Below are 144,179 nucleotides of genomic sequence, written 5' to 3' on the forward strand. Positions count from 1 at the left end.
ATAAGCTTCACAGACACTTCTAAACACCCTGAGAGACCCAGCTACTGGGCTGAGGGCTGGGGACCATGATCTCAGGGGACATCTAGCTCAACTGGCATAATATATTCTATAAATAAAATGTTCTACAACCGACTGTGCTGAGAAGCGTCTAAGTCTTAAAAGCCTGCGGGCAGCCATCTAAGATACATCTACTGGTCCCATCCCAGCTGGAGCGAAGAAGAATAAAGAAGACCAAAGACACAGCGAAAGGTTAGTCGAAAAGATAAATGGACTACAACTACCGCAACCTCCACCAGACTGAGCTGGGAACAACTAGATGGTGCCTGGTTATCATCACTGACTGCTCTGGCAGGGATCACAATAGAGGGTCCTGGACAGAGTGGGAGAAGAAATGTAGAACAAAATTCAAATTCACAAAAAAAGAAAAAAGAACAGGCTTGCTGGTCTGACAGAGACTGGAGAAGCCCCAAGAGTATGGCTCCTGGACACACTTTTAACTCAGTACTTTTAACTCAGCCAAAGATTAGACAGGTCTATAGGGCCAACAATAACACACGTGAGGGAGGTGCTTCATAGTTCAATTATGTATACAAGACTAACACCAGCCTAAAAGCAGGGACAAGAAGGCAGGAAAGGACAGGAAAACTAGACAAATGGAGACAGTGAACCTGGGGTGGAGAGGGGAGAGTGCTGACACATCGTGGGGTTGGCAACCAATGTCACAAAACAATATGTATATTAACTGTTTAACAAGAAACTAATTTCCTCTGTAAACTTTCACCTAAATCACAACTTAAAAAAAAAAACTGAAATAAATGGATAAATGTTTATGGAGAGACATCTTATTATAAATATGTCAGTCCTCTCCCAGTTAAGCAGTAAAAGCAGTTCTATTAAAATTCCAGAACCTTTGAGAAAATCATTTTCTCATTCTTCCTTCCCTTTTTGCCCTTGACATAGTTTCAGTATGGACAACATGCTTATCCCACTGACTCTAGGCTTGGCCATGGGACTTGTGGGCAATGAAATGTGAGTGGATATGATATGAGCAAAGCCTTTCCGTGTGTTTTGTGGTTTAGCTTCTCTTGCATATCTGCCACCTGCCATGAAAAGAACATGGTGTGTGATGTATGTGTAATATCACAGAAATAGTGAACTAATACAAATAATAACAGCCAATATTTATTGCCGACTTCTTATGTTCCAGGCACTGTCCTGACTGCTTCAGATGTAATAACACATTTAAACTGCCCAGTGATTTTATGAGGTAAGTACTGTTATCATCACCATCGAGGCAACTGAAATACAGGGAGTTTAAGTAACGTGCCCTAGATTATACAATGAAGTAGGGATTCTAGGTAGCACCATAATACAACAGGAAAACAATAGACTATTTAATAAGTGATACTGATAAAGATAGCTTACCATATTAATGTGCATCACAATCTCACACCAAAAAAAAAAAAAAAAGCTATACTCAAAATGGATCAAAGACCTAAATGTGAAAGGCGAAGAGAATGAAGTAGTGTGTTTTCATGGCCTTTGAGGGGAGAGGAACTTCTTAAGTAAGACTTAAAAACTACAAATCATAAGGTCTGGAGTAAAGAATTTACCTTTACTCAAAGAATTTGGTCTTTGTCTTTGGTTCCTGAGAGATAATCTCTAAAATCTTGTAATTTCCCCAATAATCATGTCTTTGATGAGGGCTCCAGACCACACATAATCTAGGTTGTGCTACTAAGGTGACTCTTAGGTAGGGGCATGATTCAATCAATCATGCCTTCATAATGAAAGTCGCTATAAATGTTCTGGACACAAAAGCTCCATGGGCTTTCTGGTTGGTAAAAAGACATCAACGTACGTGGGAGGGTAGTGCGTTCCTTTCTGGGACATGGAAGCTTTGCAGTGGGAACTCTCTCAGACCTCACCCAATGTATCTGTTCATGTCTATCCTTTTTGATATAATAAAACTGTAATTGTAAATATAGTGCTTTCTGTGAGTTCTGTGAGTCATTCTAGTGAATTACCAAACCCAAGGGAAAAGTCAGATATAACAGGTCTGAAGTGAGGAGGGCCTCGTGAACCCCAAGCTTACAGTTGGTATCCTGAGGGGGTAGTGGGGAAAAAAGCTGAATTTGTAGCCATAAGGTCCAAAAGTGAGGGTGTCATGGGGACTCCCAGGCATGCAGCTGGCATCTGAGGTCTTGGGCGGACTTTGCAGTGTGGAGGACTGTGCCCTTTTCCTTGTGATATCTGAACTCGCAATGGGCAGAGGAAGAAGTACTGCATGTATAGCTGGTGGCAGAACAGAAGTGCAACAGAAGAGAATTGAATTGGAATTAACAAGCAGATTGAATTGAATTAATCTTTCTTTATAGTTCAGCATCAGAGAACAGGGATTTGATTTCCTAGGAGACAGTAAAAATTAAAGGATTTGACTACATTAAATTTAAGGATTTTTTTTTTAACAAAAGAAATCATAGACAAAGTTAACAACCAGACATCCAATTTGCAGAACATATTTTGCAGTGCCAACAAGATTTTAATAATCTAGTCCAGGGGTCAGCAATTTTTTTCTGTAAATGGCCTGATACTTAAAATTTTAGGCAACTACTCAACTCTCTACCACTCATCTGTTAGTTTGTCATACTGTGGTGGCTTGCGTGTTGCTGTGATGATAGTTTTGCCACCAGTATTTCAAACACCAGCAGGGTCACCCATGGTGGACAGAATTCATCAGAGCTTCCAGACTAAGACAGGCTAGGAAGAAGGACCTGGCGATCTACTTCTAAAATAATTGGCCAGTGAAATCCTTATGAATAGCAGAGAACACTGTCTGACATAGTGCTGGAAGATGAGTCCCTCAGGTTGGAAGGCACTCAAAATACCTCTGGGAAAGAGCTACCTCCTCAAAGTAGAATTGACCTTAATGATGAGGATGGAGTTAAGCTTTAGGGACCTTCATTTACTGAAGTGGCACAACTTAAAATGAGAAAAAACAGCTGCAAATATCCATTAATAATTGGAATACAGAATGTACAAGCTATGACTCTAGGAAAACTGGAAGTTATCAAAAATGAGATGGAATGCATAAAGATTGATATCTCATGCATTAGTGAGTTGAAATGGACTGGCATTGGCTATTTTGAATCAGACAATCATATGGTCTACTATGCCGAGAATGACAAATTCAAGAGGAATGATGTCACATTCATCATCAAAAACAACATTTCAAGATCTGTCCTGACATACAATGCTGTCAGTGATAGGAAAATATCTATACACCTACAAAGAAGACCAGTTAATACAACTGTCTTAGTTATTTAGTGCTGCTGTAACAGAAACACCACAAGTGGATGGCTTTAACAAAGAGAAATTTATTCTCTCATAGTCTAGGAGGCTAGAGGTCTGAATTCAGGGTGCCAGCTCCACGGGAAGGCTTTCTCTCTCTGTTGACTCTGGAGGAAGATCCTTGTCATCAATCTTCCCTTGGTCTAGGAGCTTCTCCACACAGGAACCCAGGTCTGCTCCTGGCGTTGCCTTCTTGGTGGTATGAGGTCCCCCTGTCTCTCTGCTCGCTTCTCTCTTTTGTATCTCAAAAGAGATTGGTTTAAGACACAACCTAATCTTGTAGATTGAGTCCTGCCTCATTAACATAACTGCCTGTAATCCTGCCTCATTGACATCATAGAGGTAGGATTTACAACACATAGGAAAATCACATCAGATAACAAAATGGTGGATAATCACACAAAACTGGGAATTATGGCCTAGCCAAGTTGACACATATTTTTGGGGGACACAATTCAATCCATGACAACAACTATTATTCAAGTTTATGCACCAATGACTAACGCCAAAGACGAAGAAACTGAAGATTTTTTTACCAACTTCTGCAGTCTGAAATTGGTCAAACATGCAATCAAGATGCATTGATAATTACTGGTGATTGGAATGGGAGAGTTGGAAACAAAGAAGAAAGATTGGTGGTTGGAAAATATGGCCTTGGTGATAGAAACGACACTGGAGATCAAGGACAGAATTTTGCAAGACCAACAACTTCTTCATTGCAAATACTTATTCATTGCGACTGCACACATGGATCTCACTGGATGGAATACACAGGAATCATTTGTGGAAAGAGACGATGGAGAAGCTCAGTATCATCAGTTAGAACAAGGCCAGGGGCCAACTGTGGAACAGATCATCAATTGATCATATGCAAGTTCAAGTTGAAGCTGAATAAAATTAAAATAAGTCCATGAGAACCAAAGTACGATCTTGAGCATATCCCACCTGAATTTAGAGACCATCTCAAGAATAGATTTGACGCATTGAACACTAATAACCAAAAACCAAATAAGTTGTGGGATGACATCAAGGACATCATACACAAAGAAAGCAAAAGTTCATTAAAAAGACAGGAAGGAAAGAAAACACCAAAATGGATGTCAGAAGAGACTCTGAAACTTGCTCTTGAAAGTCAAGTAGCTAAAGAGAAAGGAAGATTCATTAACAATCTGCAATATGCAGGTGATACAACCTTGCTTGCTGAAAGTGAAGAGGACTTGAAGCATTTACTGATGAAGATCAAAGACTACACCTTCAATATGGATTACGCCTCAACATAAAGAAAACAAAAATCCTCACAACTGGACCAATAAGCAACATCATGATAAATGGAGAAAAGATTAAAGTTGTCAAGGATTTCATTTTACTTGGATCCACAATCAACGCCCATGGAAGCAGCAGTCAAGAAATCAAACGATGGCAGAAAGGGACAGGAGCTGGTTGAATGGACACAGGAAATCCGGGGTGGAAAGGAGGAGTGTGCTGTCACATTATAGAGAGAGCAACTAGGGTCACATAAAAATGTATATATAAATTTTTGCATGAGAAACTAACTTGAGGTGTAAACTTTCACTTAAAGAACAATTAAAACAAAAAGAAATCAAACGATATATTGCATTGGGCAAATCTGCTGCAAAAGACCTCTTTAAAGTGTTAAAAAGCAAGGATATCACTTTGAGGACTAAAGTGCACCTGACCCAAGCCATAGTATTTTCAATCGCCTCATATGTATATTAAAGCTCAACAATAAATAAGGAAGACTGAAGAAGAATTGATACATTTGAATTACTGTGTTGGCGAAGAATCTTGAATATACCATGGACTGCCAGAAGAACAAACACATCTGTTTTGGAAGAAGAACAGCCAGAATGCTCCTTAAAGGCAAGAATGGCAAGACTTTTCTCACACACTTTGGACGCATTATCAGGAGTGGACCCCACGCACAATAGAATGAAATGTTGCCTGGACCCGTGGCATCTTCAAGACCGTTAGCATACCCAAGTTCATTGTTGCAGGACTAGGAAGCTCATTTTCCAGCACTATATCAAACAATATTCTGTTGTGATCAATAGAGTTTTAATTGTCTAATTTTCAGAAATAGATCGCAAGGACTTTCTTCCTACTCTACCTTAGTCTGAAAGCTCCACTGAAACCTGTCCACCACAGGTAACCCTGCTAGTATTTGAAATACTGGTGGCATAACTTCCAGCATTATAACAATATGCAAGCCACCACAGTACAACAAAGTGACAGACAAGTGAGATATATTAAGTGTATTTTAAGTTTATAGCACATCTCCCAATTCAAACTAGCCAGGGCAACCTTAGAAGAAACTCAATGAAAAGTCAGACTTCCAGCATTGCTATCCATGAAGTTGTGTGAGCAGAAAGCTTGGAGGCATTCCCAAATGCTTTTTTTTTTTCCCCTGAACTCTCCAATCACCAAGTTCTATTAATTTTATCTCTTAAGTAGCTCATACACGTCAAGTCACTTCTTTCCATCACCACCTCCTGCTGTCATCTTTCTAGTCCAAACTACCATCATCTTTCAGTTGGTCTTTTGCAATCACCTCCTAATTGGACAGCCTCAGTTAACACCATAACTCAAACGTCTCAGTTCTTCTTTAGTATTCCTTATTGCCCAGCTTCACATGCATATAAGGCACACCTTAGTCCTCAAAGTGCCATCTTTGCTTTTTAACACTTTAAAGAGGTCTTTTGCAGCAGGTCTGCCCAATGCAATACGTTTGATTTCTTGACTGCTGCTTCCAGGGGTGTTGATTGTGGATCTAAATAAAATGAAATCCTTTACAGCTTCAATATTTTCTCTGTTCATCATGATGTTGTTTATCAGTGCAGTTGTGAGGATTTTTGTTTTATGTTGAGGTGGTGTAATCCATACTGAAGGCTGTAGTCTTTGATCTTTATCAGTAAGAGCTTCAAGTACTCTTTGCTTTCAGCAAGCAAGGTTGTTCCATATATATGGTTAAAATTAAGTGTAAGTCCCCTCTCTTTTGGCACAAGAATGAGTCACACTCCCAAATACTGGATTCCTGAAAAACAGGTTAAGAAGTTAATACTACAGTGGCAAACTGTTCATCAACATACCAAAGGTCAACATACCATTTTATGTAGGTAGACCTTTCTTTCAAACTCACAGTTCCTTGAGGCAAAGGGGGTGGGGTGAGGAATGATCATAAATGGCTGCACCACTATCTTAAGTGGTTTTTTAGGGTTTGTTGGTCACAGAAAAATTAAAACTCAGTTAACACTCTTGGCCAGGAACATGCCTCGCATATTCATACCTCAGCCAAGTCCAGTATAAGACTGAATTAGGTGTGAGCCCTCTAGTTGTTCCTGAGCTAGTGTTGCCGGGGTCTTCTGCCCAACCTGGGTAGCCCCTATCTGGTTCTTGCCTTCTTCTAAGAATGACCAGGAGAGACTCAAGTTTTCTGCACAAACAAAGCTTTATTAAAAAGTAGCTTGCGCACGTGCAAAGAGGGACAACGTAAGGCTAGCCTTTGTCTCCCCCAAATAAAGGCTTGGCTAGGGCTTATGGAAGTTTTTAGGCGGGAAAAGGCATCATCTTTATTCATGAAAAGAAGTGGGGTTATGAAGATTAGGTGCACACGCAAGAAGTAATTCAAGATGGAACCCGTAACAAAGGCTCCTGGGACTGGATGGCAGGACTTATTACGGGATGCCGCACCTGCACAGCTCCCCTCCTGGTGGCTGCTGGATTCCTTTTGTGGGTGTGTAGGTCACCTTGTGGATGTCTGCGCATGCTCCAGGGACAAGATCACCGTTCTTCTGAAAAACATCAAGGAAGTACATTGAGAGCTGGGTGGGTTGTTCTTTCATCATTGCATGTTCCAAGGTAACGAGTTTTGTGTCATAGTTAAGCACGTTTTTAGTTCAGGGTCCTCTGCCTAGGGGCTCAGTCCCTTTTTCCCTTCCCTAGCTCACTAGTAACTGTAAAGACTATATTGATCAGAGCCATCCTTCTTAATTACTATTACGTTAAAATGGGAATAAACTTCCATCGCTTTCCTAATTTCCTTTAAATGATCTTGGGGCAGCTCATCCAAACTTCTCACTTACTGGAGAGCAACTCCTTCCTTTCCCCGAATTGGCTTACAAGAAAACAACAACAAAAAAGGCAGTTGTGGGGAAAGGGAAGAGACATAGTAAGGAAAACGGAAAACAAATCCCCAAGGAGAAAGGGATTGTGGAAGCTGAAAAAAAAAAAATAGAAATTTTCCCCACACTAAGACTTAAAGGAATATACAAAATTCCTAGGTCGGGGTAAAACTTTCAAGAGTTCTTTTTCATTGTCGGAAACAGTAAGGAAATTCAGCTCGAAAAGTTCACGCATTGAAACAGAAAGTAAGGCTGCTCAGCTTCAGCAAACCTCACCACAAAGATGGCGGTGGGACGAAGCCCCTTCTCTCGCCGCCAATGGCTCTCGCCTCACATTTCCCACAAACCCCTCCGCGCGGTCCCGCTCCCCGAAACCTGCCCGGCCGGTCTGCGGCCACTGCGCACGCGTAGGGATACGTCACGTGCGCTCCTGGGTCTCCGCGGAGCTAGCAGGAGGGGCTCTGCCAGCTTCTGTCGCCGCGTCGCTTCGGAGCTTGGACGGCGAGTTCCCGTTGCTTCCGTTGCCGGGGGGCAGCCAGGGGGCACGGGGACGAGTGGGGAGTCGCGTGGCGGCGTGACTATGGGACTGCGCAGGGGCTGGTGACAGCAGGGAGCCGAGCGGCCCAGGCCCTGAGCGCGTCTCCTCCGGGGGGCCTCGCCCTCCTGCTCGCGGGGTCGGGGCTCCTGCTGCCGTTGCTGGCGCTGCTGTTGGCGGCGGCCAGGATCATGTCGGGCCGCCGCTGCGCCGGCGGGGGCGCGGCTTGCGCGGGCGCAGCGGTGGATGCATTGGAGCCGGCAGCCCGCGAGCTGTTCGAGGCTTGCCGCAACGGGGACGTGGAGCGAGTCAAGAGGCTAGTGACGCCGGAGAAGGTGAACAGCCGCGACACAGCGGGCAGGAAGTCCACCCCGCTCCACTTCGCCGCAGGTAACCAGGGCCAGCGCCGCCTCGCCTTGCTTCGGACCCCACCTGCGCCCCTGCCCCGCGTTCCGGGGCCGTAGGCTCGGAAACCACACACAGTGCTCCTCTGTCCCCAGCCTTTCCCCCTCAGGACTCCAGCCTTGGAGATCTCGCTCTTATTAAGTGGAGATTGAGGAGATTGGTGGCTAGGGGGTGAGCGTGCTGCACTCACTGGAAGTTTTTTTTTGTTGCTTTGGCTTTGTTTTGTTTTACAGTATGAGGAATACCTGTACCAACTTCCGGTCTTGCTATTCTAAAAGGCCTCTACACGCAAGAAAGAGTAGGGTTATAGTAAGCCTTGTGCTTTGAAAAACTATCCCCAAAATCTAGTTTTTTGCAAGTTCTGGTATCAAGTTGCAAGTTGTCTTTTCAGTCCTCGGGTTAAGGTTTTAATGTTGTTTGTTGCTGTAGAATGATTCTGACTAACTGCTCCATAGAGTTTTCAAGGCTGTGACCTTTCCGAAGCTGATTGCCAGGCCTATCTTCCAGGCGCGCCTGGGTGGGTTCAAACCGCCAACCTTTTGGCTAGTGGTGGAGCACTAAACCATTTGTGCCACCCAGGAACCGAGATCTTAAAGGCCTCTGTAAAATACAAGGAAGTAATTTAGTAGGACTGGCTTTCTTGGCCATTGACACACAAGTGTTAATTGGTTTATCAGGGGTCATCACTCATTAGCAAGGCACTGTAGAGACTGATAATGGAAATAGGTAAGTTTGGGGGAACCGAGCTCTGACTTAGCTTGGTTGGCCTCCTAAAGTCTGTGCCAAACACACAAGTTGGGCTGGAAAGCAGTAAGATGAGAGGAAAGATTGTGTGGATACCTTAGCTGTGATCTAGAATTTAGCTTGGGATTAACTTTGCCAACTGTTTGAATTACTTACTTTTAATATTTATTAGGTTCACTTTACGTTAATGTGTATTAAATGTAATTGAAAAATTTAAAAGAACTAGACTTATTTACATAAAGCAGTTATGATTTGCACTTAGAGAAAGATTGTGAACTCAAGTGAGCCATGTATGATTGAAGGTGGGAGTAGGTTCTTATACCTTTGATAGTCCTGGTTATCTTGTGTATTACATGATGGTTTAATTTTTTAAAAAAGCAGAGGGATATGTTTTAAAGCACGCCTGATCTTTCGGGGCAGGGGTGGCGAGCAGAGAAAGATGTCCTTGTTTACAGACAGTGCTTCTACATTTTCTACCAGTTGGAGGCAGTCCCTGGGTGGCAGAATGGTTAAGCACTGAACTACTAGCCCAGAAACTGCAAACCCGGAGGTACCTTGGAAGATAAGCCTGGCAGTCTGCTTCTGAAAGATTACAGCCTTGAAAACCCTTTGGAGCAGTTATACTCAGCACACATGGGGTTGCCATGACTCTGAATCGACTGGAAGGCAACTAACAACAACCAATTGGAGATTTGTTTGCTTTAACCTACTCCCATTTTAAAATATAAATACTATTAGGAGATATGAGGAGCCATGGTAACGCAGTGGTTAAGGCAGTCAACTGCTAACCGAAAGGTCAGTGGTTCGAAACCACCAGCAGCTCCGTGTGAGAAAGATGTGGCAGTCTGCTTCAGTAGAGATTTACAGCCTTGGCACCCCTGTGGAGTCAGTGAGTTGGGAGTCGACTAGTCGGCAGTGGGTACCAGGAGGTATGTTTCTTGATCAGTTGTATATTTCTTGAGTTCTCACTGTGGAGCCTCTTTGAGAGAAGGCAGCTTGGGGGACCATTGGTGGTGAACCAGAAGTAGCTGGTGGACAATGGAAAGGGAAGGAAGAAAGGGACTAAAGCCAAATCTCACCTATTTAGCTATTTTGCCTGAAATTTTGGTGGTCATTGCTGCCTTCATTCAGCTAATTAGAATTGCCCTCTTTGAACACGTAGTCAACATTTAAACAACTGATTTGGCAAACTGTCAAACCAACTGATACATAATCCAAAGGGTAGTGTTACTTAGGTTCTGTTCACTTGATGTGCAGATAAAAATAACCAAGGAAGCTCTTAGTTGCTACCTTTCAAGAATTCAGTGTATTAATGAATTCATATCTGAGAATAGTAATATTTAGAGGTTTAAGGTTGTGAGATTAGCCTTATTGACCTTGTTCCCCACCTCCACCCCACCGCCACAGTTCTGTCCCAACATTCAAGGCACCTTTGACATAGATTTCATGCTGTTTGTTCAGATTAAAATGGAAAACTTAATATTTTAAGAACTGATTCATCTGGCAGCTTAGCAAAGTTGTCAGGTACGGGTCATAAGATTAAGAATTTAAAGTATAAAAAGGGAGTAATAAAAATTTTTGAGAGGTCTGCATTCAGCTGGAAGCTAAGAGTCCTGCATTTAAACCTAGGTGTAGAAGAGACTATAAAAAAAAACCTTTGTAAAATCATTCTAAGTGATTGATTAATGAGAGAGAACCTATTTTCTTAATTTTTAAATAAGAGCATCCAGCTACATTTTCTCTTGCTGTGCAGAGAAGACATTTTATAATCTCTTTTATAGGTAGTAAATTATCAGTGTTAACATGCGTGTGACCATACTGTTAGAAGTTTAGCAGAGGTGGTGGTACTGTGTAACTGCCTAACCTAACAGTTTCTGGTGTTTGTATATTAAAGAGTATGCATTGAAAAACATTCATTCTTTCTGAATTTTTAGCCAGTTAAAATTTGGAGGTTTTATTAGGGGGAGGCGTGTTTTTGTTTTTTTTTGTTTTGATTCCTAGAGAACATTAGGAGTAAAAGATCTGTGCAGACCACAGAAAATGAATCATAATAGAACAGTTTAGAAAAAAATTGGTCTGTCTTTCCATCTAAAAAATTTATTTCAATTAAAAGACTAATCGATTGCCAGCCCCAAATGAGCTAAGTTCTTCTCTTAATGAAAACTTGTGACAAAACCCATTGTCATCGAGTTGATTCTAACTCATAGATAGTCAAATAAAATAAACAGGGTATTTTCTTCTGTTAGGTACTTTTTATTATTGAACTAGATTATGTTACTTCTAGATAAGTGTGATTTAAGAAGTTATTTCTTATGAGAACAATTACTCTGAAAATGGTTTCCTCTTTATTCCACCACCACCACTCTGCCCTCCCCCTGCCCGCCATACACAGAGGATGTGAATGATTTTTTTTTTTTTAATGATACATTACAAACTTGTAGAGGCAAGTTGGAAGTAGGAGGCTGCAGCTCTACTTTTACTGAAAGCAAGAGCATCTGAAATTTTTGACAGTGTAATCCCCTAGAAGACAACAGATTTCACTGAAGGAAACTGCTTCTCTGAACTTATTTCTGAAAAAATGAAGCGATGACAAACTTTAGAGACAGTCATCTTGGTGTCCATTGTAGCGAAAGAATGAAATACATAGCATTCCCTGAAGTCTTGGAACTCTTCAGGAGGGAAAGGTAGAGTTCCATGGCTTGATAGTCTTAAATATTCTTTAGGGTCTGCAGAGAACTATTATCCAGTAAAGAAAAATTTAAAACCTTTTATTAGATTCAAGGATCTAGGTATACTAAAAAAAAACCCATTGCCGTTGAGTCGATTCTGACTCATAGCAATCCTATAGCGCAGAGTAGAACTGCCCCATAGAGTTTCCAAGGCTGGAATCTTTAGGGAAGCAGACTGCCACATCATCTTCTCCCATGGAGCAGCTGGTGGGTTCAAACCGCTGACGTTTGGTAGGCAGCTGAGCACTTAACCACTGTGCCTCCAGGGCTCCTTTTCAAGTATAAAACCAAACCCATTGCCTTCGAGTGGATTCCAACCCATAGCGACCCTATAGGACAGAGTAGAACTGCCCCATAGGGTTTCCAGGGAGTGCTTGTGGATTCGAACGGCCAGACTTTTTGGTTAGCAACCATATCACTTAACCACTGCACTAGCAGGGCTCCTTTCCAGGTATATAGGTTGTGAAAAGAGAGATGATACATAGGATGTGTTATGAAGAATAAGTTGAAAAAGGGCTTGCGTTGTGGAGGTCTAGATAAATAAGGCAACACTTTGGGGCTGTGTCATAGATTGAATTGTGTCTCCCAAAAATACATGTATCAGTTTGGCTGGGCCATGATTCCCAGTATTGTGTGATTGTCCACCATTTTGTCATCTGAGGTGATTTTCCTATGTATCGTAAATCCTACCTCTATGATGTTAGTGAGGTAGGATAGGCGGCAGTTATGTTAATGAGGCAGGACTCAATCTACAAGATTGGATTGTGTCTTGAGCCAGTTTCTTTTGAGGTGTTAAAGAGAGAAGCCAGCAGAGAGACAGTGGGACCTCATACCACCAAGAAAGCAGCTCTGGGAGCAGAGTGCATTCTTTGGACCCAGGGTTCCTGCGTGGAGAAACTCCTCGTCCAGGGGAAGATTGATGACAAGGACCTTTCTCCAGAGCCAGCAGAGAAAGCTTTTCCCTGGAGTTGACACCCTGAATTTGGAGTTCTAGCCTACTAGATTGTGAGAGAATAATTTTCTCTTTGTAAAGCCATCCACTTGTGGTATTTCTATTACAGCAGCTGCAGATAACTAAGACAGAATTTGGTACCGAGAGAGTGAGATGCTGCTCTAACAGATACCTAAAATGTGGAAGTGGTTTTGAAACCGTGAATGGATAGAGGACTCAGAAGGAAGTGAGGCGAACTGTTAACACCAGAGACAGCAGCAGCAGAGAACTGGCAGTGGCAGAGAACCGGCAGCAGCAGAACCAGGAGACCAGCGCCAGACAGCGCTGGAGCTGACTCACGGAGCTAGAGAGAGCTGAGTGCCTGTGCGCTGGAGGCTTCCTGGAGGAGTGGGGTGCCTCTGGGCACTTACCAGTGGAACTAGGCTTGCCGACCCATGGAGCAAGAGAGCTGAGTGCCTTCCAGCCGAAGTTTACTGGCAGAGTGAGGTGCCTCCAGGCACTTATTGGTGGAGCTACATAGCTTTGGAACACTTCCTTCAGCAGGGCAGATGTGAGCAGAGAGGCCCGAGGGGCCAAGAGCCCAAGGAACCAGGAAGCAGAAGCTGAAGAGACAAGGAACACAAGAAGGAGGGCTGCCTCAGTCTCAAAGTGTAGAGCCATGGGCCTCTGGAGTTTCTACGGGTGGAGTCACCATTCGGATGGAGGAGGAGAATTGGTGCGTCTAAAGCCAAGGGAATGGAGTTGAGAGAATAAACTTTTGTTCGTTAAAGCCATCCACTTGTATTTCTGTTACAGCAGCTCCAGATAACTAAGACGGGCTGTATTTGTAACATGCTACTCAGTGAGGATGGTGCAGGACCAGAGAGCTTTTCATTCTGTTACACATAGGGTTGCTGTGAGTCAGAACAAACTCAGTGGCACCTGACAACAACACTGAGGTCATGGGAAAATAGCCCCATGTACATTGGACCAGTCAGACTGAACTTGGATTTTATATTCAATTGTGTGAATTGCATATAGGAGGGAATTTTATTCAGAGGAGGGAATTGGAATTTATCATACAAACAACAGATACAATACTGGGGTTGCTTATTCTTGAAATGAAACAAGACTAAGGCTAGACTGTGTTACTATCTTTACATGTGGAAGACAGTCATGTAGAAGAGTGAGTAGATAAAATTTGTGTGGCTTTAGCCGTCAAAACTAGAATGCATAGATGAAAGGTTACGAAGAGTAAGACTGCCTTTAACAATCCATTCAACCATGGAACTGGCTGGAAATATCCAAGCAGAGGCTAGGCTGACATCTTTCAGAGATATTGTAGAAAGGATTTCTGCATAGGATGGGAGATTGGACCAACAGGTCAAAATCTGACTGGTACAGAAAATGTAAAATGAATACCCCAGTGATAAAATTGAAGGTTTAGACAACTCAGCTACCAAAAATATAGTCACTTTTGTGATTGCCGTTCATATGTTTTCCTAAATGGTGCTATTGAAGATGTCTGATAACTTTTCAGTAGCATTTCTTTCTTCTGGCTATAGTCCGACATCATAATAATAAAAGATAAGTAAAGTGTATCAACATTGCATACCTAGGACTACAATTACAGATTATTTCAGGATTGATGTTTGCTGTGGGAGATAATTAAATCCTACATCAGCAGAAAACCGCAATGTTAAACAAAGACCAGTCTATTGAAGGCCACCTAAAACAACAGAATCTTTATTAGCTCATCAAATCTCCTAGGATATTATCAAGACTTGAGCTACATCTTTTTCCTCAGCTCTTGTGGAACCTAGAGGTAAGTGGGTGACTTCAGTAACACCTAGTTTGGAGTGCTCATTTTAGTACGCCTCCATTTAGATTGTCAAAATTATATCACCCCAGAGGCCATGGCATTTTCCTTTGCAGGTTTCTTCTAGTATGGCCAAACAGGTAGTATATCGGTCCCAAGTTGAGATGGGCAAAGCCTTCTCCCTTGTATTCCTCATTCTAAAGAAATAAATGTGGAAAATACCTTTTCTGGATCTTAGTAAACTAAATTAAATAGTAAATGAGAAGTTTAAAATGACATCCCTCAGAAAAATCTGTCAACAAGAGTCCTGGGTATTTGAGTCAAAGCTGAGGGCTGCTTGCTTATACATTCTCTTCTCCCAGACCTCAGGAGCCTTCTGTTTCATGGCATTTGTTAACATTTTTTGTTTTGAACTTTTCCTTCTGACAAAGCCCTCTGTGACACCAGCCTACCTTTAGATTAGCAAAACGTCACCATCATTTCATAATGGACCAGTTGTGTCATCAGTGGCCCATCTCAGGGCAAAACTTCCTGAGTCTTGAGTTGGTTTCTCTGTAGTGACTTCAGCTACCGCACAGCTTTCTGGAAGCCATTCCAGTGAAAGCATGTTTCCAGTATAGCAGGAAAATGTGATACTGTTAACAATAATCATAGATGACAAGACAGTTCTGGGACTCCTAAAACTGATGGCACCTAAACGTTAATGTAACTTGACGAGAGAATTTAAGTAGATGGCTTTTCTCAGTGGTCACAAATCAACTTCATATTCTCTGTGAGGGTCCTTTGCTTGTTTTTCAAACAGAGCATTCAACATTCATTAAATAAATGTTTATCAAGCCCTACTATGTGCCAGACACTGGCCTTGCCCTTAAGTAAGCCATAATAAGCAGAACGTAATACCTGCCATAAGGTGACACAGTGTACTGATCAGCAAGTCTGCCTTCCAGATATCTTGCTTTGCTTCATTGTCAGTGCTTTATGTTGTTGTTATTGTTGCTGGGTGCTGTTAAGTCACTTCCTACTCACACCAACCCTATCATACAGAGCAGAAGTGCCCCATAGGGTTTCCTAGGCTATAAATCTTTACGGGAGCAGATTGCTAGGTCATTTTCTCCCATGGAGCCACTGGTGGGTTCAAACCACCGACCTTTCAGTTAGTAGCCGCTTGCTTAACCACTGCACCAGCAGGGCTCCTTAGTAGAGTAGATTCAAATTCAGTGTGTGATGTCATCAGGATTTTCACACACAGAGCAGTAATTGGAGATGAGCACCGTTCCAGAATTATAAAATAAACCCAATGTGCCCAGGTTAGCCATGACTACCAACTTTAGACTTCTGGTTCCTTTGTAAAGAGATCTTGTAGGATATGGAGGTTGGCATTAAATATAAGGATATGCCTATTCATGTTCTACCTGGCCAGTGAGAACATGATCAGACTATACTTTGCAAAGCTATTTTTCTTCAAGAAATGGGTACTAAACAGAAGAGCTTTGAACTATTCTTGAGACCTTAAGAATGGAGATTTCATCAGGGATTAGCCCTCAGTTTGAGAAGCATCTTAAATCTAAAGGTTTCACCACTTCCAACAGCGGGAGATTTTAATTTGAAATAGCTACGTACTGGTTGTCTCTGAATAATTTCTTTTAGTTCCAAGAAGTGGCTTCAAACGTGAAAAATCTGACACCCTTCATCTGCTGACTCAGAACAGCACCATAACCTCCACTCACATATAATAGTCTTTAGAATGAAAACATGTTGATCTCTGCAATCAGATTCCAGACTGGTTTCAGACATCTTAGTGGCTAGGGAACCTTGTTGATACAGACTCACTGAAGTAAAAGTCACTTGTGTTTTGAACTGTCGGAAACAGTGTTGATAGAATTAGCTGACCCATTCTACCCATATCTCCTTTTCAACTAAAACCTCAAGTTTCAATATTTAATCGTAGTATTGAATCTATTTCTTTAACAGTTAAGCAGCCCTCTTCTCTTCCCAGTGATATTTTGACAAAAGGCTACTTTATACTTTAGACTTTTCTTTGGCTGGATCACCAACCCTGTGGAACCCTAGTTTACGCTCTCTTTTGATGTTGCAGTGTAGCTATTTCCGTGCCCTCCTTACTCCCCCTTTTTTGGGAGCTAGCCTGTAATAGTCACGTTTTGATTACTTCAGATAATAATGATTACCACTGAAGAAACAGGGACACTTTCTCTAAAAGTGTTTGAGTATATCAAGTAACTTTCCAAGGGGAGAGATGCTTGTACTAATTTTTCTTTATTCGGAATACTTTTATCTTACTTTCCAATTTAAGGAACGCTAAAAGTGTTTCCTCCATGTGGGTGCTGAATGGCTGGGATGCTAAAATCGTTGATTGAGGCAACTATGAATAGCTTGCTTAGAAAGGGACAATATGATTAGCAGTGCCTGGGCAGCCCTGACAACACGTTTGGGCTTTCCTTTCTTGAAATTTTCCTACTTGATTTTTGCAATACCATTCTATCTTAGTTTTACGTTTCAGGTTCCTTTTTTCATACCGTAATATATTAATTCAGCAAATATCAATGAATTGCTAATTATAAACTTTGATAAGTGCCAGGGGTTACTGCTGTGAAAAACAGACAAAAATCCCTGGTTTTACAGAGATTGCTTTCCAGTAGGGGAAAGGAGGAAACAGACCAAATAGAGTGTTAATATATGGGTGGGCAGAATGGACTGCTTTAGAGAGGATGGTCAGGGATGGCCTCTTAGTTATCTAGTGCAGCTGTAACAGAACTATCACAAGTGGATGGCTTTAACAACAAATTTATTTTCTCACAATTTAGGAGGCTAGACTTTCAAATTCAGGGTGTCAGCTCTAGGGGAAGGCTTTTTCTCTGTTGGCTCTGGAGAAAGGTCCTTGTCTCTTTACCTCTTTCCCTGTTCCTTGAAGATCTCCATGTGGCTTGACATCAGTCTTCCCCCATCTCTATTCTCTAACTGGCTTCACAACTCCTACACTAATCCTGTTTTATTAACGTAACAAAGACACCCCATTCCCAAATGGGATTATAACCACAGGCATAGAGGTTAGGATTTACAACACATATTTTTGGGGGACACAGTTCAATCCATAATACCTCCTTAAGGTGACATTTAAACAGATTAAACACTGAGTAAAAGCTAGGGATGCAAAGAGCAAGGGAAGAGCATTCCAATCCGAAGGACAGGTTGTACCAAGTTCCTGAAGCATTTCTGGCCTATTTGATGAACTGAAAGAAAGCTGGATCATAGTTGAGAAAGGGAAGGCAGTATGAAATAAAGTTAGAGAAGTAGGTGAGGCCTAGTTCATACAGGCAGCCTTGTAGACCACAGTAGAACGGTTGACTTATTCTAAGAGCATCAGTGGAAAGCCAATGAATTATTTTAAATAGGGGTATGATAACGATGATTGTTTTTAAAAGGTCACTGGAGACAGGAGTGGAAATGAGAGGCCCACTTAGACTATTGCAGTAATTCCTGCTGGAGATAATAGTGGTTGGATTAGGGTAGTTCCAATGAATATGGAAAGAATTTGGGGAACATTGAGTTTGAAATGCCTTTGAAGTGTCCAGGTGAAGAAATGTCAAGAAAACAGTCTGGAATTCAGGTGAGAAGTCTAGACTGGAGATTTAAATTGGGGGGTGTGTATCTAGGTCCCTGAGTGGCATCAAATGTTTGCAGTCAACTACTAACCTAAAGATTGGCAGTTTGAACCCACCCAGAGCACAGCGGAAGAAAAGACCTGGTGATCTGCTTCTGTAAAGATTACAACCAAGAAAACCCTATAGAGCAATTCCACTCTAATACATGGGGTTGCCATGAGTTGAAATTGTGACTCAACAGCGACGGGTTTGGTTTTGGTTTTTTTAGCTCCCAAATTAGTCAGTTTTGGCCCTTATCATCTCTCACATGGACTGTGACAGTAACCATCTAAACCCTAAAGGACTGGTCTACCTCATATCTCTTCTCATTCAATCCATTTATCCCTACTTAACTCCAGGGTAATCTTTCTGAAAAAGCAAATACAATGAAGTCACTGCCCTAAACAAATCTTTCAGTGGCTCCTAATGTATCATAGCAGTATTTTTGAAACTATTTCTAAAAGGCACCTCAGGGATACAGAAGTATTTGCTTTTGGGTCTTTGTGACAGGGAGAAGAAAGATTCAACCAGAATAGTTTTTTTTAATTGTAATCAATTCTTTCAATTTGCAACTCTGTGAGCATCACATATATCCTAGGCATCGGTATTTAGCAGTGAGCCAGACACACGTGTTATGGAATCATTTGTGTCGTTGAAATCTCCTGCCTGAAAACAGTTTGAAAAACAGTTGTCTGTGGGACAAAGAAGGAGCCCTGGTGGCGCAGTGGTTAAAGCACTCGACTGCTGACTGAAAGGTCAGCAGTTGGAACCCACCAGCCACTCTGCGGGAGAAAGATTTGGCAGTCAGTTTCCGTAAAGATTGCCGCCTTGGAAACTATGGGACAGTTTTACTGTCATAGGGTCGCTATGAGTTGATATTGACTCAACGACAGCGGTTTTGGGTTTTTATAGGACAAAATCCAGATGCTGCCCTTGTATGACGTACAGGGTTCTTCCTGATCTGGCATCTGCCTACCTTGGCATTCTGTGTCCTGGCTGTTATGAATTATTTGCTCTTTCATGCCTTTACGCCAGTGTACGTTTTGTTTCCTCTGCTTGGACTGGAGCGCCCTTCTCTTGCTCAGCTCCTTCCTCCCATCTCTCCTCATTCATCTAGAAATCTCTTCTTTTTCTCTAAGTTCTCATCTTGATAAGAGATGGAAATTCATTGGTACTGAAGTTTGCTCTGTAAACCAGTATAAATGATTTATTAGAACTTTTTGTTTGATATGAGAGGGCAGTCGCAGCAGAACTCTGGAATGTATCTATAGGAAGCTTCCTTCCTAGAAATTACTTGGGTTGTGTGAGTAGAAGAGTACGGGCTCCTTTGAAGACACCTGATCTTACGATTTTGCCTAGAATAGCACCTCTCCCTATCCTCACTACACAGACAAATATAAAGTGTAAACAGATCTTTTTTTGTTACTGTCTCACAACACCCCCCTCCACCACCACCAGTTTGGCAGAAACATTTTATGGGATAGATGTGTGAAAGGTATTCCTAGCAAAAGTTCGTTTTGTCACCACTTCATAAGGTATTGATTTACACATTTAAGTTATATACTTAGAACATATGAAAATGTTTGTGTACTAAATATGCAGAATTCTACATTTGCAATTAAATGCTATTGTACAGCAGAAAATGTTTGAACTTCGGGTTTTCAGTCACTTACTTTATAACCATCTGTCTTAGTTATGTAGTGGTGCTGTAACAAATACTACAAGTGGATAGCTTCAACAAACAGAAGTTTATTCTCTCACCGTCTAGTAGGCTGGAAGTCCAAATTCAGAGCATCAGCTCCAGGGGATGGCTTTCTCTCTCTGTCAGCTCTAGAGGAAGGTCCTTGTCATCAGTCTTCCCCACCCCCCATCCCCCATCTAGGAGCTTCTCTGCACAGGACCCTCGGGTCAGGCTGTGCTCTGGGCACTGCTTTCTTGGTGGTATGAGGCCCCATGTCTCTCTGCTCGCTTCTCTCTTTTACATCTCAAAAGAGATTGGCTCAAGACACAATCCAATCTCGTAAATTGAGTCCTGCCTCATTAACATAACTGCCTCACTGCCGCTAATCCAGTCTCATCAACATCATAGAGATAGGATTTACAACACAGAGGAAAATCACATCAGATGACAGAATGGTGGACAATCACACAATACTGGGAATCATGGCCCAGCCAAATTGATACACATAATTTTGGGGGACACAGTTCAATCCATGGCATTCCACCCTTTTGTCCCCCAAAGTTCACGTCCTTGCCACATGTAAAACACATTCATGCCATCATATCATAGCAAAAGTCTTCAATCAGCTCCAAGTCCAAAATCCAAAAATTCTTCCTCATCTGTGAAATCTAGAGTACAAATTATCTGCTGCCAAAGCACAGTGGTAGAACAGGCACAAGGTAGACATTTCCATTACAGACGGGAGAAATTGAAGGGATAACAGGCAGCAAGCAATTCAGCAGATCACCTTACATTAGCCTTCAAGGCTTTGAAAATAATCCTTTGTTCTCTGAGACCATTTACATAATGGCCCTGCCCTCCAGACTCTAGGTGTTGGCCACACTGTCTGGATTCTGAGTGGAGGCCCCTCTGCCCTGGGCTTCAGCTCCGCCTTCCAGGCCCTCTGGAATGGCAACTCTGCTCCCTCTGCTTTAGGCGCACCATTCTCCTAGTCCATTTGAGTGGCAGCTCCACCCTTAGAAACTCCAGAGGCCGTGGCTTCACCCTTTGAGACCCCAGAGGTCGTGTCCATACCCTTTGAGACTGAAGCAGCTCGGCTTCCTGTGTTTCTTGTCTCCAGTTTCTGCTTCCTGGTTCCTTGGCCTCTCAGCCCCTCAGTCACTTACTTTATAACCATCTGTCTTAGTTATCTAGTGGTGCTGTAACAGAAATACCAAAAGTGGATGGCTTCAACGAACAGAGAAGTTTCTTCTCTCACCGTCTAGTAGGCTAGAAGTCCAAATTCAGAGTATCAGCTCCAGGGGATGGCTTTCTCCCTCTGTTGCCTCTGGAGGAAGGTCCTTGTCATCAGTCTTCCCCTGGTCTGGGAGCTTCTCTGCACAGGAACCTCAGCCCAAAGGACACTCTGCTCCCAGAGCTGCTTTCTTGGTGGTATGAGGCCCCCATGTCCCTCTGCTGGCTTCTCTCTTTTACATCTCAAAAGAGATTGGCTCAAGACAAAATCCGATCTCGATCTGTAGTTTGAGTCCTCCCTCATTACCATAACTGCCGCTAATCCCATCTCGTCAACAGCATAGAGATAGGATTTACAACACATAGGAAAATCACATCAGATGACAGAATGGTGGACAGTCACACAGTACTGGGAATCATGGCCTAGCCAGATTGATCCACATATTTTTGGGGGACACAGTGCAATCCGTGCCACCATCTGAGGCATTGGAGAGACCCTTTGGCTAGCAACTCTATAGAACAGGGTAAAACTGCCCCATAGGGTTTCTAAGGAGCGACTGGAGGATTTGAACTGGTGACCTTTTGGTTAACAGCCATAGCTCTTAACCACTGCACCACGAGGGCTCCCATTAAGATTAGTGATATATTTTAGGTCATCTTTCATCAATGAATTCTTGAATTGTTAAATCTGTTGTAATTTTCTATCTGAAAACAGTGTTGCTTGTACTTACTGATTCTGATTTGATGTATTTTCCTTTGGAAAACTTAAATATGGATAATTTGTTTTCTTCTAGGTTTTGGGCGCAAAGATGTAGTTGAATATTTGCTTCAGAATGGCGCTAATGTCCAAGCCCGTGATGATGGGGGACTTATTCCTCTTCATAATGCATGCTCTTTTGGTCATGCTGAAGTTGTCAATCTCCTTTTGCGACATGGTGCAGACCCAAATGCTCGCGATAATTGGAATTACACTCCTCTCCATGAAGCTGCAATTAAAGGAAAGATTGATGTTTGCATTGGTAAGATTTTTTGATTTTTATAATTTCCCTGCATTTGTAACTATTCTGAATCTAGATTGAATTCATTTGTTAATATGGTCAGATTCTGCCAGGCTAAATTTAAATATTTACCAACACTTCATGACTTATTTACTCTACTATTTATTGAGTGTCTTTTGGTGTGTGGCACTGACCTTAACTTCTTTGGAGAATAAAGTACAAAGTTCCTGTTCTCTAGAAACTTGTGTTCTCTTAGGAGATAAGACACACAAAGGACCAGATAAAGGCATAGTGATCAGGGAGTGTTTAGGGAATAATAAGTGCAGTAACTTGGCTGGAGTCAAGTCTCTACTTCCTAGAGTCTTTCCAGGAAAGTAGTGGGAGACAGGTTGCAAAAATAGGTGGGAGTTTGTTTACAAAAAGCTTTAAATTTACGTCAAGGAGCTTGATATTTATTATGTAGGCAGTGTGGAAGGACTGAAGTTTTTGAGGAGGGTAATGGTACGATAAGAGTAGTATATTTTACAAAGAGTAATCTGGTAGGGGGTTAAGTAGGGTAGATAGCATCAAGGAGACTAGTTGGGAAACTAGAGTAACCCAGGTGAGAAACGATGAGGACATGAACTAGAGTTATTGAAGAAGAATAAAGAAGCACTTGAAGGGAACATTTATCAGTCATTTAGAATACTTGAACTAACAAATAAAATTAGGATTTGCTGACAAGTTGGTCACTATGCCAGAAATTTATAATTGAGGAGGCTAGCTGTTTCAGAATTTTCAGTAATCTGGTATTTACTTTTTTGAGCCTACCAAAGTTGGGGATGTTGGACTCATGCTACTTTAGCTCTCTTACTCTGTGAAGCAAAACAGTTGAAACCCTTGAGACAGATAGAAAGCCATCTATATGCCTATGCACTAGGAAAAGTCCAGGGACTCCATGTTGTTGTTAGGTGCTGTGGAGTCAGTTCCCACTCATAACAACCCAATGTGACAAGAGTAGAACTACCCCCACAGGGTTTTCTAGGCTATAATCTTTATGGGAACAGATTGCCAACAGGGGCTCCATATTAGACAAATCGTCCCCCCAAAAATCCCAAATCATTATTCATATCAAAGTCATCAGCTTAAATTAGGAAATTTCTGAAGATACAAAACATTATCTAGTTACCTCTGCCCAATTTTTCTTTACCGTTTATTATATTAAGTTCAAATTACCTTCTGCTCAAATCTACTCTTTGTACCACTTCTGTTGATCACTTTATTCAGCTTATGGGGAGATTATGATTGATGACCTTATAGAATTTATTGAAACATAAGGAGTCTACCTAGTTTGTTTTTTTTTAAGAATTTACCTGTGTGATTTTTTAATCACACAGATCCCTATTCCTCGGCTATCTATAGTTTTAGAAATTTCATTTCGTTATGATAGAACAGTCTTTGTAACACACAGTGTTCTTTTGGAAATTTGATGGAATGAGAAAACAAGCTTTCAAGCAAACTTGCATTTTCTTACACATTTTTATGTGTCCTTAGTCACTTGTCACCAGCTCTGTAGGTAGCAAAGGAAAATCTGGCATTGAACTTACGGGGAAACTTGTTTAATGTGTCTGTGTTAGTGCATTAAGGAGCCCTGGTGGCACAGTGGTTAAGCGCTCGGCTGCCAACCAAAAGGTTGGCTGTTCAAACCCACCAGCTGCTCTGCAAGAGAAAGTTATGGGGCAGTTCTTCTTTGTCCTTTAGGATTGCTATGAGTCGGAATTGACTCAACAGTAATGAATTTTATTTAGTGCATTAAATACTGGAATGTCTTAAATACTGTTGTCTTTAAAATACAACACCATACTATCAGGCTATGAAGTGTCTTTAAGCAACTTTGAGGTGACTTCTGGACAAGAATATTCGAGAAAATTTTTTACTAAAATCAGATTGTCATGATTACCATATGGAAGGTGGTGTTGCTATTTTGCAGTACTCTTACAGCATGGAGCTGAGCCAACCATCCGAAATACAGATGGAAGAACAGCATTGGATTTAGCAGACCCGTCTGCCAAAGCAGTGCTGGCAGGTAAGTCTGTGTACTCGCTTTGGTTATTGCAGGAAGGTTATAAAGAACAAGCTGCTAGGTAGACAGTCCACCTCCTGCGGTTAATGACCTCAACTAGATTTTTAAAGTAGTGTCAGTCAGTTGCCATTTTTTTTCCACATCTGGACAGTTAACATTTGATTCTTGTCTAAGAAATGTAAAGTTTTGTTTTTTTCTTTATATTGGTATTTAAATTTGTCATTGCTACCTTGGGGGATGAGCAGAGAGTGATAGATAATTGTGTTACTGTCATGTATTCAGAATATTTTTTAAGTTCTTGAGTTTTCCAGGTAACTTATGCTTACCCCTTAATATACTGTTCTTTTTTTTTTAGTTGATAATTTCTGATAGAATCCTTTCAAAGAGCACTAACCATTCTCTTGCTTTTTTAAAGAGGGTGAAGAGTGCCAATTGTATTCTGCTATAACATATTCACATCCTTGGGACCTATTAAGATATGTAAGGCTGTTCTCTATATTCATTTTAGAATAGCAAGCTTTACTGAGTTGTATCTATTTCACGTTTCTCCCTTGTCAGCGTGCTTTCCTATTAAGCAGCTCTCTGCCATAGTTTTTACTGGATTCTTACCTGCCACGAGGTGGACTTTACAATATGTGTAATGTAGTAGGCAAAAGCCTGAGGTATCCTCCTGTGAGCTTTTTGTGCTTGGGCTTTGTGATGTTGCTTCAGAAAATTTAGACTAGTTCCCCAAAAGACTTCTAGAAACATGAGCTATTGTATATCTCAATTCAGTGTTCATTTTTTCCTTCACTATTCCATGTTTTTACCTTTTTAAAAAATTTGGGGGCTCAGAAGAAGCCTTGTCCTGGCAATCGATACGCAATTGTCATTGTGGGCAGCAGTTTGGATTTGGTTTCAGCAGAACAATCAATGCTGTCTGTTATATTAAACTATGTTCCTTTAAATTGTATTGATTTTTATAGTTTTTGCATTCATTTATAAGTATAAAAGTTATAAACATGGTAGCAGCTGGGTGGCGGGAGGAGCCGTTATGGATTAAGTCTGATGAAGATGACAGTCTCCCTGAAGTACTGAGACTTTGTGGCAGAGCCCATGGGGGAAAAGAGGGACCTGGCTGAGATTGGTGAAGTCTTAGGCAAGAAGCTGGAGGAAAGGGGCTTTGACAAGGCTTATTCAGTCCTTGGCCATTTAAAGAACGGAGAAGACCTCCTCCAGAAATGGCTCAAGGACTCGTGCAGCGCCATTGCTAAGCAGTCCTGGGACTTCTTTGGGTGCCTTTGAGAGTGGTGCCACGCCTTCTAGTGATGCTCTCCAGGGACCCCCCCTGGCCCCAGCATTGAGTCTCCAGAGTTTGCAGCTGAGTGGGGTCTCCTCCCCTGTCCTTTACAAAGGAAAAGATTGCTGTTGTCATACCTCCAGCGTACTCCAGGGTCTTGTGCGAGTTCTCTCCCCTCACCATTTTAACTTTTTTGGAATTCTCGCTCTTGCCATGTGTTCCCCTTCCTTCTCCTTTCCATGCCAGTTCCATGCTGACAGTTTCCCAGTTTTCTTGAGTGGATTCTCGGCCCCTCCCCTCACTCTTGCCCTTACCTCTGGTCGGTTTTATGCCATTTGGCACCTTTTTTTGGCAGAGTAGTCATTGTTGATGTAAAGTTTTTTAAAAACAGTAAAGTCAGTGGCCTTCAAAAAAGCAATAGAGAGTTTTATTTAATATTTTTTAAAATATTTGTAGATATTTAAACTACCATTATGAAAAAAAACAGTGTTTAAAAATATTCTGGATTCATAGAAATGTTAATGATTGTGTTCAATCGGTGATACTTAGATTATCTTCCATCATTTCTGTAACGCGAGTATATTGAGTTTTGCATTGTTTTGCTTTTGAAAGAAGTTATTGATGCATTTTGTTCCAAAAATAACATACTTATTTTAGGAATTTTGAGAAGAAAAAAAGAAAAGAAAAGCTTGCCCATAATCCATATTTCCTTCTGAGCTTTCTTTTTTTATATAGTTGTCATCATACTTCATTATGTAACACTGAATCATTCCTTTTTTCACTTACCATAATAAAGGTATTCCATGTTCATAAATGTTTTTAAGCTGCATGATATTCTAAGTAACCATTTTCCATTTGTTGGAAATTTATTTCCAAATTTAACTACCTTAGCTATAGTTCAGTGAACATCTTTGTGCATAAAATTGTCATTAATTACATTAATTTTTTTAAATTTCCACTAATTTTTTTTTTTTCCCCCTAATTCTTAGGTGAATATAAAAAAGATGAACTCTTGGAAAGTGCCAGGTGTGTACTAATGTTATAAATATGCACCATGAGTACTTCATCATTTAAAATTTTTCTTTACAATAAACTTTTAAGAGAGAATAATGTTTTTTAATCAGCACATACATGTCTCCAGGAAGGATCTGATAAAGAATACCAACTGCTAATGTATTTTTTTGTGTTCTAGGAGTGGCAACGAGGAAAAAATGATGGCTTTACTTACACCGTTAAATGTCAATTGCCATGCAAGTGATGGCAGAAAGGTACTTCCTTTTACAACTAGATTTGTGCTCATCTTGTGTGCTCATCTTCTGGTACCATGAAGATGCATTTATCTTATTATAAATTAAAACATGTTTGAAGAGAGTGCTGATGTTTTCTTTTAAGCAGTACTTGAGAATTAATTGTTAAACTTCAGTAAAACTTCATTGATAATAAACATTTAGTTCTTTGCATCTTATGTGCAGTAGTGAATTTATAAACTTGCATACTGGGACTTCAGTGTGTTGGAGTTTGTAAAACCAAATTGATAGCAACTGTTGTTGTTGAGAATATACACAGCAAAACATGCACCAATTCAATAGTTTCTACATGTACAAGTCAGTGACATTGATTACATTCTTTCAACTTGTGCAACCATTCTCATCCTCCTCTTCTGAGTTGTTCCTCACCTGTTAATGGTACCAACTATTTATTTAGGCAGTGATGTTTAAGTTTTTTTTTTTCCTGGATTGTCTAGTTTTATATTTGGGTTTTTACTTTTTCATACATTTTTAAAAGTCAGTATTATTTGACTTTTATTAATTTACTTAATGTAACATTTCAGTCAACTCCATTGCATTTGGCGGCAGGATACAACAGAGTAAAGATTGTACAGCTGTTACTGCAACATGGAGCTGATGTTCATGCTAAAGACAAAGGGTAAGCATTTGAACAAACATTAGGACTTCTTAAATGTTATTCTCCTTATAAAAGTCTTTGTGGCCTCATAAAAATAATTTCATCATATTTTTTACTTGACAGCATAAAGTTAACATTTATTGAGCTTATATAATATGTAGATTGCTCTGAGGATACAGGTAATTATAAAACGTTTAATCCCACCACTTATGGAGCTTACACTACAGTTTAGGAGGCATGAAAAGACATCTAACAATACAGGGAGTACTCTACTAAGTCCCAGGTGATAAATAAACAGGGATAGTACTATAGGAGTTCCTGGGAGGCAATTGGCAGTGGTGGTCTGGGAAAGCCTTCAGGAGGATGTAATACTTGACCTGGACCATAAAGGCAGGCTCAATTTAAGAAGGCAGAGAGTATGGGGAACGTCAGTCTGTGAAGAAAATTGCTTTGAATGAGGGTGCTAAAACACATAGTACAGCAAGTTTAGGAAACAGTGATTAGACCAGCTTGGCTGAAGCAGATGATTCACATAGGGGAGAAATGAAGGTTAGGGTTAGAGTGATAAGTAAGAAACAGGCTCTAGAGAACTTGGTTTTCCAGCCTAAGGAATTTAAACTTCATTCTCTGAGCCACAATAACTATTGGAGGATCTTAAGCAAGGGGAATGATAACATGCCAAAAAAAAGTTTTAAGAGGAGCATTCTGACAGCATTGTGTAGGGTAGACTCAAGAGGGAGGAGACGAGAGGCAAAAAAGAGCAATTAGGTGAGGAATCATGGATTCAGGTGTGCTATGGATCTGTAATGGTGACAGAAGAGGTGCCACCAAAAATGGAAATAAAGTATGGATGCAAGAGATATTACAAAGAAAGAAGGATAAGATTTGTTGAATGTCTGGATGTGATGAGAGAGAAAGGAATAAAAAGATAACTACATTTCAGACTCTAGGCTGAAAAAGTGGGACCCAATGACACACACACTGTCTTAGGCTGGGTTCTCTAGAGAAGCAAAACCAGTAAAGTGTATAAATATATATACAGAGAGAGATTATATCAAGGAAACAGCTCACGTGATTGTAGAGGCTAGAACGTCCCAAGTCCGTAGATCAGGGTAGAGGCCTCTCCCAAGTCACACAGCTGCAGAAGCTGGCAAGCCCAAGATCGGCAGGTCGGAGAGCAGGGCTCCCACTCAACAGCTGTGGAGATCAACGAATCCCAAGTTCGGCAGATAAGCTGACAGCTCAAGTCCCAAGAACTGGAGATGAGACGACAGGAAGCACCGCAGGATCCAGAGAGAGCAAAAAGCCAGAATGTCTGCTTATATACAAATGCGGCCCACACCCCCAAGGAGACTCCCTTTCATCTGATTGGCTACTCACAGTATATTCAGTCATGGGAGTGATTACATTAAAACACGGAGAATCATGGCCCAGCCAAGGTGATACACCATCTTAACCATCACACATACTGAAACCCAGGAAGGAAAATTGTTTTTGGGGAAAACATGTTGAGTTCACTTTTAGAAGTCTTGGTTTTATGAGACGAAGATGGGAATTCAGATGGAAGTGTCTAGTAGATAGTTGAGGATGAAATTGATGTTTAAGAGAAAGTAAGGAATCATGAGCAAAAATAGTGAGGAAAGCCATGAGCCTTTAAAGAGAGATGACATGGAACTAAAGACTAAACTGTGGGGAGGCCATCATGATGGTGGCCATAGTAATTGGTCAGAGATCCCCGAAGGGAGGGAGTAGCTTAAAAATAGAAGTTAGAATTTAAAGGTCCTGCTTAAAATTTAAGATCCTACGCATATAAGAAATTCTTCATTTACCATTGTGAATGAATTAGGTTTCAGTTTATTAAGGAATATAGCAATTTACCTTACAGGATCTCAGAAAAACTTTCAAAGAAGAACCAGTATTTGAGCTCTGAGTCTGGAAAAGATAATGTGGAAGTAAACCAGACCAAAGGAGAGAGGGAAATCTATCCTGCACCCGGGTAGCAGTATGTATAGAGACATTCAAGGAATTACAAGTGGTTTTGCATGCCATTACTGAAGGGTGAGGTTAAAGAGGGTCAGATTATTGTGTGCCACGCTAAGAAGTTGGAATGGTCTCTTGAAAGCATGGAAGAACCACTGAAGAATTTTAAAACAAGGAATAACCACGAGAGTCACCTTTTAGAAAAATCTGGCTACAGCTTGAAGGATAAATTGGAGTGGAGGCTGTTTTGCTAGTACAGAGGAAAAATAATACAGGCCCAACTCAAGCAGCGGCAGTAGCAGTGGAAACAAAGGAGACGGTTTGAGAGAGATTTGGGAGTTAGAACGTTAGCACTTAGATTTCAAATGGATGTTATTAAATTTTACACATTTTTATTAGAAGGTCACATGAGCCATTTGCTATTTCAGTTTAAGAGTAAATTAAAATAGGCCTTGTTGTTGTTGTTGTGTACCTAGGAAATATGAAATAGCACAGATGTGTTTTCCCTTCTCATATTCTAGTGATCTGGTGCCGTTACACAATGCCTGTTCTTATGGTCATTATGAAGTAACTGAACTTCTGGTCAAGGTAAGTTCTCTTGTACCTTTCTAATAATTATTTTCTATAATTATGTGAAATTATTTGAAATATATCTTACCTATTTTTTTCTGTGTTTTTTGTGCTTGGTTGATATAGATAGAATATAATCTTTATAAAATACAGGTGATTGATAGGTTAGCATCTGACTGCTTTTAAGATTTTTGAGATACCGTAAGATTTTAAATATAAAGTAGCACTACCATCTTGAGAATAGCAGATCAAGTGATTCTATAATTTGTGGCTGATGTGAAGTTTCAAAATTCTTGAAAACTAATAGCAACAACCAATTTTTAGTGAATCATAGATTATAACCATCAGTTATATTTGCAAGACTTGTCCGGTTATACTTTGGGTTGGAGCAGGCTCACTTGGTAAGCTTCACTTCTTTAAATGTGCTGGACAGCTATTGTTTCACAGACAAGTCCCCAGGGCTGGCAAGAAACTTCTTATTTTGACTCCTGTTAGGTGAGAATAGAAGGTATATATTCTCTTTGAGAGTGGATCCAAGGATGTTACCCACATGCTTCCATTCTGTCTCTCAGTCTCTGTCTATGTATTTGCCCAACTGCTGCCCACACTCTTGAGACCTCTCTTACCAGGCACCCAGTCTGCCCCTTCAGTGCTTTTCCTCAATCTCTTAGCAGCTGTCATGGGAAGGGAAAGGACAGTTGTTTCTGATGCCTCTTTGCTTATGGTCATCTATGACCACAGAATACATTTTCCCATGGAAACAACTTAACAAATAGCAAGTTGATAACTCTGAGTAGCTCATAAGCCTTTTTAAATTTATTATGTGGCCACAGTGTGATACATTTGTAGCAGTAATGCCTTTGCTTGTTGTAAAACTGAATCTTGAATTCAGCAGAGCATTTGGAATATTTTATAGATGAGAGTGAAACATCATACAGATTGTACTGGGATTTACAGACGACTGAATGGTGTTTTCTTAAGACCTAGTGTTTAACTAAAGAATGGGAGACAGACTACAGGTCATATGGAGAGAGGAGGTTAGCTCACGTGAGAGCACAGGCAGTTATCAAAGTAGTCAAATTCAGGAAAGTCAGGAGAAAGCAAGTAGAGGCAGAGGTTCTGAAATTGCCTCTGGTAATGTAGGCAGAGGGGTTCTGGGCAATACTGAGTCATTTGGCAGAAGCTGGCATTTAACAGCAAATGTTCAATGATTGCTTTTCATGAACAGGGCACTGTGCTAGGTGTGAAGGGTACTAAGACATAGTCCCTAGTCAAGGTGTTCAAATAAGGTGTAGCACAAGAATAACAAGAAAATCTCTTAACTTTCTTCTTCCTTATAGCCTCTAAGTACAAGGACACAAGTAGATTTTTCTAGATAGGAGATAAAATCTATCAGGTAGATTTCTAGTTAAACATCTGTACAGAAAGTGTTGATTGGTGTTTCTCAGCTTGAAAGGGAATATTGGAACTTCTTATGGATGCTACAGGGTCTATCTTTGCCTTTCTCTTGGTGCACATTTTTATTATTGACTTGATAAACAGAAGAGATGCTTCTAAAATACGCAGATTAACAGGAAGCTGGGAGGGATGACTAATATTCAGATTGATAGAATCAATTAATGATATACACAATAATATGAATGAACATCAGAAATGTGCATGAAAGAAGCTACACACAAAAGGTGCATACTGTATATCTTAATTTGGGTGATGGTATCACTTGTCAAGCCTCATCAAACTGTACTCTTAAGAACTGTGCATTTTACCATATGTAAACTATATTTCAGTAAAAGAAAAGCTGCAGGTTAAATCCAAAGCTTTATTCTAAAGCTTTTATTCTTAACAATAAAAGAGTTAAATAGGCCTTTGTAGGCAGGCCTAGCAACCACCTACTGTTTTTCCTTGGAGGAAAAATGTATCTCTTTCTGAACTAATTGGCTTAGAAAGTGAACTTTGGGAACATAATCTATTTAAGCTTGCATAATGTTTTTAAAATTGAATGCTAAATATATGCGCTTTTTCCCCCCAGCATGGTGCCTGTGTAAATGCAATGGACTTGTGGCAATTCACTCCTCTCCATGAGGCAGCTTCCAAGAACAGGGTTGAAGTGTGCTCTCTTCTCTTAAGTTATGGTGCAGATCCAACACTGCTGAATTGTCACAATAAAAGTGCTATAGATTTGGCTCCAACACCACAGTTAAAAGAAAGATTAGCATGTGAGTATAAAATGATGAATGTTCAACTAGGATATTATACCAGTAAACTAAATTTTTTTTCTTTCCTATTTGCTTTTTAGAAATGTTTAAATTATAGAATATTTTCCTTAGCTGTGAGTATCCATTGTTCAGACTAACATATTTTATAATTTGGAAGTTTCTGCTTATTCACAATACTCTTAAGATGCTATAAAAGAAAAAATTTTTTTCAAGTCAAGCTGTATACTTTTCATATGTATTGATTTTATTATAGATATGTTTTTGAAATGAAGACATTTGTGTTTTATTCCTGTTTTTGAAATGACTTTCTAGTTAATCTGCCATCAAAGTAAAGTGTTATTTGTAGGATTGGTATCTTGTAAACATAGTCCCCAGATCTTAACATCTAATATTCTTTGGTACTTGAGCAAAGGTCTGTGATTTTCTATCTATAACTGAAATAGATGTAGTGAGAAATAGCCCTCTAGCTCAGATATAGTATTATCACACGTAAATAAGAAACTTCTATTAGACTTGGCATTATTCTAAAATAACAGAGGATAATGAATGGTTTCACAATAAAAGAGAAGAATCTCAAGATCATCAGCAGGTGAGTGTTGTTGGAAATATCCAACTTGTCTAGTCCTCAGTTCTCTGAGAGGTGTGAGCAAAACCATCTGCTACTGTCATAATGTTAGTGTTGGGGTCATGATTACCCTCCATTTCATTTCTTTACTGAGAAACATTCTGTGCTTTGGAAAGTTCTCAGAACTCTCTGGGCTGGGATTATATCACAGTACTCCAGATATCTTCAGGCCAGTTATGACTTAGAGTAGACCTTGAATCTGCCATGGGCTAAATCTGTGTATAGATAGTCCGAGATTTATGATGGGGTTCCATTGCGATGACTCTGTTGTCAGTCAGTTCTGATGTAAGTCCAGTACTTCCTTTTTTTTTTTTTTTAGTTTTCATTATTATTGCCTTTTATTATCAGTATCTTTGTAAATCTGATCTTTATTTGTCTTTGGGGGTTGTAAATGTTGCATATAAACTTACAGATATGGTGACATCAGCAAATTACAGGTTGCAGCATTGTGTGTAGTATATATTACTAACAATAGGTTGTACCCCCCCCAAAAAAAACGGAGAGTTGTGAGTACAGTTTGTCATAACTTGAATACGTTGTAATTCAGGCACTGCCTGTATACACTTGGGGATGAATTTGGTCATACCTGAGGAAAACTGGAATACATACCATTGTCTCTATTTTCAGGGCTTATATTTGGAGAGTATCTTTAGATCTGCCTATTGTGGCATATTATTTTGAAAATTTCAAGGAAAATGCTTGTGTTTTATACTAAGTAAACTCCATCAGTTTGGTAATTCTCATGCAGATTTAAATGTTTTTTCTACATCTAGATGAATTTAAAGGCCACTCATTGCTGCAAGCTGCACGAGAAGCTGATGTTACACGAATTAAAAAGCATCTCTCTCTGGAAATGGTGAATTTCAAGCATCCTCAAACGCATGAAACAGCATTGGTATGGTGAACTAATCATAATGTCCTACTTTTTCTGATACAGAATCATAACGTGTACTACTTCTATTAATAGCATTGTTTTAAAAATCTTTGCTTTTTAAAAATGTTAAATTAATACCTGCACGTATAGGAAGAAAAAATTTCAAACAGTACAGAAAAATAGACAACTTACCCCTCCCCCATTATTATTAGAACATCTTTCTAGAAAAAAATTTTATTCATATACTGGCATATATTACATGTTACTTTTGTATCACAGATGGTATATATCATTTGCTTTTTTTGTATTATAAAAAGTATAAAGGCTTATAGTAGAAAATTTGGAACCTACTGAAAATAATGAAAAAAAAAAAAAATCCCACCATCCAGATAAAAACCACCTGATGTTTTTCCTTCCAGTATTGCATTTTTTTTTTTTTTTTCGTAAAATTAGATCTGAAGTCTGTATATCTCCTCTCTACTGTGTGAATAAAGTATCTGGATCAGTAGAGGCTGCTTCGCTGATAGAGATAATAATAACTCTGTGGACCTATAAGAAAGTAGGCGAGAGTAGGAGAGTCTAAGGAAAGACAGAAAAGAATGGAAGCTAGGAATGATAACTGATGGAGCATAGGAGAGGGAACGGTGTACTCAGCAAACCAGAAAACCAATCCCGTTGCAGTAGAGTTGATTCCAGCTGCCCCATAGGGTTTCCAAGGCTATAATCTTTATGGAAGCAGCCTGCCAATCTTTCTCCCTCGGAGCAGCTGATGGGTTTGAACTGCTGACTTTTTGGTTAGTAGCCAAGCACACCCACTGCACTACCAGGGCTCTGGTGTAATCAGAGGCTACCTTAAAATTAGAAGTTTAGAAGGAAAAAGGTAAGTCCTGTTGTATGAATTGTAGAATGTGCTTTGGGTGAGGGAAGATGGTCTGAAGTAAATTAATGTGTTCAGGAGCAGCTTTAATTCATGGTAGCCAAACTTACCTAATATTTTTTATGGTAATTTTCTTTCCTTATGTTATGATGTAAACTATGTGAAGTTTATATAGAAATCTATCTACAAAATGTTTTGGACTTTTTTGCTACTTGTAGAAATAGCCAAGAAAAAAAATAGCAAAGCTTCAGACTAATAAGAAATGCTAATGCAAAATAAAAATTATAACAGCATCAGATCAATGTCAAGACTTGTACAGAGGAACTGGAGATGGCACTGACATTGTGAAAACGTTTCTGGTCTGAAAAGCTAATACTGCATGTTATTTTCTCCTAAATATTCTGCTATGAAACAACTCGTTATTAACCTTAAAATATACCAGTAGTTAGATATTAGTAGGTAGTAATGGCGCTAGGGAGGTTTCTTCCAGGTTTCTGGAGATTACAGGCCCTACCCCAGGATGGCGGAGAAGCGGGTATAATTTGAAAAGCATATGATCCAGAATTTTTTGAAATAAACTTTTTCCATTCTCTGTGTGATCTTGATAGACTCCCTGATATGGTTACCCTTAACAGACCAAAGGAGCTATGTTCACCAATTGGAAATGGTTTTATTGCAGTTAAAGGTATGATTGTGGTGATGGCCACATCAAAAAATGAATCTGAAGTAAAGTCATTGCGACGCTGTTGTCACTAACTGTACTGTTAAAGGGGCAAGATGGGAAAATCCCAACTTAATCACTAACTGCCTGGCAAGGATCAGTATGAGTCTAATTCCCACCTGGAAGTGGATCCAGGCTTCACCTTCCTACGTTTTCAAGATCTTCATTGCCAACCACTTTTTCTTCCGTGGCACTTCCTCTCTCACCCTAACCACCCAGAGTTAGGTCAGACATTCCTGACCACACAAGGCTGGGTCATTGAGGACCAGAAGTAGTCTCAGGAGTCTGCACAACTCCCTGCACTTTAGACCAGCCAGCCCCTTTCTCTTCCTCTAGTCCCCTGGGGCTAAGTAACAAGCTAGAAGGACTCCGTCCTTCATAACTACCAGTGTAGCCTTTCTCTGCCACCCAGCCATTCAAAGCTAGTTTCTCTGGAGTTTAGCCTGTCGTTAACAACTGCTTACAGCCCTCCTCTGAACTAGCCACCCTGAGCTAAGTCAGAATCCATTGCGCATTGCCCCTTGTGAGTTTGTTTATCCTCTATAACAGCTCACAAAATTTATAGGCTATTACCGTACTTACACTTACCCATTTATTATATAGAAAGGATATATATTATTATATAATATATTATATATATATATATATATATAAAGGATATATATTATATAGAAAGGATACAAGCAAAGAGACATACCATCAAGGTCTGGGAGAGTTCCCCACATGGAGCCTCCATTGTCCCCAGGGAGGTGCCCCCCTCTCCCATTGATGCATATTCTTACCAATCCAGGAGACCCCAAAGAGAGAGCTCCAAGATCCAGGGTCACTTAGTCATTGAAGCATCAATGAATATGCATGACTGGGACCTTACTGCAAAGTTAAGTCATTTGGCCTTCAATGAATATGCATGACTGCACCATGCTCCCCTCCCTTTCTGAAGTTAAGTTGCCAAGTGTGGGGCCTGTGTAATCCCTACTGCCGGGCTATGTTAGAAAGACAAAGAGCACCCTAATTGCTTGGGCTATTTTCAGAAAGGAGCCCTGGTGACACAGTGGTTAAGCCCTTGCTGCTAACGGAAAGGTCAGTAGTTCAAACCCGCCAGCCTCTCCATGGGAGAAAGATGTGGCAGTCTGCTTCCTTAAAGATTTATAGCCTTTTAAAAAAAAAAAATTTACAGCCTAGGAAACCCTCTGGGGCAGTTCTATTCTGTCTTACAGGATTACTGTAAGTCAGAATCAACTCGATGGCAATGGGTTTGGGTTTGGTTTTTTTATTTTCAGAAACCATATGTTGTTAGGTGCCGCATATGACAGAGTAGAACTGCCCTACAGGTTTTGTTGACTGTAGTCTTTACTGAAGCAGATCACCAGGTTTTTCTGCTGTGAAGAGGCTGTGGACTCAAACTGCCAACCTTTCAGTTAGCAGCCGAGTTCTTAACCATTTGCACCACCAGGGCTCCTTGAGAAACCAGATACAAAAGGCCAAATTTAGTTCTTTGTCTCAGTGTCATGAAGATCAAATAAGCTTAATGATTAACAGTAGGATAAAATCAGGAAAGTTTCATGTGTATTGTGTATTTAGGTATGTAGAACGGCGTAGCTAAAAATTGTGCAGAACCTTTATTCTATGATTCACAGGTTTCAGTTTTAACATATCTATATTGATTTAGTCATTCAGTCGTTCACATTTATTGAACACCCGTTGTGTATGAGTATTGTCCTGGTTGCCGGGGATGCAAAGATGTGGACCATGACCATAAAATACTTAGTAGGTTTATAACTGACGAATCCCGTTTCCTTTCCTCCTTGGTCATCATAGACATAGGTGCTGCAGCCTCCAACTTCAGAGTGTGTTATTTTCTATCATAGATTTTGCCATGTAGGTAGTCAGTCCAGTGTCCTTATTCTGCTGGAGCAACTAATTGAGAGAGGTGTAAATACTACTCATTTTGTCAGCTATTACATCAGTGCTATTACCAAGCGAAGTCCAGAGCTGTTGAGCGCTATGTTATTTTTTCATGTAAAGAAACCCCAGCCCTTTGGGTTGTTGTCTTTAACCTTTAAAGAGTAACATATTAAATACCTTGCTATATGGAAACAGTTTTGAAAGAGGTGTTGATCACATCAACTTAGGGTTTCATCATATCAGTAGTGGCTTTTTCAAAGATCCAGGACAACTATAGCTTTGATCAAAATATTTGATAACAGGTATCATTTGGTAGCTAGGATTTTCAGGCCCTGTCAGAATTTGATAATTATTGTACATTCTATCCAATCAAAAGTCTTTCAAGAGCAAAGTTAGGTCAAAAACAAAAGAAGTTAATAACCTTTTGAATGTCTTAATTGGAAACACAAATGTTCTTACTAAAAATGACATGTATAGTCCTTGATTAATGCTGCAATTTAAATCATTTAGCATTGTGCTGCTGCATCTCCATATCCCAAAAGAAAGCAGATTTGTGAATTGTTGCTAAGAAAAGGAGCAAACATCAATGAAAAGACTAAAGAGTAAGTATATTTTTAATAATTAAATATTATTGACATTTTATTTTCTAGAAAATACATTCGTTGTCTGGTTGACTTTCTCTCTTTAAGATTCTTGACTCCTCTACACGTGGCATCTGAGAAAGCGCATAATGATGTTGTCGAAGTAGTGGTGAAACATGAAGCAAAGGTATACTTCCTTTTTGGTAATATTTGAGTAAATCCATTGAGTTATTTTCTGTTTAGCAAATGAAATGCCTGACTTCCTGAACTATTACTGTTGTGTTACTTTTTTCCCTCTTGATCTGTACTTAAAAATAGTACTGCAGATGCTTTTTCTGTGTCTGATTCTTTGCTGAAAGCCTATTGATTTACACAAAAATGCATCACTCCTATATGTCGTTCCTCCGCTGTTCATTTTAACCACACTTCACTGGTCAAATTAGCCTTAAGGCCTTTTTTTTGTTTAACAGTACACACTCTTCAGAATATCTCCAGCTAAGACATACTGGCTCTGACCTATTTTCCAGTATTCTTTTGTCTCTCATATCTATATCCTCTTCTACTGCATGGTTACCAGGATAACTCCTGTTATTTACCCCAACCACAGTGTTACTCATTCCTCCCTTATTTCTGTGACTAAGCCAAAGAACTTGAAACAAAAGAAAATAAATTATTTAAATAATTTGACTAAAAACATTATAGCTCCCATGTTGAGAAGTTACTCTTCTTTTATTGGCATTTATGCACATAGCATTTTATTCATAGAATAGTTTCCTCAAAACTAGAAATCATCATTTCTTACCCAGGAACTCAGTAAAAGATATACATAGTATCTTCAGATTGGAAGGGATAACAGTCACCTAATTTAGTAGTTGCCACAGTTTTTGCCACAGATCCGTGCTTTCTTCAGACAAAATCTTTAGTAGAAATTCAATACATAACAAAGAATGGAGCTGTTCCGGATGAAGGGAGAAGAAAAGGAATAGAGATCCTTAACTCTTAGGTGGCCTCTGAGGCACTTCCCTAAGTGGGCTTTGCATGATAGTTTGGTGATTTGTCCTTCCTTAGGTTCTTTCCTTGGGTTTCCACTCAAGGAACCACTTAAAATTCTACATTTTTTTTGTGTGTGTGTGTGTTGCCTCTCCATGTCCTAATTTCTCTTTGATTTTTGAGATTTCTTGATAATGTGTAATCTTGATCTTTCCTATTGTAAAATGTTGAATAAAATAAAGTTTATTTCTACTTGACTGCTTGGTATATCTCATTTGTCTGTCTGTTCTATAACTTCGTTGATTGCTTTTCTAATAAATGTGGTACATTGCTTGAAGACTATCTGGATGCATATTAAATTTGAGTTGTGAAATCCAACAAAACCATCTTGACTAAGGTGACCAGCCACCCAGGTTTGTCCAGGACTGAGGAATTTCCAAGAACCCAAGGCTTTCATTGCTAAAACCTGTAAAGTCCTGGGCAAACCAGGACAAGTTGGTTGCCCTAATCTTAACACAAAATGGTACTCAAAGTTTTCAAGTGGATGTATCTCACATTACAGTGAGTTTTGGCATGTGAATAAATAAATTGCCTTGAGCATTTTTAATCGATTTCTCAGGTTCTGTAAGCATGGAGACTAGCTATTGGTAGTCAGTTTTAGCTTCACTAAGAAACTCTTGCTGTATTCCTTTCGAAGTATTCTCCAGTCTTGTCAACATGAATTGACCAATGTCTCAAAACACACCAGTGACCACAGGATTAATTTCTCGGTTATGTTTTAAAGAACTATTTACCTGGATGGAGTGGGGAAGGATGAAGTGGGAGGAAGTCTTACAGGTGCTTTATTTTTATTATGAAATTTTTCAAAAATACAGCAAAGTCCCTGTGAGTTGGAACCAACTCGATGCCAACTAACAACACAGCAAAGTTGAAAGAATTTTACGGAGAACAACTATCTGTCCATCACCTAGATTCTGCTACTAAAATTTTAAACTGTGTTGTTTTATTGTATATCTGTCAGTTTATCCGTCCATCAGTGTATCTTATTTTATGACACCTCTCAAAATAATTTGTAGATAATTGCACACGACCTTCTAAATACTTCTGCATGCACATCAACTAGAGTTCAGTATTTGTTTACAGTTTTTCTTTTGATGTAAAATTTACATGCAATGAAATGCGCAAATCCTAAGTGTACATTTGCTGAATTTTGACTAATTGCATGCACCTGAGTAACCAAAATCCCTATCAAGATACAGAACGTTATCTCATGGCGGAGGTAATGCCCCATCCCAGTTACTCTCCACCCCTAGAGGCAACAACCATTCTGATTCTTTTCAGTGTAAATTAGATTTGCCTTTTGTAGAACTTCATATACACAGACTCATATATACTCTCTTGTGTAAGGCTTTCCGCACTCAGCATAATGTTTTGGAGCTTCATCCATGTATCAATAGTTGGTGCCCCTTTTTTGCTGAGAAATTTTCCATTGTGTGAGTATATGTCTATGTTTATCCATACAGATTATATTTTACATAATAAATTTAAGGTAGAAGATTGAGCCAATAGAAGTGTTTTAATGCTAAGTTAGTCACTGGCTTTGTTACTAATTGCCTGTCTTGGGGTTAGTCTCCACATTTCTGGACCACAGAGATCCATAAAAACACATGTATTCAATTTTCTTAGTTATTGTCTAGCTCTAAATATGGTAAATCAATGAATGCTTTAATGCTAAACACAACTGTTATTCAATATCTCACACTTTCAAACCAAAATTGGGTCTTTTTCTAATGTCAGCATTCATGAATTGGTGAATTTATGTTCTAGATTTGAGCAAAAAATACTTGTTTTGGCACTGGATAATAAGCTTAATAAAGAATGATTGAGATTTTTAAATTAGTAACAAGTGCTAAATACATGATTGGATGGTTTTAAGTTTTGCATTGTAGGCTAATTTCAACTTTTTCTCCATTGTTAAGGTTAATGCCCTGGACAATCTTGGCCAGACTTCTCTGCACAGAGCTGCACATTGTGGTCATCTGCAGACCTGCCGCCTACTTCTGAGCTATGGATGTGATCCTAACATTATCTCTCTTCAGGGCTTTACTGCCTTACAGATGGGAAATGAAAATGTACAGCAACTTCTTCAAGGTATTTAATGCTTCCATGAGATAACTTTTAAAAATTTGTTCTTTAATCTTTTCCCAGTTGTTAAATGTAGGAGTTGGTAATAAAAAGAAAATTTTTGAGATTTTTTTGGGGGGGGCTATTTCTTAACTCATATTCAGTGCTCAATTGTGTTAATTATGACTTTTGTTTCAGTAGCATTTTTCTACCTAATTTCTCTTGAGTAAATAGCTGGCTTTAAGTTTTTATCAAGGAAGTTTTTAAGAGTAAGATACAATAGTTGATATTTCTTGTTTTAAAAAAGGAAGACATAAAAAGGCAAGGGGGTTCTTAGTAGATAAATAACACCCTAAATACTGGCCCTGCTTCTTCACTCCTCTTTTAGATCCTTTATATAGAAGGCATGTAGAGTTTATGCAAGGTAAGCAACGATTTGATTTATTAAAACATTTAACCATTGAATGTTCTCGTATTTGTTACATTTAAAATATTTAGGTCAAGTATCTACACTACTGGTGTAAGTTAAACATTTGAGCCTAGAAATCTGGTCCCATAAATTTCTTTGTAATTGTGGTAAGTATATATATAACAAAACATTCGCCATTTCAACGTTTTTTACATGTACGATAAAGTGACATTACATTCATCACGTGCAGTCACCACCACTGTCCATTTCCAAATAGTTCTCAAAAATTTTAAAGTGTGCTTGTCTATATCTCAGGAGCCCTGGTGGTGCAGTGGTTAAGAAGAGCTTTACTGCAACCAAAAGGTCGGCAGTTCGAATCCACCAGCCACTCCTTGAAAGCCCTGTGGGGGCAGTTCTGCTCTGTCCTGTAGGGTGTCTATGAGTCAGAATTGACTCAGCAGCAACAGGTTTGGTTTTTGGTCTGTCTATATCTCTAGCGTTTATTAGAATTTAATGAAGTAGCTTTGATGTCTCAAAGCTCAGATGGGAAGAAACATTACAAGAGTCAAGCCTTTTGTATCTTTAACAATCACCCTTGATGATTCTTATGCCTGCGGTCTGGAAACCACAGTTTGGGAAACACTCATTGAATCGATAAAGACAGATTGATAACAAACTTCTGGGATCTTCCAAAATCGAACTAACTATAAGACTGCTTTCAAGATTCCTGTTACCTCTTCCACATACCACACATCCATTCCAGTGTTGTATCTTACTTTAATTTGCATTTCTGATTGTAAGTTTGGACACACTTTTAATATGTTTGTTGGCTGTTTCTTTTTTATTTTTGTGAATTGCTTATTCATGTCTTCAGCCCATTTGTTGAGGTCTTCTAGGGTATTCTTAAGAACTCCTTATATACTAAATACATGACGTTTATTGCAATATGATTTTTTCCATCTTTGCTTTATATCTTTGTTTAATGCCGTGTTATTGGTGACAGATATTTTTCCAAGTCAATTTTCCTTTTAGGTTTTGACTTTGAAGTGTTGCTCTAAGAAGCTTTTCCATTCTGAGATATAAAAATACTCACCTGTATTTTCTTTTAGTACTTATAAGGTTTAATTTTTTACAGTTAAGTCTTTAATCTATCTGGAGTTTATTTTATTAAAAGGTGCACGGTAGATGTTTTCTTCCTTTTCTTTGAAATCTTAAATGTGCTATAAAAGCATAGAATTTTAGAGCTGGAAATGACTTTAGATATCTTCTGGTCTAACTTCTGTTTTTAAAACTGAAAAAACTCTGAGACCAAGAGCAAGTGACTTGCCCTGTGACAATAGCTAGTTAATGGCAGAACCACACTTGGATCTCTGCCCATTGCGCTCCTAATTTAATACTTTTCTACCGTTCCACATGACTTGCTTATAGAGCAGGCCGCCTTTCATCGTCATTTTGTGTCCCTTTATAGTGCTTAGTCATATTTTATAAACTTTTACATATATAGGTTTATGTACCTATTTCAAAAAAGGTTTTTCCCTCCTGCCGTGAAGATTTCCTACATAATTTACCAAACTATAAAAGAACTTCAGTTTCTGATTTGTTGCCTCCCTTAAAGGCTTTTGGACCTGCCATCTAAACGGAAGTTAATCACCTTTTCTCTCTTTTTAGAGGGCATCCCATTAGGTAATTCAGAGGCAGACAGACAGTTGCTGGAAGCTGCAAAGGCTGGAGATGTAGAAACTGTGAAAGTAAGATATGGTCTTACGTTTTTGCTTACTTAGGGCTTTTTTATTTTGATGCTGTTTAATTAATCTGAACTATTATTGTCAAGAAGAGCACGGTTATTTTTATGTGCCTTGTCTTAAAGGTCAATAAAGCTCATCTAGTTCTGCACAAATAAGGGGCATTGAATAATAAAAATAATGAAAGAAAAAGAATTTTAGTTTCACGTGCATCTCAGTAAGTCACGTTCACATATTTAAATAAACTGCGTGTAAATGGATTTACCATCTACATACCAGATGGATTTTGTTTAAAGCACTTATTCATTTGTCCCTTTAAAAGAAGAAGGTGTATCAAATTATTGTGCATTATTGTTTACATATGACACATAAAACAAGGGGAAAAAAACTAAACCGTAAGCCACTTCTGTCTACACATTTTTTTTGGTTTCTTCATTTCTCTGCCCCACTTTTTTAAAGAGTAAGAATTTTACAATTCAACTAACATGAAATTCATTCTGCATGTTTCATAAATAATTCTGTAATAATTCAGTAATGTTATTTTAAATTCCCTGGTGGCATAGTGGTTAAGAGCTCAGCTGCTAACCTAAAGGTCGGCAGTTCCAATCCACCAGCTGCTTCTTGGAAACCTATGGGACAGTTCTACTCTGTCCTGTAGGGTCACTGTGAATCAGAATTGACTCCGCGGCAACAGGTTTGGTTTTAGTGGGGGAAAAAACCCTTGTTGGGTTTTCTTTTCCTCACAGACTTTTTCAAAACAGTGCACTATTTTGATTACCTGTCGTACTGACAGGTAATAAGTTTTATAACTAGCTAAATCTGTTGATATAATTTATGGCAGAAGTAGCTTTTGAAGCAGTTTCAGATATTTCTGTATGGCATTCTCAATCTTGAGCAAACCCACCCAACAAAGTTAATAATTTTAGATTTTCTAAGAAAGAAGTATGAATGCCGGTCTCATCGGAACTTGAGCTTTGAGGGAATCTATTCACTGTCCTTTTAAATGAAGAACTTTCTGGAAGTTTATTTAAAAATCCACGCGATCCTTTCATATAGTTTTATCTTGTGTAAACAGTACAGTCATCTCCAAATAACTTCAGATTTTATTTTTCAATTTCATTTTTCAGAGAAAAATGCTATTGTAATGTTATTTTATTACTTGACATTTTATATTTTAATTCTCATTCCCTTAAGTAGGAGGCTAATAGGATATTGAAAGGAGGATTTTCTTTGTATTACTGACTACTGACTTTCGGAAAAAACAAATCACTTGAGTTAAAAGGTAGTGAGTGAGCTGATTTTTTTTCTTTTTAATGGGGAAGGTGATGAAAAAAATTAAAGGCGACTAGTTAAAGGGCATCTAGCGGATTTTTTTGGGGGGGGTGGGGGAGTGATAAAAAATTTAAAATACTTATCCACTTACATATTAGAACATAAATCTGTATTCATTAAACATGATATTAAAGACAACTTTGTTTTAATAAAGGTAGAAATCTAGAGGAAGAGATTGATAAAGAAGAGATGATGAAGCTAAGGATAGAAATTAGAGAACAAACACAATGCCACTGGGTCAAAGAAGACCTTCATCTCTCCCATACTCTCCCTGTGATACCCATCACCCCTGACAGAAATGTGTCTCCATCGGTCTTTCTATTCCTTACCTATCTCTAGACAAGTGGTTCACTGTGAATCACTGGGACATGAACATATGCATATTACCCAGAGAACACTTAATTTTATGTGCTCATTTGTTTGCTTGCTGGTGATCCATCAAGCTAGATACTTTATTGGACACCTAGTATTAGAAAATCTGTGCCAAAATAGACAAAATTAAACTAAGGTTTTGGGAATGGAGTGGCCTATGTTAACTACCAAACCTAGCAGCACCTTGCATACCTGTTAAAAATACTCATTCGTAGGGCCGCACCTCAGACCCACTGAAACACCATCTCATATGAGACCCTGAATTTGTATGTCTAACAAGCTCTTGTTTTGAAGCATGGAAGAGCTTTACCAGTCCTGTGATAAAGCCCTTGAGGTAAATCCACTCATAACCGGCTCCTTTGGTTTATTGGGCTTAGGTTATCCCTGGTTGTAGGGTAGGATAGTAAAAAGAGGGAATGGTTTTTACTAATATTGATATTCTTTTGACTCTTTTTGAGCAGCATGATTTATTACTTCCCCAAACTTTCATGCCTTGTACAATACTCAAGATTCTCTTGAGTATTTGGAATATTACTCTTACAGCTTTTCTCAACTAGGCTTCCTCATCTGAACCAAAGAGCATAGAAAATTATTTCAGTGACTATTTTCTTAATTTTCTCAAGGATAGTACATAACTAATAGCATTCTGTTGTTGTGTTGTCTTTAGCTGCCATCAAGTTGATTCTAACTCACAGCGACCCATTCTATAGTTCATTCCATAAAGTACACTATGATTAATTCCAAGTATAATCCCTCAGCCAGCAGCATCAACATCAACTGGGAACTTGTTAGAAAGAAGATTCTCAGGCCCCACCTGAGACACACTGAATTAAAAACTCTGAGAGTGGGGCTCAATGCACATGAAAGTTTGAGAACCATTGGCCTAGAGCAGTATTTCTCAAACAGTGTGCTTGCAGATCATCTAGGGATCTTGTTAAAATGCAGGTTCTAAATTTTTAACAAGTTCCTTGGTGATGTTACTGCCACTGTGATCCAGCATACCTCTACATATATTTGCCACAAAATGGAAATTGTGATCACTGACATTTGATGCTTCGGTTACCTTTATGTAAATAGTAGTGGTGGTCATGAAATTTACCTGCTGGTTTTAGAAAAAGTTGATGATACAATGTAGGTGAGAAAACCTGAGGGATTCTGATAAATAATAAGATTAAATAAGAAGAATAACAGAGTTTCTGAGAACACTGATTTGATGAAACAAGAAAATAAATGAGACATTTGAGTTGAAACGAGAAATGTAAATGTTAAACCATTTATCAGAATATGTAGCATGATATGTGTACTGTATTCCATCCTGCAGAAATTGTGCACTGTTCAGAGTGTCAACTGCAGAGACATTGAAGGGCGTCAGTCTACACCACTTCATTTTGCAGCTGGGTATAATAGGGTATCTGTGGTGGAATTTCTCTTGCAACATGGAGCTGATGTGCATGCTAAAGATAAAGGGTATGTACCAATCGTCACAGCCTTTTTGTCTGTTCTGATCTTTTTAGAGAATGTGAAAGTATGTTTATGATAGTTGGTGTTATGGATTATATTGTGTCTCCCAAGAATGTGTGTCAGTTTGACTAGGCCATGATTCCCAGTATTGTGTGGTTGTCTACCATTTTGTCATCTTATGTGATTTTCCTGTGTGTAGTATATCCTACCTTTGTGATGTTAATGAGGCAGGATTAGAAGCAATTATGTTAATGAGGCAGGATGAAATCTACATGATTAAGTTGTGTCTTAAGTCAGTCTTTTTTGAGATATAAAAGAGAGAAGTGAGCAGAGAGACAGGGGACCTTATACTGCCAAGAAATAAGAGCCAGGAGAATAGCATGTCCTTTGGACCCGGGGTCCCTGCGCTGAGAAGCTCCTAGACCAGGGGAAGATTGATGACAAGGACCTTCCCCCAGAATGATAAAGAGAGAAAGCCTTCCCCTAGAGCTGGGACCCTGAATTCAGACTTCTAGCCTCCTGCACTGTGAGAGAATAAATTTTTCTTTTTTAAGATACATTTGTGGTATTTCTATTATAGCAGCACTAGATAACTAAGACAGTTGGTAACTTGTATTTTTTCAGGAAATCTATATCCTAACATTAGCTTAAATATAGCTTTTTAATTTCAGTTAAAATTTTCTGATGATTCACATTTATATAGACTTATTTGCATAATGCCTTGTAATAATTTTATAATAGTCAAGGAGATTAACAGCATTAGTGTGATACGGAGTTTTAATGTACATTTTTTAATTTTCTTGGAGGATGTTTTAATTCTTCCAATTTGTCTTGAAATTATTTTTCATTAAAAATAATACATTTCTCCATTCTGGATGATGAGTATAAAGATTTTTTTATATTCTCTGTATTTTTTAAATATTTTTGAAAATTTCCCTTTCCCTCAAATAAAGAAGTCGCTTTCTACTTTCAGTAGATTTACGTTCTACAAAATACGATCAGTATAATTCTTTAAATACCTCAAGAAAAATCTTCCATCAGTTACTTGTAATTATTTAAATAAAACATCTCCGTCTATTGCACTGCTCATCTAACTTTTCATTTCAGAGGCCTTGTACCTTTGCACAACGCGTGTTCTTATGGACATTACGAAGTTGCAGAACTTCTTGTTAAGCACGGAGCAGTAGTTAATGTAGCTGATTTATGGAAATTTACACCTTTACATGAAGCTGCAGCAAAAGGAAAATACGAAATTTGCAAACTTCTGCTCCAGGTATATTTAAGTACTTCCTATGGACAGTGTGCATTACGTAGAATATGTTTATGTTACCTAATTAAACTTAACCAGTAAAGGGGTGGAAAGCAAAGTTATCCAATTCTCTACCAAGACTCTTAATAAATGTCATGACATTATATGTATTTCAGTCTACATGTATGTTTATCACACATAGATTATTATTGTATAAAGTCAGGTAGCATCATGTGGTAGTTCTTTTGATTATTACCTTAATTTTTCCCATTTAGTACTTAACCTCAAAATATTTTAAGTTGATGGTACTGTTTTAATACAGGTAGCAGTATAGATATTTTGCAATAAAAACAGGATAGTCGGGTTTATACTTTATTCCAGTGATTGTGAAGATTAGAAATAGTTCATTTTTTAATAGGTACTACTTTATTTTTCTTGATATTGCTTTATTTTGAACATAGTTATAGTTTAAAATTTGTACTGTATTATTGCATAATAAAAACTCAATAATATGTAACTATTACTGTATTATTTTTATTATATAATTTTCTGTGTATAAATTAAACAATAACAAACCATGTTATCCTTTAAGGTTGTCTCAGAGTGGTTTTTGTTGGTATAGTTACATTGACTATTTTCTCATGATCAACGGGAAACTTAAGCCAGTTCCTTCATTTCTGTTTTTCATATGCCTAGCACGGTGCAGACCCTACAAAGAAAAACAGAGATGGAAATACTCCTTTGGATCTTGTTAAAGATGGAGATACAGATATCCAAGATCTACTTCGGGGAGATGCAGCTTTGCTAGATGCTGCCAAAAAGGGTTGTTTAGCCAGAGTAAAGAAGTTGTCTTCACCTGATAACGTAAATTGCCGTGATACCCAAGGCCGACATTCAACACCATTACATTTAGCAGGTAAGTGGATGAAGTTGTCACAGATTTAGACTGGTGACATCTAAGAGTCATTTTACTTGAGTAAAGTATTTCCTGTAAATAAATATGTTCTAATGACACCATTATGTTCTTCAGTGTATTTGTACAGGTGAACCATACTTCAAGCATGTTAGCTAAGTTCAAGTTCACATAGCACTGGTACGTTACATTCAGTAAGAACAATTGAAACAGTCTCTGCCATTTCTCATGTGCTTTAGAATCTGCTATGCCAAGTCACCATGTTGTTTGAATTATCTTTGATGAGTAAATTTTGGCTACAGAAACTTGAAAAATATGCCCTCTTGAGCCAGCTTTCCTAGTAGAAAGCTAAAGCTTTTCATTCTCCTGATAGCTGTGAAGCAGAAGCAAGGGGTAAAAAAAAACTTAAAAGCTTTTAGAAGTTACACAGACTTCTTCCCAAAGTTCTTTTTCTGGATTTTCACTGTAGGATTGGTGCAGTGCACCTTTGCTTTTAGTGCAGGTATACAGTATTGTATTTACAGTATAGCTTTTTCAGCTATGTTGAAGATGCTTAGGAATGAACCATTAAAACACTGAGCCATAGCTAATACTTCACTGAAGTTGTATCATTAGTACATTTGACTCCTACAATTTTATCTAAATGTGCCTGGTTTAAAAAAAGAAAAAGATTAACGCACATGTTTCTGCCACCAAGTAAGTGAAAGATGGTGGTCTACTATCTCAGTTTATTTCAGTTTCATGAGTAACTGAGTGTGTTGTGTTTAGAAGATATTTTGGTTTTGTGTGATTTTTACCTTTAAAATCTCACGCATGTAAGTTGGGACCCCACTGTCCAAAAAAAAGAATTACTCCATCTGTGTGTGGAACATTTTGGATTGATAAATCACAAATGCTAACATGGTAAGAAATAGTTTTTCTCCTTCCACTGCCAGTCAGTGGTTTCTAGCCCTGCAAGACAAGATATGATCTGACCTCTGATTTGAAATTGTGCTATGCATATTTATATTATTTTTTTATGTCTTTATGGCACTTTTCTAGAACATATAATATTTAAGTCTGTGTTGTCTTTGGTAGTAGAAAACCCTATATACAGTATATTTATGCCCAGTTGTGCAGTATTGTACTTTGAGACCTGGAAGGACTTTTAGATTTGGTATAATATTTGGTTTATGATAGTTTTGTTCTTCCTTACTTGGTCTTACTAAACTCTTTTGCTGTGGATCCTTTAGGAAAATGATAAAAACTGTAATAAAATATTTCAAATCATTTTAAAATTTCAAGTGATGTCTGTTTTTATGTTGGTAAAATTCCAGATTTGATTTTAATCTATGAGTATGTATCAAATAAAATATACTTTACCAAGAGTATTTATTTACTAAGATAGCTGGCAGTTCCCAAGGTAGTTGACAGCTGGGAGATTGTGGTACATTTGTAATTTATTAATTTTTATCTCATGGCTTTAGCAACACATAAGTTTCACTGCCAAATTTACAGAGATACACACCCCTAAGTTCTTTCTAGCAAATAAGATGTCCTTGTGGCCTTCTTGGGAAAGAGCCCTGAAACCTACTCTGGTGTGCTGCCTCTTGCTCTGCCAGCCACTTAGCTTTTATGTGATTGGATGCGTTTTACTTGTAGCCCTTTAGACCATGTACCTGAGTATGTAATAACTGTGAAGGCAGGGACTTTGGAAGGAAAGTTTTAAAAGGAAAGATACAAGCAAATCAATCAGTGTAATTTTGAGAATCTCTGAAGTGAATGGATATCATTATTGAAAGTTTTCCACCTTGAGGCCAGTGGGAAATTCTTCCATAAGATAAAATTTTAATAGATTCACTGTGGAATTTGAGGCTTACATAAAATTTCTTTTATTTTTCAATAATGTCTGTGCTTTGTAAATTTATATATATAAATAAAGGTATGTCCACATCTGACGTAAATGTGACTATATTTCTTATATTAAGGAGTGAAAGTAATTTTATTTCTTTTCTAAATTAGCTGGTTACAACAATTTAGAAGTTGCAGAGTTTTTGTTACAACATGGAGCTGATGTGAATGCCCAAGACAAAGGAGGACTAATTCCTTTACATAATGCAGCATCTTATGGGGTAAGCTTCTTCTGTGTTACCTTTAAAAATCTATGAAATTTTCAAAATGGAAGTCATTATTGCAGTTCAAAGGGAATTTAGTTTGACTTTCTCATTTTACAGAGAAGTAAATATGAGGGCCAAAGAGGTTAAATAACTTCCAAGTTCTAATTCTGAGTAAGCTTGCCTTGTGACACGCAGCATGTTGTTGCCATTTGTTTTATGACTTAGCACCTGTCTCTTGTTCTTTATTTTCAGTGAGATGTTGGTGATTTTTTGTTTTATTTATATACTACTAGCTTATAAATAGGAGCCCTGGTAGTGCAATGGTTAAGTGCTTCTTGGCTAACCAAAAGGTCAACGGTTCAAACCCACCAGCCGCTCTGTGGAAGAAAAGACTTGACGATCTACTCCTATAAAGATTATAGCCTAGGATGCCCTCTGGGGCAGTTCTGTTCTGTCATATGGGGTCACAATGAGTCAGAATCAACTTGACAGCACACAGCAACACAGTTTATAAGTTGATGTTCAACAGTCAATCTAAACACTTGATAAATTTGGAAAGATTAAAGTCATACTAGTTTAGTTCCCTACTTTGTAGCATTCTTAGCCATTTTGTAAAAGGTTTCCTCAAGTTACTGAAATGTCTACTGTAGTTTTTAATAAGCTACCCATAAATTATGATGCTGGGGAGAAACATCGTTTTTTCCTTTCATTTCCAGAGTAAGTTTGAAAATATGGAAGTAGTTATACGGCTAGTTTCTTCTTAAGAACTAAAATGTGATAAAATAATGTTTCAGACTATAACGGGAGTATTTTCTTTTACAGCATGTAGATGTAGCAGCTTTACTAATAAAGTATAATGCATGTGTCAATGCCACGGACAAATGGGCTTTCACACCTTTGCACGAAGCAGCCCAAAAGGGACGAACACAGCTTTGTGCTTTATTGTTGGCCCACGGAGCTGATCCTACTCTTAAAAATCAGGAAGGACAAACACCTTTAGATTTAGTTTCAGTAAGTGATGGACTCTCTGAAAAATCTCAGTGCTTTCCTGATTTTAAAATTCGGTTGGTATATATATAAAATATCTTCATGGTGATTGTGGCAAAATCTAATTGTTAGTCCAATTTTAAATTTGGGACTTCCTTGGTATTAAAAGATAATAAGTAAATAATAGCATTATCAATCAGTTATTATATACTGAGTACTTTTGGAAGTAGAAAAAAGAAGTACAAGGTATAATTTCTTACATTAGTTGGGAAACAAAACAGGCTAAGGCCTTCTTCAATAAATGCTCTTACATTGCATGCAATGCAAGATGATACAAGCCACAAGTCTTTATGAACTTCCCCAACTAGGAACATTTCCCTCAAGGTGCAGCCACAAAGCCTGCCACTGGTAGCGATTTCCTTCCCTCCCACACTACTTTATCCCCAAAGTTCTTGTTGCTTACCCCACCAGAACTGTCGGTGAAACAAACCTGTTACTCCAGTTTTCTGTGGAGGTCCTTTTTTCCTTGCCCTCCCACAGGAACTCATGTAGGAGGCTCCAGTATAGCTTCCATCTCTGCTTTGTCCACTGCGACAAAAGTGCCTCTCTTGCCTCAGTTACTGAGAACGTTGACCAGAGCGGTGGAGGGAAAGGGAGAAGAAATTCTTTCTGAGGTGGGAAGGAAGAGGAGTCTCTTCTACAGACTGCTTTCTACTGAGAGAGTCCATTGTTCAAAGTCACAGTGAAAAGCTGATTTAGTTCAGCTGCATCGGGGTTAAATAGATTTTTCTCAGCAGATTGACAACCAGACCATATTTGCAACATCATTTCTTCAGGAAAATCTCTTTTTAGTTCCAAGCAGTTCACTTAGAAGTGAACTTTGGAGTTAAATCTGCCTATATGTTAGTCCACTAAATATAATTGACAGTGAAACAGAGTGCTCTAGAGAACATGCGTGGGCTTTAAACAGACCTGGCTTAGAAGTCCAGCTTTTATCATTTTTAGTTGTACAGCCTTGCAAGTTGCCTAACCTCTAAGCCTCATTTACCTCATCTATAAATGGGTATAAAATATACCTGGTTAATAGGAGAATTAAATAAGATAATGTACTGAAAGTCCTTGGCATGGTATCAGGTACATAATAAGCACCCAATAAATGGTGCTACTATTACGAACAAATCTTATATGCAAACTGTGAGTGCCATGGACGTCCTCAGACTAGGGGAAAGAAAAAGTTGAGGATTGGGATAGGCAGTAAAAATGACTCAGGGTGAAAACAAGTACTGATTTACATCTTGTTGAGTGTTAATTACTTAGTATCCTACTTGAGCATTGGGGAAGAATGGTACATGTCACTAATTAAAAGAATTAATGTACCAGTAAATTTGGGGACTTTTTCTTATCCTAGTAGATTTGATTAAAATGATTATCTTGTTGAATATTTTCCAAGAAAAACCAACATCATACTGTTTGCTAAAGTTCCATGTAGGTTGAATTATGTCTTTCAGAGTAATAATAATAGAGTTTAAAGGTCTTACCTTTTTTAATTGGTATTTTCTGTAATTTCATCTCAGTGCTTTTCAGTCGTATCAAAGTTTGGATATTCTTCATTGCCCATGAGGAATATTTATTTGATTCTGTGTGTTTTGGAGGTGTTCTGAATTATGTTTTATTTTTTATAACAATTTAGCTGAATATCAACCAGTTTGTCTCACTTTTTGAAGTAATTAGAATAATCTGTTATTTTTACATAGTAATAAATTCTAGTGCTACATATCTTATTGTTTTGTCGCATTTTTAAAATACATTCTATTGCATGTAATAGAATTTTAAAACTTGCTTATGGCAGATTTCATCTGTCTCTCTGATGTGTACCCTAGGCAGATGATGTCAGTGCCCTCCTGACAGCAGCCATGCCCCCTTCTGCTCTGCCTTCATGTTACAAACCACAAGTGCTCAGTGGTGTGAGAAGCCCGGGAGCCACCACAGATTCTCTGTCTTCAGGCCCATCCAGCCCATCAAGCCTTTCTGCAGCCAGCAGTCTTGACAACTTATCTGGGAGTTTTTCTGAACTGTCTTCAGTAGTTAGTTCAAGTGGAACAGAGAGTACTTCCAGTTTGGAGAAAAAGGAGGGTGAGACATTGTGCAAAGTAACTTTTTAACTGATTTGTAGCCTCATATTTGTCCTTTGGAATGCTTAAAAGTCCTTTTTAAATCAAAAACAGTACTATTAGTATCAAATTAATTAATATAGCCTAAAAGTTTTTGGCCTTTGAGGTGTTCTTTATAATACTAACAGAATTTCTAACGAACTTTCTCCTTCCAAATTGAGAGCTGATGAGTCTTAGACTGCTGATCCGCTCTTTAGTTGTAAATATGCTTTTTCAAGGTTTTGAAGTCCTTTTGGTTGAGTAGTTTTGCTTTTTAGTATTTACCTTTTCCAGTGTACTATTACAGAGTTATGTAATACCTTTGACCCCATGTCAAAATGCCCAACTTTGAAGTTTATTTTTAAAAAAGAAAAAGAGACACACATACCTGCAATGTCTATTATACTAATGTCTTTTCTTTTTGTTTTTCTGTCCAAGTTCATCTCGCCCTATACAAGATTATGGAACTTGTTTGCACAGACTTTATTGTGAAATAGCTTACATCCTGAAAGACAGGGAGACTGACTTTAAAGATCAGTGAAAAATAAAGTTTGAAGTAAAAAATTAAAAGGTTTTTTTAACCTGAAAATGTCCCATTGATTTTTCTAATGATGTTAAAATTTTATAGCTTTCTCTTTGTGATTTTCAATGTTATGTTCAGTATTATATCACAAGTAGCTATTAATATTTTCCATCATGTTTATGTTCTTAATATATATATAGTAGTATCATGAAAATTTATTGTTACCATGTTGACATACATTATTCTGATGTAAAATTTTGTTTGTTCTGAACTTTTATTTCCCAGTTCCAGGAGTAGATTTTAGCATAACTCAATTTGTAAGGAATCTTGGACTTGAGCACCTGATGGATATATTTGAGAGAGAACAGGTGAGTAGATGAATTTTACTGCTTAATTTGTGTTTTATGGAACCTCAGCTTACAGAAAAATTGGGAAATACACATGGGGTTGCTGTGAGTCAGAGTCGACTCAATGGCAACTTTTTTTTTTTTTTTTTTTAAATGCCCTGAACCATTCAAGCTATTAGAGGCAGTGGTTTTTAAGAGACTAGAAATAAGTTACTCTTTTAATTTGGCTTGATCTTGGAATTCCATTCAGTTTATTAGCACACAAAAGTTGACTCTCAAGTAGTAATAATAAATAGTTGTCTTGAATGCAAAGTTTAGCTTATTCAGTCCTTAAGATACCCTTGAGCTCTGTTTGTTCAGTTCTTTTGTGTTAGTTACTGTCCTCCCTAAGCCTGACACTCCCCTAGCTGCTTATGGGGAGATATGCGGGTATGCCAGCCATATATCTGGGCTATTCTAGGATGGTCCCAATTTAAAGTATTTTGTCAGAACACATTTTCTGATCTTTGTGGTTCAGAAAATACAGCTACTGTAGACGTGTACCCCGAAGGAGCTTCTGATATAGTCATGGAGCTAGAATAAGAACACATGAAGAGTTAAACTTTTGGAATAGATTTTAGAAATTCAAAGAAGGAAAAAATTCTTGTGAGCTGGGTTATTCAGGGAAAGCTTCATGGAAGGTGTGTAAATTAAACAGGATTTTAAAGAATGGCTTCAATTTCACAAAGTGAAAAAAATTGTATTTGGGGTAAGAGAATGAGTTTGAGCAATGATGCAGAACTACCTGTTGGTGTAGTCCAGACTCTGAAGGAATCATTGAAGGCACTGTGTAAGAGGCACATGGAAAGTGATGATGGAAAAGAATCTGCTTTTCCAAGATAAAGTAGTATACCTGAATACAGTTAATTTGCAAGTGCATTTTTGTTTTGCAGTTTAGTTCTGCTCAGGTTCTAATGTTAAATGTAAACAGTGATAGTTTTGGTTATGTCATGACTCAACTTTCTATTTATTTAGCACCAACTTTTCATTTTCTGTTAACTGGTTTGTTTTCATTTTTAAGCTGCTCAAAATAACTTGAAGTAAATGTATGAATCTAATACATTATGGGAACGTGGTATCTCTTATGAGTGTGTCTCTTATGAGTAAGATTCTAAACTGTTTGATCCTCTTTTATAAGATCACCTTGGATGTATTAGTTGAGATGGGGCACAAGGAGCTGAAGGAGATTGGAATCAATGCCTATGGACATAGACACAAACTTATTAAAGGAGTTGAGAGGCTTATCTCTGGACAACAAGGTATTTCATTTGAAATAATCGCTGTCATCAGTAACAGTTTGCATAACCCTCAGCTTACTAAATGATAATTCAAAAATGTGTTTGTAAGAAAGAGTATAATAAAAACCCATTGCCTTCGAGTCGATTCCGACTCCTAGTGACTCTACAGGACAGAGTAGAACTGCCCCCTAGAGTTCCCAAGGAGTGCCTGGTATATTCGAACTGCCAACCCTCTGGTTAGCAGCCGTAGCACTTAACCACTATGCCACCAGGGTTTCCAGGAAAGAGTATAATAGGAAGCACTAATTAGGATTTGGGAAACCTGGAATCAAGTCTTAACTCTGCTACTAACTGTTCAGCTTCCTAGGCTTCTGTTGTTGACTTCGTGAGCTTAAGTAAAACTTCTGAGCCGTTGTACTGCTTCAGCTCCCAAAAATTAGGAAGTTGGGTGAGATAATGTCTGCAGTAATTCTAGCTCTAAAATTTTATAATTCTAAATGACCTGAAACTTAAGTATCTCATTTCTTACGGTAATAGGTAATCATTAGATGTTTAGGCTAGCACAACAAATAATGTAGTAAATGTCTTATATAGCTGAAATTCTAAACACTTGTAATGAAAATACTAGAAAACAGTAATGTTGCAATTGAGATTAAACAAAGTTGAATAATTATTTCTCCTAAATGTTAGTGCTTAAGGAAGATGCAAATTACATTCTTTCAACAGATATTAACACTTTCTTTGTACCAAGTCCTGAGTATAAAAAGGTAAATTATGTTAAGTCTCAGAGCACATTTTAACTTCATTGTTAAACTGATCAGTTGGTTTACCCTGGGATCAGAAGCATCCTATAATTGAAGTCCTGGCTGTACAACTGGAATTGAAGAGAATCTTCCATCAGCAAAAATGAAGGGATTTTCAGGGAAGAATGCATACTAGCCAGGATGGAGTCCACCTTTTGAAGAAGAAATAAGAGCACCTTCCACAATTAGGTGTTTCAAGCTGAGGAATGCTTTAAACTCGTATTCTAGAGTAAGATCAATTAAAAGTAGATGCACTTTACCTGCCCTGTAGGGACAAGTTTAAAATGTGGTAAAGTCTTGGACATTTCTAGTATAAATGACAAATTTTATTAGGTAGAGAAGAGGGGAAACTCATGGCTCCCTGGAATGTTAGTACACAATATATATAGCAAAAAAAATGAAGAGGAAATAGAATCCTTAGTTATGGACTGCTGTTATGATTCTACTGAAATAATATAGATGTGGTAGGACAGCAGTTACGGTGGAATACTGAGAATAAGTATAATTTAGGAAAGAGGCAGTATAAAAAAGGAAAGCAGGCAGTGTTTGTACATTAACATATTACAGTGTCTGGCACCTAGTTAGGACTGCATAGAAAGGCTCCGGAAACAATGAAGACAACATATGCTGCCTCCAGGTGGCACGTGGCAGTTTCCTCCATGCCACCTCTGGTCCTGTAATCACTGATAAATCTAGCTACAATTGGGTAGGAGCGTTCATTCCTACTTGGAGGAGAAAGATGGCCATGAGACAGAATGCTATGTCTGATTTCGCATATCAGGGTCACTTTCCTATATAAAGAGTTAACGCCTTCTTCATCTTCATTTGAAGCCAGGATCGTATATCTACATTATACTGAATCTGCAGTGTGGAACCAGTGGCTGCCTGTGATGATCTTCCAACAATCTCTCATCTTGCTGACTTAACAGCCTTAGCTCTCATTCAGTGCATCAAGTCAATAGGTTACTTGTCCTAATCTTTCAGCACTGATAAACCTCTTCTCGGAGACATCCACAGATGCCTTAGTCAAATGCATTTGTTATAGTCTTTGTCCTATAAAATATTCTCTGTGTGGAGTCCATAATTCATGCAAACATTGTAATTCAGCCATTCCTGTCTCTTTCAGTGTCCGGCATGTTGGTGGTAGTGTTTTTCTTCAGATCACAGCTCATAGCCAGGATAGTGCTCTGCATTCCCAGAAGCTAACCTCTGTGGAGCAGTAAAAGATTAGACGCTTACCTGGAAGAACATTAGAGCTTTGGCAATCTTGTTGTAGAGATTAAAGGAGAGAGTTGTGTTACAAATACACCAAAGAAATTGAGAAATCCCATTTAAAGAGCTTTTGTGAGAGTAAAGACACAAAAATGTGTATGGTTCTTTTGGCCATTGACATTAAGAAAACATGACAAATTCATTGCCAAATTTTAAACAATCTGTTACGGGTCCGAATAGGCGTTGAGTAGTTAGACAGTAAACTTTATTCTAGGATGATTTAAAATTACCTTGAGGCTATGCAAATTGTTGTCATAATTCTTCCTCATACTTCGGAAGAATAACAGGATTAAATATTGAAAGGGCTGCATGGTTAGAAAAAGAAAGTAATTTAAAGAAAATGTGTGACATAAACCCATTAAGAATAAGAAATAAAGAATATAAAAATTTTCTGAAATATTCCTACAAAACCCATTTGGCTTGCCAGGTCAAAAATTAGTAGTCTAAATGCAATGTGGTATCCTGGTTTGGATCCTAGGACAGAAAAAGGAACTTCATGGGAAAAACTGGTGAGAGCCAAACAAACCCTATATCACATTTTTGACAGATGTATTATGGTTATATAAAATGATAACATTACGGGAAGTTGGGTGAAGGGGACTCTGTGTACTGTATCAGCCTTTCTGTATATCTAAATTATTCCAAAATGAAAAGTTTTTAAAAATTAGTAGTAAACATCAGGTAAATCAGGTGGTTATTTTTGGTTGATGTTAATTGTTTTGTTGGCAGTTTTTTTTTTTTACCTTCAAATTTTATTTCATAGGTCTTAACCCATACTTAACTCTGAACACCTCTGGTAGTGGAACAATTCTCATAGATCTATCTCCTGATGATAAAGAGTTTCAGTCTGTGGAGGAAGAGGTATGTTCATATACCTTAAATAATTAGAAAAGATAGATCAACAACATGTATTGTTGGTGCCAGTTGCTAAATTTCCTGGAGATTTCCAGATCTAATTGAACTTGTAGTTTGGTTTTAACTCTACCACCTGGAAACTTTGAAATTTGGCATTTAAGGTACATTCTCTCAATGAATGTTCATTCCAGTAACTTGGTTCAGTGTTGTAATTAATAACAGTTTTGTTGGAGAAAAGGTTGCTACTATTTGAAAAAAAAATGCTAATGTTTCCTCTTGTCATGAAGGCAATTGACAAAGCCTAGTATCTTAGACAAGACCAGAACATGTGGGTGCTACTTATCCAGGAAAATTTTCCTGCAGCTTTCTTCACATAAAGCTAAACTCTTGAATCTGCTAAAATGTTTGAATAGTGCCCTACTTACTCTATGAAGAACATACCCTATGTATGTGAGTTGAGCACAGAGATAAAAGTTGAGCGAGACTTGGTTCTAAACTTAAGAGACTCCCACTCTCAGTAAATTATGAATGGTACTCTATTAGGGCAAAATGAACAGGAACAAACAAGTCATCATTTTGTGTGTGTGTGTGTTTTTTTTTTTTTAAGTATGTTTCTTTTTCTTCCTTTAGGTTTCATTATATAATTTTCACCTGTAGATACTTTTTCAGGTTGATTGTACTAGCTAACAGCTATCTCTGGAAAATAATATTCATGAACTTACAGAATTCATATTCTTTAAACAACAAAAATGTTAAAACCTGTTTTGTATTCTCAAAGGTAGACTCGGATGAGTCAAGAGCTATATTCCCCAAATCAGAAAAGATGTAAAAGCTAATACACATATATTTGAAATAATTTCTCCATCAGATGCAAAGTACAGTCCGAGAGCACAGAGATGGAGGCCATGCAGGTGGAATCTTCAGCAGATACAATATTCTCAAGGTAATAAGTTAGTGAAAGTAAAGTTTGCTGAAATCATAGTTTTCAAAGCCTGAAGCCAGTAGCAGCTTTCATAAGAACATGATGATATGTCCAGCCAAATAGGTCTTTGACATGGCATCAAGGTATGTTTTGGGGAAGAATATATCCTTGGAAGGGTATATTACAAAATCCCTGTAATAGCCAGTAACAACCAATAATAACCAATCTAGTCCTTGTTGAACACATTCAGTCTAGAGATTATGCTTTATATTGGGATGATGATAAATCCTGTAGGTTTAGGACTTTAAATATATAAAGTATCATTAAAGTACTCTGTGGTAACAAAGCTGAATTTTTTTGTGGCTCATGAAAGGATTTTATATATATAATTTTTAATAAGACAAATAATTATGCCTGTTATAGGCAAATTTTAGGCAAGTCCATTTTGTCTACAAGCAGTAATAAATATGTGGCAGTTTGTTAAGGGTGAAGGCAGGAGAGATTTCCAAAGAAGTTGGAAGTTGGATTTGAGAAAGATATATGCTGTATTTTCTTCTTCCACAAAGGTATTTTCATGTAATATTTTGTGAAACATTTTTCAATAATAAAAAAAATCCTTTTTTCTTTTTGATACATAAATAAGATCTGTTTATGCCAATTGTGACCCTTGATTATGTCTGTGACAGTATTTTGAGCCAAGACTGAAACCACCAGCTCCCAGATGTGCTCTAGGGACCAGCAGGGGGCTGTAGCACCTTTAAACCAGCTAAGAAACAGCACTAGGATTGTGAATTTTGACCTAGAAATACTCCTAATAAGACCAGATTCTGTCTTTAAATCATCTTCAAACAAAAATTTCAGGAATTGGAGAGAGAAGTGTAGAGGGAATAGTAGGTGTAGAGGTGTGTGTGTTTGAAGAATGTTTTTTGTGTGGCTGTTTCAGATTATTTTATAATTAAAAACAGATTAAGATGACACTTTAAGCCATAAAAAGTGGAGGAAAAAAGATACTGTTCTCTTTCTGATACCTGTATACCGAACTCAGCGTGTCTGACTTGGAGATATTTTAGTACTAATTTTGAGTTAATGAGAATGGAAGTCATTTTAATCAATTGACAGTATTCTTGATGTTCACATATGACTATTTGTAGCTTTTTTCCCTTTGAATTTTTTGATTTTCAAATTATAACTATACTACCAATTTTATGGTTGGGGCAAAGTGTTTTTAGTTAACTGAAATAACACGTATTTTACATTTCTTAGAAAAGTTTTACCTCTCTTCCTGCTAAGTATATGGCCCATCTTTTAGTTAAACTGAACATGTAGGTAAGTAATTATTAAGACCTAAAGATTTGAATTTTCTGGTTTATATTTTACAGATTCAGAAGGTTTGTAACAAGAAACTATGGGAAAGATACACTCACAGAAGAAAAGAGGTTTCTGAAGAAAACCACAACCATGCAAATGAAAGAATGCTATTTCATGGTAAGGTTTCTATCCCTCCACCCCACCTCTGTCCTCCCTCACATTAGCATAGCTTTTTGCCCGATGTGAAACAAGAATGCATCTCTCTATTCCTGATATCATTTTAAAAAATAAACCTCATATTCACAGCTTCAACTTCTCTTGAATTTGTATGTTTTGTAATGGATGGTTTTAAATAGGATTCCCATAGTGAAAAAAGTATAAAAATGAGAATGTTGACTATTCATGTTCTTCTTTTTTCTTTATGTAATAGATTTTGCTTGTTTTGATCACTCTGAAAAATGGTGTGTCTTACTTTTAACTAGACAATTGAATTAAAATAAGACCTCAGTATCATCTCAGGAGAGTTATGCATCCTATTCTGATTTTAGGAGTCAAAACCACATTTAACTTTGATGTTGAGAGAGCCATTGCCATTGAACCTGTGGAGGTTTTTGATAACTTTTGTTGAAGGGAGAGCACCATTACACATAATTTTTGAAATTTTCTGGTTTTTTGCTTCACAAGGTGGCAAGCATTGATTGGTCTTTCAAGTTTGTAACAAAGATGAATATAGATATTAATGAAGTGTTTATCCAGTTTTCAAGCACATTACCCATAGTAGCACCAGTCTATTCCTTCATTTGGTCGTGATTGTAGAAAATTTTTAGAGACCTGTAAAGTTCTATAAAGGAGCCCTGGTGGCACAATGGTTAAGCGCTCAGCTGCTAATGGAAAGGTTGGACAGTTTGAACCTACTGCTACTCGACAGGAGAAAGATGTGTCATTCTGCTCCCATAAGGATTTCAGCCTAAGAAACCCTACAGGGTGGTTCTGCTCTGTTACTACAGGGTCGCTATGAGTCGAAATCGACTCAGCAGCATCCTACACACACACAAAGTTCTACAAAACAGAGTATTTAAATTTCACAGTCCTCTGGAAGAATAGTGATAGCAGGATAAATTCATGTACAATATCTAAATGGAACTTCTCGTTCCAAAACCCTAGTAATCACCATGATAATCTCTTGGCACAGAGAAATGGTTGGCATATAATACACACTTATTATGTATTGACTTGATGGTTATAATAAGTGATTCTTCTATTTTATAGCACCAGTGGTTTGGATTTTCCAGATTGAATCAAAGAAGTGATTCTATTCATCAGTAGTTTTGTAAAGTAGAATTCAGTGTTGTTGTTTTTTTGGTCCCTTTATGAACAGGAACACTGATTTTAATGAATCAATTAGCTGTGTTCTTTTGGCCTTTCCCAACTCCCACCCTCACTCACCCCCCTCGCTGGCCTGGTTCCCAAGCTCAATACCTCCTCTTTGGCTATGGTCCCTTTCTTGGCACACATGCAGGGAAGGAGGAGAAAGAAGTTCATACGTAGGGAATGGGGGAAAGCACCACGTTTGCAGATGGAATATGGTATAGGAGGTAATGAAAGGCAGAGAAGTGGCAGGATAGCAGAAAAGAGAAAGGAGAGAATAAGAACAAGAGGAGGCTGCTTGGACCACTTTTGATATCTAGAAAAAGTACACAGACATGGACATCGTTATAAGACCTAATTACATTCAGCCTTGCTATGTGAAGTGAATTATGAGACTCTTGGTTCTGGACTTGTCTGGATTTGGGGTCTGGAATTTGATAGTCCTAGCATTGATATTTAAGTGATCAGTTTTTCTAGTTATATCTCCACCCTATTAGAAACACTAATTGATGGTAGCAGTGTTCTTTATTCTGAAGTCATGAGCTGGCTGACAGTTCACTTGTTACCCTTGTTTTTTGTTTTTGCTTTGTGGTGGTGGTATGTATGTTTAAGTGTTTTAACTCCTAAAAGACTTTAGTTTTTCTTGTAAGATAAATTTTAAATTGTTATCCATCTTATATGTATTTTAGGATCTCCCTTTGTGAATGCAATCATTCATAAAGGCTTTGATGAAAGACATGCTTACATAGGTGGAATGTTTGGAGCTGGGATTTATTTTGCTGAAAACTCTTCCAAAAGCAATCAGTATGTATATGGAATTGGAGGAGGTACTGGGTGTCCAGTTCACAAAGACAGATCTTGTTATGTTTGCCACAGGTAAGAAATCATTTGTTCTCATTTATTTTGGTAAGAATCAGATAAGAACTGGTTAGATATTTGAGAAATGTTCTAGGTAAGGCATTATCGTGGACGACTTTAGGAATCCAAGCTGGCGTGTTTTAGGTTGCTTTTGGCTCTCTCTTACCAGTTACAGTAGTAGCTAGTGTTTATTAAATGATCTGTATGAGCCAAGCACACTTCTAAGCACTTGACCTGTTTAACTCCTTTAATCATTAGGACGCTTGGTGCTTTAAAGAATACTGAATAGAAAATAACATTGATCATGAAAGAGATTTTATTGTAGCCCTTAAATATTATAGGACTGTGGACTCTTAAAAAGTCTAGTATTGAGATGCTAAGATGGTACTGCTTGCCAGTCCACTCAGACACACAGTGATGAGTCTAATCATTTCATATCAATGCCTAAGGGATTCTCTCTTCCACTGTGATAAGATCCTGAACCTCAGTTTGTGATATTACTACTCTAAGAATTAAAAGACATGATCCCTTTAGAAAGTACATAATTATCAAATAACTACTTTGCACTAATTTTTTTTTCCACGTTTAGTTACTGGTCTAACTCAGTTAAAACTGTTCAGATAACTTGGCCCTAATTTATAAAATCCTCAGAGGCAAATAATTATATCTTATGCCATGTGAAAAATCGAGTAAGATTAATTACTGAGAATTAGTCTATAGTTAGGGCATTGCTTACAAAAATCCACAGCAGCAGTGATTAAACATTAGCATGCATCAGAGTCACCTAAAGGGCTTGTTAAAACACAGATTCCAAAACTCCACCTCCTGAGTTTCTGATTGAGTGGGTCTGGGCTGGGGCCCTAGAACTTGAATGTTTGTTTACCAGGTTCCCTAGGAGGTCCTGATGACCAGGGACAGATTACCCAATAAGCAATGTGATGAAAACCAGGTGAAATTGTTCCCTACAGATTAGTAAGTAAGCACAATTAAGCCCTTGCCTACCTTGCTTACTGTAATCTGGTACATACCATGGTTACTGGTTAATCCACCCCGCTGATGACGCTGGTCCCTAGAAGGCCCTAGAGCAGTAGGTCTCAAGCTTGGCTGCACATTGGGATCACCTAGGAGCTTTAAAAAAAATACTAATGCCTGAGTTCCACAGAGATTTTCCTTTAATTGGTCTGGGGTATGGTCTGAACATTAGGATTTTTCAGAGCTTCCCAGCTGATTTCCAAAGGCTGCCAAGATTAAGAACTGCAGTCCTGGAGAGAAATTAGCTTCTGGTTTTATTTTTGTTTTGTTCATGTTGGTGGTATTTTCCCTTTAAATTTAGGTTTCTGGGTGTGTTACACAGTAGCCTCCCCGGGCCTGCCCTCTCATTCACTTCCATTTTAGATCACAAATTGGACTGGTGAGGCTTGTAATTTCCTGAGAGTCTGTAAATTGAGCACTGCTGTTTTTACTTGTCATATATTTCTTGGAGGTGAAATAATTCTGATAATTAGTAATAAGCAATGTTCTGGTGCCTACCCTAAACTGTCTTTAGGACCACAGAATGCTTTGGTTCTCTGAAGATTATTTTCACCTAACATTATTCTGTAAGCTAGATTATCAAGGGGCTGATTGATAATATAATAGAAAATCTATTAGAAATGCTGAGAAAGCTTCCAAAGGATGAACTTAGGATAAAAAGCATATAGCCTCTCTTATTTGGAGAACAGGACCGTCAACTGGTCCACCAAAGTCTACTGTTCAAGATTGAGAAACAATGAAGTACAGGTAGTCTCTGACTTACGACAGGGTTCTGTCCCAACAACTCCCTTGTTAATCGATTCTGACATAAGTTGAATACTTTTTTTTTTTTTTTTAGTTTTCATTACTGTTGCCTTTTACTATCAGTATCTTTATAAATCTGTTCTTTGAACATCTGTGAGTGAACATCTGAGAATTGTAACATCAGCAAATTATGTGCTACAACATGTAGTACATATTACTAATGATGATATATACAAAAAAAAAAAAAAAAGATGGGTGTAAGTGCAGTTTGTCGTTAACTCGAGTGTGTCAGAAGTCAGGGACTACCTGTATCCTAAAAGGTTCATCGGATCTAAGGAAGGCCAGTTATATGCCTGAAGGGAGTGGCAGAATAGTCTACTTAGATTGATGGTAAGGGAAGATCTATTTAAGGAAGTAACATTATCAGCTGAAATCTGAAAAATAAATGGTAGTCAGCCTATTTAAGAGTGGTGGGATAGATTCCATTCCAGATGGTAGAAGACACAATGTGTATGTGTATGGAGGCCATGAGGTGAGAAGTTTGACCTCTGTGAAGAAAGAAAATTAATATGCCTGGGGCATAATGAGCAAAGTGAGATTAGAGAAATGGGGTATTGTAAGAAATATGGATTTTATTCTAAATACAGTATGCAGTCTGTAAAGCAGAAAAGTCACGTAATCTGATTTATGTTTTCTTTTAAAAAATCACTGGTTGTTTGGGTAATGGATTGGATGGGAATTAGAGTAGAAACAGGAAGACTACTTGGAGACCATTGTTACAGTTTAGAAGAAAATATTTGGTGGTTTGAACTTAATGGTGACAGTAGAAATTGAGAGGTGAATTGATTTGAAATATATTTTGAAGGTAGAATCAACTGGACTTAGTTGGATAGATCTCCAACTTGGTAAGCCACCTCATGAAAGCCCCTTAAACCTCCAGCTTATTCCCACTTTGCACCTATGATTTGGGTTTTTGCTGGGATACAAACAAGATAAGATTTAATAAGGTTTTCAGGTTTTACAGTTAAAATAAGGATTAATTAAATTGACAGATTCTTTCATTAATAAGAGTGGTAGAAGAAATTCTTACCAAATTATTTTAAGGATAAAGTGATAAAAACAATCGTGTTTATGCATTTAAAAAAATGCATTTGTAAGCGTATGCAGTGTACACAAATAGAAATTGTCATACCCAGCTTTGTCTTCAGGGTTTTCTTTTCTTTTTCATATTATAGGCAGCTGCTCTTTTGCCGGGTGACCTTGGGAAAGTCTTTCCTGCAGTTTAGCGCAATGAAAATGGCACATTCTCCTCCAGGTCATCACTCGGTCACTGGTCGGCCCAGTGTAAATGGCCTGGCATTAGCTGAATATGTTATTTACAGAGGAGAACAGGTAATTTTATTTGTTCATTTTCAAAAATGCTTTAGAGCCATACTTTAACCTCTTCTTACTAATCACTTAAATTGACAAGGGATATTGCCTTAAGAGCTTTTTTTTTTTTTTTAACTGTCATTTGGAAACAATTTCCATCTTACAGAAAAGTTGCAAATAGAGTAAAGAGAATTCCTTTATAGGCTTCACCTACATTTCCCAAATGTTAACATTTTATCATTCTCTCCCTCCCTCTGTGGGTATGTGAGGGTGTGTATGTGTGTACATACTATTTTTTTCTGAACTGTTTGAGAATAAGTTGCAGGCATGTCCCTCCACTCCCTAAATACTTGAATGTGTAACTCCAAAAATCAAGGAAATTCTCTTAAAATTATCAAAATCCGGAAAATACCATTGATTCAATACTTTATCTAATGTACGGACCTTATTCAAATTTTGCCACTTAAACTAATCTTTTCTAATTTCTGTAAAATATAGTTGATCAGAATTCCGTATTCAATAGTTAATCTGTGGCGAAGAAGGCATAATTCTCTCCTGCTCTCAGTGACACAGATCCAGTCAGAATTCCAGAGCAGTGTTCTGAACAGGGATCTGTATCAGAATCACCTTGGTCATTAAAAACAGACACATACTTAGTACTCATCCTAGATTCGCTGATTCCAAATCTAAGAGATTGGAGTCAAAGTAAGGATGTTTTGAGAAAACACCTCTCAATGACTGATGCATAACATTAATTTAGAATCTTTTCCCTAAAGATTAGCAATCCTTAATGGAAAACCATCTTATCTTTTGAAAAAATGTGTTTACCAATATTTAAATTACTCTTTCTCTTTCAGGCTTATCCTGAATATTTAATTACATACCAGATTATGAGGCCTGAAGGTATGGTTGATGGATAAATGAAGAGTTAGTTGTTTTAGGAAACTAACTCCACTGAACCTAAAATCATCTAAGCTGGTGGTCTTTTAAGTTTTATTCCTTGGCTGAAAAAAATCATCTTGTCCGCAGGCCTGCGGCAAAAGGATAAAAAATGTGAAAGAAATTTAGCATTCTGACTTGATAAAGCTTTAATAATGTACAGTGTTTTCTAAATATTTCCTGTTTTTCAGCACTTTAACAGATGCCATTCCAGGTTAAACTGGGTTTGTCTGTACTAAATTATAAACAGAGTTAACTTGAACCTTTTATACATCATGCATTGATTCTAACAGAAACTGTAATGCTCTCAGTAGAACTCGTTTTACTAATACAATACTGTGTTCTTTAAAACACAGCATTTACACTGAATACAGTTTCACTTGTAAAACTGTAAATAAGAGCTTTTGTACTAGCCCAATATTTATTTACATTGCTTTGTAATATAAACCTACTGTTTTAGAACTGCAGCCATTTACAAAACTTTTTCATATGTATTGCTTATCTGGACTTCATCTTGCATCATCATGATTGAGTGATTGTTATATTTGATTCCAGAGGCGATGTTGAGTTGTTAGCAGAAACCTAGTTGGGAAAGACTGATTTATCAAATACATCTTTGCTGATGGAAGCATTTATCTCTCATTAGAAATCTCTCCCGTTTAAGAACTTGTTTCATGAATACTCTGATTTAATTTGTGGTATCTTTTTATGTATAAGACACACATTCCAAAAAAAAACTCACTTTGATAAGTCCTGATTGCCAAGAGCCTCTTAACTGACCTCAAACTCTGGGTTTAGTGTGGGAAAATTTTCTACTGTCATTCTGTGAAAATTAGAGCAAGTGCTCTTATTTTTTAGAGAGGCTACATCCTGTCATTGTACAATTATGGTGTTTTTTTCATGGAATATAAATAGGAAGTTAAGTTTCAGAGGTGGGAAGGGTGATCTTGGTAATTTCCCAATCTGTTCTATTTACCTTAAGTCTAAAGGAAAAAGGAAAAAAAACACATAGCTAATGGGAGTGGGTAGTTCTTTGCCCTAGAATGCTTCCTGTTCTTTTTCTTGGCCTTATTGTTACACTTAGACCACCAGTCCATACATCACGGATAAACTCAGTCCAGAACCATAAGATGTAGACGTCCCAGTTCTCTCCTGGCCTCCCGAATGTGCAGTGAGGCTGGTGCTTCCTGCTCCTGTGCGGCCCCACCCACCCGCGCTTAGTTGGAGCTCTGCTTTCAGTTGGTGCACCACATGGTGACCAGGCTTGGGTTGAAATGGCAGCTATGGAGGGGAGTGCTGTCCCCATAAAATGCCATTCCTGACTATTTCTAGAGTAAAACTTTTTTTTTCCCCAGGAAGTGTGCTAAAGTATTTTGAAACAGAGCCATGCATTACGGGTTGGCAGTCTTTTTTATTTGTTGACCCTAGCTCCTGCAGAAGTCAAGGAACGATTTTTACCTATGAAAGTTTGTGTAAATGAGGACGTTGCCCTTCACTCTCTGTACTGGCTCACCTTTGTTTTGCATTTTATGCAGTCTCTAAATTTACTTAGCCTTTGTGGTAACTTGTACATAGAGTGCTAGAAAATCATGTTTCTTGCCCTAAGTAAGAATTAATCAAGTAAATGCGTATCTGGAGTTGTTTCTATGATATAGATTGTGATTGTTATTTAAGAAGTCAAATCCTGACCTTGAAATGCTTTTATACATTTCTCCAATAATTGCAAATATGATTCTAAAGTCATTTCTTGGAACACGAATGGAGTATGCCAAATTTTATATAATTTTTCAGATTTTATAGTTAATAGATAATGAGATGAGTTCATGGAGTTTATACTTACATATCTTACCTCTCAACGTTTAGCCCATATTACTTACCCTATGAGTGATTCTGGAATTGCTTGTCATGTAGAATCATCGTGGTCTATGCGTTTACAGTATTGCTGTTTGTGTTGTTTCATCTAATCCATTGCTTAATTAGTGTGTTCTTTTTCCATGAATGATTATATTGTGGTTAATATGTTAGCATGGCAATATTTTCAGATAGCTTTTTCTGTTTGTTGGGGTTTTGGGGTTCATGGGTTTTTTTTTGTTTTTTTTTGTTTTTTTTTTAGTACTTCGCATGAATCTTACTTTGTAATGATGGAATTTTTTTTGTCCTTTTTTTTTTTTGGAAGTGAAACTTAACTTTTTGTGTGATTAGTAATACTATGCACATCTTGAGTGTCTTTCTTGTACTGTATCACATTCCATACCCTCATTTAATTCTTAATAAACTGTTCACTTGTTTTTCTGGGTAATATAGTAATTACTGGAATAGTATAAATGTGTTGAATGGTTTTTGAGAAAATGGATTGAGATAACAATAAAGCACAACTGCAGGAAAACAGTGTAGTTCTGAATTTAATAATGATGAAGTGTGCGGTTTAAAATTTGAAATATTGAATGTTGCAACCATACCTGCTCAGATGCTTTAAGATAAAAGTAGCTGTAAGACATTTATACATTTAGTCCATCCCATACAACTCCGCCCCCCACCCCCCCAGCACCACTTTTGGTAAACCTTAAAGCTCATTCCTGGGAAATCAGTCTTCTTCATTTATAAAGAGAAATATATTTTTGTTTTCTGTTATATTTAAAAAATTATTGATAAGGTCTTGAAACTCAAAGTTAGTGGTATGTATTGCTCTTAAAAGAAAGTGTAGTAATGTAAGTATTTTAGAGTTCAGTATCCCAAGTGTCCATGTGCGTGTGATGAGATCTCTGCTTTCCCGTGAGATTAGTGGTATACATAACTCATAAATCATTTGACTTTGAAATATATTTCAGCAGCTGCATCTTACTGCTTCAGTTAGGATAATATTAAAATGTTAGCTCTTTCCGAAGCGTGCATCCCAGTGTATCGTATGATCCAGTTGTTTGCAGGGCAATGAGGAAAGAAAACACAAATAAATTTCCTAAGCTTTTGTGATTGGTATTCCTGACTGTGCCTTTTTACCTACTGTCCTGTCCTATTAGAGGACTAGCATGACAGAGGAAGCAAGTAGCGGTACCTATTCAGAAGAATGTCCACTCTTCCACCCCACCCCCACCCCCACTTTTTTTAATGCTTTCTTGTTTAGGCGGACTGTGACTTTAAAATACCTAATTTCACTTTTCTTAGAAAATTCTTGCTTTCTAGACAACCCACCATTAACAAAAGTATCTTCTCCGATTGGTCACCCACCCACAGTTGTCATCCCCATTCAGACCAATATACACAGAGCCCCCAAAATGGTTGACCAATATGCTATAGAGCAGTGCTACTCAAAAGTATGGTCTGCAGGTAGTGTTGGTCTGCATGCTGTATGTTACCAGCCCATAGAAAGATGAATTTTAAAAAGCGAGAATAAACTTTTAGAATCTTTTGTAACAATTTGACATTGCTGCAGTATTTTTAATTTATTTCACAAAAATATTGGTCTGCAACAGATTGGAAATTAAGAAGGGGAAAAAAACAGTTTTTCACAGATACTTTGAGAAGTACAGAACAGTATCATTTTTGTTTGCAACTAGACCCAGTACCTAGTACATCCTGGCACATAGTAGTTCCTCAGTAAATTTTTGTTAAAATGAATGCATTTTTTTAAAAAGTAGCTAAATAATTGGACTCTAGGGTCAGATTAATCTGGATTTGAATTTTTGCTCTATCCTTCACCAGCTATTTGACCTTGAATGAAACACATAACCTTTATCCGTTTTGTAGTACTTATCTTTTAGGGTTGGTAAGAGCATTAAATGATTTTCCATGTGTGCCACTCATTGCTGTATTTCGGTTATTATACTCCAGGACTAGTGGCTTGAGTTTTCCCATTTATCATGGAGACATGGAATATAATTTTAAAGCTGTAAGATTTATTAACCACTGAACACTTTGTTCAGATGAAATCTTAAGAAGCTCAAAATTTAGTATATAAATTTTGTAGGTGCGTGAAGATCTCAGTTTGAAAATTGCTGATATAAGCACACAGACATTATGGCAACTTGGTTGGGGAAGGAAGACATACCTATAACCCAAACTGCATTATATTCCTACAGAAAAAATAAGCCCCACTCAAGTGGGCTCATGATCAAAAATCCGTAACAATCTTTTGTCAGCATGAAACAGTAGACACAATCTTGGAGGATTAGCACCCCACAAACTTGAAATAATAGAATAACAACAGAATAAGTATATAAGTATGTTTAAAATCATTAGGTGGTAAAAGCATAAAAATTGTTAGAAAAGATGACACTGTGAAAAAGGCAAAGTAGATTTGAAAAGCTAAGTCTTCTGGAACTAAAAAGTACAATTAATGAAATTTAAAACTCAAAAGACAGATTAAACTTCGCATTGGACATATCTGAAGAGAGAATTGGTTAACTAGAAGATAAATCAGGAAAATACCCAGATTATAGCAGAAGGAAGAGATGGGAAATGTGAAAGAGTTAAGAGACAAGGAGAATAGAATGAGAAGATCCAACCTAAAGAACAAGGGAGGGGAGAGATTTGAAGAGTTCCAGAATTTATAAAGAATATGAATCCTCAAACTGAAGAACAATACCTAGGAGGGCAAATAAAAACAGATCTACTTCTAGACATGTAATGGAACTGCAGAACATCAGAAGATGAGAAAAACCTTAAAACTAACCAAAGGGAAAAAATAGATTATCTACAAATGGAATAATAAACTGATAGGATTTTCACTGACAACAATAGAGGCCAGAAGACAATGAAATAAACTTCCAAGTGCTGAGGGAAAACCTCTGTTAGCCTAAAAGTCTGTATGTAAATAGACGAGTATTCAAAAGAGAGAATGAAAAACACAAGTTCAGATTTTGGCAAAAGATTGTTCTTCAGGAAAAAGTTAATTGCAGAAGGAAGGAGTAGGGTGCAAAAGAAGCATGGTGGACAAAGAAATTGGTAAACAAGTTAGTAAATAGACTGAAATAATACCCAAGTATAAAAAGAATACAAAAGTGCTTTATTAACTGATACAGAATAATTTTCAAGACATTGAAAACACAAGGGATTGACCAGTATGTATGATCTGCTACTATTTGTGGAAGATGAAAACAGTATAATATGCATTTGCTTGGTTTGCATAAAATACCTCCAGGATACATACAAATTGTTAGCATCAACTATTGTGAGGAAACCTGGGTGTCGGGGACAGAAGTATGAAAGACTTTTCACTGTATGTACTTTTATTCCTTTTGAACTTTGTAACAAGACCTTTATCTATTTAAAAAACACTATAGTTAAAATAGCGTTGTCTATAAAAATGCAGTAGAAGTAATAAAATAGACTTGAGAGTTTTAAAACCAGGTGGAACTAAAATACTAGGTGACAGTGTTGGGAGAAGAGAGAAGCTTTAAGATATTGATGAACATTAGACTTCAAGTCAAATATGCATACTAAATTTTTAAGGGTAATCACTAAAAGAGTAGAAACAGAACTGTAAAAGTGAAGAAAGGTAATAAAACTGAACACTCCAATAGAAAATGGGAATAAATCATGGTTAATGAGTCAGAAGGATAACCAGGACTTTAATTCTATGAAACAGTTATTTTGTTTTCAGAAACATTTAAGACAAAAGAATTCATATGATGGATCAAGGAGACAAAAAATGAAAATATAGGAGACCTAAATAACATAATAATGTAGATATAACAGCAGTATATAAAACTTTATTCCCTAGAAAACTATACCTGTTTTTCCCAAGTACTCCTGGAACATTCACAAAAATTGTCCATGCACAGAACATAAACCCATTAAATTTCAAGAAGTAGACATTATGCAGACAACATCTAATTAAAATTTGGCAAAACTAAAAGTTAGCAACAAAACACACAAAAACTGCTAAATAGCTGCTTGGCTACTTAAAATGTTTCCTTGGTTCAAACAGGAAATTAAAGCTGAAATTGCAAAATAGTTAGTAGAATAAGGAAAACACTATCAAAATAGACACACCTAAAGCAGTGCTGAAAATGTTTGAGACCTTAAATACTTACATTAAGAAACAAGAAAAGACAAATTAAGTATCTAACTCAAGAAGCAAGAAGTTATTAAAACCTGCTGCCCTGGAGTCAATTCCGACTCATAGTGACCCAATAGGGCAGAGTAAAACCACCTCATAGGATTTCCAAGGAATGGCCAATGGATTTGATCTGCCTACATTTTGGTTAGCATCTAAGCTCTTAACCACCGTGCCACCAGGGCTCTGAAGCAAGAATGAAAAATAAAACCAAGGTATGAGGGAAGAAAAAAGTAAAATAAATAAAAGTAGAAATTAGTAAATAAGGTATTAGTAGAAGCAATAAATGTAAAAACTGGTTTATTAAGGGAATGGAAAGAGCCCTGGTGGTGCAGTGGTTAAGTGCTCCACTGCTAACCAGCCACTTCTGGGAGAAAAAACCTGACAATCTACTGCCTTAAAGATTTTAGCTTAGGAAACCTATGAGACAGTTCTACTCTGTCCTCTAGAGTCTCTATGAGTCAGAATCAGCAGCAGGCAACAAGGGAGTGAAACAGATAAACTGTTAATTAAGGTAATTAGGAAAAATGACTAAATGAAATCCACAATATAAAAAATTGAAGTGGGGAAGTCACCACAGAGATCTCTGGAAAATTTTAAAGAATTTTAAAGGACCACTTTGCTCAACTCCATGCAAATTAATTTGAAAAAGGTCAGCAGTTCAATTCCACCAGCCGCTCCTTGGAAACCCTATGGGGCAGTTCTACTCTGTTCTGTAGGGTCGATGTGAGTCAGAATCCACTCAACGGCGATAGGTTTTTATATGAAATAAGTGATATTCTAGTAAAACATAAAATTACCAAAACTTATCCCAGAGGAGAAAGCAAATATAAACTAAATATCAAAGATGAAATAGAGAATTGTCAAAGAGCTGTTGCCAAAAAATCCAGACCCAGCGAATTTCATGGGTAAAGTTTCACAAACCATTAAGGAACAGATAACTCCAACGTTATTTAAACTGTTCTAAAGTGTAAGGAGGAGCCCTGGTGGCACAGTGATTAAGAGCTCAGGTTGCTAAGCAAAAGGTTGGCAATTCAAATCCACCAGCCTCTCCTTGGAAACCCTGTGGGGCAGTTCTACTCTGTCCTATAAGGTTGCTATGAGTCAGAAATAGACTTGACGGGTTTTTTTTTTAAAGCATAGGAAAGCTTCAGATTTTTTAATTATAAATGCAGCATAGAATTAGTATCAGACTTTGACAAGATAACACAAAAAAGAATGGATATTAATGTACAGATCTTTAAAATAATTGCAAACAGAACCCAGCAGAACATTAAAATCATAAGACCCGTAGGAGCAGGGATTAACTGCAAAAAGGGGCATGAGGGAATTTGGGGAGGTAATAGAAATGTCCTAAAACTAGATTCCTTACCTTACACCATACACAAAAACGAACTCAAAATGGATCAAAGACCTAAATCTAAGAACCGAAACTACAAAACTTAGAAGAAAACCTAGGGGTAAATCTTCATTAACTTGGATTTGAAAATGGTTTCTTAAATACGACAACAAAAGTACAGGCAACAGCAACAAAAAAAGATACTGGACTTAATTAAAATAAAAAACTTCAGTGCATCAAAAGATACTAGTAAGAAGAGTAAAAAAGAAAACCCACAGAATGGGAGAAAGTATATGTAAATCATGTGTTTGATAAGGATTTAATACCAGAATATATAAAGAACTCCTTAAACTTAGCAAGAAAAAACAACCCAGTTTTAAAATGGGCAAAGGACTTGAGTAGACATTTCTCTAAAGAAGATATACCAGTAGCCAATAATCACATGAAAAGATGCTCAACATCACATGAAAAGATGCAAATCAAAACCACGGTGAGATACCACTTCCCAGGTACTAGGGTGGCTATTATCAAAGAAAACAAAAAATAACAAGCGTTGGCCAGGATATGGAGAAATTGGAATCCCCATCCTTTGTTGGTGGGAATGTAAAATGGTACCGCTCATGTGGAAAGCAGTTCGGTGGTTTTTGAGGTGGTTCCTCAAAAAGTCAAACAGAATTAATGTATGACCCAGCAAATCCATTCCTAATTATATACCCAAAAGAATTGAAAACAGGGACTCAAACAGATACTTGTACACCAGTGTTTATAGCAGCATTATACACAATAGTCAAAAGGTGGAAATAGCCCAAGTGTCCACATCAGATGAATGAACAAAATGTGGTATGTACATATAATGGAATATTATTCATCCATTAAAAAGGAATAAGTTCTGATACATGCTGCAACATGTATAAACCTTGAAAATATGGTAAATGGAATAAGCTATCGGCAAAATGAGAAATGTGTGATCCTACATATATGAAATATCTAGAATAGGAAATTAGAGGTTACTGGTGACTGAGGAGAGGGAGAAACAGGGAATTATTGCTTAGAGAGCCTGGGGTGATGAAAAAGTGTTGGAAACAAATAGTGGTGATGTCGCACAACATTTCGAATATGGTTAATGCCACTGAATTATACACTTAACAATGGTTAAAATGGCAAACTGTTTGTTACATCTGTGCTGCCACAATAAAATTGAAAAACAAAAAACAAGCCTGCAATGGCTCGCCCTTTGACTTAGAGTAAAATGTGAGTTTTTAGATGCCCAACTAGAGCTCAGGAGTTAAAGAAACTTGCCCAAGGCCCACAGCTGGAAAGTGGAGAGTCTTTTTCAATTCCCTGTCCACTATGTTCCACAACTCTCCTAAGCGTGCTGTGCTCCTGGTAGCAGTAAATCAGCCCTGAGGAGACAGGAGTCTTTCCTTGTGGATTTGTGGTAATGTCCTTCATTGCCTGAACAACAAAGATATGCAGAATGGGTGATGGTTATTGTTAGGTCCCGTTGAATCGATTCTGACTCATAGCAACTCTGTAGGACAGAGTAGAACTGCCCATAGCGTTTTCTAGGCTATAATCTTCATAGGAGCCGATTGCCAGGTCTTTCCCCTGCAGAGCCACTGGGTGGGTTCAAACCGGCAGCCTTTTGGTTAACAGGCAAGCTCTTAACTGGTATGCCACCAGGGCTCCTTGCAGGATGGGCAGGTCTGATTTTTTATGGTGCTTCCAGTCTCAGATCATGGGTAATAACTGCTGTGTGTTTTTCCCGGAGCCATCACCCCTCCCATTCGAGGCAGTGTTCGGAGAAGATCAGAGGAGCTAAAGGCCAAGAACTCCTGCTCCAGCATGCCTCCAAAGATGCTTGAACCAAGGAGGAAGTTGAGGAAAAACTGTGCTGCCTCAGTGCCTCCCCTCTTAAAATGGATGCTCAGTAGGATGTTTTTACTTAGAATCCCTAATCAGCTGAATTTTAAACTAAATGATTTGAGGAACAGTAGATTCTGGATGAAGCTGTAATCCAGAGGTTGAGCTGGTTTCTGCTGACAGTTTCAACCCCACCTATTTGTCCAGGGGAAGTAGTGAGAAATCTTCTGGGGAAGATGAAAACTTCGGTTTTCTGTGCCAGAAAGAAGAGAATTTTTCTATCTGACCACTGAAAAGAGGGAGAATGAATCTAGACAGAAACAACCTGGCTGAAGTTTACTAGATTTTAATATAAAAAGGCTAGCAGATTTCCACTGGGAATGAATATAGTCGATTTGTACTTACAGATAGGGATTAAATAAACTAATCCAACGGGATTCTGTGCTGGCAATTGTTTGGGAGCAAGATAGATCCAAAGAAATTGCGTGCAAAGAATTGAGAATGAATGAGGGTCTTAAGCTCATTGCGCAGGCCAGGCGCAGGGGAGACCACCAGTCCAGATAATCAGACATTCACATTGCTTCCTGTTTTGTTCTATTGTATCCACATGTGAGAAGCTCCTTTCCAGTCCCCCACATACAAAGCTTTTTATTGAGGCATGATCCCGGCTGCTTTACTCAACTACCAGTCACAGAAGGAGTTTTGCTTGATGGTGTCTGGCAGCTTGGCTTTGCCCTGAGTAGATTTATGAGCTGTGAAAGATGGTCAAATTAACACCCTAAACGCTCCTGATAGGATTAGAGGGTCAGAGATATGCCAGCATTTGCATACTGCTCTGGTTTACCACACCAGCTTTGTGCTTTCCCAACCCTTCTGGGTGGGGCTTGGCAAGAGGGAGTACCAGGTGACATCACACATCCTCCCAGCTCGCAATGCAAAGATGTCACCATGTGATTCCAGATGATGTTATTTGGCATTTGACATCTAATGGCAGCGTGGAAACCCTGGTGTCGTTGTGGTTAAGAGCTACAGCTGCTAACCAAAAAAGGTCGGCAGTTCGAATCCACCAGGCAGTCCTTGGAAACTCTATGGGGCAGTCTACTCTGTCCTCCAGGGTCACTATGAGTCGGAATCAACTTGACGGCAGTGGGTTTACAGATTTTAATGGCAGCATGAGAAGCCCTGGTGGTGCAATAGCTCTGGGCTGCTAACCAAAAGGTTGGCAGTTCGAATCCACCCGGCAGCTTCGAGGGAGAAAGACCACGTGATCTCTTTCCCTTAAAGATTACAGCCTAGGCAGTTCTGCTGTGTCACATGTGGTGGCTATGAGTTGAAATCGAATAGACAGCACCTAACAACAATGGCAGCATCTCCTAATGAAAAGGACTGAACTGAAGTAGTAAACTCATCCTCTTTCAGGGCTGGATACTGGTCCATGACTCCCCACAGAGAGAAAGAGAAGGGTCTCTGGGGTAGGACTGACTCCTCTAACAAGCCCTGGGGGTCGGGGGGGGGCACCTTAAAACATTCATTTAAGTAATACAGGTTGTCTTAGTCATCTAGTGCTGCTATAACAGAAATACCACAAGTGGATGGCTTTAACAAAGAGAAATGTAGTCTCTCACAGTCCAGTAGGCTACAAGTCCAAATTCAGGTGTCAGCTTCTGGGGAAGGCTTTCTCTGTCAGCTCTGGAGGAAGGCCTATGTCATCAATCTTCACTTGGTCTGGGAGCTTGTCTGCGCCAGAACCTCGGGTCCAAAGGACGTGCTCTGCTCCCGGCATTGCTTTCTTGGTGGTATGAGGTTCCCAACTCTCTACTTGCTTCTCTTTCCTTTTATCTCTTGAGAGATAAAAGGTGGTGCAGGCCACACCCCAGGGAAACTCCCTTTACATTGGATCAGGGGTGTGACCTGGGTAAGGGTGGTGTTACAATCCCACCTAATCCTCTTTAACATAAAATTACAATCACAAAATGGAGGACTACCACACATTACTGGGAATCATGGCCCAGCCAAACTGATACACACATTTTTGGGGGGACATAATTCAATCCATGACACAGGTAGTCCCCGATTTACCACGTATTCAAGTTACAAAAAACTGCGTTTACAACCATCTGGTTTTTGGGGGAGGTTGTACATCTTATCATTAATAATATGTACTACATACAGTGTTACAGCACTTACTTTGCTGATGTTATCATTCTCAGATGTTCACTGGCAGATGTTTATATGTAATGTTTCAAACCCCCAAAGACAAAGATGAGATTTATAAAGATACTGATAATAAAAGGCAATAACAAAGAAAACTAAAACAAAAGAGGTATTTGACTTACATCAGAAGCCACTTATGACGGAGTCCTCAGAACAGAACTCGTTGTAAGTCAGGGACTACCTGCACTTATTATGATTGTTCCAATTGTAACAGTGAAGCATATTCATGTAGAAAATTTGGAAAATGCAGAAAATTACTACAAAGTAATCATCCCATTACCTAGAAATAACTTATTGTTACCAGTTTGGTGAATTCATTTGCAAGCTGTTTTCTATGCATATATACAGGCAATTTTTTTTTTATTTTAACAAAACCAGATCATGTTATCTATTCTGAATCTTTTAATATTATATTCAGAACATTTTCCCATGTTACTAAATAGCTTTCTTTGAAAAAGTTATTTTTAATGGCTACATAGGACAGAGTAGAACTACCCCGTAGGGTTTCCAAGGAGCAACTGGTGGATTCAAACTGCCAACCTTTTGATTAGCAGCTGAGCTCTTAACCACTGTGCCACCAGGACTCCAGTTATTCTGTCAGGTATCTCAAATTAGATAGCTCTAGCCAAAGTAATGTGTTTTACTTCAGGGATAATATTTATGAACAAGTGTATGCTACATGAACAAAATGAAGTATTAAGACTCTCCCTCTGAATTTGCTCTGCCTGATACTAAAACATATTGTAAAGCTACAATAATTAGTTAAAATATGTGTTATTATCATCAGAAGAGACATTGAAAAATCCTTGCAACAGAATGGGAAATGGTATTTCAAATAAATGGGGAAAGAATTAATTATGTATAATAAATGGTCCTAATGAACTATGTGACTTCTAACTTGCTTTTCAAATTCCTGGGTTCACAAAGAGATTGACAGATACAATTATCAGACCTTTGTTTCCTGTACTAAAATCAGCAAATAGACTATCAGGACCCTTTGGCCATCACAAAATAGCATTTCCCAGGCCGCCTTTTCAGATATTAAGAGAAATCATAACAAATATCATCTACTGTGTGGTGTCATGTACCAGACACTTTACCCAGAAGATCTGCATTAATCTTCATAGCAACCCCATGTTATTATCTATAATGATGCTCATTTTACAGATGTGGAAACTGGGGGTTAAGTATTTGAAAGCAACATGTATTTCATTGTTCTGACACTATTTCCCATTTGTTTTTTTGTTTTGTTGTCGTCGTCGTCGTTTTTTTTAATTTGGCTTGATTAGACCCCTATGGAGATGATAAATTAAAAACATTAATCCCAGCCCTACCTCATTCCCAGAATAAAGTTTAGAGAAAAACTTCATTCACAGATCTTCAGCTGCTTTCTCAAATCTTCGGAACCGCCCACCAGAGAGGGTGTGGGAGGAGTGATGGTCTGTACTGTGAGGCCCAGTGACTGCAGAGTCACATCACCACATACTCAGGCCAGGTGACATTAAGTAACACTCCAGTGTAGAAGCAGAGGATGACTCAGGTGGTAGAAGGTTACTTATGTTGTTGAAATTTCATGGACTGAAGCCAAGAATTCCAAAACCGTATGTTAAAAAACCAAGCGCCTTACCATCGAGTCAATTGCGACTCATAGTGACCCTATAGGACAGAGTAGAGCTGCCCCATAGGGTTTCCAAGGAGCGGCTGGTGGATTTGAACTGCTGACATTTTGGTTAGCAGCCGAGCTCTTAACCACTGCATCACCAGGGCTCCATATGTTAAAAAGGTTGGAAAATCCCTTCCTGATTCTCCTGGACTCTCACCACCAAGGTGGTCCATTCTGTCCATGGATAGTCCCTGATCACTCTGTGGTTTGCTACAATATTGTAGTTCTGCCATTAGATAGTTTTAAAAGCACGTATTTAGGTTTCTTGTCTTATTTTCAGGGTCATGTTGTCGTTTGTGGTATTAAATGGGTTTTCAGAACAGTACCCCAGTTCCTAGCCTTATAAAACCAAAACCAAACCCATTGCTGTCAAGTCGATTCCAACTTATAGTGACCCTATAGGACAAAGTACATCTGTCCCATTGTGTTTCCAAGGATCGGCTGGTGGATTCAAACTGCTGACCTTTTGGTTAGCATCCAAAACTCTTAGCTACTGTGCCACCAGCCTTATAATCCAATAAATAAATTCAGTTCTTATGACTCAGTTAAGGACTATCTCCTAGGAACAGGGTCGGATTAAACAGTAAGCACGGTATGCACCAGTTTACAATAAACAAGGTACACGCAGGCTTAATTGTGTTTATTCATCTGTAGTGAACAACTTCACAAGGGTTTCCACCATATCTTGGATGTGGTGAAAACCACGTGAAATGAAATTGGGTACTACAGATTAGTAAATAAGCACAAGTAAGCCCGGGCATGACTTGCTTATTGGGTTATCCATCCCTGCCTGGGAATCATTTAGATTTTGTTATTAAATAGGAAGTGCCTGCTAATCCATTGTGTCATAGCAGAGGTCTTCAACCCTGGCTGTCATTAGAATCACCTGGGGAGTTTTAAAAATACTGCTGCTGGGCTCCACCCCCCAGAAATTCTGATTCAATTGGTCAAGAATGGATTTAGAGTATTGGTATTTTAAAAAAGCATTCCACTGAGCCTAATTAACGTCTCTGAATTGCACAGGTAAAAATGGTTGAAATGACAAATGTTTACCACAGTAAAAAAAATACACATCTGTATCTCCAGGGCAGGAGATGGGAGGATGGGAGGGGAGCATCCCAGGAAATGGAGAACTGCAGTCTTTGATTCCTTGTTAAATTGCCTTCCCAGCTGGGCTGCCTGCCCCATGCAGACGGGAGCCATGTCGGTCTTGTTCACGACTGTCTTCCCAGCATCAACACAATGCCGGGTGCATTTGTACTAAATGAATGCAATACTGCCTTTGGAACTCATTGATTTAAGGCCTGAGTGGCAGCTTCTTTAGACCCACACTGGCTATTTGGGAGGCTGGAGGCCCTGAGAGCTGGTTTGAGCCAAGTTTGGAGGTAACTGCGGGAGGCAGGTAAGGATAAGCGCACAGTGGGCAACAAGGCTACATTGGGATTTTAGCAGGGGTTGGGCCAGGCTCAGCTGGCCTTGAGTGTGGGAAGACTGATTTAGAGTAAAGAGCATCCATTTATCCCTTGAAGGATGCTGGGATGTCAATCATAGGAGGAAAGTGAGATGCGGGGCCCATGCAAAGCTTGTAACAGAGACAGGAGTTGGCCAAGCCTTGGGAGCTGTCGGGACACTCGTGTTCAGAGCTGAGTTTTGGCTTTCCTACAATTCCAAGCACGAAGCTGGGCTGTAAATCAGAGCTCTGGGGGCTACAGCAGTGTTCAGAGTGGAGGCCCAGGAAAGATTGATGAGAATTGGGCAAGGGCAAGAGGAAGGGTAGGGGAGAGGGAGGATCAAAAGCTGGCATAGAACAGTTCTGAAGACTAGGAAGCCTGAGGAAAGAGAAGCTTGCTGGATTGGATTTTCAGCAAGTTACTCTTTGAAAGAAACAAGAGAGGCCTAAGGCTGGTTTCTTTAAAATAGTGTTTGTTTGTTTTTTTTTCTGGCCCTGAAGCAAAAATCATAATGGCAGTGCTTGGTGTAAAGGGGAGAAAAGGCAAAGTGTAATTTTTGTTTATTTGTTCTTTTTAAAATATTATTTAATTTTTGAGTGGATACTGTATTTTCATGGTTCAAGAATTTTAAAGTAAAAAAAGATACTCGATAAAAAGGCTCTCTCCTACCCCCATTCCCCATCCACTAAATTCCCCCACATTAGATAAATACACTACCAGAGATTTTAATGCATATATAAATAAATATGAATATATGTTTTAGCCCCCCTTTTAAATTCATGTTATACACAGTGTTCTGCCTCTTCCTGTTTTCATTCAGCAACCTGTCTTATGGATCTCTCTGCATCAGTACATAACTTCCTCAGCTTTCTTCCCAATTGCATAGCATTCCATTTTGTGGATGTGCCACAGTCTGTTTAACAGTAATACTTCAGTGAACAACTCTGTGGTCAAAGTCTTTTTTTTTTTTTCCTTGCATGTGTAAGTATATCTGTAGGATCTATTCCTAGAAGTGGAATTGCTGATGAAAGGTCAGAAGGAGTCAAGGGGAAACCAAGTGCAGTTTAAAAAAGTGAAATGCAGATAGTACAGAATTTGAGGTGTATGAGGGTATAGATGGAAGAGCAAGCCTCCCTCCCACTCCATCCCCTGCACTCAGTTTCCTTCATACAAGCAACTAGATTCCTGTGTATTTTTTCAGAGATTCTATGCATAATCAAATGTATGTGGGTTTCTTCTTTCTCTTTTAACACAAACAGCAGTATTCAAGATGCTTTGCTTTTCTGTCTCTTTCAACAATACATCTGTAAGATCCTTGTTAGTATAGTGTTGCCTCATTCTGAAGGGAAATTTTCTAATTATACTCCAGTGTGGTACAGTCATAGTCATTCTTTTTAATTTCTTTTCTCATTCAACTAGAAAGCAGTATAGCTCAAATCTAAGACTCTCAAACTCACCGACAATATGTTAAGAGGTGGCATAACTCTGAGAGGTCACTTCCGTTTCCAAGTGTGTGATTTTGGAGTTTATTTTTATTTGCATTTCGATTTCTGTGAACCATGATTTGGGGGGAAGAAAGATGATTCAAGGAGGTAGAAATTGAAATGAAGCCTCACATGTGCTCTGCATTCCCCACTAGTTAAATCCTGTAGGTCTCCTGCCCAGTTCAGCCTTTATCTGTTTTACACATTGGTGTTTAGCATAAGGTTTTGTTAGAAATAACAATTAGGGTCTCATATACCCCTTGAATTTCAGAAGAGGACAGTGAGGCCCAGAGAGGTTGAGCAACTGGTAGAAGCAGGGTCAGAACCTGAGTCTCCCAAGCAATACCCACATCCTTCTCCTCACCGCATGCAGGATCCTCCTCCATCCCAGTCAGCTGGGCTAAAGCTGCACCTTCTTAGGACAGCTTGTATCCTAAATTGACAGTTGTCAGAGAGGTTAACCAGCCCTTCCAGCTGTCATCTGTGCATGTTATCACCACCTAGACCCAAAGAACTGCTTAGAAAGTGGACATTCCAAGCACTTGCAGCAGAATCACTGGGAGAGTATTAGGGAAGGAGGCAGCAAGTAGATATCTGTCCACTCTTGCAGCTCAAGGGTGTGATTCCAACAAGACCAAGGAAACAGGAAATCCAGGAGCTCCCCAAAAGAAACATGACTCAAAATGAAACACTCCTGGGTCTTGTCTAGATGTTGCAGGTTAATTCCCAAAACTCATTCTTCTCAGAATCACCCGGGGAATCTGTAGGTTAAAAATTAGGGCTCCCAAGCTTTGCCCTAGAGGGCCAGATTCAGGAAGTCAGAGTTGGGCCCGGAAATCTGTGTTTTTCTTGAGCTCCCTGTGTGTTTCAGATACAGCTAATGCCCAGCGCACACTTGGAGAAACTCAGGTGAGTGGAAAGAGCACTTTAGAGTTGGATCTGGGCTCAAGGGGACAGCTCTTCCCCTCAAGTCATTTACTCATTTTGAGCCTCAGTTTCTCACACTGGAAAATGAGGGGAAAGGTCATCTGTGCCCTGTCCACCTCACAGGGCAGTCCTGAGGCTGAGATGAAGTAATGTTTGTGGAAACATTTGGCAAATTATAAACTGTATATAAATGTGAGGAGGTGTTAACCTCACTTTGCCCAAGAGGAAAGATATTTGGAAAAGCCTGATTTATTTTCAGGGCTCAGCAGTAGCTCCCCGCTGCCCTTGGGGGAGCCTGCTCAAAACCTACACTTATTTTCCTATGAAACACATTCTTGCTCGTCAAGAAGCCCTGGTGCACAATGGTTAATGTGCGCTTAGCTGCTAACTGAAAGGTTGGCCGTTCGAACCGTCCCAGCAGCTCCTCGGGAGAAAGAGCTGGTGATCTGCTCCCATAAACATTACAGCCTAGAAAATCCTGTGAGGCAGTTCTACTCTGTCACGTAGGGTCACTATGAGTTGAAATCTATTTGAGGGCACCTAACGACAACCTTTCTTGTCAGTGGGCTTTACCTGAGACTCGCTTCATTTGAGGTGGGCTTCTGCTGCTTTTCAGTGCTTTGGGCTGATCACAATTGGCTAGTTTCAGTGGCTCCGATTCCTTATTGCATTGGATATGGCTCTAATGAAAAGATTCTTCTTCCCCCGGATCTATTCCCAGCCCTGCCCCCTCAGTTCCAAGGATTTGGGAGAGACTTTGTGGCTTGACTCTAAATTACAAGACTGCTCTGGTTAATCCCATCAGGTCACAGTTGAACCCAGTGCTTTAGGGAAGGACCAATGAAACAGAAGCAATGCCTTACATTTCCCTTCCCACTTCCCTACCTACAGATGCAAAGGTTCCTAGACACTATTAAAATAGGGGCAGTGAAAATAGGGGCAGAATGGGGATTTCAAGGAGCCCTGGTGGTAATGGTTAAGCATTCAACTGCTAACTGAAAGGTTGGTGGTTCGAACCCACCCAGAGGCTCTACAGGAGATAGACCTGGTGATCTGGTCCCATAAAGATTACAGCCTAGAAAACCCTACGGTGCAGTTCTGTCACATGGGATTGCTATGAGCCCAAAAAAAGACTCCAGAGCACACAACAACAACATGGGTATTTTGCTTCCTGGGGCTCTCCATGAATCGTGTGATGTCATGTGCTTTATATAGTCAGAGCTTCTGTGGATCTCTCAGAAGGTCAGAGAATAGCATCTATGTCCCCACCCCCACCCATGCCCCACCCACCCTGGCCAAAAAAAAGAGTTCATCTCCTGTGGTCTCTGATGCCACAGCCTGGGTCAAAAGCCTGTTTTTCTCTTTCCTTTGTAAAACGTCAGTGGGCTTTGAACTACCATTTAAAACAGAAGATAAATTACAAGACACCATTTCATGCCAAGTTACATTTGAGAGCAGAATCTCAAAGAGTGCTTAGCTAAGAGAGAATGATCAGCAAATTGTTCCTTTCCGGGAGGGCAGCACCATAGAAAGTGGCTCCTGGGAAGAGGGAAACTTGGCTTCCAGCCCCCATAGCTTGTCTCAACCAACATGGAATATTCTTCCATATGATCCGTCTTTAGGCCATTCTTGACCTTTCATGATTTATGCACTCATAATTTTAGCAGGCCTTTTGCCATTTTAATAAAGAGAGGAAGCCATTTGAAGATTTAAAAAAAAACACAATTCCTGTGACTGTTGCCTGTGTAGTTACAATTATAGCACATGGCTGAAGATGGAGCAGATGAAACTGAAAGACGACTAATTTTTTTTCCCCGCTTGTCAAAATGCTGCATTTTACATCCTGTCTTTAGGCAAGGACCTGCCTTGTAAGTTTTAGAGTCTAGTTAGTCAACAGTAAGTGGTAGAGGACGTTCTTTAGGAAGGCCTGGATTTCTAATGTATCTAGATTCTTAATAGCATTTGCTTCAACTTCAATAAGCATTTCCTGAGTGCTTACTAAAGGCAAGGCAGTGCAAAGAGAAGGAGGAAGCAAAGAATAATGACAAGGCCCTACTACTTGTCATGTATCCTGCTAGGCAAATGTTTCCCTTCTGAAAACTTAAAACTCATCAGCTTCCCTCTCTTTGTCTAATTTATAGTTCCTAAACTTTGCTGCACATTGGAATCATCTGGGATCATTAAAAGACACTGGCACTAGGCTCCCACCCCTAGATATTCTGATTTCCTAGGGATGTGACCTGGGCATAAGCATTTTTTAAAGCTCCCCAGGTGATTCTGATGTGCAGCAAAATTGGGGAACCACTGGCCTACCTTCTTTTCTTTCTGCAGGTTTTAGCTCAGTGTTTCTTACTCCAGGAAACCTTCCCCACCACCTACTCACACACACCCAAGGCCCTGGCCCTGTGAGGTGTCCCTCCGCGTGGTCTGGTAGTACCTGGTACTTGTATTCTTGTGTAACACTCGCTCCTTTACTCAACGCTCTTCCTCAGGATCCTGGAGAGCAGGACTGGTTCACCTTTCACCCTTGACTCCCTAGAGCCTCATTCTCAGTATTTGATAAATGAGTGATTTCCTATTTGGACGTTTCATTTTATTCATTCTGTAAATGCCAGTTTACTTTCTCTGGTGATACTATTTGCGGATGAATAGATTCTGACTGGAGCCCTGGAGTCTCAGTGGTTAAGAGCTATGGCTGCTAACCAAAATGTTGGCAGTTGGAATCCACCAGCCACTCCTTTCAGAAGCAGATCACCAGGCCTATCTTCTGAGGCACCTCTAGGTGGGTTCCAACTGCCAGTAGTCCAGTGCTTAACCAATTATGTCACCCAGGAACTCCATCTCTGGTGATAATGTTATTTTGTATTACCCACTTGATACACATTCTCTGATTTTCACGGTCATTGGCTAACATAATAAGAATAAAACATTCGCACTATTTTATGTTTTATATATTTTATAAAATATTTTAGGAATTACTGCCAGCTGAAGCTATCAAATTAAAGATGCACCAATATGGTTTCTCACAAGAGTAAATGATTAGACTTGGTTCCGGACTGATTTTTGTGGAAACGTGTATTTTAATTTCGATTTCAGTTGACTTAAAATCTGGTTTTTCTCCTATAATTAAAAAAAAAGTTTATATTCCGTAAAATATGCTTTATAAAAGTTAGACAAAGGCCAGTCAGTACAAGTGTCTCTTTTTTGTTTGGTTCATATGGGTTTAACGAAAGGGCTCACACACAGCCACCCTCCACCCCTCATATTTCTGAAGTACCACGCTTTATTTCCCAAATTCAGACAAAGAAACAGACCCCCAAACACAGGCCGCCTCTAACATCACGGAAAGAGTCAGATTACAAGACTTGGCGACCGGGGGCCCTATCAGAGCCGTGGTAATTGTCCCTGCGTTCCTGGCACTGCATTTCCCGTAGCTGGAACGCCCGCAGACTTCTCAGTGTCGCGCTTTGTAACTCCGTCAGGCCGGGTGAATGGCGGCGAAGGTAACGTGACTGCGGGGCGCGGGGTTGGCCCGGGTGGGGCGCGGGCCTGGCCACTGGGAAGGTCGGATGCCGAGCGGCGGAATCACCCCACCGGCATCAGACCATCGCCTCCATTCAGCGGCGGAATGTGGGCGGACCGAGGCCCGCGGGCAGAGGACTCGAGGCCCCTCGGCGCACCTTTAACCCTGTGCGCGCCCGCGCCAGGACCACCATTTGGCGCTCGGCCGACTACCGGATTCCTCTACGAGTACAGTGGGTATTTTAGTGGTATCATGTTTTCAAAACCTCACTATTTAATCACCATGATTACATTCCCTAGAGCCACATTCTCTCGCCACAATTCAAATCATTTAGAAAACATTTCAAGGTAATTGTGGGGCGGGGAAAGCCCATGCAATGGAGATGGCTTCCCTTGCTGGGAGTCCTGGCTCAGCGCCCAGGAGAAGAAGCCAGCGCCAGTCATGCGCTTGAAACTGCAGCCTCCTCCACACTTAGCACGTGGAGGCAGTCTGCCTCGTGTTTCAGTTTTCTCCCTCTCGCTATGAGTTTATTATCTTCGTAGGTGGAGTTGTGATCAATCTCCAGTTAGTTTTTCCTGAAACTTTTTTAGAAAATGTTCAGGTCGACAGAAGAGTTGAAAATGTAGTGAAAGAATACAATGAGCTTCCGTGTATCCTTCACCTAGATGCATCATCTGTTAACGTTTTGCAATATTTGCTTTCTTGCCTATAAATCGACTCGACGGCACCGGGACAGATTTCCTTCTGAATTATTTGCAGACCTCATGACATTTTGTCCTGAAATAATTCATATGCAGCACTAGGAATAAAAATGTTTTTCTCCATAATCACAATACCCTTATCACACCTAGGAAAGGAAACACTGATTCAATAAAATCATCGAAAATATAGGACATATTTAAATTTTCTTAGTTTCAAAAATGCCTTCAACTATGTTTTTTAAATTCAAAATTCAATAAAGTTTCGTGCACTACATTTACTTAATGTTAATTACTTTTTATGGTAATTTTCTTTTACAATTTGTGTTACTGTTTTAGACCCGCATAGCATATTTCTGAAGTTTAAATTTTGGAGCTGTGGGTATTCTAGGTCTGTCTTCTTAAATCTCTCTTCTCCCAAAAACCGGTTAGCACATTCTTCAACCAGAATTTTGAGAGAAATTCTTTGTTGCTGAGCTTCTGGTACAAATCCTGAGTTTCATATGCAGACCAATGTGCTTCCCTGTTCTGGGCTTTGACCCAACTTTGGTGTAACAACACTCTTTCCCAGGCCTTCTCCAGACCCAAGTCTCATAAAGACTCTTAGTCTTTCCATTTTCTCTTACTTTGCCTGTTGGATCTCAGTGACTTCCCCTGCTGTACAATAACCCTGACCAAACTTAAATTAGCCCATTCTGTTTTCATTTCTTTAGACAGACCTTTAAAAACATTTTTAAACTTCACCAAGTCCTGTCACTCTACCTGCCCCATATTTAGATCTCAGACTTATTTTTTTTATACATAGGCTTATTGCCTTTATTTCTCTACTGGCTTATCTTTAGTAAGTATATATTGAGTGCCTGCTATGTGCCAGACACTATGTTAGGTGCTTTATACGTATCTCATTTAATGCTCAGAACAGCCTTATAGAGTTGGCACCATTAATATTACCTCCATTTTAAAGATGAGGAAACAGAGGCTTAGGATAAGTAACTTGTCTAGTAGGTGTGACATGGTAAGAAGTAGAGTGGGGACTTGGACCCTGGTTATCTGACTCTAGAGTCCATGTTCTTAAGGCTGTATACTACCTTTGAGACATTAGCATATCTAGAGCCCTCCCTTCGTCCAACATGTAAAGAGGCATGCTTAGTAAGCCTGTATAATTGAGAGGTGTGTCATCAATTGGAAACCCTGGTGGTGTAGTGGTTAAGAGCTACGACTGCTAACCAAAAGGTTGGCAGTTCGAATCCACTAGCTGCTTCTTGGAAACCCTGTGGGACAGTTCTACTCTGTCCTGTAGGGTCACTATGAGTCGACTTGACAGCAGCAGGTTTGTCATCAGTTGGGGTATTCTGCTGTGTCACTATTTTCATAAGTCATTCCATAGAAATTAGTGACGCTCATATGCCATAGCTGTGTATTGAGCACAAGGCTAACATTTAAACCAACTGACATTTGGGGAGGCCACATTAGCTGTAGACAGGTGTATAAACCTCATCATGAGGTTTATACATCCACGGGAGAGGGATGTGACAGTCTGCTTCCATAAAGATTACAGCCTTGGAAACCCTATGGGGCAGTTCTACCCTGTCCTATAGGGTTGCTATGAGTTGGAATTGACTCAACTGCAACAGATATTGATAATTGTCTTAGGCTGGGTTCTCTAGAGAAGCAAAACCAGTAAAGTGTATAAATATATGTAGAGAGAGATTTATATAAAGGAAATGGCTCACAAGGTTGTAGAGGCTGAAACGTCCCAAATCTGTGGATCAGGATAGAGGCTTCTCCTGATTCACATAGCCACAGTGGCTGGCAAACCCAAGATCGGCAGGTCAGAGAGCAGGGCTCTTGCTCGCAGGCTGCAAAGATATACAAATCCCAAGATGGGCAGGCAAGACTGAAGGCAAACTGCTAGCTCAAGTTCCACGAACCAAACCAGAGGTCAGACAAACAGGAGCCAGCTGCAGGATCCAGAACAAGCAAAAGCCCACAAGCCTTGCTAGAATGTCCACTTATATTCAATGCAGGCCACACACTCAAGGAAACTCCCTCGCAACTGATTGGCTACTCACAGCAGATCCCAGCATGGAGGTGATCACATAAATCAAATCTCATCATGGAAGTGATCACGATATCATACAACTGCCAAACCACTGAAAATCATGGCCCAGCCAAGTTGACACACAACCTTAATCATCACAATAATGTTATCAAAAGCTTACCAAAAGAAAAAGCTTGTGAGCAGCCATCTAAGATACTCCACTGTTTCCATCCAGTCTGGAGCAAGGGAGAACGAAGAAAACCAAAGACTACAAGGGAAAGATTAGTCCAAAGGACTATTGGACCACAACTACCACAGCCTCCACCAGACTGAGTCCAGCACAACTAGATGGTGCCTGGCTATCTCCACTGACTGCTCTGATAGGGATCACAATAGAGTGTCCCGGACAGAGCTGGAGAAAAATGTAGAACAAAATTCTAACTCACAAAAAAAAAACAGAAAGACCAGACTTACTGGTCTGACAGGGACTGGAGAAACCCTGAGAATATGGCCTCTGGAACACCCTTTTAGCTCAGTACTGAAGTCACTGCTGAGGTTCACCCTTCAGCCAAAGATTAGACAGACCCATAAAATGAAACAAGACTAAATGGGCACAGCAGCCCAGGGGCAAGGACGAAAAGGCAGGAGGGGACAGGAAAGCTGATAATAGGGAACCCAAGGCTGAGAAGGGGAGAGTGCTGACATGTCGTGGGGTTGGCAACCAATGTCACAAAACAATATGTGTATTAATTGTTTAATGAGAAATTAGTTTCCTCTGTAAACCTTCATCTAAAGTACAATTTAAAAAAATAGGTTTAAGATTGCCTATCCTTTTAAAAGGATTAAAATATTTTCTATTAGAATCATTTATTTAAATTGAATGAAACTGCATGCGACATATAAACAAAAGCTACAACCCAATAAAACTTAAGAAAACCAGAACAAGGAAAGATAACATCTGCATGACTTGGAAGGAAAAGATTCATGCACAAATAATCCTGAAACTAATTTCAGTAGAGCCTATCTTGCAATCTCAATTAAAGAGAGATTTGAACAAATTGGAAACTTAGAAAGAACTTAAGAAATATTGTATGGTTCCAGATACTGCTTTAAGAGATGGTGGTGGTGGTGTTAGTCACTGTGGAGTCAATTCTGACTCATGGTGACCCCATGTGTGCAAAGTAGAACTGCTCCATAGGGTTTTTAAGGCTGTGACCTTTTGGAAGGCGATCTCCAGGCCTGTCTTCCATGGCACCTCTGGGTGAGTTTGAATTGCCAAACTTTCAGCTACTAGTGGAGCGCTTAACCATTTGTGCCACTCAGGGGCTCCTTAAGAGATGATGAAAGTTTTAATATAAGTGATAGCAGTTTATATGATGAAATTTAAATACTTTATATTGTATGCCATAATGCTAATTTATCATATGCAATTCTAATACAATGTTTAAATACAATTTGTAAAATTTATGGTTTATTTCTGAATCTCAGAAATTTATTGACAAATCCAGTTGCTACTGCCTGAGCAGAATGAAGTAAATAAAAATTGAGTAAAATTAATAAAATTGAAAAAATAAGTAAAAAACTACCTGAGTCCACAGCTACCAAGGCCTCCACCGGACTGAGTCCAGTACAGCTAGATGGTGCCTGGCTACCACCACTGACTGCTCTGACCAGGATCACAACAGAGGGTTCTGGACAGAGCTGGAGAAGGATGTAGAGCATAATTCTAACTCACACACGCACAAAAAAGACCAGATTTACTGGCCTAAAGGAGACTGGAGAAACCCCGAGAGTATCGCCCCCAGACACCCTTTTAGCTCAGTGGTGAAGTTACCTCCGAGGTTCACTGTTCAGCCTGGGAGTGGACAGCCCCGTAAAACCAAATGAGACTAACGAGGTACAGGAGTCCAGTGACAAGGGCCAGAAGGCAGAAGGGGACAAGGAAGCTGGTGATAGGGAACCCAAGGTTGAGTAAGGATATTGTTGATGTGTTGTGAGATTGTTAACCATTGTCATAGGGCAATGTTTGTAGTAACTGTTAAGTGAGAAACTATTTTGTTCTGTAAGCCTTCATCTTAAGTGAGAGTAACAGCACAATTGGAAGAGCATAGTCAATGTCACTGAACTGTGCATGTAGAAATTTTTGAAATGGTGTATCTTTGGCTATGTGTATTTTCACCAAAAAAAAAAAAAAGGTTGATATGTTGTGGGGTTGTTAACCAATGTCATAAAACAACCTGTGTACTTCTGTTTCATGAGAAACTATTTGTTCTGTAAGCCTTCACCTGAAGTACAATAAAATAGAAAAAAAAGAAAAATAATAAATAAATAAATAAATAACTACCTAAGAACTATAATGACTCAAACAAGATTATCTAATTTGGCATTTCTGGCCATGGAGCACAAATCATGCTGCTAGACTCCAAACAGCATATTCAGCGATTTCGCTGAAATGAAGACAAGAAAAAATAAACATATAATAACATGAATTATGTATGTAATTATTACTCATCCATCATGTACCAGCCCATCAACAAAACACCCTGATAAGCATCATGATAGTTAAATTCTGTTGTCTTTGACATTCTACCAACTTTAGTTTATAGAAAAATCATAGCTTTCCATATATTTAAAAAAAATTTGTTGTTACAAAGTCAAGATAGGAGTATAAAGATATTTATTAGCTTGAGTTATGAGTATTTAACATTTAGAAATATGATATGTGGACTTCCCTCCATGGGAACTCTTGCCCCACCCCATGCGAATGTTGAGAGAGGACCTAAAGAGGCAAATGGGTAGCTTTTGGGATCACCTCTCTCTCAGACATCCTGTGACTGCTACTTAGTGCTATGTCTCTGCCTAATTAATCTCATTACTTATTGTTGTCAAATCGTCCCCCAGAACCTGGGCGACCCCATGCACAACTGAACGAAATGCTGCCCGGTCCTGTGCCATCCCCATGATCGATTGTGGTCTGACCATTGTGATCCCTAGGGTTTTCCTTGATTGATTTTGGGAAGTAGATCATCAGACCTTTCTTCTTAGTATATTTTAGTCTGTAAGCTCCATCTGTTCAGCATCGTAGCAATGTGCAAGCCTCCACTGACGGGTGGTGGCTGCACACGGAGTACATTGGCTGGGAATCAAACCGGATCTCTTACACGGAGGGCAAGAATTCTACCACTGAATTACGACTGCCCCCAATCTCAGTTCTACCCTTTCCTATTTTCACAGTTCTGAGAATCAACCCCCTTACCTCAGTGGCCTCCTCTGGTGTCTTGCTCTGCCCCTCTTTGGTTCCCAGAGCTCCTTCTTTCTGATGTGTTCCTCAGATTAATGCAGCCTACCCCTCCCTCGGAACCTGAGATAATTTCCTGGGGTTAGATCGGAAGTCAGTTTGAGCAAGAGCACACAGTATTGGGAGTCTTTGATCCCCACCAGCTGTTATGCCTGGAAGGTTAATAGGCAGCAGTTGTTCCCCAACCACATGGGGGTTTCAGACTTGGGAACTAGCCATCAGCACAAACTGACAGAGCTCACTGGGGACCCTCTCACCCTTAGATCTTAGTTCTCATGTTCAATACTTAGCAAATACTAAGAAGTCTATGAATTTCAATTATAAGCTAATGGCAAACTTTGAGATAAACAACAAAGCGATGCATCAGGACACTTATATTATTGATACTGAATTTTGCACTACCAAAATCATACACTGGTCATGTCTAAACTATTTTCTAAACAAGATCAAAATTCAAGGAAATTAGACACTGAACAATAGTTGCTGTTGCTGTTATTGTTGTTTTAATGGTAAATGAAACTGCGTGGCTATTAAAAGAGGAAGCTGCTTTTGAATAAATTTGCCTTAAGTAGTAGCCATATTTTTAGACTGCTAGGAACTTGAGGCTTCAGGCCAAATGCACCTGCTGGTCCCTTCCCTCTTACCTATGATCCTACTAGCTGGTCCCCATGAGGCTGTTTATCTATCTTACAAATAACCAGTTCTCCAGCCTTCTGTCTGCCCCTAGCCTTCCTAAAACAGCCTTCCTGGTATTAGGCACACATGCCCTAATCACCCAACCAAGGTCCTCCCTCATTATGGAGTTTTCTAAGAGTTTTATAAGATCATAGGTGCCAGTCATTCACAGTTACTCATAGTGGTTTTATTCTCCAGATTTTCCTTAGGGTTCATGTTAGGGATTTTAATAGGGCTTTGCAGGGACATCCAAACCTATCCAAGAAACTGGATCCATACCCATATGGTTAGATTGGTGGTGTAAACTAAGAAATAAAAGCTGTGGCTGACCTAAGCATCGTCTTTGCTATAGGCACACTGCTGTTGGCAAATTTTAAAAATGCTCCAATCCTTGCATCTACCGAAGGGATGTGTGTGTTGTGTGTGGTTTTGCTTTGCTTTGTCTTTTTTTTTTTTTTTTAAATTGAAAGCATTCCTGAGCCTTGGGGCGGTAACAGGAAGGGATAAGAAGAGAAGAGGGTAAATAGCTGCCTCTGAATCCCAGTAAATATTTCATCTCATGGCCCTGCCAAGGAATACTTAAACACGGTTAAGTACAAACTTTGACATCTCGCCTTCCTGGGGATCCCACATTGGCTCTCTTCCCTTCACCTCTCTCCTCACCTCTTAAACATCAATGCACAAGGGCCCTATCTCTAGCTTGATTTGGAGAAGAATCATTCTTATTGTAATCATTGTGCATGGGAACAAAAGAACATATGGATCAAAGATTTAGGTCATGATCACATGACCACCCAGCTCAAAGACAGCAACTGTCCACTGAAGTGCTGGTCCAAGCTTCTGGCCTTTCAGGAGGGGTCCCTGCGGTTACCTAGAAACAGCCCCCCCCCACGTCATTTATATTATTTTGCACTGTGCTGAAGACATTCTTTTGCGAGAGTCTGCATTTAGCCATTTCAAGCTGTATCTCTTAATGAAGGCATTCTTTCATTTTTTTCTCTGAAACATAGAAACACCGCCCTCCCACATTCATTTTGGTTTTCCACTGGAACTTTAGAATCAATTTGCCTAGTTCCTACACTCCAAAATCCTGTTGGTAGTTTTATTGTAATCACATTTAAATTTATAGATTAATCTAAGGAGAATTGGCATTTTAATAATGTTAAGGCTTCTAATTCAGTAATAATAGTAAATCCATATATGTTTTCATTTATTCAGGTCTTTGTTTTCTGCCCTCAGAAGTATTTCAGTGCTCTTCATACAGCTCTTACATATTTCTTGTTGAGTTTATTATTTGGTATTTTCTTTTTGTGCTGCTGTAATTAATGGCATCTTTCATTGTATTTTCTGTTTGTTGTCTATATATGAGGACCATCCAATAATTTTAGTATAATGAAAGCAGCCTTCTTGCTTTAACGGGGGAGGAGGACTTTGGTCTGCTTTTATGGCTTCTTTTTAAAATTGAAATGGGGGCAAGTTTGAATGTGGTGAGCCAGAGGTCAAAGGAGGGACAAAACTTGGAGTAAGTTCACCAAAGCCCTGCAGCTGTAAGCATTGGCTAGGAACTAAGGAGAGTTGCTCTTTGAAGTTGGAAGAAAGCCATAGAGCTGAAATGTCAGCTGTGGTCCTCTAGTCTCCAAGACCACATACGTGCCCTCCTGGACAGAAACATTCTCATTTCCTTTCAAGTCCTCCATGTTGAAGGAGATCTCGAAATCCTCCTTGCTTCCATATTAAGGATACAAGTACTGTTTATATTGCTCTTACCATCAAATAATTCTCTTTTCTACAACTACACATCTCTTGCTTATTTCCTCTTATGCTGTTCCTAGCTGAGATGGAGAGTTGCTGATCACCATTTTGCATAAGGCCCTTTAAGACTGAAAGTTCTCTTTAGATGCCTGCTTTGTATACTAACGGGAATGAGACCTCTGATGATACATTTATTGCATGCCTGCAGTGTGCCAGGCACTGTGCTTTACATGAGCATCTCACTTCATTCCTCCCAACAACCCTATTATTATCCTCCCTATTTTACAGACAGAAAACTGAGGCTTAGAGAGGTGAAGTTAATTGTCCAGGATCACACAGCTGGTTAATGTGAGGTCAAAAGAAAATTTTGATTAATGAGTCCATTAGATTTAACAGGATTTATTGAGCAATAAGCTGTTTGTGAATGTCTTAGGCTGGGTTCTCTAGAGAAGCAAAACCAATAAAGCATATAAAAATAGAGAGAAATTTATATGAAGGAAATGGTTCACATGATTGTAGAGGCTGGAAAGTCCCAAGTCCGTGGCTCAGGCTGAAGACTTCTCCTGGCTCACATAGCTGAGATTGGCAAGTCAGACAGCAGGCCTTTGGCTCACAGGCTGTGGAGACCAACGAATCTCAAGATCAGCAGGCAAGCCCACAGGTAAACTGCTAGCTCAGGTCCGAAGAACCAGAGGTGAGATGAACAGGAGCCAGCTGAAGGATCCAGAGTGAGCAAAAGCCCTCGAGCCTTGCCAGAAAGTCCACCTGTATTAGATGCAGGCCATACCCCCAAGGAAATGCCCTTTCAACTGATTGGCCACTCACAGCAGATCCGAGCATGGAGGTGATCATGTTATATCAAATCTCATCATGGAGGTGATTACACCATAATACAACTGCCAAACCACATCATAACTGCCAAACCACTGAGGATCATGGCCCAGCCAAGTTGACACACACCTTAAGGATCACAGTGAACAAGAAGCATGCAAAAGGGAGCTCATTCAAGCAGTGCAAGTACAGGATTTTTAAAGGCAGTTAAGAGGATTTCCAGTAGGGAAGTTACAATGATTGGGTCTTAGGCATGTCCTTAATTGAAGGGAGAGTTTTACAAAGTGGGAGTCTTTCTGTCACTGGTTTCATAAGGTATACTTCTCTGGTGGGAGTTAGCTGTTCTGGTGTGGTGATTCAGAAACATTCTTCAGTGTCAAGTTGTTTTGCTTAGGAAGTTTCTGTGATTAGAGTACTTTGAAAACTCCCAGTTGTTCCATCAAGGGTTGTACCTGGCCTAAATGGTCGTTTTGATTTATTATTCTTGGAAAGGTCTGAACCCAACACAAATGGTCATTTTGTTTTTTACTTAACAGTGGTAACACCAGGATTTTCACCTATGCATGTTGGTCTCCATTGCCTCTACTCTTAGTGTAGCTTTTAGTTACAATAAAGTTTTGTGATGATGCAATAAAAGAAAGACCCAAATCATGCCTCAGTCAAACTAAAGCATTAATCTTTTATTACCCTTTTGTGGCACCCATGGGAGTCCATTGCTCCAATCTCGCTTTACGTGAGAGCATGCCATGAGGAGTGCACTTAGCTAACAGTCTTTGGAATGCACCACAGTCTTCACACCAAGAGCATGCTCTCCCTGGCTAAGTCAGCCAATTATTGACCCTGCAGGAGAACTAGAGCCAGGCCATTCCTAACCAATGTGTGAATCCTCCAATGGGCTGTGGCTGTGCCTCTGCTGGGGCTCCCTGCCAGCCTGGCTCAGACTTTCTCAGAGCTGCACTGCAATCTGAGGCTCTTCCTACCAACCCTCCTTCTTCCAACTCTCCCTCTTCTCAGAGGTTCTCTCCACCTACTCCTGCTCCCTCCCTGTTTATTCCTACAGGCATTTCCCCCAATAAATCTTGCTATCTGCTTCTCAGATACCTGTTATACCTTTCCTCACAAATATTATGATCTTTGTGCATCTTAGTTTCTTCAAAGTTTCTATATTTCTCTTTACCCTAGAATGGGGCATAATGCTACAGTCTGACCAGAACTGAGCGTCACTGAAACAGGTCACAGGTGTTTTCCTTTGTGCCATAAGTGTGACCTTTGGTCCAGTCCTCAACAGATCTGTCACCCCGAGCATGTGCATCTCAGTTGTAAAAATTCATTTGTCATTTGAGCTGCACTGTTAATATATTTATTCTTCAGTTGTTGTTGTTAGCTGCCAATGAGCCAGCCTTCAAGTCATGGCAACACCATACACAACAGAATGAAATGCTGCTCAGCCCTGTACCATCCCCATGATGGGCTTGACCATTGTGATCCTAGAGTTTTCATTGGCTGATTTTTGGAAGTAGATTGCCAGGCCTTTCTTCCTAGTCCATCTTAGTTGAGTCTCCCACATGGAAGGTGAGAATCCTACCACTGAATCAAAATGCCCCATACTAGCAAAGCATATAAGGCTGTTCATCATCTGCCGCACACCCAGTTCCACACTTCTGGTCTCAGAGCCTACCTCTTCCCCTTTGAGGCCCACTGCCAGCCTACCCATGCTCTTATGCTTTTAGGGAGTCTGGTTTTGGCCTTGAACCGTGTCCTGCTGAATATCAAGACTAGAAGTTTTCCCCCTAGGGTTTTCTTTCAAGCAGCAGAAAGAAGAAAGTTAAGATACATCTTTCAGGTGACAGTATGCCCAGGCAATGAAGTGTAGAAAGTTGGCATTTTATAACCTTAATGATTTTTTCCTGTACGGATTTGCTTTCTGGGTGGAAAATGCAGGGCAGACGGACAGCATGCCAAGCACACTATGACTAGCCATTTCCCGTGTCTGCCAAGCAAATTTACAGTCAAATTGGGCAAGTCTCTTTGAGCAGACGTCTTTCTCTAGTTAAATAACATTGAAAGAAAGAAACAATGGAAACAATATTCATAGGAAAAGAATATGTTTGTGTATAATAACAAAGGACTAATTATTTGTGGCAATGAGGGGCAGGGAGATTTGTTACTATTTAAGGAAGTGTAAAAAAATAAAAGCCCATTGCCATCCAGTGGATTCTGACTCATAGTGACCCCCAACAGGACAGAGTAGAACTGCGCCATGGGGTTACCAAGGCTGTAATCTTTACAGAAGCAGACTGCAACATTTTTCTCCCAAGAAGCAGCTGATGGGTTCGAACTGCTGACCTTTTGGTTAGCAGCCAAGTGCTTAACTACTGTGCTACCAGGGCTCCTATGGAAGTATAAATATAGAATAAGACTTTCTGGAAGTACTCAGCTGATTTCAATCTTGAGACCATTGCCTATGAAGCTAAAATGCTTTCGGTTTTGCCCATCAATAAGGAAAACGAAAAAAAACGTGTTGCAGTCGAGTCAATTCCAACTCCTAGTGACCCTATAGGACAGAGTAGAACTGCCCCATAGAGTTTCCAAGGAGCACCTGGTGGATTTGAACGGCTGACCTTTTGGTTAGCAGCTGTAACACTTAACCACTGCACCACCAGGGTTTCCATCAATAAGGAAGTAGTTAAATAAAACTATACTTATTTTATATTCATACTTAATAATATATGTGATATATGATACATATGTGATATAAAAAAATAAGGTATATTTATATTCACATATGCTAATTTAGAAATATCTCCAAAATATATTAAAGCAAATTATAGGGCAATATGTATAGACAGCATGATTCCATTTATGTAAAAAAGAAAAAAACCAACATATTTGCAAACGTAAATATATGTATGCAATTGCAAAAAACAAGGTCTGAATCTTTACACATACTCCAGGTTACGAACCTCATCTATAGACCACTGACAGGTTGTCTTAAAGCTATCACATCCACAGGTAAAAAAAACGATGGTCCACACCAAATTGTAGCAGTCAGTGGTTACTTCTAGGAAGAGGAAAGAAAGAGGCAGAGAGTGAGAGAGTGAATAAGAATTTTCATATATTACTCTCTATATGAAAGAGTCCTAGTGGCGCAGTGGTTAAGTGCTTGCCTGCTAACCAAAAGGTTGGCAGTTTGAACCTACCAGCTGCTCCGAGGGAGAAAGATGTGGCAGTCTGCTTCTGTAAAGATTTGCAGCCTTGGAAACTATGGGGCGGTTCTACTCTGTCCTTTAGGGTTTCTATGAGTCAGAATCAACTTGACAGCAATGGATCACTCTCTGAATGTCTTTTTTTTTTTTTTTTTAATTTAATGAACATATCTTTATAGGACTTTTAACTGATACTGTGTTATGGAAGATAATTTAGCAATATCTTTTAAAATACTAAGTGCATATATCCTTTAACTCACAAATTCCATATATAAAAATTTATCTTTCAGATATACTTGCCTATATGCACAGTAAAATAAATTCAAGGCTTTATGGATATGGATATAGGAAGTTTGTGTGTGTGTGTGTATCCCATTTTGCAAACCGTTGAGCACCTTGTTTTCTTGTTTTACTTAACTGTGTATCTTTGATAGTGTTGTGTGTCTATCAGTACATATAGAGATGTTTCTTTTTTAAAATGGCTACATCGTATTGTATTAAATTGAATGGTATAAATTGCCTTTTTTGTAAGTCAAAAAGGTCAAATATCAGCATTTTCATACAGTACAATCTCATATAAACTGTAATTTACTTAACCAGTTTCCCATTGATTGAATTCATTTATTGAGTCTAGTCTTTTGCCAATATAAACAATGTTGTAAGTAATAACTTTGTGTGTGTTTGTGTGTGCACTTGTACTAATATATCTTTAGGATAAACTCCTAGAAGTGGAACTCTCAAGTCAAAGAGTATGTGTATTTTAAATTTTAATAAAATAAACTGCCAGTGTACCCTCTATTGAGGTTACACCAATTTACGCTCCCACCAATGATATCTGAGAGTACTTGTTTCTTGGAGTCTGCAGCAGCATATTATATATGTTTTCTTTATGCTATCTGAAACACATTTTTCTGACTTGCCCAGAATTGGAGTTACAGGCAGAACCCAGGCTTGGCCCAGCAGTTAGAGATTTACTTCATTTCTTTTCTCCATCCCACCTGTTTCCTAAGTTACATCAAAGTTTACCTCAAGCCCACATCCCCTAGATAGTCTTCCCAGACAACTGGACCTACAATCATCTTTCATCTTCCTAATTTCTTACATATAGAAACTTAAATTCTATTTTTTTTATTGTTTTCTAATGGCTTCATGGTATAATCCTAAATCACAAGCTTGTTAAAGGCTGGTATTATGTCAAGGTATCCCTGACCTGCAACAATGGGCTCAAAGATAGCAATGATTGTGAGGATGGTGCAGGACCGGGCAGTGTTGTGTTCTGTTGTACATAGAGTCTCTGTGAGTCGGAACTGACTTGATCACACCTAACAACAACAGTAACATCCCTGACCCCCTTCTCCAGCAGGAAACAAAGTCCAGGGCATTTGGCATAGTTTCAAAAATTATTTTTTTTAATTAATTCTTTATTTTTTAAAAAACTTACCACTCTTTGAGGAAAGGAGAGGTAATATTTGTTATGTGCCAAGAATTGTGTGGTGCTGGGTATCTCCAATATGCCACATAATTTATTCTTCACAATATCCCTGCAAGGGATGGCCATTATTTTTATTTAACAAAAGAGAAAAGAGAAACACAGAGAGATTCAGCAACTTACTCAAGGTAACCCAAAGTAAGTGGCAGGCAGAATCAGTATTCAAACCAGCTGTTTGACTTCAATACCAGTGCTCACCCACATCAGCAGAGCTGCCTCCTAGGGCTGGGCTAGGAGGAGTTGAGGGAGGTGAATGAGGATCTTGCATTAGGCAAAAAATATAAGGAAAAACCAACAAACCCATTAACCAAGACGAAGAATATTTCAATGCAATATCTTACAAAATCAATGAAAAACAAAGATTCATGATCAACAAAATAACAAAATTTTGAATAAAGACAGGACCATTATTACTGATTTCCCTTTTGCCTCAGGCTCCACTGTGGCTCGCCAAGGCACTGTTACTGATCCTGTCTTTATTTAAAATTGTAAGTAAGCTGAGTCATTGGATGACAGTGGAGCTTTAGGAGGATTAATATGTTGATGGTGTATAGAGCAGCCCAAAAAAGAGAGAGACTGGAGGATTTTGAAGGTTGAAAAGATTATATCTGGTCCAGGTGAGGACAGGAAGGCAAATTGGGTATACAGTGCATGGGTATAATTCCACTCTTCCGTGTCATTTCTCTGCTAAATAACTTGGGCAATAGAACCAGAACAAGATGACCTATTATTTTAAACAAATTCTCTGCCTCCATCCATCAAGCCACAGGTGCTCGCCTGCTTCTGATGCCCCTGATGATCCCAGCTGTCAGTAAACTTTCCCCTCACTCTTGATGGTACCTGCAGAGGAAAATACCCATGTTCGCCATGTACACCCTCCATGTTACTTTAGAGTTTTTGATCTTGTTATCTCCCAACTGCAGGCTTGTCCTTCTACCTTGTCTTTCCAAATCTTTCTGTACGCTCCAGATAGCGAAGCCTCCTCTGTCTCCTTGGCCATTTGGGTTGCCTTTCTTTGAATCTTTTCCAACTCCACCATCTTTCTTGGGTTACAGCATGTAGTATACTGTTGCCGGGATCGTCTGCCCAACTCGGGCAGCCCCTATGTGGTTCTTGCCTTCTACTGATCAAGAATGACCAGGAAAGGTTCAAGTTTTCTGCACGAACAAAGCTTTATTGAGCAAAAGTAGCTCTCGAGCGGAGACAAAGAGGGACAAAACAACGCTAGCCTTTGTCTCCCGGAATAAAGGCTTGGCTAGGGCTTATCAAAGTTTTTAGGCGGGAAAAGGAATCATCTTTATTCATGAAAGAGGCGGGGTTATGAAGATGAGGTGCACACATAGAAGCAGCCCAAGATGGAACCCATAACAAAGGCTCCTGGGACTGGATGGCAGGACTTACTATGGGGTGCCGCGTCTGCACAGTTCCCCGGTGGTGACCGCTCGATTCCTGTGGATGTCTGCGCATGCTCCAGAGACAAGATCCGGCTGGTTCTTCGGAAAAACATTTTATCAAGGAAGTACACTGAGAGCTGGGTGGGTTTTTCTTTCATTATTTGCATGTTCCAAGATAATGGGTTTTGTGTCACTAGTTAAGCACGTTTTTAGTTCAGGGTTCTTTGCCTAGGGGCTCAGTCCCGTTTTCCCTTCCCTATCTCAATACTACACACAGCGCTTGTTGATGTTCACGTATCATCTCTGTGTAAAACTATGTATAGGATTCTAGACTGCTGGCAGTGTGCCTTAGGGACCTCACATTTAACCCAGTCCAACTCCCTTCAATGTACAGACTCGAAGACATTGGGACTTACCCAGGGTCACTCAGGAAGTTGATTGTGGGTAGGTCCATTGGCCTTTCTCTGCAAGCAGCTGGCTTTTGTCAGTTCTTACTCTCTTCCAGATGCAGAGTCCTAGCTGTTCTTAAAGAGCAAAGCAACACAGGAGAGGCAGTAGCAACCCACACTATATACTTGTGCCTACAGTGTTTGGCCTTTCCCTCTTTCATAGAGGTAAGTTCATCAGACTGCCGAAGAGCAGAGAGGCAGGGATAGCAGTTGTCTAGTATGGAGAGGTAAAACCATGATTCTAGCCATGGTTCTCAGACATGCTGTTTCATTTCCAGTACCTTTTCCTGATGATGTCCACATTGCCATTCTTTTTGGAGAAAGTGTACGTTGGTTAATATCTTCAGTGGTTGGTCTCCAACTAGTCTTAGCTTCCTTTTTTTGGCCAAGATGAATTTTATCTATTGGTCAGTGTTACTCAGAATGTGACCTCATAAACCTGGCCTGAAACTATATTGAGTCTGAATGTTTTGCCAATTGTGTGACTACAAGAATGCACAAAATAGGTATAAAATATTTCTCATTTCCTGGAGGCAGGACAAAGAGGAAAAAGGTTAGAAATATTTAGTATTTTTAAGATTGTTGTATCTACCACTATTTTAAAAGGGGAGGGGGCAAGAAAGACAAAAGTTGAGGAAAGAGGTAAAAACCTGGGGGAGTAGCTTAAATGTCTAGGGGGCTAAGGCCAGTAATATAAGTAAATAAAGTTGATCAGTAAGATGTGTAGGAGCAACGGAGGATTTTAGAAAACATGCCTAATCTAAAAGGGGGCAGTCACTACTCAGTGTCAGCTTAATTGTTGCTATGTGGGAAGGCACACCAGTGTTGCATATCTTCTGATCTTTCAAGACAACTCAGAAATCTGGATGTTTACGTGAAGTTATTCAATTACTAAATGCTGGCAACTAAATCCAAACTAGAAGGAAGGGAGGGAGGGAAAAAGAAAAGGAAGGAAGGGAGGGAGGGAGGGAGGGAGGGAAGAAGGGAAGGAAGAGAAGGAAGGAGGGAGGGAGGGAGGCGGGAGGGAGACAGAGGCTAAGCAAAGCAACAACAGGGCCCAGGAACTGCCAGTTTGTGACTCTTGCCTTAAGCAGACTTCTTAGCTCATGTCTTTTCCCAACAATTCAAGATGTATTTAGGAACTTAGTTCAAGGTGTCCTCAAGAGCTAGATCAAATGCAGGCAGAATTTCCATTGCCCTGCCAGTTCTTTAAATCTATCCAGTTTTTATTGAACACCAAACGTGCAAAGTGCAGCATTACGTCATATTAAAAATGAAATCGGTTAACAATTAATTTCATGAAACAGAGAGATACAACTTCCATAATGGTCCAAATGACTCTGAGATATATACTTAAATTTTTGCTGGTATTTAAAATATGATCGAATATCAAGATAATTATCTATTTAAAAAATCTGCTGGAGCACTCAGCTTCTACAATTTACTTCTGAAATTTAGAAAGTTACTGGGAAAGATGCTGAACATTAGGTATCACTCCTTTAAAAAAGTAGAATTTCCAGAGCAATTAATTGAAAGTGAACCATCCTGGAAGTCTTTCTTGAAGTCAGTTTTTACTTCTCAATGGCTTCTAGCTCCGTAGAGATCATCTATGACACCAAGCAGCATTCAAGTTCACACTAATTCAAGGGGGAAAAAAAAAAAAAAGCCGGCAATCTTGTTCAGCTGATTAGGTGAGAAGTCACTGTGAACAATTCATCCTGATTGAGGTCATCAATTGCTTGTGATTACATTTTAATATAAATGCATAAACAGTACATTGTATGCCGCTTCCGACCGAAAATTCGCATCACTTTAGTCACTCTATTTCCCCCTCATTCTCAGCCTCTCTATGTGCCCGTCTCTCTCCCCAGTCTATAGTTTTTGCATATTTAAGGTATGGCTACTTCTGTTTCCACTATTTCTTCTGCTCTTAGTCAAGACTGAGACTCTTTTAAAATTTCTCTGCTGCCTCAGAGATTCTCCGTACCTCTACACTCTCATCCCAAGAGCCCTTTCCCATTCTAGAAGCTGGACTCCTCCCCACTCTCTATCCCTAGATCCCTCACCCTAACAATGCCCCTAGCTTCCCCTCCCCGCCGTGCTGCCCGCGCCCCCACCCCCCATACACAAACACCTAGCCCCTCGTCCGTCCCCCGCCTCCCCGGGCCAGAAGCCTCAGCCATTCCAGAAATTCACAAAGAAGTTGCAGAGGGAGTGCCACTTCTCAGCGCAGTAGGTCTCCGTGAGCTCGGCGTTCTCGTCTGGCCCGTCGAGGTCTAGCCCGGTCCCCAGGGGTCGCTCCTCGTCGAGAATCGAGATCCCCTTCCTCCTGCCCCCTTTGGTCTTCTTCTCAGAGGGCCTCTGCTTGGACGGTGTGCTCGTGGGAGGCGGGGCCCCTGCGGCTGGGCCGGGCGCATGCTCCCGGGCCCGTCCCCGGCCTCTGGCCCGCGGTTTGGGCTCCCCGGGGAAGCCAGCGGAGGTGGGGCCCGCGGGCGGGGACGCGCGGGGCGCGAGGCGCAGCTCGGCGTCGTGGCCCTTCTTGCCGTAGCACAGGCGGGACCTGAGCCGCACAGGGTCGTGGCAGGGCAGCCGATTCTTGCGCAGCCGGCCCAGCACCTGTTTCCAGTAGTGCGCGCCGCGGCCCGCGTAGGCGGCGCAGCGCTCCGGCTCCGCGTGGTAGACGCACTGGTAGCGCGCCCCGTCCGGGCCTTGGCAGCTAAGCGCCAGCTCGCTGCCCGCCGCGGCCCCCGGAGTGGGCAGCAAGAGCTGCCAGCTGCACGCGTGCTGCTCGGGGCTGATGAAGCGGCCCGAGGAGCGGCCTGCAGAGATCACGGCCGGCTGCGCCGCGCTGCGAGCCGCCCCCTTGTCCCTCTGGGCGGCCGCGAGGAGACAGCCGCCCAGCACCAGCAGCGAGAGCGACGCTTGCACCCTTGGTGGTGTCATGGCTTGTGGGGTCCGCCTCCGCGCTCCGCTCTTCTGGGACCCGGGAGGTTCAGCGGAGACAGGGTCGGACGAAGAGCATCCCCCAGACCTGCGGACAGAGGCAGAGATGGCCACCGGCTGAGCCTAGCGCAGCATTTCGCGCAGGCATGTGCACCTGCGAATCCCCCCCCCCGACTTTCTACTTGCTGGTTTCCGGTGCTAGGGGGCCCCTCTGAAGAGCTTTCCTGGGGGAAAATCAATTACTACCTAATAAATTGGTTTGAAACCATTTGTGCATTGGGATTGTCTTCCCCATGCAAATATAACAGCAAAGTGATGTTTGACAATTAATTAAAACTTCCACCCCCTTCCCTCTCCGCCATCCAATAAACTATCTACGAAACCATTTCAGATTATTCCTCGGAAACATGCACTTTTACTGCAGTTTGAACTTACCGAGTTCTGGGACTGGTGGCGGAGCCTTATTAGGATAGACAGAACGACTGCATGAGAGATTAGTCTGTTTTAGCCTGCTGCCTGAGAATGAACGTGTTATCAATGGGACAGGAGGGGCTTCCCCACTATGCCCCTCCCAACTTCTCTCACTCTGGGAGATTTCCCACCACCCTGCGCACACACACACACACACACACACACACACGCACACGCACACGCACACGCACGCACACACGCACACACACACGAGATATGATAGAAGTGGCACTGTAACATGAAATTCAAGTCATGTATTTTGCTTCGACTGTTTACAACGTGGCTCTTAAATCATCCTTTTATTTTCCTTTACATACTTAATCATCTGAAAATAGTTAAACAGAAAATGTAAGTTTTAAGAGTTAAGCAAAATAAAATGAAACAAAACAAGTGTTAATATTCTAAACTAGGCACTATTTATACAATTACACTATTTACATTCTTTCTGTTTTTCATGTCATTCTGAGTCCTATATGTTCACTCATCTTTTTTGACAGTCTTTCTTATCCTAATAACTTAATAACTATTACTACTAATAAAAATATAATATCCTAGTTCATTAACATGCCATAGTGTCCAGCAGTTCACCCAGGGATAGACACTTGGGCTTTTGATTGTTTTTAGGTATTATAAATCAGCTGTAAACATCTTACAAAAATTACAAGTTTTTTAAAAAAATAGTCTATTGGGATTATAGTTGCAAGATAATATTACTGATTCAAATGGTATGACCTGTAAGAATGTGTTATTGAACCTTGAAATTTTTATATTTAAGCAAAGCTGTCTCTTTGAACTTCAGGATATTCTGTCATTTAAAAAAATGTTCTCGATAATAAATGTGATCTATTTTTAATTTCAAGAGTTTGTACCTCTGACTATAATTGTTTGACAGAAATAAATATTTTCCTAAAATACTTTTCCAAGATGTCAAGAAGTCTCCTTATATTTCCTAATGTCTTCTTGGGGACAGTATTTTCCATTACTGAACTCCCATTAGTATTGTATTTGAGCAGTTATAATTTGATTACTACTTTAAAAATCAAAATACTTTAGAATTAGAAAAATGTATCTAAATTTAAATGTATAGTAAAACAAAAACACCAGATGCCATAGAGTTGATTAAGACTCATGGCGACCCCATGTGCATCAGAGTAGAACTGTGATCCACAAGGTTTTCAGTAACTGGTTTTTTGGAAGTAGACCACCAGGTCTTTCGTCCAAGGTGCCTCTGGGTGGACTGGAACCGCCAACCTTTCCATTAGCAGACAAGTGCATTAACCATTTACAATATATAGTAGTGTATATTGACTTAAGAAGCTTATACCACTGTGATGAAATCAGAGATTAAATGACTTGTCTAAAATCACACATCTATTTAGTGATAAAGCCACAAACCACCTGACTTTTAGTGATGAATGATCCTTATATTTTAGCTTCGTATTTCACTACTACCATGTTCAAAGTTAGTTATATCTTAAATGATTCTTGCTAGTTTCCATCAAGTCGGCTAGAGTCCATTGTTGTGGCCACTACGTATTTTGAGTGCCTTCCAACCTAGGGGGCTTATCTTTCAGCACTGTAGCAGACAATATTATGTTGTGAGCCGTAGAGTTATCACTGGCTAATTTTCGGAAGTAGATCACTAGGCCTTTCTTCCTAGTCTGTCTTAGTCTGGAAGCTCTGTTGAAGCCCATCTACCATGGGTGACCCTGCTGGTATTTGAAATACTGGTGACAAAGCTTCCAGCATCATAGCAACCGGTAAGCCACCACAGTATGACAAACTGACAGATGGGGTAGTGGGTGTCTTAACTACACCAATATGATTTGTAATGAAAACCAATTAGTACCTATGAAGTTAAGAAATATTAACATGCTCCATAAACAAGAATAGCTAAATTATAGATAGATTTCACAGATGGAAACTCTCTGTTCCCCATAAAACTGTATTTGTGTGAGTAAAGGCACTGATGCGTCTTTTGTCTATTGCTCTGGGATTCCTTGTTAGATACAGAACCCAACAGAAATAGTTTCCCAGCTGAAGAGTGACATCTTGTGGCATTCTGCACTATTACAAAGAAAAAGTTTATTATCCAAGAAGTCATAATTGTTATTCCAGTGACCGTATTTTGCTGTGAGAAACATTGTTACCAAAGGAAAAAGTAAGGGCATACAGATGGGCCGCACCATGTCAGAAAGGGGCAAGTTACTTTTTAAAACTAGTAACTAGTTCATGATGTGAGATGTGTGAGAAAACATGAAATACGTACCTTAACACTAATTTTTAAAAATAATCTTTTAAAGATTTTGTTGTGCTTTAGGTGGAAAGTTTACAGCGCAAATTAGTTTCTCATTCAAAAATTTATACATAGATTGACATTGGTTGCAAACGCCGCTATGTGACAGCACTCTCCCTCTTTCAACCCCGGGTTCCTCACGTCCATTGTCCATTTTTTAAAAAATAATCTTGTTTATTACTGATCCAGGCCTGTTTAGATTCCTACCATATACGACGTAATAGCTCACAATGGGGTGAAATTTCTTGATAATTTCAGTGACTGTCTGCTTGGTCCTGCCCTGTGAGTTCCACAAAGGAGAAATCTTACCATAAGGAACAGAGTCCACATAGCACCTCCTTCCCTTTTTCTCCTCAGATAAGGTGAGCTGCAGCACTTGACCCAATAAACATCTATGGGGAGCGTGCGAGGGGGAGCTCCTGCCAATCAGTTTCTTAAGACTACATGATTCTTCCTGAATGTAAAATCAGCTTTGCACAGTTTAATATTCAATTTTCTGTTTCATGGGTATTAGCCTAATCTCTCAAATTATATTGTCAACTTTTTAGATAAGGATAATTTCTTATAACCTTTTTAGACAAGGATAATTTCTTATAACCTTTTTAGACAAGGATAATTTCTTACACCTCTTTTGTACCTAATACAGTGCTCAAGTCAAAAAGTTGATTGGTTGAACTCTCATACATTGCTGATGGGAGTATAAAATGGTACAATCACTTTGGAAAATTGTTTGAAATTTTCTTATAAAGTTAAACACACACCTACTCTATGATCCAGCCATTCCACTCCTAGCTATTTACCCAACGTAAATGAAAACATATACCACAAAAAGATATTCACAAGACACTTCTCAGATTAAGTTATAAACAACACCGTGACTTCTGTCTTGTGTGCTCTCTTGCTGGCGTGCACTGTCCCTGGCTTCTTGGATCACTCACTCTGGGACAGCCAGATTATATGCTGTGAGCATTCCTGTGAAGAAGCCCACGTGGTGAGGAACTGAAGCCTCCCGTCAACAGCCAGCAAGGAATTGAGGCCTGCCAATAAATACATGAGTGAGCCTGGAAGCAGATTCTGTAGCTCCAGTGGAGCCTGGAGATGACTACAGCCCTAGCCGACAGCTTGACTGCAGCCTCATGAGAGACCCTGAACCATCCATCTAAGCCACTCCAGGACTCCAGGTCCTCAGACACTGTGTGAGATGGTAAATATTTGTTGTTTTAGGCCTCTAAGTTTTGGAGTAACTTGTTACACAGAAACAGATAACAAATACATAATTTTATTAGTTTCTTATTTATCTTTCCAGTGTTTCTTTATGTGAATAAAAGCAAATAATAATAATTTTAAAAAGACATGTATAAGAATGTTCATAGTTACAATAGCCAAAAGGTGGAAACAACCTAAATGCCCACTGACAGATGAATGGATAAATAAAATGTGGTACATATATACAATGGAATATTATTCAGCCATAAAGAGAAATGAAGTTCTGATACATGCTACAACGTGGATGAACTCTGAAGACCTTATGCTGAGTGAAATAAGTCGGACACAAAAGGACAAATATTGTATGATTCTACTTATAAGCAATATCTAGAACAGGCAAATGCATACAGACCAAAGTTTGTTGGTGGTGGGTGGAAGGGGGAAATGCGGAGGTATTGCTTAAGGGATATTGAGTTTCTTTTAAGGGTGATAAAAAAAATTTGGAAAGGGATAGTGGTGATGTTTGCACAACATGGTGAACATAATTAATGTCACTAAATTGTACATGTAAAAATGGTTGTGTCATGGATTGAACTGTGTCCCCCCAAAATATGTGTCAACTTGGTTAGGCCATGATTTCCAGTACTGTGTAGTTGTCCTCCATTTTGTGATTGATGTAATTTTCCTGTGTGTTGTAAATCCTAATCTCTGCCTGTGATTAATGAGGCAAGATTAGATTATGTTAAACAGGATTAGGGTGGGATGTAACACCCTTACTCAGCTCACATCCCTGACCCAATGTAAAGGGAGCTTGCCTGGGGTGTGGCCTGCATGGCCGTTTATTTTACAAGAGATAAAAGGAAAAGGAAGCAAGCAGAGAGTTGGGAACCTCATACCACCAAGAAAGCAGCACTGAGAGCAGAGCGCGTCCTTTGGACCTGAGGTTCCTGCAAAGAGAAGCTCCTATACCAAGGGAAGATTGATCACAAGGACCTTCCTCCAGAACTGACAGAGGGAGAAAGCCTTCCCCTATGCTCTGAATTTGGACTTCTAGCCTCCTACACTGTAAGAGAACAAATTTCTCTTTGTTAAAGCCATCCACTTGTAGTATTTCCGTTATACCAGCACTAGATAACTGAGACAGATTGAAATAGCAAATGTCTTGTTATATATGTTGCAACACAATTAAAATGAAATAAAAACATGTCAAAGAGGTAACACAACATTAAATTATAGTACATCTGCAGATGGATTGAATATTGTCTTTTAAAAATATATAATAATATGGAATAATGAGTCATTATATGTAAAATTCTTATAACAGTCCTAGCCCTATAGCAAATGCTGTGTTTCTTTTAGCAATATCATCATTATAGAAAATTATTATGTTACAGTATTAAATAAAAATAAAACAGGATACAAAACTGAAAAAAAAAAAGAAAAACAGAATGTTCATAGCATTTTATACATAATAGCCCCAAACTGGAAACAACGCAAATATCCATCAACAGGTGAATAGATAAGCAGATTATGATACAATTTGTTTAGTACTCAGGAATAAAAAGGAATGAACTCTGCAACAGTCAACAACCAAGATGAATCTCATGACCATAATGTTGAGCAAATGAAGCCAGACACAATAGAACCCATATTATATAATTGTGTCTATATAAAGTTCTATAACAAGCAAAACTAATCCACGGTAGAAAAAAATCTGAACAGGGCTGCCTAGGGGGCAGTGGGGTGGTTGTTGGATTGACCTGGAAGAGGTATAAAGGAACTTTCTAGGGATTATGGTACTATTCTACATCTTGGTAAGGGTTTGAGTTATACCTAAAATTTGTGTATTTCATTGCATGCAAATTTTATCTCCCCCCCCCCAAAAAAAAACCCCTCTAAACAAATATTGAACCCAGGTTAATGATATCCATGGTGACGTTTGCAACTTACTCTGAACTGCGTAAAAAATATGATGGATGGATATGAACAGAGGGAGACAAATAAAAGACGTGATAAAGCAAATAAGCAAATATGGTAAAATATTGTGGATTCCAGATGATAGGTATACACATAATTCTTTGAAAATTTCTGTATTTTTTGAGAATTTCATAATAAAATCTTGGAAAAATAGAAAATGACAAAATAAACATAAGAATTGTATTCCTAACACCCAGAATTAACATATATTAATATGTTGTCATGTCTGTGTCCATAATTTTTTAAGAAAAATAAAAGACAGATAACTATTTTACTTTCATCAGCCTTCTCAAATCCCATTTTTCTCCTCCATTTTCAAGCTTTGTCCTTATTGGCATACGTAGATCTAGTTTATTCATGTTAACTATTGTCATTTGGTATCCCATCATACGACTATACTACTTTTTATTTATCTATTACTCTGCTGCTGAACATTTAGGTTATTTCCAGGTTTTCTATAAGATAAATACTGCTGCAGTGAACACCCTTGTAGAGATTTTCTTGTATACATGAGTGTTTCTCCAGAGCAGTGGTCTTTAAACTGGGATACATGTGTACCCTTGGGGATATCCAAAAACTTTTCAAGAAATGTACAGCTGTGAATAGTTTTAAGGAAATCAATTTCTAGATTCTCTACCTCCATGTGTACGCTTTCTTGTATAGGTTTATCTCAACCCTCGGCCTCAGAATGGGCCTATAGTTGAGGTATTATGCTGGTTCCCCTTTTCTACCTGCCTTTCACAATTGCCCTTCTCCCACTTTACTACAGAAAGAATAGTTCTTATCCATCCCAAATATCATCAGAGATTTTATACATGAAATATATATGCATTATGTATTAACCTTTTATTTATTTTTTAAATATTTAACCCATCTAAATTTATTTTTGTGTTTGGCATAAGACAACAATATACTGTAACTGTAGCTCTCCTAATTTTGATCTAAAAGTCTAAATAATTTAACTGGATAATCTGTATTTTTATACTTATACCTAAATACCTTTGATCATATGAGAAGTATAAAGTTTGTGCAGGTATCATTCCATGAGCTTCCCAGAATTCCCTGCAGTTATAATGGCCATGTGATACAATTCTGGCCAATGAGATTAAGTATAAGTCTTGTAAGAATTGGTGGGAAGATTTTTGCTTTCTTGAGGTGGTCACTACCCCTTCCTCTTTCCTTTCCCTTGTTCTTCTTGCATGTGTGATGCATGGAGGTGAAGCAGGCATCTTTCCATCTCTCCCAGTATATCCTTGCGCTTCAGGGGAAGCTGACTCCACTCATCTCCTCAGTGGTCTAAGGATAATTTCATCCCCATTGCCAATGGTTGATTTAGTAATAGATGTAACCTAATTCTGCACACTGAGAAGTTTGCTGTTGGCTTCTGGAAAAGTTCTTACTTGTTCTTAAAAGACAGCATAGAAAGCCAGTCTTTCTTCCCTGCCCCTGGATATTTTCCTTTTGCAATAGAGAAGTTTCACAGTTCAATGAGTTCAAGTTTATATAGTTTTTCCTCAATGGTATTTTTTGTGCATTAAGAAATCCTTTCGTACTGTGAGGTCAAAATATTCTGCAGTATAGTCTCCTAATAGTTTTATTACAGTTTTGGTTTTCATTTTCAGATCTTTGATCCACAAAAGATTTATTTTGGCATATGGTATGAAGTAGAGATCTGATATTTCCTTCTATCTGGAGAGCCAATTGTCCAACCTTCTTTATTCAATAGTTCTTCCTTTCACCATTTATTTATTTGAATTTTTTTTTATTGAGGTGATTGTAGATTCACATGCAGTTGTAAGAAATAATACAGGGAGATCCCTTGTACACTTTACCCAGTTTCCCCCAACAGTAACATTTTGTAAACTGTAGGTTAAATATCACAACCAGGATATTGACTTTGATACAGTCCATTGATCTTATTCAGATCTCTCCAGTTTTACACATATTTCCATGTGTATGTGTGTGAGTGTATTTAGTTCTATACAATTTTGCCACCTATGTGGGCTTGTGTATCCACCAGTCAAGACACTGAACAGAGACAGATCCTTTTAATGAAGCTTTTCAGCAGTAAGTATATAAACAAATACAGTCCCCTGGCAAAGACTAGTTTACTATAAAACTCAATAAAGCAGAAGAGCCATTCCTCAAGTGTTCCATTTTGTACTTCTCTCATAATACTTCTCACACTGTTTTATATTGTGTAATTCCCACTAAATTATATCCTCCTATATTCTCCACAAGAGCAAGAACTCTGTCTGGCTTAGTTACTACTGTATTTCAATTTCCCAGAGGCAGCCATTTTCAACTTTTCTGGATGTTCCTTTGAGTATGTTGAAACTTCTAAACAATATGTTTATAGTGAATTAAATTTTTATTTTCTATTGAGACAATATCAATTGACTCCTAATATGGTCAATGAGTATTTGTCTTTCTTATATGACCACATGCACACATTTTACAATCCTCACGAACTAAATAACAGTTTCACAATATTTAAATTAACATTTGGAGTTTACGTTATTATGCTATGTAAGTATTCCTTCCAGTTGAGCCACATGGTGCAATGTAATTACATTCCCTTCCTGCACAACTGTTTATTGTCCTCAAGTTAATAATCACTTTGTTTTTTATTAGTTGTCTATATACCTATTATTAATTCTTCTCCCAAATTCTATTGGTCATACACATAGAAATCAGTTTCTTCTTTTTCCTTTGAAATCCCTTCGTCATCTTACTCCAGTCTAGACTGATTGTTTTGTATGCTTACTGTACTTACATTGTCCTGAGAATTCTTTCTCCACTTTTCTCTGTTATATAACCTTATTTCTGTATCTTCCTCTTTCTTGGCCTATTCCCTCATTTTAGTAGAGAACATACTAGTTTCCTAAAAGAAGATGCATGGGAGGTAAAAATGTTGAGACCTTGTATTTCTTGATTTTATTTTCATACTTGCTGATAGTTTAGATGGGAATTAAATTCTAACGCGGTACATATGCCACCTGTTTCCTCATCCTTCATTTGTTCCCAGTCAACAGTCCTGAAAAGTCTCACATTTACTTTTTCAGGGGTGTATAAATTATCCAAACCAATGATCTATACCTGGTTCTCATTCCCTTTAATCTTTTGAAATTCTCACTTCCCCTAACTTCCCAAGCTTCCTGTTGCTCTACCTATTCCAACAGCAAACTTGGAGAGTCAGGGGAAGTGAGAATTTCAAGACGTTGAGGGGAATGACGACTAAGAATCATAACAAATTATGGATACCATTGTGAAGAATGGGAATTCCAGAACACATAATTGTGCTCATGTGGAACCTGTACGCAGATCAAGAGGCAGTCGTTTGAACAGAATAAGGGGATATTACGTGGTTTAAAATCAGGAAATGTGTGCTTCAGGGTTGTATTGTTTCACCGTACTTATTCAATCTGTATGCTGAGCAAGTTAATCCGAGAGACTGGACTATACGAAGAAGAATGTAGCATCAGGATTGGAGGAAGACTCATTAACAACCTGCAACATGCAGATGACACAATCTTTCTTGCTGAAAGTGAAGTAGACTTGAAACACTTACTGATGAAGATCAAAGACTACAGTCTTCAGGATGAATTACACCTCAACATAAAGAAAATAAAAATCCTCACAACTGGATCAATAAGCAACATCATGATAAACAGAGAAAATACTGAAGTTGTAAATGATTGCATTTTACTTGGATCCAAAATCAACACCCATGGAAACAGCAGTCAAGAAATCAAATGACGTATTACATTGGACAAATATGCTGCAAAAGTCCTCTTTAAAGTGTTAAAAGCAAAGATGTCACTTTGAAGACTAAGGTGCGACTGACCCAAGCCAGGATATTTTCAATCACCTTGTCTGTATGCACAAGCTGAACAATGAATAAGGAGGACCGAAGAACTGACGCCTTTGAATTACGGTGTTGGTGAAGAAATATACCATGGACTGCCAGAAGAATAAAACAAATCTGTTTTGGAAGAAGTACAGCCAGAGTGGTCCTTGGAAGTGAGGATGGCAAACTTTTCTGGAGTCATGGAGGGTGGATGAACTCCTGAAACTATTGCCTTGAAATAATCTTTAAACCTTCAACCAAAAATATCCCCTGAAGTATTCTTAAAACCAAACAATAATGTAGCTTAACTAGTGAAAAAGGCCTGCCTTGAATATTACGCTCTTTTAAGAACTATCTATATGGGATTGACAACAACAACTCAAAAGGTTAGAAAGGAACCTTAGGGAGGCAATGAGTTTATGTTAATGAGGGAGGAACAACTCAGAAAAGGTGGGTGAGAATGGTTGCACAATTCAAACAATGTAATCAATGTCGCTAAATTTTACAGGTAGAAACTGTTGAATTGGTATATGTTTTGCTGTGTATATTCTCCACAACAACAAAATAAATAAAATTTGAGAGGAAAAAATAACTTGACCTGAACTAATATGTGGCTATTTACAGTCTATTATTCATTCCTCTTAGTATGACTACTTATATATTTTGCTGCAGAATAATAAATGTATTTGATTATAAGGTTTTTGCATAGAAACTGCTGGGGTGTTACATAATATATGGTATATGCATTAGATTACTTTTCAAAATCTGAAAAAATTCTAAATTCAGAAAAACATCTGGTAGGGGTTTCAGGTAAGTGTTTGAACCAGTACTACTATTATCCTCATTTCACAGCTGAGGAAATTGTGACACAGAAGTTAAGTCACTTGCTTAAGGTCACATAGTTAACAAAAAGAATTATCTATGTGGTTAATAATATTGTGGGTACTTATTGTGCCAGTAACTTGGTTAAATATTTTATATGCATCGTCTATGTACAACTCTGTGAGGCACGATTATTATCCCCATTTCTCAGATGAATAAATTGAAGCTTATAGACGTTATGCAACTCCCCTGGACACACAGCTGTTAAGTGGTATGAGACAGAATTTAAAAACAGGTCAGTCCAACACTAATATATTTGATTATTACAAGATCACTTACAAATCTATACCCAGTCCTTTCCTCTTTTCTAAATACCATTTAAAATGGTGTATCTAATTAATAAAAAGTAATATTTTAAAAGTGTAAATCAGATCATTTGATGCTCATGCTTAAAACCCTGCTATGATTTCTACTGCATCTAGGATAAAATCCAAACTCCTTACGATGGCGCCTTTCTGCCTCTCCCATCTTGTCTCCCCAGCACAGCAGCTTTCTCTTAGGCCTTTGTGCTAGTCGTATTCCCTACCTGGAAGGCTCCCAGATCTTCACACAGATGGCTCCCTTTTGTCATTGAGGGCTCAGCTTAATCACCTCCTCAGTTTTTCACTGATTGCCTAAGCCAGAATAGGTCCCTAATCGCCTTCTCCATCTCATCATTCTATTTTACACAGCACTTAAACACGTATTTGCTTATCTGTTTACTTTCTTTTTCCTTCTATTAGTATGTAAGCTAAACCAGATAGGACACTTTGTCTCTTTTGATCCCTTCTGAAGTCCCAATCTCTAGTACAGAGTTTACCTTGTGATGGTAGGTGCTTAATTTTGGCTGGATAAATGAATGTAGTCCACACCCAGTAAATAGAACCTACTTGTTTGTTTGTTCGAATGGTGGGAGATTAACTGGGAAAGCCAGTGAAGGCAGGGAGACACCAATTGCTAAGTATCTTTAACAAGGTACTTAAACATCAGCTTAATCGGATTTTGTCTAACAGTATTAGTATACTAGTACACTAGCTCCAGTTCAAAACCCCGCTGACAATTTGCATTTCTAACAAGTTCCCAGGCGATGCTAATGTTGCTGGTTAGAGACCAATTCTGAGAAGCATTAGTAGGGCAGTGGGTCTCAAAATTTATTATACATAAGAATCACCAGGCGCTCTTGTTAAAATGTAGATTCTGATTCAGTACATCTGGGGTGGAAACGCAAATTCTCAGCAGGAGGTGGAACCTGAACGAACTGGTTCTAGGCCCTGGTATAAACAGCGCCTAGCAGAGTGTCTGACACAGAGCAGGTGCCAAATAAATATGTTGAACCAGTGAACAATGAATATTACTAGCTTGGATCTTGGGCAAATTGCTTAACCTTTTTGAGCTTACTCACCTATAAAGTGAAGATTAAAACTTACTTTACAAGGTTGGCCTACAAGTTATATGAGATAATGCATACCAAATGCCTAGCGCATAGCAGGTACTTAAGTTAGTTTTTTTCCCCTTGTATTTATACACTACTTTATAGTTTACAAACTCTTTTAAGTTCTTCTAGATACATGACCTCGTTTTATTCCCACAACAACCTTCTATGGTACTTCTCACTAGCCTCATTTCATCTTATAGATGAGAAAACAGACTCAGAGGCTGAGACACAGCCTCTTCAGGTAACGAGAAGCCAATGCACGTTTATCAGCAGAGGAGTGACGTGATAAAAGCAATAGTTTTTGAAGATTAATCTTTTGGTGGCTTATAGAATGCACTGGATTGAAGCTGGAAAAATGTTACTTTGACCCCTATCATAAAAATCAAGTTTGAGGTGGTAAGGGCCTGCCCTACTGACAGACGAATGTTCAAAGAATAATGAACTTCAACCATTGAACAGACAGCTAAGTGGACAAAAAAAGGTGGCTGAGTTTTCAATCTGGTTGAGAAAGTGATGGTACGAACAACATAAATAATTTTTAACAAGTCAAACTTGACAAAATTGTTGGCAGAAGACCTTCCCTCCAATATCTCCATTGCCAGAACTTCTGGAAAATGTGGCAAACATTTTTTAACCGCCGTTGCAGATCTTTCTTGATTTCACTCCCCCACCCGACTGGCATCACCATCTGGACTAAAGTCCTTCTAATGCTGCTATCTCTGGAGGCTGCCTGGTGTGATGAGTTTCAAGGCAGCATGGAATTAGAAACCAAGGTTTTGAACTTCCAGAACCTTGGCTAAATCGCCTCTTTCCCTCTCTGGAAATAAGGAGACCCTTATTTCTCCTCTCTGCTTTCTTGTAAGGCTACTGACCCGCTCCAGATGAGCACAAAGAGCTTTCTCTTTCCGCGCGCCGCTAAACAGAAAGTACTCGCGCTCCTTTAGAGTAGCGCCGGAGCGGAGCCCCTCGCGGCGGGCTGACGACACTTCCGGCGCGCTGACGCTCAGGCCGGCGTGCCGACGCCTGCGTCAGCAAAGAGCGGGGTTGGGGGCACCCGGTTTGAAGTCGTGCGGGTCGGAGACTGCCTGCGTCGCTGTCTCGGACCCCTGCTCCCCGGCCGTGGCGGGGACGAGCTCGGGTAGGCGGCCGAGCAGATGCCCGAAGGCCCGAGTCGCGACGCCCTCCGCCTCACCGGCCGCTCCCCTGTGCTCCGGGGCCTGGGCCTGCGCGGCTCTGCTCTCTGGAAACTAGCGCCTCAGCCGCGCGTCGCGTATCTCTTGGGGAGCCCCGAACTGGCGGCGCCCGGACATGGCGGTTTCCAGGTGGGTCTTCTGGCGCCTGACGAGCTGACGGGAAGGCAGCCCAGGCGAGGCACAGTGTCCTCTCAGCACCCCCACTCCTAGAAAGGAGCGGTTCCCATTGTCACTGGGCTCGGGCGCCTCATTCCTCAGACTTCAGAGTTCGCTTCTTGGTCTGCCGGGGTTTTTGGGCTCGGGTTACTCCTCATAAATCGGCTTAAGAATGTCTTTCTTTTTAGATACCTTTTTGGCACGTTCGAGTTGGTTTTTCTCATTCCCCGACTTGTTTTTTCTTCTTTCAGTTTTAGGAGAGTGAGTCTCTTCTTAAACCTTTCTCGGTATACTAAGGATAATTCCTAACCTCCATTTCACGGGAAAATTTGGGTACTAACTGTCGAAGTAGGGGAGACTTGAACGACTATTATCAACTGGCCTTCTAGTTATATTACTTTTTGAAAAAATTATAGCTTAAATAATATTTTTTCTTTACTACATTACGGTGTAATTCTTTCGTTTAGCAGTAAACTTTCAGTCTCCAGCATTGTAATCTTAAATTTCTTGTGTTACCACCATTTAGCTAAGGCTTGAAAGAAATATTACAAGACTTAAATTATTTTAAAATATTGCCCATAAACAGGAAAGTCTAGGAAAATTACAGAAAAACCAAGAAGACTTTTCTATTTATAGCTATAGGAGGAAAGTTCTTTCCGCCTAGATAACAGAATGGTTGAAAAAGTCGGAAAAACATTTTGTCAGAGGTTTCGTTTTGGTGACCGTATGTACATGTAAGTAGGGAGTAGTCCCTCAGTGATAGTGATCAGAAGGACTCACCAAGTTCTTTAGAGTTGATGAGGTGAGTTTTTATGAGAATTGTGTCCTTCTGCCACAGACTAAGGAGTCCTGGTGGCACAGTCGTTAAGCGCTTGGCTGCTAACCAGAAGGTTGCCACTTCTAACCCACCACCCGCTCCGCGGGAGAAAGATGTGGCAGCCTCCTTCCGTAAAGATTACAGCCTTGGAAACTATGGGGCAGTTCTGCTGCGTCCGGTAGGATCGTTATGAGTCGGAACGGACTCGATGGCAACGGGTTACCACATAGACTAAAGGAAAGAGTGATAGCTCACAAAACAAAAAGTTTTTACTCATTTTTCATAATTAAATTCCCTTGAGCACAATATGTACTCAAGCTTTATCTGTTTTGCAAGGGAAAGCATAAGCTATCCCTCACAAAATCCCCAGATAACTGATGAAATAGTGTGTAGGAGAAGCCCACGGGGGTTGGGTGAAGGGGGTTGCTAGGTACCTGTAGTATGAGGCATCTAATTTTTATTTCATAGGTTAATTAAATCCATTCAGTGTGAAGCACCTCTTATTTCATGATGTATAAAACTGCCTTGAGAGTATACAACTGGTATTTTCAATTTTTGCAAATACAGAAAGGTGTACCTTTTCATTTGTTACCTCATATAAATACATAAATATATTATAAATACATTGATACATAAATTTGGTATTAGATTTATCAGAAGATTACAGCGTTTAACGGGATGAGTAGCTCTTGAAATTCCTTTCTTAGAACAGACTGTATATTTTCACAGTATTGGATGTAGTTTTAACAGACACAGAATGAAGATGTTTGAAAAGAGCCTAACCTGCTTTGGAGGAGTCCTAGTGGCGCAGTGGTTAAAGTGCTCTGTGGCTAACCAAAAGGTTGGCAGTTCCACTCACCAGCCGCGCTGTTTCTGTAAAGATTTACAGCCTTGGAAACCCTATGGGGCAGTTCTACTCTGTCCTGGCAAATGATCATCTATTTGTAGAAGTGTAGGACACCTAATATTTCTGAATGAATGATAGAATTTTGAAGACTACTGTCTTTTGTTCTCAACATTGGGTTTTGAAAGGTACTGCTCTTGTTCTGTAGATTCTTATTCACTTTGTCAAAATTCTGTTAAATTATGCATAAAAAAAAGACTGTCATGTTCTTGTGTTTGGTAATACAGTACGTTCAAGGAAAACACTTTTGAGACATATTATGTGTTTTTGATAAAGTAGTTCTTGACGTTTTCATCTGTAGATTCACTTTGAATGGCTAACTTTCCTTTTAAGCCGACCTTCTCTGTACACTTTCATTTCAAGCTGACTTTCTTCATACAATTATGTATGACCTTCTCCATACATAAGCATGTTTCGCCACAGGTAAGCTTAACTTTCTTTCTCTCGTGTTGGTGTAAGTTTGTGGAATACTGACTCATTTTGATACAGTTTTGTGCAAAATAAGTGGAAAGTAGTTCGAGAGGTAAAAATCATATTTACCAAAATCAAACCTAAAATATTTTTGCACTGTTTATATCAGGAAACCCTGGTGGTGTAGCGGTTGAGAGCTACAGCTGCTAACCTAAGGGTCGACAGTTCAGATCCACCAGGTGCTCCTTGGAAACTGTATGGGGCAGTTCTACTCTGTCTTATAGGGTCGCTGTGATTCAGAATTGACTCGACAGCAATCAGTTTTTTTGTTTGTTTGTTTATATCAATGTGCATAATTGGAAAGAAACTGTAATATTTTTAGGACCTAGTAAACATTTCCAACGGAAGGGAAATAGTGAATTGGTACCATCATTTCCTCAATTGCCAGATCCAGAAACCTGGGAATAATTTTTAACTTCTCCATCTTGCCTCTCTCCCGATCTAGTCAGTCACCAAATCCAGTCTTGTTAATTATACTTTTAAAATCTTTCTCCAGTCCATCTTTTGTCTTTCCATACCAGTTACCACAGTCTTACTCCGGGCCACCATCATCTCTAGTCCAGACACCTGCAGTAGCAGCCCCTCTGCTCTTCCTGCCTCATTCCAATTTATTCTTCACTTCAGCCAGAATGAGCTGTCTTATATGCATATTTTAACGTGATCACTTTTCTGCTTAAAATTCTTTAGTTGTTTCCTGTTGCCTTGGGATAAAATCCAAATTTCTTATTATATCTTAACAGCCCCTTTGTGATCTGATTCCTGCTTCACCTTTTTAACCTTATCTTGTGTCTGATTCTCTGTAACACACTCACACCCCCCCCCCCTTAGTGAATCTGTGTTCTCACTTCCAAGCCTATATGTCACTTTGTTTGGGAAGCGTTCTCTGCTCTGGTTTTACTTTATCTGAATTATTTGCACCAGTGTGTACTCCTGTCAGTCATAGTATTTATCACAGTTTTTAGTTGATTGTTTAATTGTGTATCTCCCCTGCTGGATTAACATAAACTCTGTAAGAGAAGGATATGTGTCTTTGATCTTTCTATCTCCAGCAGAGTGCCTGCATCCTAGTTAGGTGCTCAGTACATTTTTTTTTTTTAAAAGGAGTAAGTGAGTGATTTTGCTAATAGTTTTGCTTGCTCTAATACCTGTTGTGATTTACCATACTTTATATATTGTAGAATATTTTCAGTGTTCCTCAGTGCGTGCTTCTGAGCTTAGCTAGTTTTTCCTCAGGAAGAAAAACTTTCACTATAGCTTTGAATATTGGCCAAGGTTATAATAAAAAAAAAGTACAGAACCATTTTTTAAGTTTATAATATAGTACAATTCTCTTTTAACATGAACTTTCATAACACGTGTTAGATATAATATAACCCTGCAGTTTGTGTGATCACATGTTTTAGACCCCCCGTTAGAGCTTAATAAAGGCTAGGTTTTACTCTAAATCTTAAGAATGTGGCAAATTCTGAAATGTACCATCAACTCTCAATTGTGGATGAACTCAATCTTCTAAATAACTTTGTGACTCTCTAAAATTGCAATTAAAATCATAGCATTTAATATTTTCCATGAAATATCACTGAAAAAAATGTATGACTCCTTTAGACTTTTAAGAGAGACTATACAGATGTAGGAGTAGAGAACTATGTTGCCCTTAAAATGTGGATGCTGGAAAGTCAGCTCAGCTCACTTACTAGCCACTTGACTTGCTCCCTCAAAACCAACTTCAGCAAAAAAGACAAGTTAGTATATGTTACAGGCTTTCAAGAAGCCCTGGTGGCATACTGGTTAAGCTCTCAGCTGCAAACTGAAAGGTTGGAGGTTCGAACCCACGGGTGACTCTGCATGAGCAAGATGTGGCATTCTGTTTCCATAAAGATTACAGCATAGGAAACACTATGGGCCAGTTCTACTCTGCATGTAGTGTTGCTAGGAGTCAGAATCGACTCAGTGGCACACAACAACAGGCTTTCAGTTCAGTTACTTGCGAATAATTGAGATTATAATTGTTAAATATTTGAATATTATTATTTTGTTTTGTGAGCTTTTCTCTTACTATATTATCTGTTACCTAGTTGGACTACCAACAGTAAAGGCAACCTCTAAGGGCTAAGTCTTATGCTCCTTATAGAAAATGGTGAATCTGTGACTGACTGTGTTGCGTTCCAGGCCTAATATAGGTCTTTTATTGTTGTTGTTTGTTTTAAGATTGTTTTTGATACACTTGCTTGTTTATGCCACAGTTAATTGAGTTGACAGTTTTACATTGGTTGACTAATATGAGGAAACCCTAGTGGCGTAGTGGTTAAGAGTTCATCTGCTAACCGAAAGGTCGGCTGTTTGAATTGACCAGGCACTCCTTGGAAACCCTATGGGGCAGTTCTCCTCTGTCCTGTAGGGTCACTATGAGTTGGAATTGACTTAATGGCAGCCAGTTTGGTCTTGGTTTTAACTAATATGAAAATAGTTTTTCCTTGATCATATGTTATAGAGAAAATTTCAAAAATATGATTTAGAGTTCTTTTCTCATTGATCTATATGAAGGTCCTGTCTAAAATTTGTTGTTGTTGTTAATTGCCGTCAAGTCGACTCCAGCTCATGACAACCCCACACACAATAGAATGAAACCTTGCCCGATCCTGCGCAATCTTCATGATTGTTGGTACGCTTGAGTCCATTGTTGTGGCCACTGCGTATTTTGAATGCCTTCCAACCTTTGTGGCTCATCATCCAGCTCTAGATCGGTTCTGTTAATGATTCATAGGGTTTTCATTGGCTAATTTTTGAAAGCCAGGCCTTTCGTCCTAGTCTTAGTCTGGAAGCTCCACTGAAATCTGTCCACCATGGTTATTTGAAATACTGGTGGCATATCTTCCAGCATCATAGGAACACATAAGCCACCACAGTATTATAAACCGACACATGGGTGATGGAAATTTTCTAGACAATACTTAAGGTTTGACTGTTTTAGAAGCCATAACTTAGGCCTGTGATGTATATCTTTGTCAGCATTTGAAAATGATGCAGTTACTCCGAAAAGATTCAGAGAAAAACCGAACACACCCTGTTATGGGAGTAACAGTTGCTACATGTGATCAGGACTTTAACCATTTTCTTAATTCTCTCTGCACTGTTGATACTTCCCAAAAACATTATTTTAACAGGTGTACAGCGTAGGCTGTGAATGGGAATTGACTGGACAGCAACGGGTTTGGTTTGGTTTTTATTCTGCCAAATAAAAGGAGGTTTCTTCATGTGGAGGAAGTTCCTGTGGATCCTTTTTACTAATAGGGAAAATACTAACGTAGAAAAAAATGGATTTTAATTGCCTGTAAGACAGCACAGGTTTCTTATATTTGCTGGGCTGATTCTTCCCTTACTGTTAATTTGAATATATTATAAAGCTGGCAGGTTGTTGTTATTGTTGTTAGTTGCATCCAGTTGATTCCAACTAATGGCAACCCCATGTGTGCGAAGTAGAGCTGCTCTACATAGGGGTTTCAAGCCTGTGACCTTTTGGAAGCATATTGCCAGGCCTGTCTTCCAAGACACCTCTGGGTGGGTTCGAACCGCCAACCTTTCAGCCAGTAGTAAAGCACCTGTTTGTGCCATTATGAATTATTAAAATATTTGAAAGTTAGAAAGATTAGGGATGATAAAACTAGGAAAGGTAGAGCAGCATTATTAAATGCTTTTCCAGTTCAATCCCTATGGTAAATTCTTCCCTGTCTCGTTTTTTTCCTCAAATTACTTGTATGAAATTTTTTTTTTTTTTTAACAAAGAGAAATTTATTTGCTCATAGTCAGAGTAGGCTAAAAGTCCAAATTCAGGGTGTCAGCTCCAGGGGAAGGCTTTTTCTGTCTTGTCGGCCTTCTTCTCTTCGGTGTTCCCCCAGACTAGGAGCTTCTCGGCTCAGGGACCCCAGTCCAAAGGATGCGCTCTGCTCCTGGCACTGCTTTCTTGATGGTATGAGGTCGCCCTGTCTCACAGCTCACTTCTGTCTTTTATATCCCAAGAGATTGCCTCAGAACACAATCCAGTCTTGTAGATCAGGTTGTGCCTTACTAACACAACTGCCACCCATCGTCCCTCATTAACATCATAGAGGCAGGTTTACAACATACAGGAAAATCACACAGTACCAGGAATCATGGCCTAGCCAAACTGATAAACATTTAATTGTGGTAAAATACACATACCATAAAATTCATCATTTTAACAATTTTAAAATGTACAATTTCATATGAAGTTTCAAAACCACAGATATTTCTGCTAAGGAACCCAGACTAGTATGTTTTGTCTTTACGATAAAGTTATGCAATAGGCTATAGGTTGTTGGACTGTGGATGGAAGATAGAAAAAATTGTCCTTTTAAAGCAAATAACACAGCTTGGTTATACTTTTTCACCATTCTGCATTCATTTAACAAGTATTTCCTGAACGTGATCTATGTTGTAGGTGCTGGATTCAGCAGTGAACAAAAGCGGAGTCCCCATTCTCATGGAATTCATGTTCTGGTGGGGGAAATGTAAGGGGCCCTCCTGGTTCAAGTGGCTAAGCGCTCAAATGCTAACCGAAAGGTCAATGGTTCGAACTCACCAGCTGCTCTGCAGGAGAAGGATGTGGCAGTCTGCTTCCATAAAGATTTATAGCCTTAGAAACTCAATGGGGCAGTTCTCTCCTGTCCTGTAGTGTCACTGTGAGTTGGAATCCACTAGATAGCAATGGCTTTGGGTTTTGGGGGAAATGTAATTTACGTAGTGTGCACCTGGTCTTGCCACCTGGTTTTGGTGTGGTTTCACATCTTCATATTGATTCTTAGTGTTCTTCCTGGTATCTTAATTATTTTCTTATTTAAAAGAACATGCTCATTACATAGTTTCAAATTACCTACAATATGAACTAGAAGGTATACATTGTAAAACACTAGTCTAGAGAATTTCCTGAAGTTTTTTCTTTTGTCCCTAACTTTTTTCCTTAATGATTGTATGTGAGAATTCATGCAGTGTTCATACCAAATATCCATTCTCTTTCCTTATTCCCTAAGTAACAGAAAAGTAAAAATTCAAATAATAGTATCTTTCACTAAATGTAAAAAATGGATAACAAAATGGACAAACTTGATTGATCATTCTCTTTTAGTTAAAATTACAGTCATCCTTCTGAGGAATTCTGTGAGTTGACCTTTAACAATTTTTCAGAGAGATCAAATTTATTCTGAGAACATCAGTGAGATTGGAAGTGCACTGAGGAATTTGTGTCTTTTTATACTGCCTTTTTTTTTGGTTTGTTTTTTTTTTTGGAGATCCACCCAAATGGCCTAGGAGTTGAAATGCAGCATGTACTTGCTTATTAGTTATGAAACAGTAATCTAGGACATGTTTCATAGTTCAAAATGTATATGATTTCTTTCAGTTTCCTTTTATATCTTTACTGCTATGAAATATCATAATGTAAACAGCTGGAGAGAAGGGGATTAGGTTGTAGCTGCCAGCATAGCCTCTACATACTTTCATGTACTCTTTCCTTTTTCTAGGCAGCCTTTAGAGCTATTGCCTGAAATCACAGGTTGATAAAATAAACATGAATTATGTCTTGTGCAGTTATCTCTCTAAATTGAAGTCCAGATTGAAGATGGGACAGGTTTCTTATCATCATCAATAGATTCATAACCTGGAGATATTGTCAAAATATAATGCTTTATGTCTTATTGAAGTTATTCTTGTACAGTCTGTGGTACCTTTCATTCAGCTTGACATCTGTTAACCTCTTTCTGCTCCATCTGTCTATCCTTCAGAGAATGAAGAATGGCATTTTCTTCTGCTAGCTTTTCTGCAAGAGCAAGTTTAGTCAAAAGAAGTATTGTGTGGTAAACACTGTGTTCCCTCAATCAGCCCTTCTTTTAACTTTCTTTCTTTTCTGACCACATAGCTTCCTTCAGACCCCTTCCTCACCAAGGACCTTGTCTGCCCTCCAACATAATACCGACCCTGTTTCATGTCACTTTCCTTTCCTCCACCAGTTCACTATACCAGCCTTTTCCATTGTGGCCTGGCCCTGATGCTTACCTGCTTGCCTCTTAGCAGGCTGCCCTGGGATAACAGGTCTGACTGCCCTCTTGTTAGATCCTGGCTTGCTCATCCCTTTGTATTTCCTTTAGCATAGTGTCTAATCTGTTTTCCTGGGGACAGGAATGGAAAACTCAAAAAGGGGCTTTGAATCAAGTTGACCAGAAAAGCATTCTTGTGTCCCCATTCCTTTATTTAGGGAGGCAAGTTTAGCTACCACCAAGGCAGAAGATGTGAGGATAAACAGGCCTGGAATTGGATGAGACAGTGAGCTGATATGCTGTGCTGAGGACAGTTGACTGATAGTGGGGCAGAGGTGACATGACATGGCATTGGAATGAAAGGCTCTGCAGAAAAGGGAGGCAAGAGGAACTGTGTGACTGTGGGACAGGATCAGCATTAGATTAGAGAGAGGTCTAACCTAATGGCAGGAGACTAAAAGGAAAGTTTAGGAAGGGGTAGAAATTATTAAAGAACTAGAATGTCTACTGTATGGCCTCTTTCAACTTGTTTGGGGTCAGGCAGAACTGCCTTCGTGTTCAGAATGCTGAAGTACTACTGCGTTGACCTTTTCACTTGCTAAAACATTATCTTAGTATAAATTCTGTTATTTTTATAATTTGTTTTTGTGTAATATAGTTATTACAGACTAAAGACGTTTCTCAAAGGAAGCAAGAAAAAGTTCTTAATATAGTATGGCACACTTTGCTTAAAATTGGTGCTTAAACTTGTCCCCAGGAAACTTGAACTTTTCTAATCTATAATTTTAATTACCATAAGTGTAACCTACTTAGTAAATATTTGAATATTTTGCAGATTAAAAAAACAGTTACCATGGAGTTGATTCTGACTGATGGTGGCGACCCCATGAATGTCAGTGTAGAACTGTTCTCCATAGAGTTTTCCATGGCCAATCATGTTAACTGTTTGCACCATCTAGGGACTCTGTGCAAAGTGGTATTGTTGTTAGTTGCCAAGTTGATTCCAACTCTTGGTGACCCCATATGTATAGAGTAGAATTGCTTCATGGGGTTTCCAAGGCTGACCTTTCGGAAGCACATCACCAGGCCTGTCTTCTGAGGTGCCTTTGGATGGGTTCAAGCCAGCAACCTTTTGGCTAGTAGTTGACAGGTTAACTGTGCTACTGAGCTTCCTGGTGCAAAATATAGTGGAGGATAAAAAGGTTCACTGATGGAAGTGAAATCTAGTGAGGAACATAGGACATCATGTGACAATTTAACACAAGACTTGGTTTAGTTTAAGAGATGGCACAAAGCAAAGCATAGTAATACTGAAATAGTTGTTCAAGATGAGAATTCATATGAATTTCAGAAGAGGAAATAATCTCTATTGTATAGTAGTCTGAAACAGAAGAAGGTAAAGAATTTTAGCTGGTTAGTATTGTCAGTTCCTTAGAGTGTTCATTTTGTAGCCAGTGTGCACACTAAGCAGAAACTCCATCATGCAAAAAGGAATTATGAAATAGCTAAAATCTTCCCAGAGGAGCATTTTAAGGAACTTCGCATCAAGTAAGTCAAAGATACAACAAACATTATGTTATATAAGGGGATGGGAGGGACTACAAAAACAAAACAAAATCCCACGAAACACATAATGATGTAAAGCTGTAAAATGTGGCTAAATTATTTAGTTTTTACCCTCCTAAATAAAAGGTTAAGTAAAATGAAGTGAGCTTCCCTAATTCTTCTAATGAATGACAAAGGTCTTTTAAGGGTCTCCTAACTTCAAATCAGAGCCCTGGTGGTGCAGTGGTTAAGAGCTCGGCTGCTAACCAAAAGGTCAGCAGTTTGAATCCACCAGCCACTCCTTGGAAACTATGGGATAGTTCTTCTCTGTCCTATAGGGTTACTGTGAGTTGGAATCGACTCAGTGGCAATGGGTTTGAGTTTTTAACTTTAAATTGGAGCCCTGGTGGCGAAGTGGTTAAGAGCTCAGGCTGCTTACCAAAAGGTTGGCAGTTCGAATCCACCAGCCGCTCCTTGGAAACCCTATGGGGAAGTTCTACTCTGTCCTACAGGGTCGCTATGAGTCGGAATTGACTTGACGGCAGACAACAACAACTTCAAATCAGAGTTGACTTGACGGCAACTGATTAACTTCCAGTCTAGTTCTTTTTCTGCCTTACCACTGCTTTCTATGGGGAAGTCCTGGATCTAGGTAAACTACACATTATATAACAAGAGTCCAATATTGTTGTAAAAATTATATGTGCAGCATTTATGAATATAAATCCACTGTAGCATAAATTTGACCTAAGACTAATAAATTCTTTTTAGTATAACTTATTTAAATAGTGCTTGCCATAGCATGTAGAAGATTTAAAATAGTCTTTTGATGCTTACAGAAAGTTGTTCATAGATACTTAAAGTTTCTCTTCGTTCATCATTCAGAATGATAGGATCATGGCAGTATGCAGATATTTGTTAGCATGAGTAAGGATCTTTGTTGTGAAGGTTCAGAGAAGATTTTCATGAACCTTAATGTCAGAGCCAACTTTAAAGACAAAAATAAGTCAAAGGGCATCCTGAGGATAAAATATGGGATAGATGAGGGGAGTCATTTTGTGGAAAGAGGATTTGGGGGATGACTTAGTCTTAGAACTTTTTAGGGACACCAGCTGTCAGAAATTTTTTTTCTTTCTTTTGTCCTGCTATCTCTCTGAGTCACTGTTCACAGGAACCCTGATGTGTGAATGTGTAAAGGCAAGAGTTGAGATAGCCTTGAATGAGTAAGGAGAAATATTATGTCAGAGGTGGGCTGTATTGGTGCACAATGTAAGTATAAAGTAAATTAATTTTTGCATGTTTTAGGGAAGTTAATTTCTTTATAATCACTCTGTGTGCCATTCAGTATATTGGAAGCAAAAAGTGTATTACTCTTTTTTTCTGTCATTAACCTTAATTGCCTAAAATAATTTTTTTAAAATATGTCTTTCTTTAAACTATAAAATTTGAACCTTGTCTCTTAGTGTTTGTTCTGAAGAAATTGAAAAATTTTGATAGCATCTTTAGCCTGCTTGACTGAAAAAGACCTATTTTAGTTATATTTATTACCAGTTCAGTGATTTGTGCTTATTAGTGAATGACTACTTTGACAAATACTACTTTTCTACTGTTTACCTCTTCATGCAAAACAAAACAAAAAAACCCCGCCCTTTTCATTTACCCCTTTGTAGGTTTATCTTTTCTTATAAAAGGCTTTCAGAGCTTTGCCTTGTAACTTCTTTGCTGTTTGCAAAAGAAAAAAGAATCCCAGAAGTAAAATATGAGCTTCTTTGCAGTTTACTAATGCTTAATGCTCATGCTTAGTCCTTGGACCTTGCTTGCTCTCGTTTCCTCATTAGATAAAATATGAAGACCTGTTGAAGTAGGTCTTCGAACCTCCCCTTGTGTAGGATTGGGCACAGTCAATGTAACTTTGCCTTTCTCACCCTCTGTCTTGTTCATAGTACCCATTTATTCCAGGTTTGAAGCCTCCTTCCTTTCATTACCTCTGGCGTCTACTTTGCCTCATTGAGCTGGATTAGTAGTATGGTGGGCGGGCAAGACCTATGTAAGTGGACAGATGGTGGTCCTTACTTGTGATTTTGCCTCTCTAAGACCTTAGAATTTTCCTATATTCCAGAAACCAAGCGACAACAGTCTTCCATCCCGCCCCCCCCCCCTCGCCAATTATTCCAGGTATAAGACATTTCAATTTTATTCCAAACTCTGTTCATTGGATAAATGGCAGAACTGGGATTTGAACCTAGGCACTGTGGCTCTGGAATTTGTGCCATTATACTATATGCTTTTATAAACTCTTTCCTTGGGGGTCTTATTTATTTCCATATCTCTCACCTCTGTTCAGATGACTCATAAACTTATATACCTTTAGTCACAATTTTCTCTGAACTTCAGATCTCTATTCCTACTGTCCTTTTTGTTTTCTCCTAACTATCCTGCCTGTGACACTAGAGGGCTGGTCATCTTTTCCTAAAACATTTCATCCAGTACCAGTTCTTCCCATTTCTTTTTTTTTAAATTGTGGCATGTACATATGGAACAAGATATTTGCCATTTCCGCATTCTTCACTCATCCAATTAATTACATTAATCGTGTTCGTCATATAGTGCAACCATCACCATTTATCTATTTCAAGATTTTTCTATCACCCTTAACAAAAGCTCAGTGTCCCCTAAGCACTCTTCCTTTCCCCCTCTATCCCACCCACCCCTGGTAACCACTAATAAACTTAGGTCTGTATACACTTGCCTATTCTAGATATTTCATATTATTGAGATTATACAATATTTGTCCTTTTGTGACTGACTGACTTCACTCAGCATAATGTTTTCAAGGTTCATCCGTGTTGTAGCATGTGTCGGGACTCCATTTCTTCTCATGACTGAGTACTATTCCATTGTATGTACCACATTTTATTCATCCATCTGTTGATGGACTTTTGTTTCCACCTTTTTGCTATTGTGAATAGTACTGCAGCAAACATTGGTATACAAGTATCTGTGTTCCTATTTTTAGTACTTTTGGGTATATACGTAGGAGTGGAATTGTGGATTGTGTAGTAATTCTGTGTTTAACTTTTGAGGAACTGCCGGACTGTTTCCACAGCAGCTATGCCATTTTACAATCCTACCAGCATTGGATGAGGGTTCCAATTTCTCCGTATCCTCACCAACACCTATTGTTTTCCATTTTTAAAAAATCATAGCCATCCTACTAGGTGTGAAGTGATATCTCATTGTGGTTTTGATTTACATATCCCTAATGACTAATGCTGGAGCCCTGGTGGCACAGTGGTTAAGAGCGTGACTGCTAACCAAAAGGTCGGCAGTTCCAATCCACCAGCTACTCCTTGTAAACCCTATGGGGCAGTTCTGCTGTATCCTATAGCGTCTCTATGAGTTGGAATAGACTTGACGGCAAGGGTTTTTTTAAAAAATTATTAATGAAGGAGCCCTGATTGCACAGTGGTTAAGAGCTCAGCTGGTAACCAAAAGGTCAGCAGTTTGGATATACCAGCCACTCCCTGGGAACTGTTGGGGCAGTTCTACCCTGTCCTATAGGATTGCTGTGAATCAGAATCAACTTGACAGCAACAGGTAATGACTGATGAAAGGAGCCCTGGTGGTGCAATGGTTAAGCAATAGACTGCTAATTGAAAGGTTGTTGGTTCGAATTCACCAGCGGCAGGCAACATGGGACAAGAGATCTGGCGATCTGCTCCTGTAAAGATCACAGCCTAAGAAACCCTGTGGGGCATTTCTGCTCTGTTGTATAGGGTTGCTATGAGTCAGAATCAGTGACACACAACAACAGTGACTAGTAATGTTGAGCATCTTTTCATGTGCTTGTTGGCCGTTTGTATTTCTTCTTTGGTGAAATGTCTGTTGAAGTCCCATGTTTTGATTGGGTTGTTTGTCTTTTTGTTGTTAAGCTGTAAGAGTTCTTTATATATTCTGGATAGTAAAACCTTATCAGATATATGATTCCCAAAACATTTTTCCCAGTCTTTAGGTTGTCTTTTTACTTACTGATAAATCCTTTTGATACCAAAATGTTTAAATTTTGATGTAGTCCCGTTTATCTGTTTTGTCTTTTGTTACTACTTGTGCTTTCAGTGTCATATCTAAGAATCTGTTATTAAAAACTAGGTCCCAAAGCTTTACCCCTGTTTTCTTCTAAGAGTTTTATGTTTTAGTTCTTACATAGAGATCCTTGATCGATTTTGGTTAGTTTTTGTATATAGTGTGTTTATGGAAATCCAGGTGTCCCACTACCATTTATTAAAGAGACTTGTTCTTTCCCTGTTAGATGGACTTGGCGCCCTTGTCAAAAATCAGTTGCCTATAGATGTATAGACTTATATCGGACTCTTGATTCTGTTCCATTGGCCTATATGTCTGTCATTATACCAGTACCAAACTGTTTTTGATCGCTTAGCTTTGTAATGTTTCAAGATCAGGAAGTATGAGTCCTCCTACTTTGCTCTTTTTTGAGATTGATTTGGCTATTCGGGGCCCTTGTAGTTCCCTGTAAATTTGAGGATTGAGTTTTCCATTTCTGTCAAGAAGGCTGTTGGAACTTTGATGGAGATTGTATGGAATGTGTAGATTATTTTGGGTAGTATTGACATTTTCTTAAAAAAATTATTTTGTTGTTGTGGTTGTTGAGAATATACACAGCAAAACGTATACCAATTCAACACATCTACATGTACAATTCAGTGACATTGATTACATTGAATTGCACAACCATTCTCACCCTCCTTTTCTAAGTTATTCCTCCCCCATTTAACATAAATTCACTGCCCTCTAAGGTTCCTATCTAATCTTTCAAGTTGCTGTTGTTATTTTGATCCTATGTAGTTAGATCTTAAAAGAACATAGTGCTCAAGGCAGGCATTTTTTAGTAGTTAAGCTAAATTACTGTTTGGTTTTAAGAAGAGTTCAGGGGATATTTTTGGTTTAAGGTTTAAAGATTATTTTAGGGCAGTAATTTCAGGGGTTCATTCAGCCTCCATGGCTCTATAAAGTCTGAGTCCATGAGAATTTGAAATTCTGTTCTGCATTTCCCTCATTTTGATCAGTATTCTCTGGAATCTTTGATCAAAATGTTAAGTAATGGTAGCTGGGTAGCATTCAGTTCTTCTGGCCTCACGGTGAAAGTATTGACATTTTAACAATACTAAGTCTTCTGATTTATGAGCATAGAACATCCTTCCATTTATTTAGGCAATCTTTAATTTCTTTCAGTAATGTTCTGTAGTTTTCCATGTGCAAGTTTTTCATTTTCTTTGTTAAGTTTATTCCTAGGTATTTTATTCTTTTAAATGCTATTGTAAGGACCTCTGCAGTCATGATGGTTAAAGTGCTCGGCTGCTAACTGAAAGGTCGGTGGTTCAAACCCACCTGCTGCTTTGTGGGAGAAAACACCTGGTGATCTGCTCTGGTAAAGATTACAGTCTAGGAAGCCCAGTGGGGCAGTTCTACTCTGTCCTATAGGATCATCGACTCGACAGCAACAGGTTTAGATGCTATTGTAAATGGATTTGTTTCCTTCACTTTTTTTTCAGATGCGTATTGCTGATTTATAAAAACTTGACTGATTTTTGTGTGTTGACTTTATATCCTGCCATTTTTCTGAATTCACTTACTGTGAATTCCTTGTCAGGTCTTCTGTATACAGAATCATGTCATCTACAAAAAGGGATGGTTTTACTTCTTACTTCTTGATTTGGATACCTTTTATTTTCTTTTCTCCTTCTGCCCTTCCCTCTGTTTCTCTCTCTCTTTTTTTTTTTTCCCTAATTGCTCTGGCTAGTATAATATTGAATAGCAGTAGTGAGAGTGAGCATCCTTGTCTTCTTCCTGATCTTAAGGGGAAAGTGTTCAGTCTTTCTCCATTGAGTATGATGTTAGCTGTGCATTTTTCAGAAATACCCTTTATCATATTGAGGAATTTTCCTTCTGTTCCTAGCTTGTTGGGTGTTTTTATCTTGAAAGGTATTGGATTTTGTCAGATATCTTCTCTGTGTCAATTGAGATGATCATGTGGTTCTTTTTGTTTATTCATGTTGTATAGGCAGTCCCTTATTACGAACAAGTTCTGTTTGTAAGTCTATCTTTAAGTTGAATTTGTACGTAAGTTGGAATAGTTAGATACGGTTAGTATCTACCATCAGTTAGTCAAATATTCGTCTTAGTATGTACACATAATCCCCCCTTACCTGTGGGGGATACATTTCAAGACCCTCCTGTGGATGTCTGAAACCTTAGATAGTACTGAACCATATATATACTATGTTTTGTCCTATACCTTATGCCTATTACAAAGTTTAATTTATAAATTAGGCACACTAAGAGATTAACAGTAACTAATAATAAAATATAACAATTTCAATAATGTACTGTAATAAAAGTTACGTGAATGTGGTCCCAAGGCAGGACAGAGTGTGTAGGCATGAGATTTTATCATGCTACTCATTTAACATTTTTAGACTATGGTTGACTGTGGGTAACTGAAACAGTGGAAAGTGAAACCATGGATAACAGGAGACTAGTATATACTGTACCTTTCTATGCATAAAAAACATTAAACACTTCCAGATACAAAACATCTGTAACATAATAGTACAGTAATAATAATTTGATGTGCATTGTAAAGTATCACCTGTTTGTTATTAGGAACTGTTGTACGTACCTCAAATTTTTAATATAACAGGCTTACAGAGGTTGGTTTGTAACTACAGGTTGTGAGTAACTCGGTCGTTCATAACCCAGGGACTGCCTGTATTACATTGATTCATTTTCTAATGTTGAATCATCCTTACATTTCCGGGATAAATCCCGCTTGATCATGGTGTATTATCCATTTAATATGCTTTTGAATTTGGTTTGCTAGTATCTTGTTAAGGATGTTTGCATCTGTATTCATAAGGGATATTCATCTGATGTTTTCTTGTATCTTTGTCTAGCTTTGGTATCAAAGTAATGCTAGCCTCATAAATTGAGTTAGGAAGTGTTTCTTCCTCTTTTATTTTTTGGAAAAGTTTAAGAATGATTGGAGCCACTTCTCTAAATGTTTGGTAGAATTCCTCAGTGAAGCCATCTTGTTCAGGATTTTTCTTTTTTGGTTTTGTTTTTTATTACTGATTCGATCTGTTCACTTGTTAGAGATTTGTTAAGGTCTTCTATTAGGTCTAATGGAAGTAAGAAGCTTAGGAAGTTTCTGTCTCTAGGAATTTGTCCACTTCATCTAGGTTATCTAAATTATTAGCATACAATTGTTTAATAGTATTCTCTTACGACCTTTTTTTTTTTTTAAAAATTTCTGTAGGTTTGTTGTAGTGTCCTCATTTTTATTTCTGATTTTATTCATTTGCATCTTCTCTTTTTTTCCTTGTCAGTTTAGCTAGAGGTTTGTCCCTTTTAGTAGCTTTAGGCCTGGTTTTCTCTTCTTTTTCTAGTTCCCTCAAGTTACAAAGGTATGTTAATGATTTTAGAACTTTTTTAATGTAGGCACTTGTTGTCTTGTGCTGTTGATTAGATTCTGACTCATAGCAACCCTATAGGACAGAGTAGAACTGCACTATCGAGTTTCCTAGGCTGTAATCTTTACAGGAGCAGATTGCCAGGTCTTTTCTCCTGCAGAGCGTCTGGTGGGTTTGAACCACCGACTTTTTGGTTAGCAGTCGAATGCTTAACCATTGCATCACAAAGGGCTCCTTTGTAGATGCTTACTTCTATGAATTTCCTTTTGAGCACTGCCTTTGCTGCATCCCATAAGTTTTGGTATGTTGTGCTTTCATTTTCGTTGGATTTTAAGTATTTTCCAAACTCTTTCTTGATCCGTTGGTTGTTTAGTAGTGTGTTGTTTTAATTTCCACATGTTTGTGTATTTTCCAGTTTTTCTTCTGTTCTTAATTTCTAATTTCATTTCATTGTTGTCAGAGAATATACTTCATACGATTTCAGTCTTTTTAAATATGTTGAGACTTGCTTTGTGGCCTAACATATGGTCTATCCTGGAGATTGATGCACGTGCACTGGAGAAGAATATATATTGTACTGTTGGGTGGAGTGTTCTACATATGTCTGCTAGGTCTAGTTGATCTATAGTTTAATTCAGGTCCTCTGTATCTTTATTGATCATCTTTCTAGATGGTCTTTTTTTGAAAGTGGCGTATTGAAGTCTCCAACTATTATTGTAGAACTATTTCTTCAATTCTGTTAGTGTTTGCTTTATTTATTTTGGGGCTCTGATGTTAGGTGCATATATATATGTGTATATATATACGTATAATTGTTATGTTTTCTTTATGAATTGACCCCTTTATCATTATATAATGTCCTTCTTTGTCTCTTAACAGATTTTGACTTAATGTCTGTTTTGTCTGATACTAAAATCACCACACTAGCTCTCTTTTGGCTGGCTACACACACACCCACACACACACACACACTCTCACACACATATGTATATTAAAAAAAAACAAACCAAACCCGTTGCCATCGAGTCAATTCCGACTCATAGCATCCCTGTAGGACAGAGTAGAACTGTCCCATAGGGTTTCCAAGGAGCAGCTGGTGGATTTGCACTGCTGACCTTTTGCTTAGCAGACGACTCTTAACCACTATGCCATCAGGGCTCTGAAAAACCCATTGCCATTGAGCTGAATGTGTGTGTGTGTATTTGTCTTTCACTTTCAACCTATTTGTATTCCTGTGTCTAGGATGTGTCTCTTGTAGACAACATATTTTTGGGTCTTGTTTATTTTCATCCATTCTGCTACTCTCTGCCTTTTAATTGGAGCATTTAGTCTGTTTGCATTCACTTTAGTTACTGATAAGAAAGGACCTCTGTGATTTTGTTGTTTGTTTTTGTGTGTCTTATGCCTTCTTTGTCCCTCATTTCCTCCAATACTGCCAACTTTTGTGTTTAATTGATTTTTTTTTTTTTTTGTAGTGAACCATTTTGATTCCGTTTTCCTTTCCTTTTGTATTTTTTAGATATTTTCTTTGTGGTTACCATGATGATTACATTTAATATCTTGCCTTTATGACTACCTATTTAAAATTGTTACCAACTTCAGTAACACGCAAAAACTGCATGCCTATACTGTTCTTCCTCTCCTCTTCCCTTATCTTTTTTTAGGGGTAATTCATGTATTACATCTTTATGCATCATGTGCCTTGTAAAATAAATTTATACTTATTTTTTATGCATTTGTCATTATAAAGCATGAAGGACATAACAGTTCAAATTATCCTCATTTCTTTTAATGACATCTTTATTCTTTAAGGTTCAAAATCTTAGAATCCTATCAATACCCTAAGCATTTCATTTAGTTACTGTACCATGTGCCATGTGTGTTTCACTTCTACTTGGTTTCTCTCTACTTCTTTCTGGTCTTCTTGCCATGATTCTAGTTCAGGCCTGCACTTTAGCCTAAAATTCTCTACAACCTTCCTTTCATTTTACTTCATGCTTCACAGAACTGCCAGATTAATCTTCCTAAAGCATAGCTCCAGTATCATGACTTTCTTGACCGAAGACCTTTGTCTTAATCTAGGTTCTCTACAGGAGCAAAACCAGTGATTGATAAAAACGCACACGTGCTCACACACACACGCACGCACGCACACACACACAGTGAGATTGATTGATTTATTGTAGGGACTGGCAGATCCCAAATCCATAGGTCAGGTGGCAGGCCAGAGACCTCTGAAGGCTTATGTCCCAAGAATCAGAGATCAGGTGACTAGAAGAGTGCAGCGACGAGAGAGCGAGTTTTGCCAAAACGTCCATTTATATACTGAGGCAGGCCACACCCCCAAGGAAACTCCCTTTTCAGTTGATTGGTTGATCACATCAGATCCCATGATGGAAGGTGCTTACATTATTTTAAATTATGGAAGAGCACCCAGTCTAATATCTGGCAAACCACTGAGAAGCATAGCCTAGCCAAGCTGACACAATATTAATCATCACAACCTTTGTGGTTGTATTACGTATTCAGAGGTCTCCACAGTAGGGTTCCAGTTAATTCTGCAGTTTTATCTCTCACTTTTTCTTTAAGTATACTCTAAATTCCAACCAAGGTATGTTATTCACTATTCCCTAAATATCCTCTTCCTTTCTTATTGCTGTGTTTCTCCCCTTTGCCTTTCACCACTTTATCAGTTTTGAAATCCTATTCTACCATTAACTCATACATCATTTCTTTTATGAAGGCTTTTCAGTATTACACAGTTGGGAATATAGTATTTTCTCCCTTCTTTGACACTGCTCAAAGTACTTTGTACTCTTTTATGACACATATCTTATTGAACACTATATTATAATCATTGTGTACTTGCCTAGCCCTCTATTCTCTATAACAAGTTCTTTGAGAGAAGAAATGAGCTATCTTCTGCAGACTGAGCATAGGTCATTGTTCATAGATGCTCAATATATTTATTGGCTCAAATTGACACATAGGAGGAAACACATCTCAGAATAACCATTATGTTTTTGTTATTTCACAGGCTTGATCGTCTTTTTATCTTACTGGATACTGGCACTACTCCAGTTACAAGAAAAGCTGCTGCACAGCAACTTGGAGAAGTGGTGAAGCTTCATCCCCATGAGCTAAATAATCTCTTATCTAAAGTAAGAATTCTTTTTTAAAAAAACATAATAGGCAATTATAGAGACTTGTCCATGGATAGGAACATAAAAGTAAAGGTAGAAATTATTTTAGTGACAGTTTATAATCTTTAAATTCCATTAAATATCTTAATATTTCCCGAATTTTTTAAAAATTCGGCTCTTTATTTTTTTGTTTGTCACAAGATTTAAAATTTTTTTTTACTCAATTTTAATTGCTCATGCTATCAGTGATAGGATAATATTCATATACCTGCAAGGAAGACCAGTTAATATGGCTACTATTCAAATTTACACACCAACCACTAATGCAAAAGATGAAGAAACTGAAGATTTTTACCAACTTCTGCAGTCTGAAATTGACTAAACATGCAAACAAGATACATTGATAATCACTGGTGATTAGAATGCTAAAGTTGGAAACAAAGAAGGATCAGTAGTTGGAAATGTGGCCTTGGTGATAGAAACGACATTGGAGATTGCATAATACAATTTTGCAAGACCAGTGACTTATTCATTGCAAATATCTTTTTCAACAACGTAAGCGGCAATTATACACGTGGAGCTCGCCAGATTAAATACATAACAATCAAATGAAATACATTTGTGGAAAGAGATGATAGAGAAGCTCAATATCATCAGTTAGAACAAGGCCGGGTCAACTGCAGAACAGATCATTAATTGCTCATATCCAAGTTCAAGTTGAAGCTGAGGAAAAGAGAACAAGTCTGCGAGAGCCAAAGTATGACCTTCAGTATATCACACTTGAATTTGGAGACCATCTCAAGAATAGATTTGACACATTGAACACTAATAACTGAACACCAGACGGGTTGTCGGATGACATCAAGGACATCATACATGAAGAAAGCAAAAGGTCATTAAAAAGACGGGAAAGAAAGAAAAGACAAAAATGGATGTCAGAAGAGACTGTGAAACTTGTTCTTGAACGTAGAGTAGCTGAAGTGAATAAAAGAAATGATGAAGTAAAAGAGCTGAACAGAAGATTTCAAAGGGTGGCTCAAGAAGACAAAGTAAAGTGTTATAAAAAATTGTGCAGAGACCTGGATTAGAAAACCAAAAGGGAAGAACACGCTTGGCATTTCTCAAGCTGAAAGAACTGAAGAATAAATTCAAGTCTTGAGTTTTAGTATTGAAGGATTCTATGGGGAAAATATTGAACAATGCAAGTAGCATCAAAAGACAATGGAAAGAATACACAGTCACTGTCCCAAAAAGAATCAGTTGACATTCAGCCATTTCAGGAGGTAACATATGATCAAGAACTGAAAGTATTGAAGGAAGAAGTCCAAGCTGTATTGAAGGCATTGGCAAAAAACAAAGCTCCAGGAATTGACAGGACACCAGTTGAGATGTTCAGCAAACAGATGCAGTGCTGGAGGTACTCACTCATCTATGTCAAGAAATTTGGAAGACAGCTACCTAGCCAGCCAGCTGGGAGAGATCCATATTTATGATCATTCCAAAGAAAGGAAATTATTGAACAGTATCATTAATATCACATGCAAGTAAAATTATGCTGAAGATAATTCAGAAACAGTTGTAGCAGTACATCAATGGGGAACTGCCAGAAATTCAAGCCAGATTCGGAAAAGGATGTAGAATGAGGGATATCATTGCTGATGTCAGATGGATCCTGGCTGAAAGCAGAGAATATCAAAAAACTGTTTACCTGTGTTCTGTTGACTGTGCAAAGTCATTCGACTGTGGCTCATAACAAATTATAGGTAACACTGCGAAGAATGGGATTCCAGAACACTTAATTGTGTTCATGTGGAACCTGTACATAGACCAAGAAGCAGTTGTTTGAACACAACAAGGAGATACTGTGTGGTTTGAAATCTGGAAAGATGTGCATCGGATGCATCCTTTCACCATGCTTATTCAGTCTGTATGCTGAGCAAATAATCCAAGAAGCTGGATGATATGAGGAGGAATGTGGCTTCAGGATTGGAGGAAGACTCATTAACCTGCACTGTGCAGATGATACAACCTTGCTTACTGAAAGCAAAGATAACTTGAAGTATTTACTGATGAAGATCAAAGACTACAGCCTTCAGTATGTATTACACCTTACCATAAACAAAAATCCTCACAACTGGACCAGTAAGCAACATCATCATAAACAGAGAAAAAATTGAAGTTGTCAAGAATTTCACTTTATTTGGATCCACAGTCAACACCTGTGGAAGCAGCAGGCAGGAAATCAAGCGACGATTGCATTGGGCAAGTCTGCTGCAAAAGACCTCTTTAAAGTGTTAGAAAGCGAAGATGTCACTTTGAGGACTAAGTGCACCTGACGCAAGCCATAGTATTGTCAGTTGCCTCATATGCATGCGAAAGCTGGAAATGAGTAAGGAAGACCAAAGAAGAACTGATGCCTTTGAGTTACGATGTTGGCGAAGAATATCGAATGTTCGATGGACTGCCAGAACAATGAACGAATCTGTCTTGGAAGCACAGGATGGGAAGACTTTGTCTCATGTACTTTGGACTTGTTACTAGGAAAAACCATTCCCTGGAGAAAGACATCGTGCTTGGTAAAGTAGAGGGTCAGCGAAAAAGAGGAAGAAGGACCCTCAATGAGATGGATTTACACAGTGGCTACAACATTGGGCTCAAGTACAGCAACAATTGTGAGGATGGTGCAGGAACAGGCAGTGTTTCGTTCTGTTGTACATAGGGTTGCTATGAGTCGGAACTGACTCAACAGCACCTAACAACAAAACCCATTGCCATCAAGTTGATTCTGACTCATAGCAACCTGATAGCACAGAGTAGAACTCCCCCATAGCATTTCCAAGGAGCGGCTGGTGGATTTGAACTGCTGATCTTTTGGTTAGCAGCCAAGCTCTTAGGTTCCGTGGGTGGTACAAATGGTCATGTACTCAACTACTAGCCAAAAGGTTGGCAGTTAGAACCTACCCAGATGCACCTTGTAAGACAGGCCTGATGATCTGCTTCTGAAAAGTCGCAGCCTTGAAAACCCAATGCAGTAATTCTACTCTGTACACACGGGATTGTCCTGAGTCGGAATCAACTTCAGGACAACTAACAACAATATAACTCTCTTTCTGTATTAAGTAATGAGACTTAGTGAATAATCTGTACCTTGCCTTTAGACTGTTAAATAGGTATGTTGTTTTTTAAATGCACTTAAACGCATTTTTTTATTGAAAGTTCCTGCTTCCCTTTTAGAAGGTAGTAGTTATATTTCTTGTGAATGATAGAATTTTGTAAATGATTTTAATGGTACCATGATATTTTATATATATTTGGATAGCTACTAAATTATAAATGACTAACAAGTAATTTGTATTTCTCTGTCCTGGCTACATTGAGCAAGAAATATTTTTTGATATGTAACTATTTTATTTTGTAATCTTTTAAGGTGTTGATATATTTAAGGAGTACAAATTGGGATACCCGGATTGCAGCAGGACAAGCTGTTGAAGCTATAGTGAAAAATGTACCTGAGTGGAATCCTGTGCCAAGAACCAAACAAGGTGCTTTAAGTGGAAAAATAGTTTGCAGAAAAAACATAACCGTAGAATTAGCTATAATATATATTTTATATAATTTAATTCAGTAGCTTAATTTTCATGCTTTTAGGTACATCCTTATCTGGAAATTACATTAAATAAGGTGGCTTTCGCCATACATTAAAAAACTGATGAGTCAACTGTTTTCATGTATTTCTTTAAAAAGGTTAATTCTAGTATG

At 38.9% G+C, this 144,179-nt stretch overlaps 3 protein-coding genes and 1 pseudogene across 6 annotated transcripts in view; 3 read left to right on the plus strand and 1 right to left on the minus strand.

Annotated features, from left to right (window-relative positions):
* The first annotated feature begins 7,928 nt into the window (after window positions 1–7,928).
* On the plus strand, window positions 7,929–69,924 carry TNKS2 (tankyrase 2). 4 transcript variants are annotated; one of them, XM_023739972.1, is made up of 28 exons: window positions 7,929–8,415; window positions 22,021–22,245; window positions 24,194–24,289; window positions 26,555–26,591; window positions 26,758–26,833; window positions 27,397–27,491; window positions 29,972–30,038; window positions 32,050–32,236; window positions 33,635–33,756; window positions 37,749–37,840; window positions 37,928–38,006; window positions 40,789–40,960; window positions 41,322–41,357; window positions 43,011–43,090; window positions 46,110–46,255; window positions 47,357–47,522; window positions 48,195–48,414; window positions 50,413–50,522; window positions 51,330–51,518; window positions 53,375–53,627; window positions 54,453–54,535; window positions 55,692–55,812; window positions 58,630–58,727; window positions 59,590–59,664; window positions 61,023–61,128; window positions 63,009–63,195; window positions 66,189–66,345; window positions 67,182–69,924. In XM_023739972.1, exons 1-28 carry the CDS (start codon window positions 8,217–8,219, stop codon window positions 67,242–67,244), a joined length of 3,537 nt encoding a protein of 1,178 aa, XP_023595740.1. In that variant the 5' UTR covers window positions 7,929–8,216; the 3' UTR covers window positions 67,245–69,924. The 4 variants fall into 4 exon arrangements, with proteins under 4 accessions (XP_023595740.1, XP_023595744.1, XP_004369982.1 ...); XM_023739976.1 differs by lacking the exon at window positions 51,330–51,518; XM_004369925.3 differs by lacking the exon at window positions 41,322–41,357.
* LOC111822244 (barrier-to-autointegration factor pseudogene) lies at window positions 24,774–25,638 on the plus strand (annotated as a pseudogene).
* Window positions 69,925–105,790: 35,866 nt separating the features above from the next.
* Window positions 105,791–106,558, minus strand: FGFBP3 (fibroblast growth factor binding protein 3). Its single transcript, XM_004369926.1, has one exon. It carries the CDS (start codon window positions 106,556–106,558, stop codon window positions 105,791–105,793), a length of 768 nt encoding a protein of 255 aa, XP_004369983.1.
* Window positions 106,559–119,665: 13,107 nt separating this feature from the next.
* BTAF1 (B-TFIID TATA-box binding protein associated factor 1) overlaps window positions 119,666–144,179 on the plus strand; it is a 107,441-nt gene continuing 82,927 nt past the window's right edge. Inside the window, exons 1-3 of the mRNA XM_004369927.2 lie at window positions 119,666–119,976; window positions 140,315–140,438; window positions 143,848–143,962. Coding sequence (XP_004369984.2) covers window positions 119,963–119,976; window positions 140,315–140,438; window positions 143,848–143,962 — 253 coding nt within the window. The 5' untranslated portion in view covers window positions 119,666–119,962. The remainder of the gene's footprint in view (window positions 119,977–140,314; window positions 140,439–143,847; window positions 143,963–144,179) is intronic.

This window comes from Trichechus manatus, unplaced genomic scaffold (assembly GCF_000243295.1).
Source record: "Trichechus manatus latirostris isolate Lorelei unplaced genomic scaffold, TriManLat1.0 scaffold00007, whole genome shotgun sequence".
Taxonomy (NCBI): domain Eukaryota; kingdom Metazoa; phylum Chordata; class Mammalia; order Sirenia; family Trichechidae; genus Trichechus; species Trichechus manatus.

Excerpts from the sequence above, each read along its gene's own strand:
- TNKS2 (XM_023739972.1), top strand. The coding sequence starts at position 8,217 with ATGTCGGGCCGCCGCTGCGCCGGCGGGGGCGCGGCTTGCGCGGGCGCA. Across the intron at positions 30,039-32,049 it reads TAACTGAACTTCTGGTCAAG|CATGGTGCCTGTGTAAATGC; the intron begins GTAAGTTCTCTT and ends TTTTCCCCCCAG. Across the intron at positions 66,346-67,181 it reads TTATTTACAGAGGAGAACAG|GCTTATCCTGAATATTTAAT; the intron begins GTAATTTTATTT and ends TTTCTCTTTCAG.
- FGFBP3 (XM_004369926.1), bottom strand. The coding sequence starts at position 106,558 with ATGACACCACCAAGGGTGCAAGCGTCGCTCTCGCTGCTGGTGCTGGGC.